Here is a 140,559-nt window from a genome sequence, read left to right on the forward strand (position 1 = left end):
TTATCAACCATGATGTCTTACTTACTGCTGGAGCCTGAGGCATCCACAAAAGACTGATTGGTGGAAATTGTATCCTTCTTCTTCTTATCTCTTTTCCCTTTCTTCTGTTTATAAACAAATTCAGGCCTCATGGCCAAAATCTTCTTAACACAGTCTTAACTTTATTCGTTATCTTAATGAATTTTGTAGATTGGGTTTGTCCTTTATTTCTTAAAGAAAAAAAAGAGAGGAAGCTATTGCCATTTCATTATCCTTCTCCTTCGAACTCTTCCTCATCTTCGTTCAAAGGCAGCCGCGACGTGTCTATCATTGACATGAAAACATCAAAGTTCAAGCTTTATTAATCTCTGGCATTTAAGAAATATACACAGCTCTACATAAGTATGCTGAGTGCTTTTATTTCATCCACTGTTTCTAGTATTGACCATTTACAACAAGCTAGAACCCAAGTGCACCCCTTGGTCAAGCTAGGGCCTCCTCTCTGTAAACCCCCATCAGGTACTCAGCTTCACAGAACTCTCCTCCAAGATCATCACATGCCTCACCAGGAAATACCCTGCGAAAAATGCATCAACTAGTTATAAATCTTGTACTACTATAGATCTCTCCATGCAATTGATCCTAGGCTGCTGAAATCTTACGTTTTGGGCTCGTTATACTCGATATAGTCCCTGTCGATCTCCTGCAAAGCCGCTGTAGATTTTGCGCCGCTCGATGACACTGCAAGCTTTGCTTCAGGGAACATCTTAGCATTACATGCCTCACCACCAATTATATCACAGGCCTCCATAGGGAATACACTGCAAGTTTACAGTGAGCATGTTAAATTGTCCGCTGAAATGTCCTCAATCATTGTTCTGCTATAAGTTCAATCCTTCTTCTTTTTGTTTGTCTTTTGGAGGATGGAAGGAGAGATACACACTCCCACCAAGTAAAGCTAATCAAAAATAAAGGAATGTGTAAGAAAAATAATAGATGAAAGAAGGAAGAACTTATCAGTTGAGGCGTGATTTCACTGTCCTTAAGAATAGATCGCGCCCCTCGGAGATTGAATCTCGGTGTAGCAGGTAATGGCGGCCTATCCTCCAGGATACAACAACTGGATCACTCCAAGCGTACATTCGCAGATGAAGTGACGGTCGAACAGCCCAGAACCGCGCTCTTGGAATGACAACAGAGAAGAAAACAGGGAGACTCTTCTCGGGAACAAGAAACAGAGAGGCTTTCGGAAACAGAGAGAGGATAGGTTAGATTAGATTACTCTATCGGATCTGATAGGGTTTAAAAAGAAATGAAGAGGCGTATTTTAAATGAAAGAGGTGTTTTTAAAGACGCGACGTTTTTATTCAAAACAATTCAAAAAATAAAACGGCAAAAAGAAACCTGGCTCAAGCCCACACCCGCGGGGGGGGTCCCCCTGCGCGTGATAATCGCAACGCGCCCGGTTAAACGTTTCCGGATCGGATTCGCCAATTTTGGCTTGGACCTCCATTGGGCTCATGCGCGCGTGGGCTACTTTCTTTCTTTGCTTCACCAAGTTAAAATGTTGAATACTATATAAAGATCTTTTGAGTTTTGTTCCTTTCCAATGTGGGACTAAAGAAAGTACACTAGACAAAAAGACAAAAGAGAGAGAAGGGCAGACTCGGAATTTTGAAATATTCCAACAATCCCCCACATATTTTAAAATTCAATAATAAGTTAACGAGCGCGAGAGTTCAATGCATCAAATTGGTGTCTTTGAGACTATGAACCATTTTTTAGGACTAGTAAGTATGACTTACAGAACTTTTGGTGAAATATGAAATTTCTATGAACCAAAAGTCCTTTATGTAAAACAGTGACTCATAGCCCACATTGACCTCTCAAGTTCTGGGCTTGTTCTAAACGGGTTGGTGCAAATAGGCCATGCACCTTACCTGGATATTCATGAGTGCTTTAGAGAACTGCCTAATTCTCATAGGAAGCGGCCCCACTCCCACACCCATATAGGTGGATCCATCAAGTGTGTACTGCAGGTATACACACCATCCTAAAGGACTATGGTATCCATTAAGAGCTTTACCTCATCCTTATCTACTGCAGTTTGCACTATCTACACCATAGGGATGGATTTTCCAAAATTAAATACGATAGTGTACTCACAGTCAACTAGCGACTTGTTATTACCCATATGAACATGCTTCATGGGATCTCCAATCACACATGTTGGGTTTCTGTCGTTATTGACTTTGATATAGGCATTAGTCCCATCCCCCTCGATGTTTCACTCACTAGTTTTCTACCTAGTGGTTTTGTCAAAGGATCGGCCAAATTCAACTCTGACTTTACAAACTCAAGAGATATAATCCCATCATCAAGCAGCTGCCTTACAATATTATGTCTCAACCTTATGTGTCTATTCTTCCCATTATAAACTTTATTCTTAGCTCGATATATAGCAGCTTGGTTATCACAAAGAATAGACACAGAAGGTGTTGGTTTATTCCATAATGGAATATCTCCCACAAGATTTCTAAGCCATTCAGCTTCAGAACCTGCCTTTTCTAAGGCAATAAACTCGGACTCCATTGTAGACCGAGCGATGCATGTTTGCTTGGATGATTTCCAAGATACTGCACCCCCACCAAGAGTAAAGATATATCCACTCGTGGATTTCATCTCATCTGAATCAGAGATCCAATTTGCATCACTATACCCTTCTAGTACAGCTGGAAATCCACGATATAACAAACCATAATTAATGGTTCCTTTCAAGTACCTTAGTACTCTATGAACAGCACTCCAATGGTCCTTACTAGGATTATGAGTATACCTACTTAATCTTCCTACTGCATAAGCAATATCAGGACGAGTGCAGTTAACTAAAAACATTAAACTACCAATGATGCGAGCATATTCTATTTGTAAAATACCATTATCTTTATTTTTTCTTAAATGTATACTAGCATCATATGGAGTAGATACGGGTTTACTATCATAATGCTCAAATTTTCTTAAAATTTTCTCAATATAGTGTTCTTGTGATAGCATAAGTCCATTAGAACTTCTTGTTATTTTAATCCCAAGAATTACATCAGCTTCACCCATATCTTTCATATCAAAATTTGAAGCTAAAAATTTCTTAGTATCTATAACTATATTCAAATCAGTTCCCATTATAAGCATATCATCAACATACAAACATATGATCACAACAACATTATTAACAACCTTACTATAAACACACTTATCAGCCTCATTAATTAGAAAGCCATTAGATACCAATACTTTATCAAATTTTTCATGCCATTGTTTAGGTGCTTGTTTTAATCCATATAAGGATTTTACTAATTTACAAACTTTGTGCTCATTACCAGGAACAACACAACCTTCCGGTTGTTCCATGTAAATTTCTTCATCTAATTCTCCATTCAAGAATACAGTTTTTACATCCATTTGGTGAATTACTAAATTATGAATGGATGCTAATGCAATGAGTACTCTAATAGATGAAATTCTAGAAACTGGTGCAAAGGTGTCAAAATAATCAATATCTTTTCTTTGTGAGTATCCTTTTGCTACTAATCTTGCTTTAAACTTATCAATTGAATTATCTGGTTTTAACTTTCTTTTAAAAATCCACTTACAACCAATTGATTTAGCACCTGGAGGCAAATCAACTAAGGTCCATGTATGATTAGACATAATAGACTCTATTTCATTATTAATAGCCTCCTTCCAAAAAGGTGCATCAGCTGAAGTTATTGCTTCTTTATAAGTTTGAGGTTCATTATCAACAAGAAAGGTGTAAAAATCATTTCCAAAATTTTTCTCTTTTCTAGTTCTTTTACTTCTTCTTAAATCAATTTCATAATTTTCATGTGCCTCCTTTTCTTGTTTATTATGAGACTGAGAGTCAATTTTTTCTTTACCTAGTTTCATAGGAAAGATATGTTCAAAGAAATCAGCATTTTTAGATTCTACTATAGTGTTGGGTTCCATAATATTAGATTCACATTTTAATACCAAGAATCTATAAGCAGCACTATTTAATGCATAACCAATAAATAAGCAATCAAAGGTTTTAGGTCCCAACTTTCTTTTCTTTGGTTCAGGTAATAGAACTTTGGCCAAACACCCCCACACTTTAAGATATGTAAGGTTAGGTACATGACCTTCCCAAAACTCATAGGGTGTCTTACCAGATTTTTTATAAGGTATTCTATTTTGAATGTGACAAGCAGAAAGAATAGCTTCCCCCCACAAATAAAGAGGTACTCCTGAGCTTATTAACATAGCATTCATCATTTCTTTTAGAGTTCTATTTTTACGTTCAGCAACTCCATTAGATTCAGGAGAATATGGTGGGGTAATCTCATGGATTATACCTTTATCTTCACAAAATTTATTGAAGAGATTATACTCATATTCTCCTCCTCTATCAGTCCTTATTCTTTTAATTTTCTTATTAAATTTATTTTCTACTTCAGTAACATATTGCTGAAATTTTTCAAAAGTTTCATCTTTAGTCCTAAGTAGATATACCTTAGTGTATCTAGAATAATCATCAATAAAAGTTATGTAAAATCTTTTTCCTCCTCTAGTTGGAGTGTTTTTCAAATCTCCTAAATCAGAATGTATTAATCCAAGTAATTCAGTTTCTCTTTCTATTGACTTATGACTCTTTTTAGTAGATTTAGATTCTACACATACTTCACATTTATCATTCACATTTTCAAAGGTAATATTATTTAACAAGCCTAGGTCTTTCATTTTCTTGATATAAGAAAAATTAACATGTCCTAATCTACCATGCCATACATCAACAGAATCAATCAAATAAGCAAAAGATGATGCATTTTCATTCATAGTTTCGGTTACATTCAAGACAAATAAACCCTGGTTACAATAACCCTTCCCAATGAAAACATTGTTCTTAGTCATTACAATTTTATCAGACTCAAAATACACTTTAACTCCAGCCTTTCCTAATAAAGAAACAGATACTAAGTTCCAACGGATATTAGGAACATGCAGCACATCATTCAGGGAAAGGACTTTTCCTGATGTTAGCTTGAGGAGTACTTTTCCTTTGCCAACCACTGGCGAGGGTCTCGAATCACCCATGAATACTTGTTCCTCGCCTTCATTCAATGGAGTGTAGGAAGTAAACGCACTTCTATTTCCACAAATATGTCTGGTAGCCCCAGAGTCTACCACCCAGTCCTTTGCTCCCATAACCATGTTGGTTTCAAACACAACTGCTGCAATAATATCTGTCTCCACCAAGTTAGCATTTGGTTTAGCAGATATATCATTCCTTTTTCTAAACCTGCATTGATTAGCATAATGTCCAGGTTTTCCACAAACAAAACAAGTTCCTTTTCTTTTAAAACCTGGACCTTGGAACTTAGGTTTCTTATCATTTTTGAGATAAGGCTTCTTGGACTTTGAACGAGACCCACCTGGTTTGCTGACTATAACATTGGCTTTTGAAGTCATTTCCTTGGCCAATTGTTCTCGGTCTCTGACTCGATTTTGTTCTTCTATTCTAATATGAACAATAACATCTTCAAGACTCATATGTTTCCTTTTGTGCTTCATGCTATTTTTATAATGTTTCCAAGACTCAGGTAATTTTTCAATCAAACAGCCGGCTAGGAAAACTTCTTGAAGCATTATATCTTCATTTTTAAGATCAGTGACTAATCTATGAAAATCATGTATTTGGGATGACACATCCCTATCCTCGGACATTTGAAAGTGCAGAAAATTTCCTATAGCATATTTCTGTACTCCAGCATCTTCTAACACATATTTTTTATTCAGATTTTCCCAAATTTCTGCAGCTTCTTTGTATGAACAGTAGACATCAAAAAGTTCATTGGACAGTGTACTCAGAATTGTGTGTCTACAGATTTTATTTCCATGTTCCCACTCTTTGAATTTAGTGTCAAAATCTTCAGACCCTTCTATCGGTTTTGACTGATTTAAATACTGAGCAAAATTAAGCATATCCAATGCAGAATAAACACGTTCTTGCCATCTCTTAAAATACATACCATTGAAACTCTCAATTTTAGAAGTATCAGGAATTGATTTAGCAGTAATCATAGCAGAATCCATGCCGAACTATTCTTAAGATTGTAAGAAAAATAATAGATGAAAGAAGGAAGAACTTATCAGTTGAGGCGTGATTTCACTGTCCTTAAGAATAGATCGCGCCCCTCGGAGATTGAATCTCGGTTGTAGCAGGTAATGGCGGCCTATCCTCCAGGATACAACAACTGGATCACTCCAAGCGTACACTCGCAGATGAAGTGACGGTCGAACAGCCCAGAACCGCGCTCTTGGAATGACAACAGAGAAGAAAACAGGGAGACTCTTCTCGGGAACAAGAAACAGAGAGGCTTTCGGAAACAGAGAGAGGATAGGTTAGATTAGATTACTCTATCGGATCTGATAGGGTTTAAAAAGAAATGAAGAGGCGTATTTTAAATGAAAGAGGTGTTTTTAAAGACGCGACGTTTTTATTCAAAACAATTCAAAAAATAAAACGGCAAAAAGAAACCTGGCTCAAGCCCACACCCGCGGGGGGGGGTCCCCCTGCGCGTGATAATCGCAACGCGCCCGGTTAAACGTTTCCGGATCGGATTCGCCAATTTTGGCTTGGACCTCCATTGGGCTCATGCGCGCGTGGGCTACTTTCTTTCTTTGCTTCACCAAGTTAAAATGTTGAATACTATATAAAGATCTTTTGAGTTTTGTTCCTTTCCAATGTGGGACTAAAGAAAGTACACTAGACAAAAAGACAAAAGAGAGAGAAGGGCAGACTCGGAATTTTGAAATATTCCAACAATCCCCCACATATTTTAAAATTCAATAATAAGTTAACGAGCGCGAGAGTTCAATGCATCAAATTGGTGTCTTTGAGACTATGAACCATTTTTTAGGACTAGTAAGTATGACTTACAGAACTTTTGGTGAAATATGAAATTTCTATGAACCAAAAGTCCTTTATGTAAAACAGTGACTCATAGCCCACATTGACCTCTCAAGTTCTGGGCTTGTTCTAAACGGGTTGGTGCAAATAGGCCATGCACCTTACCTGGATATTCATGAGTGCTTTAGAGAACTGCCTAATTCTCATAGGAAGCGGCCCCACTCCCACACCCATATAGGTGGATCCATCAAGTGTGTACTGCAGGTATACACACCATCCTAAAGGACTATGGTATCCATTAAGAGCTTTACCTCATCCTTATCTACTGCAGTTTGCACTATCTACACCATAGGGATGGATTTTCCAAAATTAAATACGATAGTGTACTCACAGTCAACTAGCGACTTGTTATTACCCATATGAACATGCTTCATGGGATCTCCAATCACACATGTTGGGTTTCTGTCGTTATTGACTTTGATATAGGCATTAGTCCCATCCCCCTCGATGTTTCACTCACTAGTTTTCTACCTAGTGGTTTTGTCAAAGGATCGGCCAAATTCAACTCTGACTTTACAAACTCAAGAGATATAATCCCATCATCAAGCAGCTGCCTTACAATATTATGTCTCAACCTTATGTGTCTATTCTTCCCATTATAAACTTTATTCTTAGCTCGATATATAGCAGCTTGGTTATCACAAAGAATAGACACAGAAGGTGTTGGTTTATTCCATAATGGAATATCTCCCACAAGATTTCTAAGCCATTCAGCTTCAGAACCTGCCTTTTCTAAGGCAATAAACTCGGACTCCATTGTAGACCGAGCGATGCATGTTTGCTTGGATGATTTCCAAGATACTGCACCCCCACCAAGAGTAAAGATATATCCACTCGTGGATTTCATCTCATCTGAATCAGAGATCCAATTTGCATCACTATACCCTTCTAGTACAGCTGGAAATCCACGATATAACAAACCATAATTAATGGTTCCTTTCAAGTACCTTAGTACTCTATGAACAGCACTCCAATGGTCCTTACTAGGATTATGAGTATACCTACTTAATCTTCCTACTGCATAAGCAATATCAGGACGAGTGCAGTTAACTAAAAACATTAAACTACCAATGATGCGAGCATATTCTATTTGTAAAATACCATTATCTTTATTTTTTCTTAAATGTATACTAGCATCATATGGAGTAGATACGGGTTTACTATCATAATGCTCAAATTTTCTTAAAATTTTCTCAATATAGTGTTCTTGTGATAGCATAAGTCCATTAGAACTTCTTGTTATTTTAATCCCAAGAATTACATCAGCTTCACCCATATCTTTCATATCAAAATTTGAAGCTAAAAATTTCTTAGTATCTATAACTATATTCAAATCAGTTCCCATTATAAGCATATCATCAACATACAAACATATGATCACAACAACATTATTAACAACCTTACTATAAACACACTTATCAGCCTCATTAATTAGAAAGCCATTAGATACCAATACTTTATCAAATTTTTCATGCCATTGTTTAGGTGCTTGTTTTAATCCATATAAGGATTTTACTAATTTACAAACTTTGTGCTCATTACCAGGAACAACACAACCTTCCGGTTGTTCCATGTAAATTTCTTCATCTAATTCTCCATTCAAGAATACAGTTTTTACATCCATTTGGTGAATTACTAAATTATGAATGGATGCTAATGCAATGAGTACTCTAATAGATGAAATTCTAGAAACTGGTGCAAAGGTGTCAAAATAATCAATATCTTTTCTTTGTGAGTATCCTTTTGCTACTAATCTTGCTTTAAACTTATCAATTGAATTATCTGGTTTTAACTTTCTTTTAAAAATCCACTTACAACCAATTGATTTAGCACCTGGAGGCAAATCAACTAAGGTCCATGTATGATTAGACATAATAGACTCTATTTCATTATTAATAGCCTCCTTCCAAAAAGGTGCATCAGCTGAAGTTATTGCTTCTTTATAAGTTTGAGGTTCATTATCAACAAGAAAGGTGTAAAAATCATTTCCAAAATTTTTCTCTTTTCTAGTTCTTTTACTTCTTCTTAAATCAATTTCATAATTTTCATGTGCCTCCTTTTCTTGTTTATTATGAGACTGAGAGTCAATTTTTTCTTTACCTAGTTTCATAGGAAAGATATGTTCAAAGAAATCAGCATTTTTAGATTCTACTATAGTGTTGGGTTCCATAATATTAGATTCACATTTTAATACCAAGAATCTATAAGCAGCACTATTTAATGCATAACCAATAAATAAGCAATCAAAGGTTTTAGGTCCCAACTTTCTTTTCTTTGGTTCAGGTAATAGAACTTTGGCCAAACACCCCCACACTTTAAGATATGTAAGGTTAGGTACATGACCTTCCCAAAACTCATAGGGTGTCTTACCAGATTTTTTATAAGGTATTCTATTTTGAATGTGACAAGCAGAAAGAATAGCTTCCCCCCACAAATAAAGAGGTACTCCTGAGCTTATTAACATAGCATTCATCATTTCTTTTAGAGTTCTATTTTTACGTTCAGCAACTCCATTAGATTCAGGAGAATATGGTGGGGTAATCTCATGGATTATACCTTTATCTTCACAAAATTTATTGAAGAGATTATACTCATATTCTCCTCCTCTATCAGTCCTTATTCTTTTAATTTTCTTATTAAATTTATTTTCTACTTCAGTAACATATTGCTGAAATTTTTCAAAAGTTTCATCTTTAGTCCTAAGTAGATATACCTTAGTGTATCTAGAATAATCATCAATAAAAGTTATGTAAAATCTTTTTCCTCCTCTAGTTGGAGTGTTTTTCAAATCTCCTAAATCAGAATGTATTAATCCAAGTAATTCAGTTTCTCTTTCTATTGACTTATGACTCTTTTTAGTAGATTTAGATTCTACACATACTTCACATTTATCATTCACATTTTCAAAGGTAATATTATTTAACAAGCCTAGGTCTTTCATTTTCTTGATATAAGAAAAATTAACATGTCCTAATCTACCATGCCATACATCAACAGAATCAATCAAATAAGCAAAAGATGATGCATTTTCATTCATAGTTTCGGTTACATTCAAGACAAATAAACCCTGGTTACAATAACCCTTCCCAATGAAAACATTGTTCTTAGTCATTACAATTTTATCAGACTCAAAATACACTTTAACTCCAGCCTTTCCTAATAAAGAAACAGATACTAAGTTCCAACGGATATTAGGAACATGCAGCACATCATTCAGGGAAAGGACTTTTCCTGATGTTAGCTTGAGGAGTACTTTTCCTTTGCCAACCACTGGCGAGGGTCTCGAATCACCCATGAATACTTGTTCCTCGCCTTCATTCAATGGAGTGTAGGAAGTAAACGCACTTCTATTTCCACAAATATGTCTGGTAGCCCCAGAGTCTACCACCCAGTCCTTTGCTCCCATAACCATGTTGGTTTCAAACACAACTGCTGCAATAATATCTGTCTCCACCAAGTTAGCATTTGGTTTAGCAGATATATCATTCCTTTTTCTAAACCTGCATTGATTAGCATAATGTCCAGGTTTTCCACAAACAAAACAAGTTCCTTTTCTTTTAAAACCTGGACCTTGGAACTTAGGTTTCTTATCATTTTTGAGATAAGGCTTCTTGGACTTTGAACGAGACCCACCTGGTTTGCTGACTATAACATTGGCTTTTGAAGTCATTTCCTTGGCCAATTGTTCTCGGTCTCTGACTCGATTTTGTTCTTCTATTCTAATATGAACAATAACATCTTCAAGACTCATATGTTTCCTTTTGTGCTTCATGCTATTTTTATAATGTTTCCAAGACTCAGGTAATTTTTCAATCAAACAGCCGGCTAGGAAAACTTCTTGAAGCATTATATCTTCATTTTTAAGATCAGTGACTAATCTATGAAAATCATGTATTTGGGATGACACATCCCTATCCTCGGACATTTGAAAGTGCAGAAAATTTCCTATAGCATATTTCTGTACTCCAGCATCTTCTAACACATATTTTTATTCAGATTTTCCCAAATTTCTGCAGCTTCTTTGTATGAACAGTAGACATCAAAAAGTTCATTGGACAGTGTACTCAGAATTGTGTGTCTACAGATTTTATTTCCATGTTCCCACTCTTTGAATTTAGTGTCAAAATCTTCAGACCCTTCTATCGGTTTTGACTGATTTAAATACTGAGCAAAATTAAGCATATCCAATGCAGAATAAACACGTTCTTGCCATCTCTTAAAATACATACCATTGAAACTCTCAATTTTAGAAGTATCAGGAATTGATTTAGCAGTAATCATAGCAGAATCCATGCCGAACTACTCTTAAGATTGTAAGAAAAATAATAGATGAAAGAAGGAAGAACTTATCAGTTGAGGCGTGATTTCACTGTCTTTAAGAATAGATCGCGCCCCTCGGAGATTGAATCTCGGTGTAGCAGGTAATGGCGGCCTATCCTCCAGGATACAACAACTGGATCACTCCAAGCGTACACTCGCAGATGAAGTGACGGTCGAACAGCCCAGAACCGCGCTCTTGGAATGACAACAGAGAAGAAAACAGGGAGACTCTTCTCGGGAACAAGAAACAGAGAGGCTTTCGGAAACAGAGAGAGGATAGGTTAGATTAGATTACTCTATCGGATCTGATAGGGTTTAAAAAGAAATGAAGAGGCGTATTTTAAATGAAAGAGGTGTTTTTAAAGACGCGACGTTTTTATTCAAAACAATTCAAAAAATAAAACGGCAAAAAGAAACCTGGCTCAAGCCCACACCCGCGGGGGGGGTCCCCCTGCGCGTGATAATCGCAACGCGCCCGGTTAAACGTTTCCGGATCGGATTCGCCAATTTTGGCTTGGACCTCCATTGGGCTCATGCGCGCGTGGGCTACTTTCTTTCTTTGCTTCACCAAGTTAAAATGTTGAATACTATATAAAGATCTTTTGAGTTTTGTTCCTTTCCAATGTGGGACTAAAGAAAGTACACTAGACAAAAAGACAAAAGAGAGAGAAGGGCAGACTCGGAATTTTGAAATATTCCAACAATCCCCCACATATTTTAAAATTCAATAATAAGTTAACGAGCGCGAGAGTTCAATGCATCAAATTGGTGTCTTTGAGACTATGAACCATTTTTTAGGACTAGTAAGTATGACTTACAGAACTTTTGGTGAATATGAAATTTCTATGAACCAAAAGTCCTTTATGTAAAACAGTGACTCATAGCCCACATTGACCTCTCAAGTTCTGGGCTTGTTCTAAACGGGTTGGTGCAAATAGGCCATGCACCTTACCTGGATATTCATGAGTGCTTTAGAGAACTGCCTAATTCTCATAGGAAGCGGCCCCACTCCCACACCCATATAGGTGGATCCATCAAGTGTGTACTGCAGGTATACACACCATCCTAAAGGACTATGGTATCCATTAAGAGCTTTACCTCATCCTTATCTACTGCAGTTTGCACTATCTACACCATAGGGATGGATTTTCCAAAATTAAATACGATAGTGTACTCACAGTCAACTAGCGACTTGTTATTACCCATATGAACATGCTTCATGGGATCTCCAATCACACATGTTGGGTTTCTGTCGTTATTGACTTTGATATAGGCATTAGTCCCATCCCCCTCGATGTTTCACTCACTAGTTTTCTACCTAGTGGTTTTGTCAAAGGATCGGCCAAATTCAACTCTGACTTTACAAACTCAAGAGATATAATCCCATCATCAAGCAGCTGCCTTACAATATTATGTCTCAACCTTATGTGTCTATTCTTCCCATTATAAACTTTATTCTTAGCTCGATATATAGCAGCTTGGTTATCACAAAGAATAGACACAGAAGGTGTTGGTTTATTCCATAATGGAATATCTCCCACAAGATTTCTAAGCCATTCAGCTTCAGAACCTGCCTTTTCTAAGGCAATAAACTCGGACTCCATTGTAGACCGAGCGATGCATGTTTGCTTGGATGATTTCCAAGATACTGCACCCCCACCAAGAGTAAAGATATATCCACTCGTGGATTTCATCTCATCTGAATCAGAGATCCAATTTGCATCACTATACCCTTCTAGTACAGCTGGAAATCCACGATATAACAAACCATAATTAATGGTTCCTTTCAAGTACCTTAGTACTCTATGAACAGCACTCCAATGGTCCTTACTAGGATTATGAGTATACCTACTTAATCTTCCTACTGCATAAGCAATATCAGGACGAGTGCAGTTAACTAAAAACATTAAACTACCAATGATGCGAGCATATTCTATTTGTAAAATACCATTATCTTTATTTTTTCTTAAATGTATACTAGCATCATATGGAGTAGATACGGGTTTACTATCATAATGCTCAAATTTTCTTAAAATTTTCTCAATATAGTGTTCTTGTGATAGCATAAGTCCATTAGAACTTCTTGTTATTTTAATCCCAAGAATTACATCAGCTTCACCCATATCTTTCATATCAAAATTTGAAGCTAAAAATTTCTTAGTATCTATAACTATATTCAAATCAGTTCCCATTATAAGCATATCATCAACATACAAACATATGATCACAACAACATTATTAACAACCTTACTATAAACACACTTATCAGCCTCATTAATTAGAAAGCCATTAGATACCAATACTTTATCAAATTTTTCATGCCATTGTTTAGGTGCTTGTTTTAATCCATATAAGGATTTTACTAATTTACAAACTTTGTGCTCATTACCAGGAACAACACAACCTTCCGGTTGTTCCATGTAAATTTCTTCATCTAATTCTCCATTCAAGAATACAGTTTTTACATCCATTTGGTGAATTACTAAATTATGAATGCATGCTAATGCAATGAGTACTCTAATAGATGAAATTCTAGAAACTGGTGCAAAGGTGTCAAAATAATCAATATCTTTTCTTTGTGAGTATCCTTTTGCTACTAATCTTGCTTTAAACTTATCAATTGAATTATCTGGTTTTAACTTTCTTTTAAAAATCCACTTACAACCAATTGATTTAGCACCTGGAGGCAAATCAACTAAGGTCCATGTATGATTAGACATAATAGACTCTATTTCATTATTAATAGCCTCCTTCCAAAAAGGTGCATCAGCTGAAGTTATTGCTTCTTTATAAGTTTGAGGTTCATTATCAACAAGAAAGGTGTAAAATCATTTCCAAAATTTTTCTCTTTTCTAGTTCTTTTACTTCTTCTTAAATCAATTTCATAATTTTCATGTGCCTCCTTTTCTTGTTTATTATGAGACTGAGAGTCAATTTTTTCTTTACCTAGTTTCATAGGAAAGATATGTTCAAAGAAATCAGCATTTTTAGATTCTACTATAGTGTTGGGTTCCATAATATTAGATTCACATTTTAATACCAAGAATCTATAAGCAGCACTATTTAATGCATAACCAATAAATAAGCAATCAAAGGTTTTAGGTCCCAACTTTCTTTTCTTTGGTTCAGGTAATAGAACTTTGGCCAAACACCCCCACACTTTAAGATATGTAAGGTTAGGTACATGACCTTCCCAAAACTCATAGGGTGTCTTACCAGATTTTTTATAAGGTATTCTATTTTGAATGTGACAAGCAGAAAGAATAGCTTCCCCCCACAAATAAAGAGGTACTCCTGAGCTTATTAACATAGCATTCATCATTTCTTTTAGAGTTCTATTTTTACGTTCAGCAACTCCATTAGATTCAGGAGAATATGGTGGGGTAATCTCATGGATTATACCTTTATCTTCACAAAATTTATTGAAGAGATTATACTCATATTCTCCTCCTCTATCAGTCCTTATTCTTTTAATTTTCTTATTAAATTTATTTTCTACTTCAGTAACATATTGCTGAAATTTTTCAAAAGTTTCATCTTTAGTCCTAAGTAGATATACCTTAGTGTATCTAGAATAATCATCAATAAAAGTTATGTAAAATCTTTTTCCTCCTCTAGTTGGAGTGTTTTTCAAATCTCCTAAATCAGAATGTATTAATCCAAGTAATTCAGTTTCTCTTTCTATTGACTTATGACTCTTTTTAGTAGATTTAGATTCTACACATACTTCACATTTATCATTCACATTTCCAAAGGTAATATTATTTAACAAGCCTAGGTCTTTCATTTTCTTGATATAAGAAAAATTAACATGTCCTAATCTACCATGCCATACATCAACAGAATCAATCAAATAAGCAAAAGATGATGCATTTTCATTCATAGTTTCGGTTACATTCAAGACAAATAAACCCTGGTTACAATAACCCTTCCCAATGAAAACATTGTTCTTAGTCATTACAATTTTATCAGACTCAAAATACACTTTAACTCCAGCCTTTCCTAATAAAGAAACAGATACTAAGTTCCAACGGATATTAGGAACATGCAGCACATCATTCAGGGAAAGGACTTTTCCTGATGTTAGCTTGAGGAGTACTTTTCCTTTGCCAACCACTGGCGAGGGTCTCGAATCACCCATGAATACTTGTTCCTCGCCTTCATTCAATGGAGTGTAGGAAGTAAACGCACTTCTATTTCCACAAATATGTCTGGTAGCCCCAGAGTCTACCACCCAGTCCTTTGCTCCCATAACCATGTTGGTTTCAAACACAACTGCTGCAATAATATCTGTCTCCACCAAGTTAGCATTTGGTTTAGCAGATATATCATTCCTTTTTCTAAACCTGCATTGATTAGCATAATGTCCAGGTTTTCCACAAACAAAACAAGTTCCTTTTCTTTTAAAACCTGGACCTTGGAACTTAGGTTTCTTATCATTTTTGAGATAAGGCTTCTTGGACTTTGAACGAGACCCACCTGGTTTGCTGACTATAACATTGGCTTTTGAAGTCATTTCCTTGGCCAATTGTTCTCGGTCTCTGACTCGATTTTGTTCTTCTATTCTAATATGAACAATAACATCTTCAAGACTCATATGTTTCCTTTTGTGCTTCATGCTATTTTTATAATGTTTCCAAGACTCAGGTAATTTTTCAATCAAACAGCCGGCTAGGAAAACTTCTTGAAGCATTATATCTTCATTTTTAAGATCAGTGACTAATCTATGAAAATCATGTATTTGGGATGACACATCCCTATCCTCGGACATTTGAAAGTGCAGAAAATTTCCTATAGCATATTTCTGTACTCCAGCATCTTCTAACACATAATTTTTATTCAGATTTTCCCAAATTTCTGCAGCTTCTTTGTATGAACAGTAGACATCAAAAAGTTCATTGGACAGTGTACTCAGAATTGTGTGTCTACAGATTTTATTTCCATGTTCCCACTCTTTGAATTTAGTGTCAAAATCTTCAGACCCTTCTATCGGTTTTGACTGATTTAAATACTGAGCAAAATTAAGCATATCCAATGCAGAATAAACACGTTCTTGCCATCTCTTAAAATACATACCATTGAAACTCTCAATTTTAGAAGTATCAGGAATTGATTTAGCAGTAATCATAGCAGAATCCATGCCGAACTATTCTTAAGATTGTAAGAAAAATAATAGATGAAAGAAGGAAGAACTTATCAGTTGAGGCGTGATTTCACTGTCCTTAAGAATAGATCGCGCCCCTCGGAGATTGAATCTCGGTGTAGCAGGTAATGGCGGCCTATCCTCCAGGATACAACAACTGGATCACTCCAAGCGTACACTCGCAGATGAAGTGACGGTCGAACAGCCCAGAACCGCGCTCTTGGAATGACAACAGAGAAGAAAACAGGGAGACTCTTCTCGGGAACAAGAAACAGAGAGGCTTTCGGAAACAGAGAGAGGATAGGTTAGATTAGATTACTCTATCGGATCTGATAGGGTTTAAAAAGAAATGAAGAGGCGTATTTTAAATGAAAGAGGTGTTTTTAAAGACGCGACGTTTTTATTCAAAACAATTCAAAAAATAAAACGGCAAAAAAGAAACCTGGCTCAAGCCCACACCCGCGGGGGGGGTCCCCCTGCGCGTGATAATCGCAACGCGCCCGGTTAACGTTTCCGGATCGGATTCGCCAATTTTGGCTTGGACCTCCATTGGGCTCATGCGCGCGTGGGCTACTTTCTTTCTTTGCTTCACCAAGTTAAAATGTTGAATACTATATAAAGATCTTTTGAGTTTTGTTCCTTTCCAATGTGGGACTAAAGAAAGTACACTAGACAAAAAGACAAAAGAGAGAGAAGGGCAGACTCGGAATTTTGAAATATTCCAACAATCCCCCACATATTTTAAAATTCAATAATAAGTTAACGAGCGCGAGAGTTCAATGCATCAAATTGGTGTCTTTGAGACTATGAACCATTTTTTAGGACTAGTAAGTATGACTTACAGAACTTTTGGTGAAATATGAAATTTCTATGAACCAAAAGTCCTTTATGTAAAACAGTGACTCATAGCCCACATTGACCTCTCAAGTTCTGGGCTTGTTCTAAACGGGTTGGTGCAAATAGGCCATGCACCTTACCTGGATATTCATGAGTGCTTTAGAGAACTGCCTAATTCTCATAGGAAGCGGCCCCACTCCCACACCCATATAGGTGGATCCATCAAGTGTGTACTGCAGGTATACACACCATCCTAAAGGACTATGGTATCCATTAAGAGCTTTACCTCATCCTTATCTACTGCAGTTTGCACTATCTACACCATAGGGATGGATTTTCCAAAATTAAATACGATAGTGTACTCACAGTCAACTAGCGACTTGTTATTACCCATATGAACATGCTTCATGGGATCTCCAATCACACATGTTGGGTTTCTGTCGTTATTGACTTTGATATAGGCATTAGTCCCATCCCCCTCGATGTTTCACTCACTAGTTTTCTACCTAGTGGTTTTGTCAAAGGATCGGCCAAATTCAACTCTGACTTTACAAACTCAAGAGATATAATCCCATCATCAAGCAGCTGCCTTACAATATTATGTCTCAACCTTATGTGTCTATTCTTCCCATTATAAACTTTATTCTTAGCTCGATATATAGCAGCTTGGTTATCACAAAGAATAGACACAGAAGGTGTTGGTTTATTCCATAATGGAATATCTCCCACAAGATTTCTAAGCCATTCAGCTTCAGAACCTGCCTTTTCTAAGGCAATAAACTCGGACTCCATTGTAGACCGAGCGATGCATGTTTGCTTGGATGATTTCCAAGATACTGCACCCCCACCAAGAGTAAAGATATATCCACTCGTGGATTTCATCTCATCTGAATCAGAGATCCAATTTGCATCACTATACCCTTCTAGTACAGCTGGAAATCCACGATATAACAAACCATAATTAATGGTTCCTTTCAAGTACCTTAGTACTCTATGAACAGCACTCCAATGGTCCTTACTAGGATTATGAGTATACCTACTTAATCTTCCTACTGCATAAGCAATATCAGGACGAGTGCAGTTAACTAAAAACATTAAACTACCAATGATGCGAGCATATTCTATTTGTAAAATACCATTATCTTTATTTTTTCTTAAATGTATACTAGCATCATATGGAGTAGATACGGGTTTACTATCATAATGCTCAAATTTTCTTAAAATTTTCTCAATATAGTGTTCTTGTGATAGCATAAGTCCATTAGAACTTCTTGTTATTTTAATCCCAAGAATTACATCAGCTTCACCCATATCTTTCATATCAAAATTTGAAGCTAAAAATTTCTTAGTATCTATAACTATATTCAAATCAGTTCCCATTATAAGCATATCATCAACATACAAACATATGATCACAACAACATTATTAACAACCTTACTATAAACACACTTATCAGCCTCATTAATTAGAAAGCCATTAGATACCAATACTTTATCAAATTTTTCATGCCATTGTTTAGGTGCTTGTTTTAATCCATATAAGGATTTTACTAATTTACAAACTTTGTGCTCATTACCAGGAACAACACAACCTTCCGGTTGTTCCATGTAAATTTCTTCATCTAATTCTCCATTCAAGAATACAGTTTTTACATCCATTTGGTGAATTACTAAATTATGAATGCATGCTAATGCAATGAGTACTCTAATAGATGAAATTCTAGAAACTGGTGCAAAGGTGTCAAAATAATCAATATCTTTTCTTTGTGAGTATCCTTTTGCTACTAATCTTGCTTTAAACTTATCAATTGAATTATCTGGTTTTAACTTTCTTTTAAAAATCCACTTACAACCAATTGATTTAGCACCTGGAGGCAAATCAACTAAGGTCCATGTATGATTAGACATAATAGACTCTATTTCATTATTAATAGCCTCCTTCCAAAAAGGTGCATCAGCTGAAGTTATTGCTTCTTTATAAGTTTGAGGTTCATTATCAACAAGAAAGGTGTAAAAATCATTTCCAAAATTTTTCTCTTTTCTAGTTCTTTTACTTCTTCTTAAATCAATTTCATAATTTTCATGTGCCTCCTTTTCTTGTTTATTATGAGACTGAGAGTCAATTTTTCTTTACCTAGTTTCATAGGAAAGATATGTTCAAAGAAATCAGCATTTTTAGATTCTACTATAGTGTTGGGTTCCATAATATTAGATTCACATTTTAATACCAAGAATCTATAAGCAGCACTATTTAATGCATAACCAATAAATAAGCAATCAAAGGTTTTAGGTCCCAACTTTCTTTTCTTTGGTTCAGGTAATAGAACTTTGGCCAAACACCCCCACACTTTAAGATATGTAAGGTTAGGTACATGACCTTCCCAAAACTCATAGGGTGTCTTACCAGATTTTTTATAAGGTATTCTATTTTGAATGTGACAAGCAGAAAGAATAGCTTCCCCCCACAAATAAAGAGGTACTCCTGAGCTTATTAACATAGCATTCATCATTTCTTTTAGAGTTCTATTTTTACGTTCAGCAACTCCATTAGATTCAGGAGAATATGGTGGGGTAATCTCATGGATTATACCTTTATCTTCACAAAATTTATTGAAGAGATTATACTCATATTCTCCTCCTCTATCAGTCCTTATTCTTTTAATTTTCTTATTAAATTTATTTTCTACTTCAGTAACATATTGCTGAAATTTTTCAAAAGTTTCATCTTTAGTCCTAAGTAGATATACCTTAGTGTATCTAGAATAATCATCAATAAAAGTTATGTAAAATCTTTTTCCTCCTCTAGTTGGAGTGTTTTTCAAATCTCCTAAATCAGAATGTATTAATCCAAGTAATTCAGTTTCTCTTTCTATTGACTTATGACTCTTTTTAGTAGATTTAGATTCTACACATACTTCACATTTATCATTCACATTTCCAAAGGTAATATTATTTAACAAGCCTAGGTCTTTCATTTTCTTGATATAAGAAAAATTAACATGTCCTAATCTACCATGCCATACATCAACAGAATCAATCAAATAAGCAAAAGATGATGCATTTTCATTCATAGTTTCGGTTACATTCAAGACAAATAAACCCTGGTTACAATAACCCTTCCCAATGAAAACATTGTTCTTAGTCATTACAATTTTATCAGACTCAAAATACACTTTAACTCCAGCCTTTCCTAATAAAGAAACAGATACTAAGTTCCAACGGATATTAGGAACATGCAGCACATCATTCAGGGAAAGGACTTTTCCTGATGTTAGCTTGAGGAGTACTTTTCCTTTGCCAACCACTGGCGAGGGTCTCGAATCACCCATGAATACTTGTTCCTCGCCTTCATTCAATGGAGTGTAGGAAGTAAACGCACTTCTATTTCCACAAATATGTCTGGTAGCCCCAGAGTCTACCACCCAGTCCTTTGCTCCCATAACCATGTTGGTTTCAAACACAACTGCTGCAATAATATCTGTCTCCACCAAGTTAGCATTTGGTTTAGCAGATATATCATTCCTTTTTCTAAACCTGCATTGATTAGCATAATGTCCAGGTTTTCCACAAACAAAACAAGTTCCTTTTCTTTTAAAACCTGGACCTTGGAACTTAGGTTTCTTATCATTTTTGAGATAAGGCTTCTTGGACTTTGAACGAGACCCACCTGGTTTGCTGACTATAACATTGGCTTTTGAAGTCATTTCCTTGGCCAATTGTTCTCGGTCTCTGACTCGATTTTGTTCTTCTATTCTAATATGAACAATAACATCTTCAAGACTCATATGTTTCCTTTTGTGCTTCATGCTATTTTTATAATGTTTCCAAGACTCAGGTAATTTTTCAATCAAACAGCCGGCTAGGAAAACTTCTTGAAGCATTATATCTTCATTTTTAAGATCAGTGACTAATCTATGAAAATCATGTATTTGGGATGACACATCCCTATCCTCGGACATTTGAAAGTGCAGAAAATTTCCTATAGCATATTTCTGTACTCCAGCATCTTCTAACACATAATTTTTATTCAGATTTTCCCAAATTTCTGCAGCTTCTTTGTATGAACAGTAGACATCAAAAAGTTCATTGGACAGTGTACTCAGAATTGTGTGTCTACAGATTTTATTTCCATGTTCCCACTCTTTGAATTTAGTGTCAAAATCTTCAGACCCTTCTATCGGTTTTGACTGATTTAAATACTGAGCAAAATTAAGCATATCCAATGCAGAATAAACACGTTCTTGCCATCTCTTAAAATACATACCATTGAAACTCTCAATTTTAGAAGTATCAGGAATTGATTTAGCAGTAATCATAGCAGAATCCATGCCGAACTATTCTTAAGATTGTAAGAAAAATAATAGATGAAAGAAGGAAGAACTTATCAGTTGAGGCGTGATTTCACTGTCCTTAAGAATAGATCGCGCCCCTCGGAGATTGAATCTCGGTGTAGCAGGTAATGGCGGCCTATCCTCCAGGATACAACAACTGGATCACTCCAAGCGTACACTCGCAGATGAAGTGACGGTCGAACAGCCCAGAACCGCGCTCTTGGAATGACAACAGAGAAGAAAACAGGGAGACTCTTCTCGGGAACAAGAAACAGAGAGGCTTTCGGAAACAGAGAGAGGATAGGTTAGATTAGATTACTCTATCGGATCTGATAGGGTTTAAAAAGAAATGAAGAGGCGTATTTTAAATGAAAGAGGTGTTTTTAAAGACGCGACGTTTTTATTCAAAACAATTCAAAAAATAAAACGGCAAAAAGAAACCTGGCTCAAGCCCACACCCGCGGGGGGGGTCCCCCTGCGCGTGATAATCGCAACGCGCCCGGTTAAATGTTTCCGGATCGGATTCGCCAATTTTGGCTTGGACCTCCATTGGGCTCATGCGCGCGTGGGCTACTTTCTTTCTTTGCTTCACCAAGTTAAAATGTTGAATACTATATAAAGATCTTTTGAGTTTTGTTCCTTTCCAATGTGGGACTAAAGAAAGTACACTAGACAAAAAGACAAAAGAGAGAGAAGGGCAGACTCGGAATTTTGAAATATTCCAACAGAATGAACAGGAGAGGGGTAAAAAGAAAACAGAAGCAAAACTAGAAAAGCCAAGAAAGAAACTGAAAAAATGTTACAGAAACGAAGAAGAGAACTGCTGTAAATATTCTATCATGGAAGACTCGCGTATCTTCGAGAAACTGAAACGATAATTCTAACTTTATTCGAGGATCACAGTTAATGCTCATAGTTTTTCATGTGGAATCTAGCTTCTTCATTGTTTGACAACTAAACACCAGCTGAAAGCAATGGACAACTATTTGTTGCATATGTTAGCTTTCATAATGACGCAGTCGCGGAGGGGGGCAAGGATCCAAACTCGACGTACGTCTATCATGACTCGGGCTCATACTCCTGCATCACATAATCACTCTAAAGTAACACATATCTCTAAAACAAAAAGATAACTGATCTAATGAACCATTTCTACCATTGTTTATATCTTAGAAAATGGCCTGTAGTTTGTGCTGTTGGACATGGATGTCATGGCTTTGATCAATGAAATGGATCAAGTTGAAGGGGAACGGATGAAGAAGGCATACGAGATCGAGGAGCTGTAGTCTATAGTTGATGTTTCGAAGGTGGTAACGGCCACAGCCCTTGGGCTGATGAGGGTCCTGAGTGGCTTAGATGACCTCCTTGGGACCAAGGTCTTGGTGCCTTTAACTGGCAATGGCCCTGTGAAGCACACAGCTGCAGCCTGCATCCTTGATATCTTTTATTTCCTTCGCTCAATGTGAAATAAGGTTTCTTTGATCTGTTTTTCTGTGCTCGATTTGATAACTATTTATAGCTGGGAATGCAGGGGGAATGGATTGGATTCCAACACCATTCAGTGGCTCCCAGTGATGGGGGAATTAGACGCAATCACCTTGTAGATATTTGTTTCCTTCTTCCTTGTATCATCCTGAAGATTTTTTTTCCTCCTAGATATTTTTCCACTTCATTGGATCACGTATAGATTTTTCCACAGGTATGGGACAAGTGTCTGATGTAATGTTAGTTCTTTTGGCTGCTTTAGGTGCATTAGAAAAGTCGCATTCCATCAACAGGAGGTTAAGGTGACTCAAGCCTAATCACCATACTCATCTAGTAGATCTTGGGTGAAACCTACTAGAATATCATGGATATTATCAGATGGTTGGTCACTCTTTTGGTGCAAGGCTGCTTGCTCATGTAACAACCCAAAGGAGCACAGTGCCAAAACCCTTTAGCTTTGTTGAAGTGGCTTCAACACCTTCTTCTTCTTCTTCTTTTGAATGAAAATATCATGCATAACGTGTAAAGATACCACCAGAAAGCACTGGGCACCTCCGTCTCTCTCACCCATAGATGATCTCTTGAATAGTTTGCGACAAAGGAAGGAGGTGTCAAACAGCTGGCAACCCCAGCAACAATCATCCTAGAGTACGGGTCTCTGACAACAAAGCCCATACCACCCCTCTCTCCACCTTGCAGGACGCAACCAACAAAGTTGAACTTGAGGAAACTCAGAGGTAGGAGCTTCGACATCCTTTGGATGCCCTTTGGCATCAATTAAATTAGACTTTTATGCAACTAAATGGGCTCTTAGCCTAACTCTTATTTTGGATCAAATCAACATTGAGTCTTTTAGGATAAATTATAGTACCTATATTACACTTATGTTCAATAATTTATGAAATCTATATTTATGCGGTGCCAACGAAATTATTTATTTTTCGTGAAAAATTAAAATTATACTTAAGTGAAAAGGAGGGCACCATTCGTCTTCTTATGTTCCTGTATTTTTTTATATATATTTGGATGTCATTTAGAGTTGATGGTTGGACTAATATTTTATTAAATTATGGGTTAAAATTTTAGATAAAAATAAATTTTATGGGGATAAATGTAGGTTTTACAAGGTAATTTTTTAGGGATTTCTGTAACTCACCCTTCTTTTAATTAGCCGAACCCAAAGCAAGCCTAACCATCCCTCTCCCCAACTTTAGCTTCCCATCTCACGGGAGCCGCGGCTGCACCAAGCTAGCGGTCGGACGATTTCGAAGCCAGAGAAAAGAAGATAGACTCTTCCCCTCTCCTCCCATCCACTTCTCTTCTACTCTAATTTCAACGAATTCATCTCTGAATTATTAGTAGAGTTGAATTCCTTCTCGGTTTCTTCGGATTACTCTCTTGGTTGGTAGCAGTGGATCCAAGGTGGGATTTTTGTTTTCTTTTTCGGTTGGTTTCTTGTGCAGTTGATTCGATTTCGAGGAGAGAGGGCCGAGGGGAGAGATGGGAACGGATTCGGACTCGGGCGGTGGAGGGGGCCGAGCACGGGGATGGGTCCTCAAGGCGCTGGTCCTCTTCGGCGGGGCGCTTCTATTGAAGAGGCTGAGGAAGTCCACCACCAGGTGGGACCACGCCCGCGCCGTCGCCGAAGCCCTCTCCGGCGAGAAGGTAAGCCCCCCTTTTCCTGGATTCCACTGTTTTGGCTTCATGTAGTTTGATTTAGAGTTCGTTACGTTAGTAGTCTGATGCTCTTCCTATTTTTTGGTGGATTGGGGTTTGGAAGTTTTCTCGAGAGCAAGCTCGTAGAGATCCTGACAATTATTTCAATATAAGGTGAGCATTTTCCTTTGGATATTGAGTATTCGTGAACTCTCATAGCATATTGAATTGGTTGGTTTTTGTCCACTTTTCTATATCAAGTTTAAATTTTGGGACGTGGGCAGTGGTCCATGCTTTGTTTTCAATATGGATGTTGTTTGATGTTTTGGTTGTTTTGTTGCTGGACTTAGGTGTTATTAACTTGTAGCTGGAATTGGTTTAGCCCCTATGTCTACTACTTCCATATGAAAGTTTGGCAGTGTTTAAGTAAAAAAGAAATTATAGGTTTCTTCAACACTGGAATGAAATTCATTAGCTGTGACGGGATTTTCTTTTACTGTCTTTGAGGTTAGTCTTAGAGGTTATCTTGTTTTGATGCCTTGGTGCTCTAATTCAAATTCTACTGAGCTGTAACCTAGAAGGGGAACAAGTAGATAACTTTGACTAGCAAAGATAACATAAATGAAGATACTTATAACTTTGGTAATGATAACTGTAAGCATATTGACGAAATCTTCTTGCAACTATCTATTCAAAGATTTATTGACTTAATGGAAGAGGTTTTGTGGTTTTGTTCTGTATGCTGAGTTATACAAGTAGACCAGCTCATTGCTAGAATAGAATTCTAGATGGCCTTTTCTCATTGCATAATGGTCAAAATCTTGGTACATATCTTGATCTATGCCTTAAATAAAACTTTTCCTCACTCATGCCTACTGTTTTTATACAATGTTTTTGCCTCCTTAAATAAATAAATAAATTTACATATCCGATAGTTGTTATTCTTTCTGTCTGCAGAATGCTTATGTGTCCAGCAACAGAGATGGTTGATGACTCGAGAGTACTATACTTTGAGCAAGTATGTGCAGCTACATGACCTTTCATTACCATTTAGTTATTCTATTCTATTTTATTTTCTTGTTTGTACAATATCTGCTAATAGCTCTTCTTTTATGGCAGGCATTCTGGAGAACTCCACAGAAACCTTTTCGACAAGTATGATTACTTCTTACTTGGCCCTAGCATCTAAACTCATTCATGCGCATGCTTCTATACTTAACCAACTACTGATATGTTGGTCTTTCATGATCAATTCTCTCTTGTCTGTTACTCAAATTATCTCTTTTCCTAATTTTTTCTACTTAAACTGAACATATAAAATACAAAGAGATGCAAAACTTTGGATGCTGAATGTGAGCAGTCTGAAATAGTTGTTTTGAGCTGAAAACAAACTAAATGGTTTCCAAAGAGACAATTGAAGAAGATACTAGATGTTTTGCCATGAAGTAATAGGAAAAATCATAGAACCCCAAAAAATAGAAGAGAAGTAAAATAACTCAAAGGAGGCTTTTGCCTACCATATTAAGGCGACAAGGTAGAGATGCATCCAAACAAAGAAATGGGAATCAGGAAAAAGAAAGTAAACACAACTACCTCGTTACTTCAATAGGGTATCATGAAGAAAGAGACTCTCCCTCTTCTCCAACTAGTTGTCATTGTGGTTATGTTCTTCTGAAACCCCGTCAAGGTCCAAGAATTCAATCATTGTAATTTGTTCTTCCAAAACATCCTTCCACATTGCATATGATAGAGTACTCGAAAAGTCCAGCCTTTTCTCTGTTATTTGCTGTAGTTTGTCGATGACTACATATCTTCTACTAATGGTGTAGGATGGTTCGCTAGGCCAAAAATCTGGTTCCATGGTGACAAAAGGGCACAATAAAGGTGGAGATCTGAATTGCCCCTTTTACAACCTTTGCCTTGAAGTACATCCATTCCAAGGCCTGGATCTTATGTGAAGCTTAAAGAATTCTATCATTCTATGTGTTATTTGATTTTGCCCAGTTATAAAGCATAGAAGTCTCTGAACATAATTGGTCTATCATCCATGCCAGTATTCACTTTGATTATGGCAATCAAACAGAGAGAAATGCAACCTGATTTTCTCATCCCATAATTCAATTCTAAAATTAGGATTTTGGACCACACTTCAGCTTCTCTCTCAGCTATAAGTTCTTGTCTAAAGAATATTTATTTTGGTATGCTTCAGAAAGCTGGAGGAACAAAATGCCAGGATGCTTCCAATACCATGTAACATTTCAGAATCTGATCACCATTCTATGCTGTCATCCTAATTGGCACATTTTTTAAAAGAAACCTGTTTTTATGTAAATTTGAATTCCAAGAACCTAGTTTTTTTGTGCCAATCCTTAGTGCATAGCCTCCTAACCCACTTATCTGGAGGAGCCTGCTTTATTAAATAAAATTTGATCCTCAAGCTTTTAGATGTGAATTTGATCCAAATACTTTTGAGATTAAGTTGAGTAGTTATTGGCTATGTTACATGGACTTGGGTATGATGATTGGGTGTGGGTGCATGTCAAGTGTGAGATTGTTGAAAAATCCCTAAAAAAAGTTCTTCTTCTAGACCAATACCAAAGTGTTGTACCATATCTATTTGAGGTGGCAGGTGCGGGCTATGAGGTAAATAATATGATCCGGGTAACTTAGATTCCTTGGTTAGTTAACTGCTTTAATCTGTTTGCATCACTAATCATGAGGCTAATCTGCTTCAACAATATATGATCAACTTGTCCAGCATCATAGCCATAACTCTACTCTGTCCTCCTACATCTGTATTTTTGACAACAGCCCTCTTGCTTTTTTTGATCCTTAAGCTCCCTAACTGACCAAAATAATATGATGATGCTAATGCCGACATGTTTTTTGTGGTTGTCAATTTATCATAATAATAGCAAGAGGATACTGCTAATACATCGAAGATAACAACATGGTACAAAGAGATGTCACCTTTACATGCTCTTTCCCTCAACAAAGTCCTTTTCTTGTCTTATATTTGGGAAATGCATAACAAATTTCCACCACAAAAGATTAAAAGAAGAGGGAAGATGGGGTGCTGTTTGACCTTGTCTGAGATGCTAAGACCCTAGCTATATCCAGAATAAACCAGACAACCATTCTTTCTCTTTCGGTAGATCCATCATATCCCATAACATTATACAAGAACTGCCATGATCTCAGACTTTTCTTGTCATCTTTACAAGTATTATTGACTCTTTATTTATTATGTTGACTATAACGTGTTTTTAGTCCAATAGAGTTCTTCTGATACACATGTCCATTAACTGTTGCACTTGGATTAGCCATTTTCCTTTCTCTTTCATCGTCTGAACTCATGCTTGAGCTCGTGATCTTATAGGTCATATTCAGAAAACTTAAGGGTCTATAGTCCTTTATTTCCACAATCTTCCTTTTGGAATGAGATCGGTAAAATTGGCATTAAGATATCTTTATCCATACCTTTATATGCAAAAGATGCTTGTAAAACCCTGATTACATTCTGGACGAGAACGTTCCAGTGCCTTCTCATCAAATATGTATTTGGTCTATACTAAATAGACAAGATAAGGCCTGCAGATTCTAACACTGATTATTCTTACTCCTGATCATTGAAGAGAAGTATTAACTGTAGAAAAGTAAGTCAAATAGGAGCCAAAAGATCACACAGTTGGCATCTCAATTTTTTTTTTTTTTTTTGGGGGGGGGGGTGCGACAATTTATACATTTCCTTGTCATATCACACTTAATTTTATTCACTATCTCTGCTTTTGAATTAAGATGCTAATCATTCTGCTCCATTTTGTAAGCGAAGCTGACTGTCCATGACTTTGTTACTACAGAGGTTTTATATGGTGAAGCCTTGCCCGAAGGAAAAAAAATGTGATGTTGAGGTGAGATCAGTTCTTGATTCACTGGTTGAGTCTTCTGAAACATATCGTTGTATTTACCTGTATGTCCTTGCATAAGACATTGATTTATCTCAACTTACAAGAAATGTATTAAGTAAGAAGAGATAAATGTGCTTTGGAAAACGTAACTTCCCTGAATCACTAGAAATCTTTATAATTGTCAATAACACTTCAATAGACAAACTTGGAGCTGGCCTTGTGTTTCTGGGCACCCTAATTCTATGACATCAATGACAGTTAAGTTCATATGCCATAAGGGATGTGGAAGAGTACAAAAACTTTTGTGACCGTCCAAAGGACCAGCGACCACAGCCTGAAGAAGTTATTGGGGTATGGCTTATTACATATGAGAACCTGTATTAGTTTGCATTCTTCAATTTGTTCTTCAGGTTAATAATTCTGGTTTCCTATCTAATTGTAGTACAATTATTTTGCAACATGAGATGAGAACATTTTCTGATGCATATATTATGGTGCTCAACACGGGTTCCCCATTGTCTTTGGAAAGTATTGAATTATCAGTGACTAGCAACTGATGTCTTATGATATGTGATATAGATTAAAATTGCATTTTCCCATTTCATAGTAAAACTCCAGACACGACCAGTTATGCTCAGAAAGTTTGTAAGATACATTTTTTTATGTTATAAACACTCATTTTTTTTAAGAATTAGCAAATAATCCTATGAAAGTTAAATATGACCCAATTAGAAAAAATAATAAACTCATGGATTGAGAAAGGTAGAAATATATTTGCCAAGTTATACTCTTAAACAGAATGTGGTGTGTTGCTGGTGCAGCTATGAACATCAATCATGTTGTTACATTATATGAAGAATGCTACCATGCTTCGGAAGCTCAGATTACCATAATGGTGCTGATTTCTTGCCAAGTTAATAAAGATATCTTGAAGAAGAATTTTGAGATTCGGTTGTCATGGAACTTAATTTTTTTATTAAATAATTCTGAAAGTTTTGACTGTGTTACTTAACCAATAGATAGCTCAACTTTACTGAATACTTTTTGTCATTATAATACGACCTGTTATTCACATTCTTTTGACTGAAAATTTTTCAGCTTTGAATTTAAAAGATAGGGCATTTAGGACATTTCACTTTTAATATTCCTGCCTGAACTCCTTGAACATTGACCATTCAGGTATATTCATCACCTTCTCCCGGCCTCCATGATAGAAACCATATCAGCACAATATTCCTTTGTTTTGATTAGAGGTTAGAATCTTATGATTAAAAGGACAGAAACAGAAGAAGTGGGGAAATAACAAACATGTCACATCATATTCCGACAATTTCCTGAATACAAGCTCTTGACTTTGAAGCATGCATTTCCATGCTCCTTACTCAGAATAAACCATGAAGCTACCCAGTAAAACTGAGGACATTCTTCTTGATTCCTAAACAGCCTTTTTTAGTCCTCTGTTTTGCCCTAATGTCTGTTTCTCTTCCTAACTATATTTTGTTCTCATCATGTCTTCCCATATTTTTCTTCTGTCTTTTTTTTTTTCCCTACTAGTTGAGTATGATTCAGAAATAAGAATAAGTGGAATAGCACTAGCTTTGCCTATTCGCAAAGTTGTGTCCCAATTTTTTTGGGCTGGCATAACCTATCCTCATGTGTGCCTGTGTTTTGAAGGTTGTTTGGCAGGCATACTCCAAGCCTTATGTTTGCTTTATTCCTGAATCAAACACAGCCATAGTGCAACATGAAGCACCCATGCAAATTTGGGCATCCCGTATACTGCAGGCTGAATGAGATGGCGGATCTTGGCAGGCAGAACCATCCAGGGTTATTGGTTTCTGTGATGTAGATGTGAAAGGATTTACATGAGGAGTATGATAAAAAGTGAGAAATGTGAAAAATGAAGAAAAAATTCTATTCTTATTTATAAAAACTTGTAGTTCATATCACTTCCATGATTCTGATGGATGCTAATCTTTTCTCTTGAGGGTGTATTAGCATTTCCCAGCACTTGAATGTTTTTGGGCAGTTTGAACTCTCATTCTCATACAATTTGTTTACATAATTAGTTGAAACTATATTTGATTTCCATGCATTATTTGTTTTTTCTGGCTTATGTGGTAGTTACTTTCCATGTCAATTCCTGAAATAGTTCTTCTGGTGCCAGTGACTAATAATTTCAATTAAAATTTAGCTCCTTATGTGCTTCATGCACATTATCACTGACCAGTTTTTGTCTCAGTTTTTAGTTTTATTAATATGGAACTTCCCAGTGTTTCAAGTCAGCAAGATTATAGTCCATAAATTGAAGTGTGATGTTGTGCTCAGGATATTGCAGAACATTTAACAACCGTACACCTTTCGCGCTGTGAACGTGGAAAGCGCTGCTTATATGAAGGCTCAAGTCCACCTGGTGGCTTCCCTAATTCCTGGGTACCCTTCTGTATACTTTCTCCTGCAGTTTCCTTTGGGCTTCTGGTGAATGAACTGATTTGCCATAACTCATTAAATATTCCTATAGAAGCTGAGCTGTTTCTTACCAAATATTTATCAACAGAATGGAGCGACATATTGCACGTCGGAGCTTGCAATTCACAAATATGGTGAAGTACATACTTGGGATAGGGGCTATGATGATGAAGGAAATCAGGTTTTGTAGTGTCTTGAGCATAAAAATCTTATATTCCCTCAATTGATTGTCGTCTTTCTTTGAAAGAACAAAATTATTGATTGTTTAGCAAAAAAAGGGGAAAAAAGTACTGATTGTGTTATGATATCATCAGGTCTGGGGAGCGAGGGGAGGTCCATATGAGTTCAAACCTGCACCATCATCTAGTGACGATGACATGTTTTCACCTCTAAATTTTGCCCCGACATTGTCTCTAGAGAAGAAGATGGAGGGATCTTTTGTGGTTGATGAGCAATAAATTCACTATGTAAATTCTACAGCTAGAAAATTGAAATAGATGTATATACTGCATCCCTTTTCTTTTGTTGCATTTCTTTGTTTGTTTTGGTCGACTGCTGCCAACTCGAGCTCAATGGCTTCCTTTGTCCCAGGTGTTATCAATTTCCTCTGCAAGACGCACAAATTTCCATGTTCAAGGTATGAGGCACTTGATACTTCTTACTAGAGAAGGCAGAATAAACATTCTTTTGGGTTTTTAGTCCTTTTCCTTTTTCCACCTCAAGCTGTTAGATTCACAGGGTCCAAACAGAGTTGGCTGAATCAGGGCAGATATTTCAGCCATAGGATCAACAATCCAAATTACCATAAGAGGCCCCTACTAGGGAGTGGTTGTTTTGCAATATGGCACAATGGTTCAAATCCAAGCAACCCTTGGATTACATCTGTAATAAATTATGTACAGAGTATTTAGTGAAAAAGCTGTAAGTTAATATGCATAATCTCGAAATTCGAATAGTTTGTGCATGCATCAGTTATTTCGGAATATTTTGGGGCATTTTTTGACTGATGAATGGTTGATGAAAAATGTTAGAGGATCTACTGACTGACTTGTATAGTCATTCTATTTTTCTGCATATATGTTAGAATGACCAGGAGAATCCTCAATTCATATTGTAATCATACCTTGTCAAAAGCCTTCTTTTCCAAATGTGGTTAGATGAGAGTATCCTATAATTAGTTTTCCTTGCTCTATCTTGATTGCCTATATATACTCATTGCTTGTATGATAATAGCTCAAATCCGGCAGTGGAAGCTGGATGACAGCATTCAAGAGAGTATCTTGTGGTCAGTAACAAATGCTAGGGTTCTGTCGAACAGCTCTACAAACGCTACTGAGTGCTGCATTTTTTAAGACTTTCTCTTATGTATGATACGAGCTGTTGACTGTAATTCTGGTCACTGGTTATCTACCAAAACCTTTACCCCTTCAAATGCACATGCTTCCAACTGCACATTGGTAAGATAAACAGGTCAAGTGTCAAATAATAAGTTATTTTTCTTTTTTTTGAGGTATTATAATAGTAATAATAACTTATTTTCCAAAAGGTCTGAAGTTCTGTTGTTGAGACTTATGGTTCCAAAATCCTCTCGTACCTTTCTCTTGAATCTATCCTTTCTTATGTGTTTTTCTTCACTTTATATGACCTTGTTTTTCACTTCATCCCATGCACCCTTGGTTATATTGGTAATTGGCACATGCAACAAAGGCATTTGTAGCTGTGAAGAGCTACCAGTAATGGATCAGTTTCTCTTCCCTTTCCCAAGTGTAACATGCAAAAATTGTAATCTTTATCTCTATTATGTAATGGGAAATTTGTGTATGATTGAGATTTTGCTTTGTAGCTGGACTTTTTTTTTCGGAAATCTTTTCGAATACAAGGAGCCTTCAATCTTGAAGGTATATGAGATATGAGGACTAGAGCTGGCAATCTATCTAAAATCTAGCAAATATCTAAAATCTAATACCAACCAAAGATAAAAAGGTTTGAAACCATCCACTGTATGCTGACAGGCAATGACTCATGCCAAATCTTGTTCAATTTCTAATAAACGGAGTCAACTTTGGTCCAAATGTCCAGCCGGCAGAAGTTCTTCATATTTTATAGAATAGTTAGTGGATGTATGTTGAATTTTCGCATTTTGTTGCTATTTGGAGTCTGCTTAAATATGTGTAGTATATACCACTAAAGTTCAGATACATATTGCATACAAAATCTAGACTTCGAGTCGCATTTTTGGATCCGAGATACCAGTTTTGGCTCTCAGCCAATTGCAAGTCCTAGTCCATTAAATTAAGAGTTAACTAAAATCTCTGGCTTGAAAGTGAAGAAAGAACCAACACAGATGCATGGCACAAATTGATTGTATATAGATAGAATTTATTCAAAGACAGTTTGGTGCCTTCCATCTCAAATCAATACTACCAATGAACTAGTAAAACAATAATCTTCACATTGATAGGATATGAATCCTCTCTAGTCCTGATTTGAACCGGAGATAGCTTGTCTTCCAATTAAGGCCACGATCGCCGTGATTAGATGGAGTCTACTAATGATGCATGGGACGGTGCATTGGCGGATGCCATCCAATCACAGCCATTATATTGATCATGGACTATCATGCCATGATTGAAACATAGGCCCTCCCAATTCCCCTCCTATTGTGGGTTGGATTTATCTACTTCTATAAGATTACCAAAGAGTAATAAAATTACTACCATCAAATATTTGTAGAGAAGCTAATAGTACTATAAAATATACTCTATGAGATTGCTTGGCAAATATTTTTAATCTAATTTTTAATATTTTATTTTTAAACTCTCATGGTATATCTACTATTGTCTAATTTAATTTATCAAGAGAGGAAAAAAAAAAAAAAGCCAAGCCTGGTTCGGAGGGGATTCTAAGCATCGGAGATGAGCTCCTTTTTGCCGTTCATCCAAAATTATGTACGTGAATCTCACCTACCAACAGAAAGGACAATCCTCTCGCTACCTTCGGAGAATCCAAGTGGGTTTGTTTAAGTTATGTAATCGGGGGACCCACCGTGCCAGAAAAGGACACGTGTCCAGTCTGCCCAAGGTCTTGACAAGTCTCGAGTTTCGAGGAACAGCCCTCGAAAAACGTGCGCCTCCCAGTGGGCTAGCAATTAAATATCCAAAAGTTGGAATATATAAATTGCCAAATCCCATATCACGTGGTCTCGAAAACTGACAATTTGCACGAGATCCTGTGTCCCATTACGTGGGGAACATTATTGGTACGGATTAGAAACTTGTCGCGAGGGCATTTGTTCCTAATGGGGTTGGCTTCGCTGGCAAATTGCAATCCGGACACTTGAATGATTGATGTGGATCACAAAATATCCATCAAATTTATTTTTGATTTAAATTTATTTAAATATAAATAAAAATTTAAGCATTCGACTAATATGGATACTAATAGATAACTACCAAATTTTTATAATACTTATAATTTTTTTTAAAAAATAAATGATCATATTAATCCATCATTAATTTAATTTATCATTCATCTAGTAATATCCTTGATTTCGCTGTCATAAAGTTTAATCATTTAATTTATATCCATATTTATATCTATATTTTTAGTATTCGATTCGTATCCTTATCCATTTAAAATAAATATGGATATAAATTTTTTACATTCGACTAATATCGGAATAAAATAAATATGGATGTGGATATGGATATACTAGTATTTAATTTATTTTCAACCTAATTTCAGACCTAGATGTGGGACATATGTGCACCTTGGGCTTTTATAAAATAATTTTATTTTATTTATGTTTCTTGAGTGCTCATATTGTTTGGCACATGCAACATACGTAAAGAGAATCAAAAAGTATATATTTAGATAATTGTATTATTACTATTATTATTATTATTATTATTATTTCTTGAGTATCATATTTATTATTATTTTTATTATTATCATTACTACTACTACTAATACTACATTATTATTACTATTGCTGCAGCTATTATTATTATTGCTACTGTTACTACTATTATTATTACTGATGCTAACATTATTATTATTATTACCGTTATTATTATTATTATTATTATTATTGTTGTTGTTGTTGTTGTTGTTATTGTTGTTGTTGTTGTTGTTGTTTTTATTGCTATTACTATTATTATTACTATTATTATTATTATTATTGTTACTACTACTATTATTATTATTTATTATTATTATTCTTCTTATTATTATTATTAATATTATTCTTACTACTGCTACTACTATTATTAGCCCCATTAGTGGTGTGTGGTGGTGGGTTGGATTCGACTCTTCTTTGATTATCGTGATCTTGATGCTGCCGGCGGAGAGAAACGAATGGATCCCTGATACGGGCTTCCCTTCCCCTGTTTCCGCCCCCTGATCTCCTCTCCCTCCCCCTTTAAAAATCAATTCCAATCCCCCGTGGGAACAAGATTCTTTTTTCCCCCACCCTCTTCTCCTATTTAAATCTCCCTCCCCCCCCCCCCTTCCATTTGTCCAAATCCTTTGGATCTCTCACTAGGGTTTGAGGTGATCCAAAACCGATACCCAAACCCTCTCTCGTTGTTCTCTTGCGTTCCTTCTTCTTCTTCTTGTTGTTGTGAGCTCGATTTCTTTTTTTTTTTCTTGCAGGTCTCGTCGTCATCGGCCGTAGGGTTCTTCGTCCGCCGGTGCTGGGGGAGTGTTTTCTTCGATCGAGGTCTGCTCTCAGCGAGCGATCTGAACTGAGCTCTTCTGTGTTTAACTGCCTTTTTTTTCATTTTTTTTCCCCTCTCTTCTTTTGTGATTTGGACTCGGATGGCATCGATTCCTAAGGATTTTTGGTTTAAGATCTGTTTTCCTGATTGTTTGCCTAATTTACTTGAATTTTGCTGCTCCTTTTTCCTCCTAGATTTTTGCCGATCGTTACATGATCTGAGACGAGCTCTTCTATCTGTTGCACTTCACCTTTTTTTCTCTCGGGATTTGAACTCGCTGTCATCAGAACAGAGACATTTCTTTTTAAGATTTTTTTCCACGAGTATTTTCTGCTCTTTTTCTTCCAGATTCCGTGATCGATAGACGATCCGAAGTATGCTCCTCTTGCCACTGCATTTCGCTTTTTTTTGTGCCGTTTTCTGGGGATTTGAACTCGTTATCATCGAAAAGGAGGAATTCTCCTTAATATTTTCTGGTTTTTTTACATTTTTTCTACGAATTCTGCTGCCTTTTTCTCCTCCACATTATGCTGATCCAGGCTGAGCTATGTTTTCCAATGACCATTTTTGCCCATTTCTGGAGTTTTGAACTCATTTTCATAATATCTGAGGAATTTCTCATCTATTTGATCTGATAGTCTGCATTTTTTTCAACGAATTTTCCTGTTTTTTCCACCAGATTCCGCTGATCGTGCAGAAGATTTACGTTACAATGATGGATCTGAAGGAAAACAATAAATTTCTGAGCGCTGGGCTTCTACTTCTGGCGACCGTTGTCTTTGTGAAGCTTGTTTGTGCCGCTCTTGCGCCCAGGTCCAAGAAACGGCTGCCACCGACTGTGAAGGCGCTGCCAGTCATCGGAGGGCTGCTCCGGTTCATGAAAGGCCCCATTGTGATGATCAGAGAGGAGTACAAGAAGCTCGGGTGTGTCTTCACAGTGAATGTGCTGAACAGGCGCATCACCTTCTTCATTGGCCCTGAGGTCTCGGCGCATTTCTTCAAGGCCCCAGAGGTGGAGCTCAGCCAGCAGGAGGTTTACCAGTTCAATGTGCCTACTTTCGGGCCTGGGGTTGTCTTTGATGTGGATTATTCAATCAGGCAGGAGCAGTTCCGGTTTTTCACCGAGGCGCTGAGGGTGACCAAATTGAGGAGCTATGTGGATCAGATGGTTGTGGAAGCTGAGGTAATATAAAGGATGGCTCTTTTTTATGTTGCAACTTGCACTGGTTATACATCGATGACCTGATCACACACACACACTCTCTCTCTCTCGCTATGTTCTTTTGTTGCTCAAAGTTTAAGGTGCATAGTTTGACATGTTCTATCTGATTAAAAATGGTTATCTGGATGAAATGAACAAGATATTGATGAAGTTAATCTGCAAGAACTTTTCAGATTGATATGAGCATTCATGTATTAACAATCTATCTATATCTACCCTGTGCTTTTAATGCTACGGTGCTTAAAGCCAAATCTGAAATCTGATACTCATATTTGGAGCTAATCTCTGTAGCTTTTAATTTTGTCTGGATTCAACATAAGGGAGTGAAAAGGTAAGATCCATGTTCATCATATGAGTACTATTTTTTTCTAATGTGTGTTACAGAATTAAATTGTCAGTTCCAGATGGATATCGATATGACCAGTCAGTTTCAGTGTCAATTGTTCCTTGTTGCTGTCTTTTAAGCAAAACAAACCCATAAGGTTCAAGAGGTTGGAGTTATTGTCAAATGTTTGATTTCATATTCAACCAAAAAAAAAACCTGAAGTATGCACAAATTATTTCATATATTTAGAAATAAAATTACAGGATTGAATTAGTCTCAATGCTTCAGATTGTTCTTTCTTTTCTAGTTCCCAAAAAGGTTCATATTTTTGCCTCTCTTCTATTTTGTAAGTGTGAATATGCTCTCCTGAACAATTTTATGTCCCTTGCCTACCAATAATTAATACTTTGTCACCATTGAAGGATATTTAGGTTGTTTACTGCTGTTACACGTTTCTCAAGCAACAACGATGAACTGCTTGGAGTAGCTATATTTGATCTAGCTATCGTTTGCATAAAGAAAATTAGTCTATATTCCACCTAGAAACTCATGTTAGATGGTTTATAGAGAATGTCTTGTCTAAGGCGCAGTTTGTTCCTGTGGTACATTACTTGGGGCATTTAGTGTTAACAGAAAACTGGTCCGGCTAGTGAAATATTGGGCAGATTGATTAAGAACAAAGTCATGGGTAGTGACTTGCCCACCATATGATGTCACTGCTAAGATTATTGCTTTGTTCTTTGTACTTTTCATGCTTTTGTATTTGTTGAACTTTCAGCACCTTGTTCTGGCTTGGTTTATGCTGAGGCTTCCTTTCTTGGGGAATACAACCTGTTAACTATCTCTGTTAGATTGTCCTGCTTCAATTTTGTGGTCCAATATGGTTTGAAATTTATAGTAATAATTTGTTTGACTACTTTTTTCTTTTTACAATTTGACCACTCTTTCTGATATGAGACTTTCTTTCTTAGAAAAGTTTATATAATGATTTATCTTGAGGCTTTCTTTCTTAGAAGATACAATGCCTTAACTGTCTCTGCTAGACTATCCTGATTCATTTTTGTGGTCTGATATCTGTAATAAATAACTTGTTCACTCTTCATTCAGTGTGTGTGCATGCATGCATGTGCGTGTGACTGCTGCAGTCTTTTCACCCTTGGTAACATGTGAACTTTTTCAAGTTTTCATCATTTTCATGCAGTCATATTAATAAAGAAGTTCAAACTGCAGTGACATATGAACCTCCCTTCTCATAGTTGAGGTGTTCCCTGGTTTCCTAATTACTAGGACACCTGGGATCATGAGTGGTTTCAACATTCCACAAAAGCAATTACACTATTTGTTAACCAAATAAACCATGCTTGCTAGGTCCCGTATGGCCCTGTAATCTTTAGCTCATATACTGGCACCTTCTGCAAGTGAACATCTTTGAATCTTCAACAAGTTATGCTTTGACTTCTCATAAGTTTCCAACCTCCAGCTCCCTAAATTGTTTATCATAAATGCCGACTGACTATTGATACTACGCAAGGTCTGTCGTACCGATGTACTGGTAGGCGCCGGTACCGGTGCGGTACCGTACCGTATCCAACCGAACCGGTACCGTACCGGTCTGGCTGGTTTGGGCCAAGAGCCAAAAAAAATTTAGGGCCGGTCGGTTCGGGCCGGTACCGGTTCAGTACGAGTCGGTATAGATTCGGTACGGGTCGGTATAGGTTCGGTACGGGTCGCGAATGGTCGGAACCGAAAAATGTAGCTGTACCGTACCGGTTCTGTCCGATACTGGTACGTATCGGCCCGTACTGACCGGTATGGCAGACCATGATGCTACCAGTTCTCTGCTTGCTGCCCTCATTCCAAAATGCATGACTTTTTTCTTAGAATGTTCTGTCAATGTTGAATGAACTGATATAGGTGAATTTCCCATGAAGGAATTAGTTCATTAAAAACAAAGAAAAGGAGTAAGTTTCTTGAGGCACCTTGTCCTTCAAAATACTAAACAAGGACTAATATAATGGGCTAATTGATCAAATATATTTATGGTCCAAAATAAATGCTTTTAGAAACCCCTACCATCTTCTTCTTCCAACTTTGGTTTCAGGATATCTAAAAGTAAGTATTGTGGAGCTTTTCCAATCACTTCAATTTAAGCTGGTTCAATTAGTCTCTTTAATTATCGGAAAACTAAGCTTGCAACTGAAAAGTTCAAAAGATCTGGAATTGTTTCGTCTGTGCAAGTCAAGCTAGATGCAACAACTATGTTGGCTGATTTTCTCCTTTGAATTTTCGCAACATGGTAAGCTAATGTTGACTGTCCCTGAGTGGGACTAACACCTAGCATGAACCCTTCAACTGCTTGCTGAATTATGCATTAATTATTGGCCCTTTGACTAATCCTTGCCTATCTATTCATTTTAAAAGGAGGAAACTAATTCTAGAAACTTTCATTTATTGTGTTCTCTATTTCTATACCTAATTTATTGTTTCCATTATACTATAGTCCGGGATTCCAGTCCTCTTTATTTTCGCTATGGATATGCTTTTGAATCTTTTCAATATTTTTAGGTCTTCTAATGGGTCTTGTAAGCAAGATTACCATTTGCATGCTGATGGATGTCACAGGTCTGTTTCTGAAAGTGTAGATTTATTTTCTCTGACATGCCAGCCCCTATAGAATTTGGATTGCCTTTGAAAATGAGGTAACTCCCTATGGGAGCATGAGGCTTGAACTAAAGTTATGCAGCAAGAGTGTTTGTGGAAATGGAGCTGGATGTGGGGATGTGGGGTGGGAGTGAGTTTCCAAGGAGATTCTGAAGCGGGTGCAGCACCCTGCATTGAAATTTCCAGCTATTGGGAGCTAGATAGTGGGGAAGTGTACCTTGGTTGGGCAAAGTGATTATTGCCTTCATACATTTGGCATTTGAATTCAAATAGGAAATAATTGCCTAGAACCAAAAGAATATCGTTTTTAAAATCTCTTTTTTCAAAGTTTATTTGATTAGTACTGGTGTTAGTTAGAGAAGATATTCTTAATATCTAATTAAACTCAGTGATCCTAATGACATTTCATAGTGAACAAATAAATTTTGTAGTTTCTTCAACCTCATTTGAGATAGCTGTTCTTGGCTTCTTTGCTCCCCCCTTGTCCCTCTGAATTTCTAAGTATTAACAGTGGATGATAAATTTATTAATTCCAAGGTTTCAATAGCAAGATGTCAAAAAGGTCTTACCAGTCAGTGCAGAATATTTTTGAAGTCATCATTATTATTGAGAAAAAATATTCGAGACATTGTAGTGCTGGTATATGAGCTTGTTATCCGTATCACTGAGGCTTATTGCTTGGCATTGTACAAGTTGCTTTTCATAAAGTTTTATCGTTACTACAACTTGCATATGGTTTGCAGGATTATTTCTCAAAGTGGGGAGAAAGCGGCACAGTGGATTTAAAGTATGAGCTTGAGCATCTCATCATTTTGACAGCAAGTCGATGCCTCTTGGGGAGGGAGGTTAGGGACAAGCTCTTTGATGACGTCTCCGCACTCTTCCACGATCTCGACAATGGCATGCGCCCGATCAGCGTCATCTTCCCCTACCTTCCAATTCCTGCCCACCGTCGTCGTGACCGTGCTCGTGCTAGGATTGCTGAAATCTTTTCCACCATCATAAACTCCCGCAAGGGATCTGGCCGCTCGGAGGATGACATGCTGCAGTGCTTCATTGACTCAAAATACAAGGATGGCCGCCCGACCACTGAGGGTGAAATCACTGGACTACTCATTGCTGCCCTCTTTGCTGGTCAGCACACCAGTTCCATCACCTCTACCTGGACTGGAGCTTACCTCCTCCGCCATAAGCAATATCTCTCAGCAGCTTTGGAAGAGCAGAAGGATATTTTGAGGCGGCACGGGAATAAGATCGACCATGATATCCTATCGGAGATGGATGCGCTCCACCGCTGCATCAAGGAAGCATTGAGGCTTCATCCTCCACTGATAATGCTGCTCCGCTACTCACACAGCGACTTCACTGTGAAGACAAAGGAGGGGAAAGAGTACGATATTCCGAAGGGCCACATCGTGGCTACTTCCCCGGCGTTTGCCAACCGGCTACCTCATATCTACAAGGACCCAGACAGGTATGATCCTGATAGATTTGCTCCTGGAAGGGAGGAAGACAAGGCTGCAGGCCCATTCTCGTATGTTTCTTTTGGGGGCGGCAGGCATGGGTGCCTTGGGGAGCCCTTTGCCTACTTGCAGATAAAGGCAATATGGAGCCATTTGTTGAGGAACTTTGAGTTTGAGCTGATTTCTCCTTTCCCTGAGAATGACTGGAACGCCATGGTGGTAGGGGTCAAGGGGGACGTGATGGTGCGTTACAAGCGGAGGAAGCTGTCTGTCGACACCTGACCGTTGCCGATCTGACCGGATGTTCGATCATCAGTAATAATGATGGCTTGCTTCTTCTCTTCAACAACTTGGGACTTTGTGCTTCATAATTTAGTTTTGCTGGGGGCTAGCCCCTTGCTTTCAGAACATGCTTGTCTGTAGCTCTTTCTATTTCATGTAGTGAATGCTTTGATACTGTGATCTATGTGCTATGGCTGGCTCATGGAGCTATTAGCGCCCAAGACTTTCTGATGCTTTGTAGTGGTCTCCTTGCTGCTTTCCTTTTGGGACATATTTTGGGTACTCATTAGGCCAACATTTCTAGTCTCCTGCCACTACTGTGAACTTCTTGATCTCAAAATAGTATATTAAATTAATAACATTAGTAAATTCATTTATTTCATGTAAAAAATCAAAATTGTAATTTTTTTTTATATCTTTGGATAACTGTTATATCACATAAGGTTATCTTGGTTATTTTTTTATTTTTTTTTTGACGTGGTAGTTGGTTTTTGTTTAAAATAATGGTTTGAGTAATGCTCTGTTGAGTTATGAATTAAGTTATTGAAATAGAATTTTAATACTATTGAGTATAATGTAATTTATTTCTAATCTGAAGAAAATTTTTGTAATTTACTTATTCTTTTATCTACTAAATGTGGAGAATTATTTTACTCTTGCTCATTAAAAATACTTGTTGATGCATTTTGGTCGTCATGGGCTATATTCTTATTAGATGAGTAGATATTATTATAATGCCAGGGTAAAATTTATTTTTTAAAATATGATAAAATATGTACTGTTCAATCTTCTAATGTAGAGTTCAACTTAAACTGGACCAGTGTTGACTTTAGGTTTAAGAATTAGATCATATGGATCATTTGCTGAGTCAAGTTAGGTTTATTTCTCAATCAAGAGAAAATTGAGTTACTTCACGTCTTGTATATGGTAGCTATCACCCCACTCCTTATGGGAACTGGGTTTGACCATACTTTTATTCCAAGACCATTTATCATGATTCTCCCAGCCCTATCCTGTATGAATTAGGATTAATCCTGCATTCCTTCCACCAACGAGCATGGCACAACATGTAGTGTAGTCTAAGAAGCCATAACATTCTCCTCTCCTTTATTAATAAAAACTTCTTTTCCTAAGGAAACTGAATGAAGTCATCCATCATAACATCCTTCGAAGCAAAATTTATGTTTTGATCAACTTTAAAATATATTAACCCACTAGAATTCTATGGATTTGCCAAATGATTTCCAACCAAAGTATTCCTCCATACTGGAACTGAGAAGACCGAGAAATTGCAAAGTTTGATGTAGAATTAGAGTAGAAATTTTGAGGTTTCTTGTCCTTAATTTGCCTCGAGCACACTCCATTATTATTAACCGTTGAGCTAATTGCTATAGTTGAAGCAATTGCAATAGCTTTGCTATGCTTTTGGAACCCCATAATTCTAGACCAGATCAAAACCGCGCGAACGTAGGCTCCCTTGGCAATTCAATTAGATGATTACATATCAATTTTTCTTTTAGAAGGGTTAACTTCAAGATCTAACAAGTTCGAAGGCTACAAACTCTCTTGTGAGTTATCCCTCCTAGAGCTTCCCTCCCTATGATCTGTAGTATTTCTTGACAAATCTTTTATAAGTCTTCTCCATTTGCTGTTAAACTCGTGTAAGCCTCTCAGCCTAATTTCTTTACTCGATATTAGATTTCAACTCATGTAGCAAAAGACCCTTGATTGATTTGCACACCTAAACTTTGACTTTAAATTTGACACATCCAATAGTCTCCAACAAATATAAGAAAGATCTAGTAATTTGATCCAAACATGATAATTTAGATTATCAAAAATTCCACTAAGATGCATGCTCTATGAGCTAACAATAAAATCAACTCCACTAATAGGGAAAATACTCATATCTGCTATATCTCAAATGATTTTATTATCTTCTTCTTTTTATCGAGAACTATAAATTCACTAAATTATCAAGAAATAAAGTGACTTGCCTGCTTCAACTCGGAAGAACCAGAAACATTAAATAAAGAAGAAAATACTCATGTATTTTTTTTTTGAAAATTTTATCCCTCTCTGTAACAGTCTGGCTTTTTTTCCCCCGATTGGTTGATAAAATTGAATCTACAGTAGCCATTTCCCAATTTGACAAAATAAACTATATTTTCATCTCTTTTCTTAAGTCAAATCTGTCTCAATCCACTGAGTTCCATCCACCTGCCACCTTCTTGATGGCGGGTGCTCGTTCGGACTAACCTTGATCCCAACCTTCTCTATTGATCTCCACATCGTCTGCACTGATTCACTGCTCGCTTAGATCTCAAAGCTCACCATCCTTTGTTATTCATTCACCTGAACAGCTCTCAAAACACTCCATCCTCTGTCATTCATTCATCTGCACAAATCTAAAAATGCTCCATCTTCTATTATTCATTCATCTGCATAGTTTTCAAAGTGCTCTATCCTCTATCATTCATCCATCTGCCTACATAGATCTCAAAGCACTTCATCATCTGTTATTCATCTAGCTGTACAAATCTTAAAGTATTCCATCCTTTATCATTCATCCATCTGCCTGCACAAATTTTAAAGTATTTTATACTTTGTTATTCATATGTATAGATCTCAAAGCAATTATTGGATGATCCTAGTAGATGCCCTAGTTTTTTTTTGTCATTCTTTTATTTTTTTCAATCATCTTCCTCTTTTCTTTAATTCCCGCCAAAACAAGAATTCTCCTCCTAAATTAGTGAAAAGGTTATTACCTAAATTTTATGAATATTTTGTTATTATGTGTCAATCATGTGATAATAATTTATAATAAAAATGAATGAATGGATTATATTGCAGCGAAAATTAAGTTTTGGTTGTTTACAGAAAAATTTAAAAATTTAGGGTGAAAGTGAAACATGCCCGGAGTTAAAAAGAGATGCCCGTAGGACGACCCAGATGATGGGTGACTTGCAGGGGGTACATGTGTTCAGGAAGGCGAACTGGGCAGCAGACTGGGGCACCTTTTTTGTCGCTCGGCATTCCCGCGGTTTTTTTTGGTCGTTTATATCAGACGTTCCTCCACATTTATACTTTTTTTACTTTTCTATGATCTGGATGGCTGTACTCACGTTCGATCTACATGAGATGAGGAGCCGCTTTTATCAAAAAAAAAAAAAAAAAAAGGGAAAAAAAAGAGGAAAAGATGCCTCTATAATTTTCAAATAAATTTAAGAACACCATGTGCCTCGTCTTATCCAAACAATTGTCATGCATCGAGCATGACTCCAGAACAACCTAACTTCCGTACTACGTTATACGTGGCAACTTTAAACTAGAACGTACAGACAAATCAGGCGGGGTCCACGTGCACTGCTATCTTACTCCCTAGGAATACCAGAACTCAGCTCGAAGTCGCCACTCTCCGTCCCCTGCCGAGAAGTAGAGGCCAAGTTATAAGACTCTCACCATCGAAAGCATCGCTCTCACTCTCTCTCTCTCTCTGCCCCTTCTCCTCCTTCCGCTGCCGCCGCGGCCGTCCGCCTCCATCTTGAGCGGAATCCATGGCGATCGACCCCATTCGCCGACGTCCTCCTCTCCTCCTCTTGTTCCTCTTTCTCTTCGTCGGAATCTGGGCGCCGGTGGAGTCCGAGTACATCGCATACAACACCACACAAAGGATCGTCCCCGATAAGCTCAACGTCCACCTCGTCGCCCACACCCACGACGACGTCGGCTGGCTCAAGACCGTCGATCAGTACTACGTCGGCTCCAACAACTCCATCCAGGTTACCTGCACCCAACTCCGTTCACCATTTTTTCCGAAATTTTTTTACTGATTTTTTTTTGTTGTTGTTATTTTTGGGTACTAGGGGGCTTGTGTGCAGAATGTTTTGGATTCGATGGTGACGGCGCTGCTGGCGGATGAGAATCGGAGGTTCATCTATGTGGAGACGGTCTGTCTGGAGTTCTGTTCTTTGATTTGGGTTTGGTGGGGGAGTGTTCGATTTTGAGTTGGAGTTGTTGGTTGGGATTAGGGTTTTGATTTCAAGTGATTGCAGGCATTCTTCCAGCGATGGTGGAGGCAGCAGAACAATGCTATCAAGAAGATAGTGAAGGAGCTAGTCAGCTCTGGTCAATTAGAATTCATGTAAATTCTCACTTACTTTATAGTAATTATATCATCGAACATTAATTGCGGTTAATTATTCTCACAATCAAATGCTCCATAATATCAGTGTTCTTGTTGACCTTATTTTTTTTGTAATCATTTTCTTTTCTGAATTTTTCAAGCGAACTGCATTATATGAGCATGGAGATTTTTGGTTATTTGCGTATCCCCTTTTTTTTTTTGCAAATAAAGATTTTCTTTTTTAAAAAAATAACCTTTGGTGTAATTTTCGGGATTGAAGAAATGGGGGCATGTGCATGCACGATGAGGCAGCGGTGCATTACATTGATATGATCGACCAGACAACACTTGGGCACCGATTCATCAAGCAAGAGTTTGGTCAGACTCCAAGGATCGGTTGGCAGATAGATCCATTTGGACATTCATCAGTGCAAGCTTACTTACTTAGTGCAGAGGTGTTGCCTTTGATTCCTCCTCTCTCCTTCTCAAGCTCTTACTTTTTATTTCTTAAATACACTCCACATCAGGCTGTGGGTTAGTGATGGGTGTTAGGATGTAATTTCTAATGAATTGGTTTCTGGTTTATGTTATAAAGCTCAACATTCAATGCTAAAGACCAGGTTGACTTGATATTCGTGCACAGCATCCGTCAAGAGAATTATCACTGCCCAACACTTGCCTTATCTGCAATAGATTTTAATATTGCCTATTAATTAATCTTTTGACTAGTCTTCCTTTTCTTAATACCTGATCTTCTTTGTATCTTGATCTTAGTTTGTGATCCATAGCATGCGATGCTGATCTATACAACTGTCACTTTCCACTCTAATGGAGGAAAAAATGCTGCTTTTGGTAATTAATAATGCCCACTGGACTGATCATTATTGAAGAAAATTAGCTGATAAATCAATGCCCTTGGCTTTAAATGTTTGATCTGTAAGTTGAACAAAAACATTCTTACACTGTGTCAGAAAGGCACATGAGCAGGTATTCATGTTTCTTTGCTCATTTTCTCTGCTTATTAGTTGAATTGATCTTTGTTCATCTCCCCCTGATTGCTTTGATCCACTTAGTGTTATCTTCCATTTCATTTATTTCTATCACTTCTATCAAATTACTACATTCACCTCTCCATCCATCTAATCAATGGTAACATCCTTCCATTGCATCTCTTTAGTTGAACAACTGAGAACCAGCACTCTTTCACATTCAGTGATGCAATTATTGCATCCTTTCAGTCTGAAAATGTATTTGCTTATTTGTTTTCTATATTTCAGAATATGCATCTTTTCTTCCAACTTTTATGGATTCATGTTCATAGGATGGGACTCTAGTTTTAACCTACCACAACCCTTTTCCTTTATCTGGGCTTAGGACCGGCTATGTACAAAACATAGGTGGAGGACCTCCTTTATCCTCCTTTCTTCCCACTACACATGGGTGGGTTGCTGAAATCTTCTTACAATCTGCAGGTTGGATTTGATGCTCTTTATTTCTCACGTATCGATTACCAAGACCGGGAAAAGAGGAAAGACCTGAAAAGTCTGGAGGTTGTCTGGCGGGGTTCCAAGACCCTTGGCTCATCTGCAGATGTGAGCATCCTGTTATACACAATCTCTTGGCACTTGTCTTATAGAAGATACATCAGTTCGGAACCTGATTATTGTTGGCACTATTCTATTAGTATGTCACTTGATTTGTTGAATCACTGTAACTTTTTTTGCATTACACTGTCTAAAGTATTTTGTAATGTTTATTCTTTCATTTTAGATTTTCACTGGCATATTTCCCAAGAACTATGAACCTCCCCCTGGTGATTTTTATTTTGAAGTTAATGCCGAGTCTCCTGTTATTCAGGTGATTCTACTGACAAGTTCCTTAAATGTTTTGGATATATGCTCAGGAATTGACCTTTGTGTTCCTTTTTGGTGTAGGATGATGTACTTTTGTTTGATTATAATGTTGAAGAACGAGTGAATGATTTTGTAGCTGCAGCTATAGCACAGGTAGGCTGATTTTTAGCTTGATTTCAGTCCATATCCCCATTTTCTTTTCGCACTTGGATTCCTGAGTTCCTTGAGTTCCAAAGTTCATTAAAAATTTAAAATGCTTGTACAAGACAAACTATTTGGGTATTCTCTGTGGAATCTTATTAGTCTATCTTGAGACGTGTAAAAGAACATGGTTTCTTTAGAAGTTCATGCGAAGCTTAAGCATAAATTCTGGTATATTTCTGCAAAATTGTATGAAATAAGTGAAAGTTCCAGGATGATGCCATTTGGTGTGGGTACGACCAGTTGCATGGAATCTTGTGTACAGTGAGAACCGAAGTTATGTGGACACTTTACAACTTTCACAGTGTCAATGCCTTTTGAAGCTGGAAACAACACCACATTCCTCGGCTTTATGACCATGGAGTGTTATGCCCACTTGCACAATTCTTGTTGATTCTCATGGACACTCAACTGCAAGAAACATTGTCGGAATTCTACACCATTTCAGTTATTATAACCTAACATGACGTTACGCTGCATTCTTACAGTTGGAATTTGAGTTCAAAATTGTGGCGGTGGAAGATACATGTTGGGTTACAAAATTGTGAATCCACATTTAATCAAGACCTACAACATCTAAAATGATCACATAACCAAAATTCCAATGTTTTAGATATTTCTTTTCTCTAGACTGAGTGTTCATAAATGTATGGCGAGATATGTAAACTTAGAATCCATATAGTTGTTGATAATTTCACATTGTAAATTACTTTGGATTCAAATACTTTCAATCCATGAACTGAATCAACTATTTAATTTGTGCATCTTAATCACTAGGATTGTCCATTTCTCTGCCAACCAGATATATAGGCAAGAAATACCTAAAACATTAGATTTTCGATTTTGTAGGTAATTTAGATGTTTAGGTCATGATCCTTATTGCTGATGTGCAATGTATTTTGCAGCTGCATCTTACTTTCTTTCTTTCTTTCCTTTTTTTCTTACTTCTATTTTTTTTGGAGAACTATGGTGGGAGTGCCACCTTGTGATTTCACATCAGGACCTCTCCCTAGTGCTAGCCTGGATGAGAGGGGTGCCAACGGGAACATCCTAGTTTTGTTAGTTGCAGTGATACAATTTAGGTTGATACTCTATGCATGCATATACACATATACATGTATGCATGCATCCATGTGCATTTGCATTATATGAAAGTGCTGGTGTTCTGGGACTTCAGAGGCTGAAGTTTTGGCTACTCCAAGACTCCTTGTCGCTTTTTCTGCATGTCATGTTTTGAGGTAAACTAGGTAAATATTGCTTTTGAGTGCAACATGTATAGTTTCTACTTTCTATAGTTGGTCTAGGCTCGCTGAAATTGTTTTATTATAACATGCTTCTGGTATATGAGAAATTTTGTAAGAAGTTGCATTTCTTTGCAGGCAAATGTGACGAGAACAAATCATATCATGTTTACCATGGGGACAGATTTTAAGTACCAATATGCGACTTCATGGTTCAGGCAGTTAGATAAATTCATTCATTATGTCAATAAGGTAATTTTTTTCTGCTGGCACATTTTCCAAATACCACCAATTCATTATTGTATGTTTGAGGCTTTGAACAAAAGAGTATCATGTTTGAAAACATGTCTCTCTTTTTTACCCTTCACTAGCAAATTTTTCCTTATTGTTTGTGAAATACTGTGGTCCGAAGCCCTATAATTGTCTCAGAATTTCCTGTAATAGGAAGGATGGCTTGTATGTTTGAACTGATTTTAAGTGAACTAGTCAAAAACCTGTATCTATGGACTGCTTATTTGGAATGTTCCTTTGAGCACATCTGCACCTGTCTCTAATAGCAAAAGTCAACTTCATTCCCTTAGTAGTTAGTAGGTGACTTCCACAGTACCTTTGACTGCTTGTCTCTGTCCTTTCGGTCTTATCTTCCAACTTTCCAATGGCTTCGAAAATGAGCACTCTCTAATGTGTGGTCAGTTGAAAGGAGGGACATACAGTCATTGCCAGGAATGTTACTTTAATTTGATTATCAGGCTAACGAGCTTGAATTTGTGAGTTTTCACAGTTATATCCATTTTCTCTGTAAAATCTGGGATTTGTTATCTCCTTCTGAAGTACTGTTTCCCTGCACTTAAGGATGGGCGGGTCAATGCCTTGTATTCAACACCATCCATTTACACTGATGCAAAGTATGCAGCAAATGAGTCGTGGCCTCTGAAGACTGATGACTTCTTCCCGTAAGTTAAATATTTAATATGTGTAACCACTATCAATTATCTAGAATTCTGTTGCATCTGTACAGAGAATTAATGTTTATATTTTCAGATATGCAGATAATCCAAATGCATATTGGACAGGGTACTTCACAAGCAGGCCTGCCCTAAAAGGCTACGTAAGAACAATGAGTGCTTACTATCTGGTAGGTTATCATTCACTTCTGTACCTATTAAATATTAAAATTTTAAGGTTGTTTGCAGTTTTTATATTTCTAAATGTATGTGTTTATTGTTTATCATTTGTCTTTATGAAATGTTGTATAAGTTCAGGCAGCTCGGCAATTGGAATTTCTCATAGGAAGAAAGAACTCAGGCCCCACAAGTGACAGTCTGGCTGATGCTTTAGCTATATCTCAACATCATGATGCAGTTAGTGGAACAGAAAAGCAGCATGTAGCAAATGATTATGCCAAACGATTATCAATTGGCTATGCAGAGGTGATAAATTAAATTTAAGCATATTATAGTCTTATGTTTCTTCCACGTCTCCCTTCTAAGATAAAAAACCACTTCGATACTTTGATATTATTTGCAGGCTGAGAAGTTAGTTGAATCTTCACTTGCTTGCTTGACAAGTTCAGACTCAAAATCAGGGTGTTACAAACCAGCGATGAAGTTTGAACAGGTAACAAATAAATAGTTATTTCTGTTCATATGTTAGAGCTTCTAATATTTCATGCAATTATCTGTCTACATCATACTGCTGACTTTGTGACATGATCACTTATAGCAAAATGCTGCTAAAGTGAATGGCAGTTAAAGTATCAATGGATGTCTGGAGATGGTTTTCTTGGACCAATACCATGTTTTTCCACCTCTCAAGGATCTATTTATTGAACTATTAAAGATATGTGCTACTTGGATTATTGTTAAGGTCAGAGTTTGCATGTGCAGTGATACAGTGTGTTTCTGTGAATGTGGAACCACACCTTACGAAATTACCTGTTATGCTAACTGCAGCCATGCAAACTGCTGCATTTTTTGACTTTGCTAGATGTATTCTACTGACTTTAACTTTTGAGAAAATAGATCATATAAGCATATTAGTGTGTAACTGCTGCAATTACTACGGTAATATTAGATGGTGTCTTTTCTAAACAATACCTAAATAATGCCTTTTTTGAAATTATAAACTCAGATTATATTTACTAAGTAAATAAATGCACATGCTAATTTGCTGGAGATGAAACATATTTTTGAAATACAGTATAGTTGTATTTTTCTAAAAGATTTTCCTCGTTTCTTTTACGCAAGATTTAGGTTTCTGTTTTCCCATTTCTTGCATAACTTGTGGGACTTTGTAATTATATATTTCTGATCTGTACTCTCTATTTTATGGATAAAACTTGAGTAAGAATTTTGTCTCTCAATTTCTTGAATCTTAATATGAGTTTTTTTCCCCAATTTGCAGTGTCCTCTTCTCAACATAAGTTACTGTCCTCCATCTGAACTAGACTTATCTACTGGAAGAAACTTGGTAAGACTTAGTTCGACATTTCATAGTTCGTTTCTTCTAATGACTTACCTGTTTGGGGTTCATGCACGTATTCTGTTTAAAAATTTCAGGTTGTTCTTCTCTACAATTCTCTTGGGTGGAAACGGGAGGATGTCATCCACATACCTGTATGTACATTGATTGTGTGACTCATCCTGATTCTTATTAATATCATTTTTATGTTATTTTGATTTGTCTTCTTATGTGAATGTACTGTATGCTTATAAAGAGCTAAAGTCCTATATTGATTGCATTATCTCTTCCGTCAGTGTTCAATGATATGATCTTGCCTGGTCAAATTCGAATAATGCATCTGCTTGATCTGCATATGGTAAGAAAGAAACGATTGCCTTATAATATCACCTCCTCCCGTAGCTTTATAGGATATCAAATTTATTCCAATCTTACATCTAAAATATTCCAATCTTACATCTAAAATGTTTTCTATCTGGTAAATAACACACTCCCCTATGGTCAGATCTGGCAATCTGGCATATAAGAAGTTCTTAATATGGTGTACAATGCATTATTTTCCCCTCTTAATGCCTTTTAACCTTGCAATTCATCCCAGCTTTATGGTCTTTTTGTTGATCATTGCATTCTCAATCGAATTTTGCAAAAATTTTACACAACTGGCTCCTATTCAAAAAGATCTACATGAATCAGTCCCAAATTCATGGTGAAGCAAGGTCCGCCGTACCGACCGTAACGACGTACCTGTGGGCGCCGGTACCGGTTCGGACCGGTACGGGCCGGTACCGACTGATACAAGCTGGTATCGGTTTTTAAGACCAAACTGGATCGGTCAGAGCCGGTACCGGTTCGGTACGGGCTGAACCGGCAGGTATGGGCCGATTCAGTATTCCTTGTTGTGAAGGCAACTTTGGGCTGGAGAGGAGTTTTTCTTAACAATTTAAGGCATCCAATTGATCATAAGGGGAACCTGGTTGACTAAGCAGTTTAAGCTCATCAATCAAGGAGCAATACTCCAAGATTCCATTACTTGGATCCCTTGATAGAGTCCGGTTATAGATAAAGAGAGAAGAAGTGATAAGAAGAGTAAATTTAATGAAAAGCACCATATCCTCTTCATGGCACTAATATTTTGCTCTTTCATTTCCCCGAATATATATTAACCACTTGCCTTTTTCATTAGTGAAATAAAATTGTGTTTATATTGGGATTATGCAATTGCTTTCTTTTCTTTCATTTTTTTTAGAAAAGTTCATTCTCAACTGATTTTTTATCAAACATGCTACAGGTTATCAGCGAATCTGTTGTTGTTCATGATTCTGAAGGAAGAGAAATTGAGTCGCAGCTTTTACCTTTGGCCGATGCTTCAGTCTATATAAGAAACCACTATGTCAAGGCATACTTAGGCATATCCCCAAGTGTTAAACCTAAATTTTGGCTTGCATTTCCAGTATCTGTACCACCTCTTGGTTTCAACACTTACTTTGTTTCAAATTCAAAGCAGCCAGGTGAAACTTGTCTATTTGCTAGATTGTTGTTTGTATGATAATTTTTGGAGTAAAAGAAATGGTTTCTTTGCTGATGAATAAGTGCCACTGCAGGGGCCGCCATGTCGTCACTGTACTCATCACAAGGAAGTAAGAGTAGCAGTATAGAAATTGGGCAAGGACATTTAAAGCTTCTGTATAATGCAGATGAGCGAAAACTATCTCACTATTTTAATACCAGAAACTTGGTATGCATTTAAATAGGCACTTTTAGGTGTCATGTTAGGACTTGTAATATTTTTTCTTTTATTTATTTAAAACTGCTTCCTTCCTACCATGATACCATCTTTAGGTTTCTATTCTCTCTGTGTATCCCATAGTCGAAAACTGCTTTATAAGATTTGGTAATTTCAAAATCTAAATGGTGAAACTACAAGTTATCTCTGCCAGTTTGTGGTCTTCTATCCGCTGAGAAATTATTTTAGGGAACTGTTATTATTATTACCATTATTTTATTTTATCTTTTTTGGGGAGGGGGGATCAGGGTGGTTCAAAACCTCATTTATGTCTAAAATAATTTTGTCTTTCTCCAAGGTGAAAGCAAATGTTGAGCAATCATATAGTTTTTATGCTGGCTATGATAAAAATGGCACCGACCTTCAGGTATATTCCCTTGTTTTAAGTGATAAATTTACTAAAGCTTGCACTATGTTTCTCCAATATATATAAGCTAGCACTAAAAGATTGTTTTGCTTGTTGAAGGCATCTGGAGCATATATATTTCGCCCAAATGGTTCATTTCCCATAAAACCTGAAGGACAGGTATCTAATGCTTTCTAAAACAATTGATTTATTGGAAGAAAGGACCTATTCATGATGATTTCTTAAAAAAAAGTCATGGAATTTTTCATTTGGTTTTTTTACATATCACACCCAATATTTTGTTGATATTACATATAAAACTTCTCATGATCATTATTTACAAATCGACTCAAATAATTTTCAGCTATTTTGCCGCAAGTACCTTGGGTTAGGTTTACTCTAGATTATGGACGAGTGCTTGTTTAGGTGTTTAGGTGAGATAATTGTAAGTTAGGAGATGAACTTACCCCTGTCCCCTCTTCTTCTCCTTCCATTTTCTCCTTCCACTCCTTCCTTCTTCTTCTTCTTCTTCAAAACAATGGTGTCTTCTGTTCCAATACAAAACCATTTAAAACCCTCTTCTTTGCCACTCCTTCTCCCACAAAACCCCACATGTAACCTTCCATTCCCCATTCCCCAACAGGACCACCCCCATGAAAACACCCTCCGCCAAGCTCCAATTCTTTGAGCTTATGGGCAGCTGCGACCTCTACAATGGCAAGCTCCAGTGCCCTGCTGAAGAGACCCATCTCCAAACCCTTAACCCTAATTTGACGGGTTCCCTTCTCTGTCTCCCCTCGTCCTTCAAGAAGCCTTTGAGAAGGAGCTACTCGACTTCATCGACTGCCTCTCATAGCTAGAAGGGACTCAAAAGATTCGCTGAAGAAAACCGATCGAGCGCTGCGCAAGAGGAATCAAGGATTGTGTTATCGAGCTCGAAGATGAAGTCAGCGGGGTTGCTGTTGTTGTTGCTGGGGATGATCATGATCGTGAAGAACCCCAAGAACTCATTCTACATGTACTGCAGGATCATTCAAATGGTCAAGAATGGAAGGTCATGTTTTTATTTAAGAGTAGGAATGAGGACGTGCTCATCATTTTCTTGCTCGATGAGATCCAGCGAAGGGAGAAGGGGCCTCCCATGGTGAATCCTAAGTCTGCTAATACAAGTAACGGACGTGGGGATCTAATACCCAAAAGGAGGGGAAGGAGAGCAAAAGCGGGGAGTTCAAATACCATTGGCAACCCCATCATCTCAGGTGAACCATCCTCTATTCGAAGAAGGGGAGGATGACAAGTAGGAGGAAACTCTTGGATCTGAATGTGTTACCGTTAATATAGCTATGGCGAGCTCAGAGACTGGTAAGAGAGAGGTTGATGTGTCGACTCATAAGGTGGATGATCTCACTAATGATATGATCGAGCTCGAAGTGGAAGGGGTGGTGCAATAGTAGATGAGCTTGCTGGGCGATGGGGTGGGGTGGGGGGGCTACACTGGATGACATAAGGTGGGCTTTGGCGCCATGAGAAGAGGTGAAGGGGAACCAATGGGTGAGGATGGTGTCCTTGATGGTGACAGAGGAGGGATGAGTTTTGTGGGGGCAGGTACGACTTCAACAACAAGAGGGAGGAGTGTAAGTGAGATTGAGAGTCATTCATATGGCTCTTGGTTTGGGTCCGTGGACGAAAGCCAAGCACTTCTTCTAGATGGCCTTTGTAACATGGCCTACAAGATTCCCGAGATCAATCTACCACTATGTTTCCTTCTCTTATCATGGTTTTTTGCTTCCCTTTCTAAAGAAATTCAAGATGAGAGTTGAGGGAAAGAAATTTTTGTTTTCTCTTAATTTTACATTCATCATGTCTATAGATTTATATAAGTATAGCCTATTTGAAATTCAAATTTGAATGAATTTGAAATTCAAATTTATAGCTGTTATGACAGCTAAGAATTCCCCTTTTAGTGAGTCCAAATTTGACAACTGTTGTGACAGCTAGGAATTCCTCTTCTGGTGAGTCCAAATTTGAATGAATTTGAAATTCAAATTTACAGCTATTGTGGCAGCTACGAATTTCTGGGATTGGGCTTCTTCTTCACTTGCGCAGAAGACTCGGACTCTTCTGGTGAGTCCGTTCTAACACGTCCTCGCAATCGAATGGGCAGTTATTGCACATGAAGATTGTCTCGAAGAAGCGTAAACCTCACAATCGATAGAGGTTTTGTGAGTAAATTGGTTATCAGATCTTTTGACGATAAAAATGACACTTTCAGTTGTTTCTTCATCACCTGTTCTCGCACAGTATGGAAACTGATTTCAATATACTTCGTTCTAACGTAGAAGACTGGATTGGAGGAGAGGTAGGTAGTACCTATGTTGTCATACCACAATGTAGGAGTTTCCTGTAAGGGCAAATGAAGATTATTAAGTATAGATTGCAACCATTGAAGCTCAGTAGCGGTGTTGGACAGGGATTTGTATTCTGATTCAGTGCTACTTCTCGCAACTGTTTGCTGTTGTTTACAGCTCCAACTAACTAGGTTTGCACCATGGAAAACACAATAAGCATCAACACTTCTTCTGTCATCATAGTCCCCGGCCCAATCAGTGTCGGTGTAACCATGCAGAGTGTGATGCGAATGAAAGGATAAGTGGAGACCATAGGAAATTGTGTTTTTGAGATACCTTAGTATTCTTTTAACAGCTTGCCAGTGAGGTATCCGAGGTTGATGCATATATTTGCTGACTCTGTGGACTGCGAATGCGGCATCTGGTCTGGTAACGCCCAAATAGTGTAAGGCGCCAACAATACTTCAATGGAGATGGGGATCATCAAATTTTTGACCTTCAAATTTTGATAACTGGCAGGAAGTAGACATCGGGGTGCTGCAAGGTTTAACTTCGTTTAGAGAAACATTTTGTAAAAGATCAACTATATACTTTTGTTGAGTGAGAAAGAGACCAGAGGGCGTCCATAAGGCTTCCACTCCAAGGAAAAAACTTAAGTTGCCGAGGTCTTTGACAGAAAATTCTTGGTCGAGTAGGTTGATGATTTTGGTGACTTCATGAGTATCGGATCCAGTGATAATTATATCATCAATATAAATGAGAAAGTAGATATGAAGCTGACCTCGATGCAAGGTGTACAAAGAACTGTCCACTTTGGAGCCAATGAAGCCATAACTTTGCAGCTTATCTATTAAGCATGAGAACCAGGCCCGGGGAGCTTGACGTAGTCCATAAAGCTTTTATGAAGCTTACAAACATGGTGAGAAAAGTCTGGATGTGTGAAGCTAGATGGTTGGCTCATATACACGTCTTCTTGCAACACACCGTGTAGAAAAGCATTTTGGATATCGCTTTGATGAAGGCACTAGTTTCTGGGCATTTCAATGGACAAAATAAGCATGATAGTTGCCGGTTTGACAACCGGGCTGAAGGTGTTAGTGAAATTGACTCCTTGTTGCTAGTGGTACCCTTTTGCTACAAGGCGGATTTTGAACCGCTCTATTGTGCCATCAGCTTTTTTCTTAATTCTTTATACCCACTTGTAGCCAACCAAGTTGGCATATGTTGGAGGTGGTAGCAAGGTCCAAGTACCATTGCGCATCAAGGCATCAAATTTTTGATTCATAGCCTCCCTCCAATGCGCATATTTGGAAGCTTCTGTGTATGATATGGGTTCTGTAATTTTAGGCAATGATTCTGCAAGAAGAGCTTTTGGCAATGGATATTTTATCTTGCCAACAAATGGTTGTTTCGGTTTAAGAGAGTTTGTCTGAGATCGTGTGGTCATGTGATGAATTGATTGTTGTGGCAGCGGAATAGTGTGTTGGTCGGTCTATGCAACAGCAGCATTTGAGCTGGGGTCGATATCCCTTGCTGGAGTTCGATCAACTTCTATTTCTATATTCCCATGTTGAGTGTCAGAGATTTGATTATATTCAAGTGGCATGGTCACAGGAGAAGACTGTGGTACCTGCATGGTTAGTTGATAAACTCGAGAAACTAGGAGATATATTGATCATGGAGGGCAAAGGTATGACATCAGGATTTGATGGACTCTTATCTAGAGTGTGGGAGGCAGAAGGAAATACGTTTTCATTGAAGACTACGTGTCTGGACACAGATTTTTCCAGTAGACAGATCGAGGCATTTGTAGCCTTGGTGGCAGAGACTATAGCCAATAAAGACCCATGTTTTTGAGCGAAAATCAATTTTATGTTTGTTGTATGCTCTCAAATTTGGCCAACAGGCACATCCAAAGATACACATGAATTGATAGTCAAGTTTCTTGTTATAAGCCATTTCGATAGGCAATTTTTGTTGGAGAATTTTTACGGGCAATCGATTGATAATATAGGTAGCTGTTAAAAATGCATCTTCCCAGTATAATTGTGGGAGATTGGAGTGAGCTAACAAAGCTAAACCCATTTCAACGATTTGCCTATAATGCCTTTCAATGGAGCCCATTTGTTCATGTGTGTAAGGACATGCTAATCGATGATGAATCCCATATGTTTTAAAAAATTGATTAAGGCAACGATATTCGCCTCCCCAATCAGTTTGTATAGCCTTTATCTTAGCGTTAAAGTGGAGTTCTACATATTTTTGGAGCTGAAGAAAAATTGATTCAGCATCTCATTTTTGTTTAATTGGAAAGAGCCAAATGAATTTGGTGAAAGCATCAGGGAAACAAACATAGTAACGTGATCCATAACTTGAAATGACCGAACTTGGTCCCCAGACATCAGAATATAGTAATTCTAAAGGTTTTGAAGCTTGAAAAGTTTGTATCAAAAAAAAGTTTGGAAAGTAGAAGCATGAAAAGGTAAACTATGGCTTTTAGGCATCTGACACTCGGGGCAAACATGTTGCCTCTTATTCATACCAACTGGGAGTTTAGTTGCTGAGATAACATGATTAACAGTGGGAAAGGACACATGTCCCAACTTACGATGCCAATCAGTTATGGAGACTCAAACACCAACAAAGGCTGAAGGAGATTGTTGTTGAAATGGCTTCGAAAAACAATATGAACCATCTTGTAGATGGCCTTTATGCTGGATGCTCCTCGAGTAATCCTTTATCAGGAAAAAGTTGTCATGAAATTCAAAGTAAACGTGATTGTCATGAGCAAACTTATGAACAGAAAGAAGGTTCTTTTTAATTTGAGGGATAACAAGAACTTGATCTAATATGAAGGAATGAGAGGGAGTAGATAGTTCAGCGGTACCAAATTGAGAAATGTTCAAACCTGTGCCATCGCCAACTTGAATTTGATCAGATCTATTATACTCATCGCTGCGAATATTGAGGTTATTAAGATTGGAAGTCAGATGATGAGTGGCTCTAGTGTCGGGATGCTAATCATTCTCAGAGTTTTGCTGATTGGAAGCGACCATGGCTTGTGGATTCTTTTGTTGAGGTGGGTGGAGATAGGTGATATCAAAACGATAGAAGCACTTGTGGACTGTGTCCGGGCTTTCACATAATTGACACCAAAGTGAGGAGTTATTGTTACCATAGGAATTGCGGTTTGAGATGGGATTGTTTTCTTGACTATTACCTCTACCAGCATTATATTGCTCATGCCGCCGTCCTCGATAATTATTGGAATTGCCGCGGCCTTGGCTCGAGGTGTTGTTTTGTTGCCTTGTTGCAATGTTGGCATAACCTCCTGGTAAGGGTAGGGGCTGGTTGTTGTGGATGATGCGAGGCTCACTAGTGAAGAGTAGGGAGTATACCTCTTTCAGTTGTATTGAGTCCTGGCAGGAGTTAATCATTGCAACTATGGAGTCGTACTCGGGGCCAAGACCCGCAAGTATGTAGGTTATGATGTCATCACAGATCATCGGTTGACCAGCTATGGCAAGTTCATCGATGAGTCTCTTGATATGCATGAAATAATCAGTGGCCGACATGTTACCTTTTCAAGCTGTTGCGAGTTGAGACCACACTTGGATGGCTTTGGCTCTAGATTAAGCAAAAAAGGCAGTTTCAAGGGCATACTAGACATCTCTGGAAGTTGTACAGTGGACAACTTGAGCGAGCACTTCATCAGTGAGTGAGGAGTTGATTACACTAAGAATGAGGTTGTCTTGTCTATCCCATACAGCATAATCGGGATTTGGAGAGGTAGAGCCGTCATGTGCAGTGAGCTTGGTAGGAGGTTTTTTTTGCAGTGCCATCAATGTACCCGAACACTTATTATCCTTGAGGTATGGCAACATCTGTGCTCTCCATATGGGGTAGTTGTTGCAGGTGAGTTTGGAGATATTGGGAGTGGAATTGGGATTGAAAATGGGAAGAGAGGTTGTTGTGTTATTGGAGGTAGAAGATTAAGGAGAAAACATATTGAGTGACGTTTGTCTTAGGGCTCTGATACCATAAAGAAATTCAAGATGAGAGTTGAGCAAAAGAAATTTTCATTTTCACTTAATTTTACATTCATCATGTTTACAGATTTATATAAGTATAGTATATTTGAAATTCAAATTTGAATGAATTTGAAATTTAAATTTATAGCTGTTATGATAGATAAGAATTTCTCTTCTGGTGAGTCTAAATTTGACAGCTGTTGTGATGGCTAAGAATTCCTCTTCTAATGAGTCCAAATTTGAATGAATTAGAAATTCAAATTTGAATGAATTAGAAATTCAAATTTGAATGAATTTGAAATTCAAATTTGAATGAATTTGAAATTCAAATTTGAATGAATTTGAAATTCAAATTCAAATTTATAGCTGTTGTGGTAGCTACAAATTCCTGGTATTGGGCTCTCCTTCATTTGCGCAGAAGACTCGGACTCTTCTAGTGAGTCCGTTCCAACACTTTCATTACGGACCCAGTCTAGACTAACCAAGTGTCAAGTGGTCATTTACTACGCTTTGTTAACTGAGCCAGGGACCATGGTTCATTGCGATGAAGATAGGCCATTTTGCAATTTAAATTGATATATTCTGGGTTGATTTATAAATAGTGATAGATAAAATATTGGGTGCGATATGGAAAAAAACTTGTTCGTTTAAGTTGTCGTATGCTAATGTTATCTGCCGTAATAGGCGCCTTTGACGATTCTACGAGGACCTATATTAGATGAAGTGCATCAACAGATCAATCCATGGATATACCAGGTGATCTCATTTCTAAGAAGAATTAGTTTTTTGCCTATATATTATCAAGACATTATAGATTGGTAATCCAGTCATGTTCATATGATTGTTATTGGATGTGCAGGTTACCAGAGTTTACAAGAGGAAGGAGCATACAGAAGTCGAGTTTATAGTTAGCACATTCTCAATTTAATATATGATGCTAATATCTTTTTTCTTGCATGAAGTTGGGGCATGATTAGGTCTCCATGCTCCAGTTTCTTTAGTGTTTCTGTTGTTTATTGACCTAAATGCTTATTCCCTAGAACGTTCATGATGAAGACAGTAATGATATGATATACTCAACTCTAGGTAGGACCTATACCCATCGATGATGGAATTGGGAAAGAAGTAGCCACTCAAGTTACAACTACCATGATGACCAACAAGACATTCTATACAGATTCCAATGGGCGTGATTTTATTAAAAGGGTATGCTTCATTGCATCCTACTTTCTGAATTGATAATTAACCAAGGCAATATCCCAATATGTTGTCAATAGCTAGAAACTGAAGTCATTTGTTCATTTTTCATATGCCTCATAAGGTTCATGACATTATAATTTGCATTTAATGATTATATTTGGTTGAATTATTATGCACTGGTACAGGGGTTATATTGTGCATGTGCATGACAAAAGCCTCCTTTTAATTGCATAATATATTACAACATTTGCAGATTCGAGATTATAGATCAGACTGGAAATTACAAGTTAACCAACCTGTTGCCGGGAATTACTATCCTGTAAGTTTGCAATTGTAAGTGAAATTCCATAGATGCATTTCTGAAAGTAGCTGAGGTTCACATTGGCAAAATGGCCAAGCTCATGCTTATATAACCTGAGCTGAAATACATGTAAGAAATCAGACACTTTTCATTGTTCCCATTAGATGAACTGCCTAACTTTTGGGAGTCTGACTTAGCTAATGCCTAGAAAAATGCAAATAAGACTTGTTATGTTATTTCAGATTAATCTCGGAATTTACATGGAGGATAATGGCACGGAACTTTCAATTCTGGTAGACCGCTCAGTGGGGGGCTCCAGCGTACTGGATGGACAAATAGAGTTGATGCTCCATAGGTACATTCATCCAATTACTTTGATTCTTTCATAAATGTAGGTTTTACCTTATATATAAAATTCTTATTTCTTTTATATGACATTGATCTGGAATGTCATTGGCTTCATTTCTTCTGATGGTATAGGAGGTTGCTCCATGATGATGGTCGAGGAGTTGGAGAGGCACTTAATGAAACAGTTTGTATCAATGATAAGTGCGAAGGCCTAACGGTATGTATATGTTTTTGGGTCCTCAGAAAAACTCCTCCCCACTGGGGTTTACCCTTGTGGTGCTGAAATTATTTTTAAGCTTACGTGTATGACCGTGGCACAAATATAGTTATCTACATGCAGTCTTAGGATGATGTTGCTTGAAAACAAAAGCCAGTTTTGAGAAGAAAAAAATGTCCAGAGGATGGAAAGCACATTAGGCTTCCTTGAGCATGGGTGCTCAAGGAGGCAAATTACAGTATTATTACACACATGAGTGCTAGTTTGAGAGTACATTTGTGTCATAACACATTATTTTTCTGACCAGTTCAGTAAGTGTTAGAAACTTCATCATTCTGTGATGAAAACACACAACACGTAAATCATCTTAACTGAGATATTTTTGCAAAGTCATTTTTTTGTAGGTAGTGCATGTGCAGTTCAATATATTTTTTTTTTTTTTGCTTTTTCTTTTGAACAGGTTCAAGGAAAATTTTATCTTAGAATTGATCCATTGGGAGAGGGAGCTAAGTGGCGTCGGTCCTTTGGCCAGGAGATATATTCTCCTCTTCTTCTAGCATTCTCGGAACAGGTAAATTTGTGCCTGGTTATGAGTCTTTCTAATGTGTTCACTCTTACATGTGGTTTGCATTTGCATTTGCATTTTCAGGATGGAGGTAACTGGACAAGTTCTCACATCCCCAAATTCTCAGCAATGGACTCCTACAGCTTGCCAGATAATGTCGCATTGATTACCCTTCAGGTTTTTGTCTCTTTTCCACAGAGAGACCTTTCCAACACCATAGTTAACTCAATAGACCAACAGATCATATTGAGGAAACACATATATAAGCAATTGATCTATAAGTTCTTTTGATCATGTAATTTTGACTTTATTTGCTTTTTCCGTTGCTCTTTAAAAACCATTAAGCCAACACAAGTAGTTGATGCAATTATATAACTTGAGTTTTTTTTTTTAAAGGTTTGTATTTGTTTGCCTTGACTTCCAACAAACTAGTGATGTCAGTGAAATCTAAGTCTCTGACATAACAAACTGCATAATACACCTGTCAAACCTAGGATATCTTGCAAATATGTCTTTCTTAAGAGGGGAGAGTTCTCCAGTCATGTAGATTGCTGAAGATTTTATTTTTGCATTTCACATCCATCCAACCACCAGAGATTTCTGACCTTTATTTTTCTTGACATGTTCTCCTCAATTACTATTAGACTTCGGAGGAATATTGACCGGTAATGATTGCAGTTATGTAGCTTGCTGACCACTTCTCTGCAAATTGATCTAAAGTGGATACAAACATTTGAGTTTAGTTTAGTTATCAAGAAAAAAGAAAAATTATCCTACACTGCAAATATTGGAGCATTGCAAATCCTAAATCTTGAATCATCCAGTCTTATAATCTTGAAGAAACATGTTTTGAAACCTAACGTTTCCTACATCTGTAACCACATTGTTGGAAGCTAACTGTTAATATTAGCTTCTATGAGCTTGAAATGATTTATGAGAGCCAATGACTGGCTCTTTCAGAAATCTAAATTGCTAACGGTTGACTCAGACTGGATCTGAAAGGGCACTAACCTATTTTTCTCTATGGAACCAAGAAACGTGTGATGCAACTGAGATGGCAAAGAAAGCCTGTTTGTATTCAGATTGGAGTACCCTTGGAATTTGGAAACACATTATGTTATAATAGTACCACAATTAGTTTTATATGTAATTCACTTGTCACATGCCAAGAAACATGCATCTCAATCCCCTAGTCATGCTTGTTATAATTCAGGTGTCTTGTCATGAGCTCCAGGTCTTCAACATAAGGAGTGTAAATGTTACTGGGCCCTGTCATGTTTTGATTAATCACAGATGAAGTATGGTATTTATCCAAGTGTATTACACCTTTTCCTTACCATCTTTGCAAATTTACTGTCAGGCACTTGAAGATGGAAGTGTTCTCCTTCGTCTGGCTCACCTTTATGAGGTCTTATATTTCTTTCTATGTTTATCCAGATAACAGTTAAATGATGTGGCATCTCTTGCCAACTGAGCTTTGACAGAACTCGGAAATCAGTTTTTTTCATCTTTCCCATCTTTCCTAATCTTTTTTTTTCCCCGTGTTCTCAAGGTGGGAGAGGATAAAGATCTTTCAACCATGGCCTATGTGGAGCTCAAGAAAATGTTCCCTGACAAGAAGGTAAAACATGCAGCTGAACTGGTATTTTCAATAGAATTACTCTGACTTGTAATTGTAACAATTCAGGTCAGCAAGATCACAGAGATGAACTTATCTGCTAATCAAGAGAGGGATACAATGGAGAAGAAGAGATTAAAATGGAAAGCTGAGGGTTCTACAGGTTCAGGAACCGTGGTAAGGGGGGGTCCTGTTGATCCTACCAAGCTGGTGGTGGAGTTGGGTCCAATGGAAATCCGCACATTTCTTATCAATTTTGGGTATATTTTCTTCCCCAGAATGGGGCAACCTTGAATTAATGGTGAATGCCTCCCACCTTCATCACCAATGTTCTCTAGTGTATCCTAGTAATATTCCCACATTGTAACAATTGAAATTGTTATGAATAATGTCGCGTTGACTGTCATATATGGTGGAGCAAGGACTTTCATATCTGAAGCTGATCAGTTATGGCTATCTGTTGATCATTTGATCTGTAAAAGCACTAGTTTTCTTGTTCATGATGTCCTGAAAGTGCAGCGATCATATATATAGTAAGCGTTCAGGTTGTTAGAGGGTTTGAAATTGCCACAAGAAGCCCCCAATCATGGTGAAGTTCATATATAATCAGTCCATCACAGATTGGTTTATGTAATTCTTGTTACATGTCAAGATAGCCCAAAATGTTTGTGTAATGGTATTTGTCTTACAGCCAAGGCTCAAAGGCATTCCGGTTTATTAGTAAAACCAGATAATCGTTATAAGGTAGTTTATAAGATTTTTTTTTTTTGATGAAAAGGTAGTTTCTAAGATATTGATATTGAGAGTTGAGGGACAGAACTCATCTGATGGCTTTTTTTTTTTTTTGTTCCAATAAATCATAACAGTCTTCATTATAGCATTCTCCCAGATCCTAAAAATTTTGCAAAATGAATATTTATATTTTGGTGCCCATTTGCTGTTGTGCAAATTGCATTGCCAGGGTTATCGGCTTATGAAATTTAGCTTTTCTGAAGCTTGATTATCTGACAAGAAATGCTTTGGGCCAAGGCAAAACCTGGTACCAAGAAGAGATTTCAAGGCCATGTGTCATAAGGAGATTGGTGCTTTACACCAGGATCTCTCATGTTTGGTGTCGATATAATATGATTGATAATATAAAGTTAAATTTAGTGATATAATGTAAAGGGGTGAAATGGGCATTACAATTGTATGTAAGACTATTTCAAGATGGTCATGCAATACTCCATATCTAAAAAAAAAGGGTATAAGAAGTGTTTGACCAGGTATAGTTTATTTTAAGTCCATTTCTATTTTGCAAGTAGTATTTGGCTAACGTGAGATCTGATTCTTTTTACCCTTGAATTAGAGATTGAACCTATGCACGTTCATCACGAGGGGAACATCTTCATCAGCCATCTACAATAGTAAGAGCTCAGGGGCCACTGTGAAATATTTCATTCTAAAAATATTGTACTCTTTTTTGATATACTAGGGTTTATAATATGATTAGCTAACAGATTGACATTTGTGACCAACATGGTTGCGGTGTCATACCCACTGATGGATCACTCTAGAAATATGGTTATGGTTTATATATAATTACAATTCTATCACCATATAATATAAACTTTAATTTTCAAATCATCAAGTCAAATTAGTTAATGGAAAACGGAAAATGTTTAGCTTTCTTAACTACAAAAAAAAGGCTCTCTAATGGGTCTCATCAAAATAAGAAACTTTACATTTTGGGGATCATCTCATGCTTGTTTCACCATTTAAGCAGTCCCACTTTTGCTGGCAAATAAATTTAATATTTTAGTTACGATTGGAACATCAAGATAATATTTGATTCACAGATAAGAAAAAAACTTGCATATATTACATTTTTTATTTTTATTTCTTATTCTAGTTGATTTTGTTTTTGTGTGAATAAATTTGAATTTCTAATGGTAGAAAAAACTTTGAATAATTTAGAAAAAAATATTACAAATGATTTTTGATTAGATAAGTTGAAAAAAACAGATGCTTGCTAGCACAAGAGAGGGCTGGGCAATGCGAGGAGATAAATTAAAGTTTGCCAAATATAGATAATTTTATTTCCCTTCTCTAAGCTGAGAAGATTGGTTATAATGTATCATAATAAAATTATATTAGTTAAAGATGGACAAAGTTTTCATGCTTAACCGAATAAATTTTTTATTCAAAATTTATTAATTTGCAAATAAAACATCATCTAAGAAATATTTTAGATGCATTTATTGGAGTGCATATCTTGGTATTTAAATTCATAGAATATAATGCTAGAAAGTAAAATAATAGTCTGATGAAATGTTGAATCATATAGACATCAACTTTTTAACATCAATTGAAATGTTGAAGATACTTGCCAATTCGATACTCTATAGAATAGGCTAATGCAATTGACAGAGAGAATAATAGGAATGGGTGAATCGCCGGTTTATACTAGAATCAAAAGGATCTGCTCATAAGATCGCTCCTCGTTTCCTTCTTCAATTAACTGGTGACGACTCAATTTAATCAATAGCAACAATAATTTCATAAATTACAACAAAATGGCAGAATTAGCAATTTTTGTTGATGACGGAGGGCTTTATCGTCCACACGGCCGGATATTCTAGATGCCCGCCGCTGCCTATAAAGTCCTAAATTTCTCCCCAAATTTGGTTCCGGCTGCGACCGCTCGAAGTCTTTACCCCGTCTCTTTGCACACGTTCATGTCCATCTCCCCCACCGACGACGCCCATCGATCTGCTTCTCCGTCGCGCGTGCCCCCCGAAAACCCTACCTCCTCCGACAATGGCTTCCCTCCCGACCCTCGCCGCCGCCCTCCCCGGATCGAAACGGAGGGCTTCTCCGCCGATAATCGCGGGGGGTCGGCCCGGATCTCCGCCCCGGACGCGTCCAACGGCGCTCCTGTCGAGAGCTCCGGTGGGTTCTCGCCCGATCTCGATTTTTTTGGTTATGAATTTTTGGTCTAGGGTTTTCGTTCTGTCTTTGATTTCTCGTGACTTTAGACCCTAGGGTTTGATTGGAAATCATGCTCGTTTGCTGGGGAGTTGCTTTTTTTCCCCCTCTTGGTTTGGGGTGTCCGTGGAAGGCGTTTCTGTTCCTTATGCGACTTGTTGAGTAATTTGGGATAGATGTTATGGCAACAAGAAAGCTTGTTGAGAATTAGAACGAAGATAATAATTCCACGGGGCGCCCTTTTTTTTGTTAGTAATATGGCTTTTCTGTGATTTATGCCTGTTGAGGCGTTTCGTTACATTTTAATTCATGTTTGCTGCATTTCTTTTTTTTTTTTCAAATTATATATATATATATATATATATATATATATATATATATATATATATATATATATATATATATATATATATATATTTATGCTCTCTCTTGTGAGTATAAGTTCTGTGTCATAATCGGTCTGAATTTATTTTCATTTTCAAAATCTCCCTTCTTCCATATCTACAGATTGAATATTATCTTGCGATTCATATTTTGCAGAATCAGCGGTTTCAGCATTTGGAGATTCCTGTGATACATCCAATAAGGTAAGAAGAATTTACCTTGGAATTTATATTCAACTTCTGTTTCACTTCATTGCTTAAGTTGTCTACAGTATAGGCAGTGAAAGAAATGCAGGTGTTATGTCTATCATATAAGATGACTTATTGTCATAAGTACTTCATTCGTTACCCTATTAACTAATTAAACTGAGATCATTGTTCACCATTAATTGTTTTCTGTTGTTCTATTTTGATAAACTATATATCTCATTAGAGACACCTATGCATGTTTATGGATTTAAAAATATGATTTTGGGAGGAATGAAGCGAAGGCACATTTTTTGCTCCATGTTTGACCTATGCACGCAGATATGGTGCACTGAATTTAATAACAGAAAAATTCCTAAGATGCAAAATAACCTGAACAATCAAAAGGAAATCTACTTCATACATATATATTGATACATAAATGTCTGTGAATAAGCAAGCATGCTTGTTTCTCTGTGTGTGCATATGCATGTAAGTTTGCAAGCGTAAGTGTGCGATATGCTATTAACTACATGAACTTGATGAAAATAGAATTCTTCTTATAATATGAAAATCTATATGACATCATTGTTGTGATTGCTACCTGGATATACATATGTCAGTTCTTTTGTTTCTCTATAATATGTTTTCTTAGGGAAGTTGGAAAAAAGGAGATTAGAGTGAAAAGGAAGTCTATAGTTATAGCTCTTTTTTCTGGAAAGGGAATTGGGGATTAGAAAATAAAAATTAAGAGTTGGGGCCATTCGGAGAGTACTGAGGATTGTTAAACTTGTGATTAAGGTGAATGAAGAAGAAGGATGGTTGAGTTATTGGATTGCTGGGGTTTACGGTGGATGAAAAGCAGCTGGAGTTGTCTTAAAAATAAATGATCAGATGTATGAACATTCTAGAGATGAAGTTGAAAGATATGATTATTTCAAATGTGGAGACTAAGAGGGCATTGTTTTCAAAGGATATGGGACTAAAGGGTCAATAGTTGTGCAGAAACTACTGCAGGATAAAGTTAATAGGATGTCGAAGACAGGTCGAGCAACCCTATTTTTAATATAATGGTTGTGGTCTTGGAACATAGGGCCTCTCCTTATCACCATAAAGACTTTATTGGATTTAGACTTAGGTGACTACATAGAATCCAGAGCTTCCTTCTATAATGATCAAAACTCTCTGGGATCTAGACTTAGGGGATTTAACTCCCTACCCACCACAGTCTGGATAATGCCTTTCAAGTTGTGACCTCTAACAAGAATCACATACAAGTTTTGCTATGCTGGTTATCAAATACTATGTGTTTTACAATCCATCCACATTATGTTTTGGAGTGTAATTACATGCATATTTTGAGCTTAAATGATTTTCATCACATCCTCATCTAGAGGTGCAAATCAGCCAAGCCCACCAAGTACCAAGCTGCTCAGTTCGGCTTGGTATATTTAAAGAGCTGCTGGAGTCTAGCTTGAGCTCAAGCGAGCTTCAGATAAAGTGCTCAAGCTCAGGTAGCTTTGACTCGAGCTTTAGTCGAACCAAGCTAATCTTTCCCACTGTTTTTGAATGGTGTTTTCAGGCTTGATTCGTTTGTGAAGCCGAGCCGGCTTATTTTTAACTGAGCTGAGCTTGAATGAGTAGATATAGAGCCATGCGTGAGCTGCTCATGAGCAGCTTGGTTTGTGTGCAGCCCTATCTTTGGCCATCTGAAAATGCCACCAAGCAAAACGCCAACCAGTTTCCTGTCCTGTAGAGTAATCTAGTTCTACATAGCCTTTTCAAATGAACTTCCTGCTCTGATCCTTCCAAATGTCATCCTTTGCTACCTTATTGAGGATTGTTTACTTTTTCACAATAATTGCGTTACCTAAAGTGACAACTACATTGTTGAAGTAACCAGCATGCAACACCCATTGATGTTTCAACTTTTCTCCATTGCACTAGCACCTGCTTTTTATCAAATCTAGTTCTCCCATTTCAGACAATTCTAACAAGCTTACTATTAATCTCTTTTTTTCTTCCCAATGCCATGTGGAAAAGGATTTTCTTTTTTTTTTAAATTTGCAATTCGATGTTATACCTATTGATCATGAAAAAGACAATTGGGATATCTGTCGACTCAAACTCTTGACATCTTATATTTGTTATAAACAAACAACTTATGTAAATTGTTTGATGGTAATCTCATTACAATATTACCCTCCTTTCTTTCGGGCCATTTCTTTCTTTCTTTATGCTTCTTTCAAGAATCCGTAGTTATGGTATATCCTTTGTTGCTTGAATTAAGGATGGAATAATTCTAATTCCCCTTAACCCTACTGAATAGTTAAGGATAAATTTGAAGACTTTGTTATGGATGAAGTGAAAAAGCCAGATTATTAGCAGCAGCTACTATCAGTTTTCATGCTTTGTTTGGTCCTGAGAGTTGAATTTTGGAATAGTGCGTCGCTTGTTTCTTGCTTTCTGTACAAGCTACTGAATTTTGGAATGTTGTTTCAGGTGATTGGATTTAGAGTGCTGGATACGAAAGAAGGTTCATGTGGTCAAAATGGTGGCACCATTTTGGAATGCCCGCCAGCTGGTAGAGAAGGGGCAACTTCTCAATTTAGGTCTGATCAATTTGGACCTGCTCCAATCAGTGGGAAGTCATCTGGTTCTGATCATCTGGTTGCAGGTATTGTTGGTATGCAAGGTAGTTCTGCCCATTCAGCTGCAAGAAGAAACCAGGTGGTGAATGCTAATCATTTGCTAAATTTCTACTATGATCCAATTTCCCGCCCGCAGCCTCGACTTCCTCCTCCAAGAAGGCAACAAAAGATAAAACCTTACAACAAAGACTTGTTTCTTCAAGCAAATTACAAATTTGTTGTGTTAGATATAGGATGTTGTGAAGTTGAATTGATGGACCCAGATAAAATGCTTCGTTGGGAAGATGTCATTTGTGTAAGATTCTCCACCCCCATACCAGTACAATGCCCGATTTGCTTGGAAAGTCCCCTTTGCCCACAAATAACATCATGTGGCCATATATATTGTTTTCCCTGCATTCTGCGCTATTTGCTGATGGGAGAGGAGGATCACAAAGGTGAATGCTGGAAAAAATGTCCCTTATGCTTTATGATGATATCCACAAAAGATTTGTATACAATCCTTGTTGAAAATGTGAAACAGTTTCAAGTTGGTGATCATGCTAGTTTTACACTTTTAACTCGGCCAAAAGATTCACTAGTTCCCACACTGAAAAATCAGCAAGTAGAAGGTCCTATGCCATGCAGCAGCAATGGCATCTGTGACTCGTTTTCTAAGTTTGTTTTGACTTCGGATGTGGAGTTGTCTGTGCGGGAAGCAAAATCAGATCTCAATAATTGGCTACATAAAGCAGATTGTGGTCTTGTTGATGACTTGGAAATCCTCCCTTATGTCTGTGCAGCTTTGGAACAACTAGAGGACAGAATGAAAAATTGGATGGAGCGTATAACTTATAGCGTCAGTCCTTCACTAAGGAACTCTGCCTCTCCTGCCAATAATCTGAAGATTAGACATAATAAGACACAGCCTCAAGCATTTAATACAACTACAAGTTCTGATATTGCCAAGTCAGATGCATGGGAATCAGCAGATAGAAGTACCACTCTAAAACATGAGATAACCGACTCATCTGGAAAATTAGGTGCTGATAGTTCTCCAGCCCTACTTGCTGCTGTACCTGAAGCATTTGAAAATTCTGAGAAAGTGATGCTATCATATACTGAAGGGAAAGTTTTACATCAAACTTCGAGTAGCTGCAAGGATGCAAAGCAAAAGGAGTCGTACACTTTCTATCAGGTGATTAAGATTCGACTTGACAGTTACTTCTATAGGATTATATCATTTTTTAAGTCGTCTTCGACGTGAAGTGATGATATTTCGGAACCGCCAGATAAATTAGTACTATGGCTGCACCATCGTATCCTGTTGTGATTTCCATGTGCATAGGTACATTATGAGTTTGAGTTTGAATTTGATATCCATGTTGGCACAGGCAATTGATGGTCAACACCTAATTTTGCATCCATTAAACATGAAGTGTCTTTTGCACCACTATGGAAACTACAATATGCTTCCGCCAAGGTACATTGACTCGTGTTCTTTCTAAATTCTGGCTACTATAGAAACTTATCTTTTCAGGATGTTGTTGAGCTCTTTTTCTGTTGTTGTCATATAATTGAATCTTAAGGCGTGCTTCTATATAGTTGATAGATCAAGAGAAAGATCTATAATTTCTGTGCCCAAACTCTGTTGAGAGGAACTAGTTACACCAGATATTGTTTTGCTTACCTAAAGGAATGCAATTTTTTGTGATTTGGCCTGCAAGTGTAAAAATTATTATGAAGCTCAACTGATGATACCTGAACTCGCTAGCTGGCCAAGCCAGCTCAGTTCATATGGCATCTTACATAAAGTTGAACTTAACAACAACAAGATAGATAGATGTAGATGTTCATACCCCTTGTTTTATTGAAGTAGGATATGATTGCAAATTTATGAATGATTTAGTGGAGGTATGACTTTGTTGATGCCCCTTATTCTAATTTTGCACCACAATCTTAATTAAGATTGGTTTTATTCTGTAATTATTTTAGACTAATCATTCTATATCATATGTCATTTCTCTTTGTCGAACTAAAGTTAGTAATGTCTTGCTATTATTTAAACATACAGGTATTCTGCAAGCTGCTTTTCTTATGCACTATTATTAGATAAATGTGCAGGACTTCTGGTCATAGATGTAGATGGATTGTGTACATCTGGAATACATCTCGACTGAGTTGAAAAGCTAAATCACTTAAACCATGACATTATTGCAGTGCCCCTTTTTCTTTCAGTTCGATGAAGATGAGTTTTATTAATTTATCTATATTTAAATCAGCAGTTAAATATGAATGTTTTTCTTGTTTCACCTTCTTTTTGAGTTTCAACAATTTCACTTTGCATCTTTTGTTGTCCAGTCTTCTTGTCATCCTATTGGAGATTCTCATCGTTATTAATTCTTGACACCATGCTAAGGAAGAAATATATGCTAGATTCGGCAGCTATTCTATCACTTTGGTGCAAATTATTCACGAGTTTTTCGAAGCATTTTAGCTTTTATTGTGAATAATTTGAATATAATGCACCACAAATTTTAAAAATTGTAGTGATTTGGGAATGGAGATGTCAGTTCTAGGAGTTGGTGTTGTGATAGCAGTAATGCTTTTATGATTAGAGGAACAAAAAGAAATGGCACAGATGTGTTCAAATTTAAAAAATGTTTTGTGAGAACCAATAGCTCTTGTGGTTGCTATTGTGGTTTTTTGTCATTGAGTTATTAAGTCTTCATACAGCAGCTATCATTGTTTATCTTCACTAATCTAAGGAATATAAATACAAGTGCAGAATCAGTGGAAAAATTTTAGAGCTGGAGACAGTTACACAGACGGAAGCCATGAGAAGGCGCTACCGTTACTTGAGTCACTTCTCTTTAACAACAACATTCCAGGTACTTCAGTCTATCAGTAAGAAATTGCAAATTAAATTTTGTGATACTTGTCTTACAAATCCTTGCTAAATACAGCTCTGTGAAATTGATCTGAGTGACATCCTGCCTCCCAGATCTTTAGCACCATTCATGGATGAATTAAAGAAGCGTGAAAAACAGAGGAAGCGACTTGCTAGGAAGGTAGAAGTATCTGCTACTTTGAAAATATTGGTTGTGATTTGGAAACAACAGTTCATCTTGATTGGACTCATTTTTCCTACATAATGATGCAACACAATGCATTTTCCTTCTTTTCTATTTGATGACTTTCTTCTAGTTAATAATCTAATGGGAATTCAAGCTCAGGATGAACTATTTGAAGCTTGAAATATTAAATCTCCAACTTTTACCTTCCTTCTTAATGTAATTCCTACAGTTTTGTCATGTTCATAGCATTGAGGGAAATATTATGGATGCGTCACTTTATTTTACTAACACAAGAGATTTGAGGTTTTGGTATAAGTATTGGAAAACAACCCCACTTTATGATACTTGCTGGCTTTCCAAATCCTATCTCATGATTTCAATCTATAGTGGCTTAAGTTGCGCTCTCTCTTGATCCTTCCATTCCACGGGCACAAGTGTGCAAACATTGAGAGACATAATTTACTAGGTTGAGTTGGACCTGGTTTCAAAATTTAAAAATTCTGATCTAAACTTTGTCAACCTTCAATGAGCCTGAATTGGGTCAGTCTGACCGGGCTCCATGGAGGGTATGCTGTGTTAGGTCAGGTGGCCCAACCTGATCCCATCTCAATCATCGGCGACGAAATGAGAAAGTGGTGCTCTGGAGTTCCAGAAGTTGAAGCACCTAGTCATCTACCACGGCTTGTACGAGATAACTTTTTCTATGAAAGAATAGTAGTCCTTTTGGCCATGTTTTCTTTTAGAGCTCATTTCTAAATTTGCTTTTAGAAAAGCACTTAATACATAAGTTATATAATTATAAAATGTTGAGGTTAAAGTTTTAAATTTGGGTGTCTGTGCCAAAAAATTTAAATCTGGAGGAGGCAATAATGGATTTCCACTATGCATCAATGAGCATCAAGAAACATGAATGCCAGCTAGAAGTGGTATTTTGAAGTGGATGAGGCACTCCCATTAGAAAATACAATTATTAAGGTTCTTCAAAGTTTTTTTTCCTTCTCCTTTGCTCATATTAGTCCTTATGAAGTATATTCCATTCATAGGGAAAATTTTGATGAAATAATATGCTGATAAATTCATTTCTAGAGCGGGCATAGGAGTTTTACATGGCAACTAAACTTTTTTGCTCGTTCTGTGCAACATTTGTATTCTTAAAGATTATCATCTGTTAACAATAATTGTAGTTTCATTTTAGGTCTCAAAGGTTGCCTACTTCCATATTGGTTATGCATTTTTGTAAGACAGATAGTATCAAAACATCTGGTAATGATTATTCTGTTAAATATACCCGTTATGATTTAGCATCAATGCTTACGCCATTTGACTGCTTAAACTGAACACATAATACAAGATTTCTTATAAAATGAAAAAATTGGAGGTTATTTCAGTTTCGTATGATCGATCATATAAAACAGCTTGTTACTTTGATGGTTGTTATGTGATCTATGGAACTCACATGTTGGAGCTATATCACTGATAAGTTCCAATTTGATAGTGGTGCTGTATTAATATTCATCAAACAAAACATTTATGTTCTTCATCATGAACATGAAAGGTCTTTGCATGCTGCTCATTTATCTTTGCATTGTCAAGGCACATTCTAGGGTAAAAGTTCATCCATCATTACATGATTCAAGAGTCTGGGTTATTGATCTAGAGTTTAAACCAGTCCTCTAATGGCCAATCTATGATACATGTAAGGTCTGAATTTTCTGATCAGATCTGAAAACATACATGATAATGTGCAGACAATCTGCATGTCAGGAATGTGAAGATGCATCAGAGGCAAGAAGCAAGCCTGGGGCCAACAAATTGCCAAAAGAACTGAAAAGAAACAAATTAAGCTGAAGAAGAAAGGAAATTCTGGAAATTTTATTTAATCACTGCCAAACTGAACTTAGTTACAGCAAATTCCCCTCTTTTATAATTATAATCTGCCGTGGTATTCCCAAAGTAGATATCTTAGAGGAACAAGGACTCTTCCCTACACTTTTCTAGCAAAAAGAATTCAAAAAAGCTTTCCTAAGATACTAAAATTCGTTGCTTTACAAGACCCTACTTAAAAGACCATGCAAATCTTTTCACATCACAATCCTAGTAAGTCAACCGAAGATAAGACATTTAGATGACATTCCTACTCGACATAGGACTTAAAAACTCATTACAAAATAAGCCCAAAATTTGGTATAAAAATCCTTGGAAAATAGAAAATTCAGACTTTTATTCCTAAAGATTCAAAGACAAGACTCTTACTAACTGAAAGTCAGAAAAAAAATGAAGACTTGATCTTCAAATTTCTTTCGCCAAATTGCCTGCACTTAGCCATGAATATTTTATTATCAGCTTTGACATTTAGATGACATTCCTACTCGACATAGGACTTAAAAACTCATTACAAAATAAGCCCAAAATTTGGTATAAAAATCCTTGGAAAATAGAAAATTCAGACTTTTATTCCTAAAGATTCAAAGACAAGACTCTTACTAACTGAAAGTCAGAAAAAAAAATGAAGACTTGATCTTCAAATTTCTTTCGCCAAATTGCCTGCACTTAGCCATGAATATTTTATTATCAGCTTTGACTATGTAAAAAATTGTTTAGGATGTTAATGAGGATCAGTCCAACTACTTTATGTTCTAGTTCAATGAACTTTTATGGCAGAAACAATGCAACCAGGGGCTCTTGGGCCAATCTTTTGTCTCAAGTGAAATTGGCATTCCTTGCTCAAATCTGAAGCACATTTCTAAGAGTCTCTTTAGTTTTATTTATTGTATTTCACATGTTTCTTTTTATTCTTATCTTCTAGGAGCAAGAAGATAGAGTGAGGGCTGAAGCTGCTGCCCAGCATGCAAGTCTGATAACACATGATCAGGGACAGTATTCTCCGAAGGATGTCACATTCTCCTCAGATGACTTTGAAGGTAAAATACTTTTTACTTTTACATAGCCTTTCGAATCAATTCGCAATCTCATTTGTTATAGATAAGTTACTTTCTAATGCATGTTTATGAGGTATCAGCACATATATTTCTGAATGCAAGTTTCTGCCATACTTCTGAAGTTTAACATGTTTCGGATATAAAATTACTTCTTGCTGTAATATTGTTCTGGAAGCAAATGAGAAAACAGCATTTGCATCCATTAATTCCTCAGAAGGGCTTGGTCTCTGATTTTGAGATCTGTTTCTAATTAACATACATTATATCTTTAGCATTAGGAAGCTGCAGTGTACAATCCAGTAGTCCTCCGGTCACCGGTGAAAGGAAACTCTTCTCAGATGTGGCACGCCTTGGTTTTGCTGCTGCACATGATTCACCTTCTTTGAGAACTGAAGAACGGACTGATTCGTCAGGAAAGATGGAAAGGATGCATGAATCTTCCAGTATTCAAGGTATGCTTGGTTACTACAGAAATTTTGTAGAATGATATCAGGAGATACTAGTGCTTTTAGTCTTCAATTTGTTAATCCCTCGTTCTTCGAGGTGGCTTGTCAGTGTAATCTGAGATTTCTGGTGTGAACTATCCAGCAATGTGTCCAGTCAAATGGGAAATTATGATTCAAGAGGGGTACAAATGCGCTGGGTCAGGGTCTGCAATTACCTGTTAGAACTAGCTTTGACCAGCCTTGTCTGGCATCCGTATCAAAACCCATGGCATTTCAAAATTACCTGCTAACTGCATCCTTTCGGGTGGTCATAGCCATAATCTACATCTACATGTTCGAAGACATTTCAGGCAATTAGTTAGGTTGGTTGGGAACACCGGAGGATGTTCAACTCAAAACTTCTATCCAATGGTTCTTCTGAAAATTTGTAGGTCAGCATTTTCGGTGCAGAGATGCATACATTCAGGAAGTGATTTAGCATTTCTCACCCGAGGGCTCTGTTAAAGTGTTTGATGATTGGCTGTAGCATGTAGTCATCTGTTTATGTTGGAAATCAACATCTGATCACTAAAAGATTCTTATGCTGCTAATAAAGCTAAATTTCATATTCTGTAAAAAGCAAAATTTAAAGCTGTTTTAGTAGTATATTCATAAGAGACTCCTCCAATTTATCACCAGCAGTTTTTTCTTATGTCCTTATCAACACAGGTCCTCGGACTGCTGCGACATTGTCATTTGCCAACATCATATCCTCTGCCAGAGTCATCGAGAGCCCTGAGGCTCAGAAGACGAATGGATTTGGAAAGAAAGGGAAGAAACCAACCAAAGTACTATTGTCTAATGCTGGTGGCCGCCGTTACTGATTAGTTAGTAGATGCAAAGCTCGTGTTGTATATTTCTAAATATTGAGGTGGTTGTGCGGTACATGTAAAGTTACCCACTGAAGATTGCGGTTCATGATAAGAAATGTATTGTGATGTTGTTTTCTAAAATTACTAGTTGGGGGGTCTGATCTGCATCCCTGAAGTTGGTTGTTACCCCTCTTGTTATGGGCAGGTTCTAGTTCACCGGGCAGGAATGGATGAGTTGGCGACTTCTAAAGCTTATGGTGCTTGGGTGTGCTGCTATAAATGTCATGATACAGCGGAGATGGTCTGTTTCAACTAGGATATGGATCTCAACTGTTCGTGTGCTAAACATGCATTTTATAATGGTACTTTACTCAATGATTAATAAAAATTTCTCAGATACTCAACAGGCCTGTTACTGCTTTGATGATTTTTGGAACAATCCTCCAACAACTATTTTTGCCGCTTAAAACTTATAAATTCTGCAAATTGTACAGAAGCTTCTTTGCTCTTTTACAAGACATTGGTCGTAGTAAATATATATTTTGTCTTTAGCTTTGTATTATTATTACAGATTAAGATATGCCATTTTGGTATTGGATTTTCTTGTTTGATGTATAGGAGAGATGGCACACATCTGACTATTGATGAGTTTTGAATGGATAAATGAGAAGATTGTTAGCTAGGAATTATAATTGATACATGACTCTCAATGTCTGATACTTGGTAAATTGGCCTACAATCCTAGGTTGCATCTTGGGTTCAAAATTTTCTTGATGTTTCTCCTGAAAAGATAGTATTTTAGTATTATTCTCGAAAAAAAATGATAATGTATACTTCTTGTTCAAATTTCGATTATCAACTGCTTTTTCTATTTTTTTCTTTTGAAAATGGATCTCAAAGAATTTCACTCTATGGTTGGACTATGGGTCCTGCATATGACAAATTTTAGCAAGATAAAAACCATCATTTTGCCTACTTAAAAAATTACTCATCTAAAACTAATTTATACTTTGATTAGGGATTTATAAATAACTGTATTGTTTATTTTTCACGTCTGATGTACCATTGAAGCGTCAAAAAAAAAAATTAACAACAATTCCCAGGGAAGTACTTTAATTATGTTTCAAACTACATTTAAAATTTCGGGCAGTCTTTTGGTAAGTTTCCTCTTATCTTTTATAGTGAAATTGGAACCATTCAATGATTATCATACAATCTCTGTGCACAATATTTGGTTCTTGTCCAAAATAACAAACAAAAACAAAACTTGGCCTCTAAAGTAATATATGCTAGAATACTATGATCATAGCCATAACTATTCATCCTTGTCGTCTCTTTTTGGGGCGAGAAATCCCTATTATAAACTTAGACAGCGCCTTAGCATCCAGAACTACTTTCCTTGGAGAATTACAAGTCTAGTAGGAAGGTTGTTGGACCAAGCATGCAATATTAGTCATCATGTCTGCTATATAGTTCCCTTCCTTCAAAATGTGTGTTTCACCAAAACAATGAAATTTCTCAAATTGATAATGTGAGCCCTGAAATCAAGAAGCCATTGGTGATATGCAAAGCCGCATGCATTTATCCATGACACTATAGTTACCCATTCCCCCTTTAGTCAGATTTAATAATAAGCAAGAAAAATGTCCATAGCAAACACAAGTCCCGCCCGGACTGCTCTCACCTCAGCATCAGTCATGCCTTGTTTTATTTATTTGGAATAAACTTTATAAATTCTGATCTTGCAATGTAATTTTATGCACAAATGTACAAAAGGATGTTTTGAAAAAGGTCCAATGGCTAGCCAAACACTGAAAAATACAAATAGGATCAAATTTAAATATCGTTGTGTCGAGACAAATGGCACCCTCCAAATGATAAAAATGATCAAATATCTAAAAGACCACAAATAAAATTCAAATCTAGGACCACATTGCAATTTCAGACCCAGTTCGCCAATTTTATAACAATTAAAATAAAAGGAGAACCACTTATTGAACCCAGACGAATGACAACATCATGGTGCAAGCCTTCAATTTTTCAGCACCACATCTGTAGTTGTTTTAAAGACTGCAAATTTTTTTTTTGGTGTAGGACTTGGATAAACAATGTGCTGATAGCTTGGCTTTTTGAGACTCCAAGCCTTGAACTCCCCTTCCGCATCATGGTCGCGGTTGCTTAGCCGCGCCAACAAAAGCTGTTTCCCGGGGAAAGCCTTAGCTTGTTATTAGTGGACAGGGGTTGTATCTTTCGCGCGAAAGAAGGATTCACCTTACTTCGCGCGAATCCACCGTTTGATTGCGCAATGGTTGCTTGGAGGAGGGGTAGGAGTGCTTTGAGGGCTGTGCATGGACGATCCAACGGTAAACATTGCAAAAGAAGACCAATCGTTCTTTCGCTTTAAAGATACAACCTCAACCCGTAATTAGTTTAAACTCAAAACCAAATCCCTTTCCTTCTCCCCTCCTCCTAATTCGTATTCTATTTTTATAATTCTAATTCTTTGACTCCGTTATTCTATTCTATTCTATTCCATTCTATTTCTCCGATAGATTTTGATGTGCCTTCGGTCGGGATTAGGAGAAGAACAAAAATTAAAGACAAAAGGGGCGGAGTGGGAGGGAGACTTTCGTGGAATTTCGAGGTGAGTTTCCGTAGGCCGAAACGCGGTTTCTTTGACTTCGTCTCCGATCTCGACGATATCCAAACGCTTCGAATCTTCGTCTCTCAAATTCCAGATTATTCCATTCGCTCCTCGGTTCTCTCGGTTCCGGATTTATTCCATTGCCGCTGGAATTCCGAGCCCGGCGAGGATCTGCCGGCCGGAGATCTGTCCTTGGAGGATTAGGGTTTGGGGGGAGGTCGGATCGCGTGGGATAGGGTTGGAATAAGATTGGAATCGGTCGGAGATCGGGGCATCGGGAGGAGGAGATGAGGAGGGTTTTCGGTGCGTCGAAGAAGAAGGATCCCCCTCCGTCGATCCAGGATGCAACTGATAAGGTATTACTTCTAAGAATTCTTTTTTTTATTGTTTTTTTTTTGGGGGATCAAAGAGATCATTTTTTGGATTTTGTTGATGTTTTAGGCGGTTGTTTTTAATTTTACGTAGGATTTAACGATGAAACCGCAAATTTTGATCGTTTTTATCTATTGCTTTGGACTTATTCTGCATTAATGATTGGTATAATGGGAATTAGGGTTTCTTAAAATGGAAGGCGAGGAGTTTAGATCGATCTCTTCGTTGAGAATCGAGATTAAGAGAGACTAACTCGTTCTTATGAAACCCTGAGCTTCTTCACTCGTTGTGGAGGCATTGGTTTAATTTTGAAATATTCCATACTCCAGATGATTTGTTTTTTTTTTTTTTATAGCAATTCAAGGTCTGGAGAAAAGTTCATGTAAGAAGAAACAAGCTTAACTCATGAGCCCCTCGGATGAGCTGATTCTTGATTTGAAAATGTGCTTTAGCTATTTTTTTGCAATTCAGGAGCTCTTCTGGCTTGGCTTGTTTTTAAGCCAACCTTACCATGTGGCTTGAGGCTGCACCATATCGTGTTCAAATTAGCTCGAAAAAGCTAGTTATTGATCCAATCCCAGGCTTCTTATGAACAGCTCAGTTCATTTGCAAGGCTGAAGTCACCCATGCATATGTTAGACGCTGCATTTGTGTACAAAGCATTTTTTCTTTCTTCCAACAGTATTTTTTTGGATATGGGGCAGTTGCTCTTCCACATATTCATGCTAATTTTGATTTTCTGAAATTTCAAATATTCTTAAATGTGCTCTTTGCCATTTTCTTTATTAAATAATGCTCCTGCTTCACTTCTAATTTAACATTTTTCTGGCTTGGGAGCATGAGTTTTCTCCTGTACTGCTTTTTATTCTTCACTAATGAAGAACTGATTTGCAGATAAATAAAAGAGGGGACACAGTTGATGAAAAAATCAAAAAGCTTGATGCTGAACTGGCTAGATACAAAGAACAGATTAAGAAGACTCGACCTGGTCCTGCTCAGGAAGCTGTTAAAGCTCGTGCCATGAGGGTTCTAAAGCAAAAGAGGATGTAGGTTATCTTTACCTGTTCTCATTTTTCACCTCTTATGGGCCCCTTTTTATTACTATGAATTAGATTTTTTTTTTGGATATGCTAATTGCACTTCCACCTTTGGTAGATGGTCTTTTCTTTCTTTCTTTCTTTCTTTAATTTTTAAAACATAAATTATGAGTGTCAAGAGGGATGTCTTCACTTTAAAAAGGAATTTTAAAGAGGAGAACTACAGCCTGAAAGCCCATGCAACATTTATATATGCATACAAAAAAACCCTTAGACTATGAAGTTTCTACTCTTAATCAAGATTGCACAACCCTTGATCTGTACCATCTCTTGGATTGTGAAGATTTGAATTTTGTAGAATGCATAATATTTTCTTTGATTCTATGTGTTGAAGAATGTTTTTTAGTTTATTAATGAAGTGATCAAGGTTCATCATCTCGGTACTGAACCCTATACTGGTACCTTTCTATTACAATATCGGTACATGGTACAGTACGAGATGGCGAGGTGTATCAAGGGTTGGTATGGTGCGAGACTGCGTACTGGTTTGATACCAGTACAATATGGTATGCCCGGTACAGTACCGACTGGTACGGCGAACCTTGGAAGTGATGCACACTAAGTAGATGTAGAGTTGGAAGCATATCACTACATATTGTATACCATTTGAGAAAATGGAGAAAAGAGTGAATTGGGATTTATCCCAGAGGTCACACCCCTCTAGTTACCCCTCTAGTTAGTAACAAAGGTTCTAGATTCGAGTCTTGGATGATATATCTCCAAGTATTTGGACCTGGATAATTATAGTACATGATAGAAAAAATTTTGACTTGATTATAACTGTTTAGTTGACTTGTAAATATTACTATATTGACCATTCAGAAAGCTTATGGAATTTGCAGCATGATTAGAAGCTTGTTTGTGTTACTCCCCTTCACTTTCCCGTATGCATAACTAAATGTGACATTTATTCACAGATCATTCTGATTTCATCTATGTTTTGCTAAGGTACGAAGGACAGCGCGACATGTTATATAACCAGACATTTAACCTTGACCAAGTTTCTTTTGCTGCGGACGGACTTAAAGATGCTCAGCAAACTGTATGTCTTGCAAGCTTCTGTGAAGGTTATCTGGAGGATTTGTGTTATCAGATATAATTATTTTATTCAAGGTTTTGATGATATGCAGATGTCAGCACTGAAGTCTGCAAATAAGGAGTTGAAAGGAATGATGAAAACAGTAAAGATTCAAGACATAGATGTATGTTTGTTATCTTTCATCTTGCTTGTAGTTAAACTCTAAAAGTTGCATATGGTTTCTTTGGCTAAGATTACCAGCGTATTTATTTTGGTCATTTTATGTGAAATCTTCATTCCTGGAACACAGAGTATGCAAGATGAGATGATGGATCTAATGGATATGAGTACAGAAATACAAGAATCTCTTGGTAGAAGCTACAACGTCCCTGATGACATTGATGAGGATGAACTTTTGGGCGGTAAGATAAAAATCCACATCTGTGATCTTGGCATTGTTTCCAAAAATATTTCTGTGTTACTGTAATTTTTACTAACTGCCCAAACATATAGCTATATATATCCTGTTTCTTTGACCCATCATTTTTTTTTAAATTTTTGTTTAATTATTGATGTAGAGCTAGATGCCTTGGAAGCTGATATGGGAGCAGAGACCGAATCTGATGCAGTCCCTTCTTATCTTCAACCAGATAAGGAACCTGATCTGGATGCAGAATTCAATCTTCCTGCAGCACCAACTAGCCATGCAGTGCCACCCAACAGACAGAACCCCCAGGTTTGTCCATTTACACTATCATAACTTTGAGTCAAATTACATAAGATATGAATATGCATTCTCTCCTATTGATTATGGGAAGCTGGATGACCTTAAAATGTAGATAGACCTTTATGGATATGGCAAAAATTGATGAATTGTCTGGAATTATATAGCATGATTAGGATATCATCCTTAGGGAGATGCTTCTAGTCCGTGGTTTCTGAATCTGGGTTAAGAGATGTAATTTTGGTTTCTCAGTTATGTCATTACTAGTTCTAGACAAGCATTGCTGAATGTTTCTTAAGATTTTGGAGCCCATGTGTTCCCATAGCATCATATTGTAACACAATCCCTGGTCACGATGTGAAGAATCACTTTTCATGCTCATTTCATCAACCCAAAAGTGTATTGGTTATTGTGCTGAAGATTGGCATGGACCACATGCAAGTATTAAAAATATTGGTAATTTAAAATTGGTTTAATATAGCCAAAATTTTCTAGACTGGAATGATTGCAATGATTTTGAGTGTTTTTGTTTTTTGAAGTGTTAAATGCACCATGTATCATCCATGGATATCCCAAGTAGTGCAGATGAGTGTGACAGAAGAAAGCCACTGTGCACTTTTTTGGGGTCGGCAATCTGGGTTGACAGTTAGCTCCTATCAAAGGCTAAATCTTCAAAACAGAACAAATAGTAACAGCTTTTTACCCTGTATATTTTCTTTCAAATATCTTTTCCCAGACTACTTTCTTTCAAATATTTTGTCCTCCCTTCCTTTTTCTCATTTTTCAGTCATGCTGTAGAAACATCCTATTTCTCATCTATGGGCGACATTGCACATGGAAAAACCATCAGCCATTCCCTTCTGCTTACTCCTCTATGGGTGGTACACTAAATTTTCCTCTTCAATAAACTTCATTTTATTGCTATGGAGTATCATTGTATGCACTCTCTTGAGATGATATGAAGATGGGTATTGATAGCCAAAGGTGGTCTCAATGAGGAATAGATCGACAAACTGGTTGAAGAGTTGGAATGGAGTGTGTGGAGAAAGACACATGGATGAAAGTGAGACATGATTTGAAGATACCATTCTAGAGGTTTTGGCCTTTTTATAGCATAGGGATGTGAGTGGACCAGATTAGCTCATGGATCAGTTTGATGGTTTGTGCCTCAGGGTATTATTAGGTCTTCTGTAACAAACTGAGAAGCAGCCTGAAAATTTTATGATCTCCTGAGAGTCCTAAAAAAGATCAAGAAATATTTTGATCATGAGATGTTATTGGGTGCAGTGCTGTTAAATGCAAGTTGCCTAGGCACCTAGGTGGCTGCTGAGGTGCCAAATTGAGCAAGTTTGCCTTGGCCAAGCTCACCTAAAGCTTTACTTCATTAAGGATTTCCTTTTCCCTTCTCTTTCCCTATTTGAACCCCATATAGGACCTTTGGGAGGGTAGCACCACCCTGCCAGCTGGGTTTTAGGCTGGTCAATGGCTATTGTTGGATCAGCTGATGTTTATGGGTCATGGCAATGATGGTCATCACTTAGAACTGATGCCAAGCATGTGTATATTTTTTTCTATTTTCTTCCTTTTTTAGTTCCATTCTTTTTTCTTCTTTAGACCAATCTTGAGCACCTTCTCATCCTTGTCCGACTTCCCTTCATCCTTTTCTTCTACTGTTGCTTCTTTATTTGGCCAAGCTTCCCCAGTATTCATGTCCTTGAGCTTCATCTTCTTTGCTAGACTCTATTTTGCTTGCTGCCTCCTCCTTTTCTTCTTCTCTTTGATGGGTGTTTGCTATGGCCCTGTTTGTTGTTGCTTACCTACCATTATCCTTTTCCTTCTTTGTGTACTTCTTGCTGGGTGTTGGCTACTTGGCTATGGCCCTATAGTTTGCTGCTTGTTGAAATGACAATAGTAGTACTAGTGCCCTCCTTCTTCTTCTCCTCCTTGTAGGTTAGGATCTTTGGGAAGTTTTATGATGCCATATATTGTGTAGAAATAGTGCATATGTCATTAAAAATATTCATAATTAAGGCTGCGATACATTCCTCCCTGGGTGGCCACCTAGGCATTCACCTAGGCCATAAAGGGTGTCCACCGCCTGGCTTCTCCTAGGCAGTTTGACAACCTTGATCAGATGTTATTGTGCATATTGTTATTATCGTCATTATATTAGGATCGGTAGGAAAGATAGGAAGTTGTCAAAATTCTTGAATTTTCATATCCCCAGATGTAAAAGTTAAGATTGTATTTTGAAATTTTATTTGTTTCTTTTCTGCCTAATAAGCCAGAGGATAGAGAAACTGTTCCTTCATATAGTGCACAAGCATTGAAGACCTACTGAGATTCAGTCAGATGCAGAAATGCAAATTTGTCAGATGTGGAGGATGGAGATTTCTCAAAAATGACTTAACAGTACATCTGCGTCATTTTGAAATTTCGAAAGAAAGTTTCATTGTTCACATACAGAGCCTAGACTTTTGTAGCAGGATATAAACACTTGATACAATTTAGTTCTGTATGTGAAAGCCTTTATGGCATCCTTATCATCAGGGGTGTCTCTATATCATAACTGTTTGGCCTTGTGGATACAGAATTGCTGTTGTTATAGGACTTCCACCCTGTTGATCTTTGAGCTGGTAGTGAATCTAGTACTCGTTTCCCAACTAGTGGAAGGTTAAGGAGAGGGAAGCATTTGAGAGTTGAAGATTAAGAAAGATAAAATTGAAGCACTGTTTGGAAGGTGAAATTCAAGAACTCGAAACAAACTCCTTGGGGATATGTCTGTCGTCAGAAATTCAATGCATCTGATGTACTTACTGCATTATAGGGAAACCAAATGGTAGAACGAAAAAGAAAAGGGAGAGAGGAGGGGGGGGGGGGGGGGGGTTTCAAGATTCTGCGAGGAAGTCAGATTCCGTTAAAAGAAAAATAGATGATTCCCAAATCTTTTTGAAACCCGTATTTTTAAAACCTTCTCTCTCTCTCTCTCACATCAGACGACGGGACCGCAGCAACATTTTTCCAACTTGCATTGCCTGTGCTGAGAAATAATGATTTAATTGACAGACAGGCATGTTTCACCCTTCATGGCTAGGGAAATACTGCCTTTTGTTTAAAAAGATGAGTGGGCGTTTCCAAGAGCCTTGCAGATTTTTTTTATTTGAAAATATCTGTGCCTATCATTTTTTATGGAAATAATTCTACCTTTTGCCGCAAAAGGCAATTAAGGTTCCACATCAAAAGTCCCTCAATTACAGTATCTTAGCTTCTTTGTTTTCATTCGTTGGGTCACTTGGAAAATGCTTAAACTTTTTATTTTAAAATGAAAATACATGAATACATGCTGAACTTGTTCTTGTGTTGTGATACAGGTGGAGGATGAATTAGGCTTACCAGCTGTGCCTCGAGCATCTTTAAGGGACTAGGGAGCGAGCTGCTTAAAATTTGACGCATGATATCAAGGACAATATTACTTTTTGGATTTGAGAGATTGTCTGAATACTTTGCATTTGTTTATGCGACATACATGCAGCTAAGATATTATTGTAGGGCATGTTTGGACTTGAGTTTATGATCTAAATACTCTCATCCATGGTGAAGACTTCAGTGCATCTAGTGTACTTGAACAACCATTTCTTGTGGAAATCCATGACTATTTTGTTTGAGCAAAGCAGAAGATCAGATGAGAGCGAACGATGGAGGTCGCTCTTTTGTGAACCGAGTCTGCATGCATGCAGGGGTAAGATGCATATATCTGATCCTCCCCAGCCCTCGCAGCAATGGGAGGTGTCCATTTTTGAAGTGGAAATCTTCCATGCAGTTCTAAAAATACTCAAATGTATTAGCGAACTTGATGTTTCTGCATGTTTGTGTTTTGCAATACATATTGGTTGTTTGGGAGGAGGCAATGCGGCCTTCAGCATCAGATAAGCTCTTAAGAGTTATTTGTCGTCTGGTATTTTAAGCGATCCATGGAAGCTGACCGGCTTGCTTACTGAGGTTGCAGGTAGGAAGAGCGTAAGGTCATGTTTAGATGCTCGAAGATCTTTGTCTGAATCAATATAATCTTGTGGTGGGAAGCGGTCTAGGTAGGAGAATATGGAGCTTCTTACACTAAGATAAAGTTGTATACATCTGACTCTCTCCAAACTTTGTAATGGTAGGAGCCTTGTGCATAAAGCTGTACTTTAGCAGTGAGGAAGAATCACCTAAAGAAAAGAAAGAAATAACATGAAAGTAGAAATGGAAGAGAAGAAAATGAATAACATGAAAGTAGAAATGGAAGAGAAGAAAATGAAGAAAGAAACAATAAAAAGAGACGAAAAGTAGCTGGCACATGCACAATGGGTATATGCACATAATTTTTTTTTCCAAGGATAAGAAATTGTAAAGTTGATATACACATACATATAGAGAATATGAGAGGCTTTGGCCTAGTCATATTCATTTAGTGCCATAGTGGATCCTATTATGGAGCATTGTTTCTTAGATGACCAAGAAATTCCTCTATCTCTTAGGATACAAATCGATCCAATGATGGAACTATTATCTTGTAACCCAACGAGCTTTTGGTGTACCCCTTTTAATATAACACTCATTAGAAAATAACTCAATTTCAACCATCCTTTCGAGGCATACAAAGACTACCAATAACCTTCCAAGGATCATCTTTGGGATTACCAGTATATCTACTTAATTTATATACTGTAAAAGCTATATCTGGTCCAGTACAATACATAAGATATATTAAACTTATAATAATTGCTATATTAGAATTTTTTAACTAATTAAATACTTGAATTACGGGGGATATTTACTTTTTAAAACAAAAATGTGCAGACTTTCAATGTTTGTTTTTATTTTATTTTCCACTTCATCCACTATTTTGCTTCTAACAATTTTTTTAAGATCTCGCTCTACATTTGAGTTTGCTAATGAGCTTTGGATACAATTCTAATTTTAAGACGTTGTTGCAATACACCTTCGGGATACAATTAGGACATGTAAATAGAAAATTTCACAAATCTCTTACCAAAAAAACTCCCAACTTTTTGTTTTAGATATTTCTAAAGTAACTAATATGACAACGCAGAATTCTGCTTTATTTATAGAATCCCAGGGATTGTCAATAATATAAGTTTTTTTTTTTTTTTTTTTGCCGGAGATATCATGTATAAATTCCGTCAGAAAATACCGGTTTAGAAAATGCTATTGAAAGATATCCAAAGTCCAGCGCTGAATGTTATCATGCGTGAATACCGGTTTGTGATTCGTGCAAACAGCATTCATGCACGACTCACAAAGTCCAGCTCTGAAGCGTGAGAGCCCAAAAAGGAAAGCATCCTTTCGCCGCTTGCAATTCCTAATCCAGCTAGCCCGCATGATCGCCTGCGTGCAAGGTTCAGCGGACGAAAAGCACAATTACACGAAGCGTCAACCGTACACGTAGCATTCATTCGGCGGGACCCATCCGAATTCTCGCGTAATTTTGGCTCTCTCGACGCGAGAAACGCGCGCGGCTGGACGGTTGCCCCTCCGCACGCGCGCGGCGCTTCTCCGGAAACGGAAAGCAAATCCACGCTTCCAAGATCGAGGGATTACCAGAGCGAACACCCCTTCTTCTCTCCCTCCTGTGATCGCCACCATTTCTTCTCCAGTTTGAGATTTTCTCCTCGTTTGGATCCAAAGTATTCAAAAGGCTTCAACGTGGTGTCCAAAACAAGCATCGTCTCTCATATTGACATAGAAGTATCCTGGTAGAAGTCCACTCCTTTCTCCTCCTCCACTTTTATCACTCATCTTGCAGTCATTTTTCGTTTCGTTCTGTTTTTTTTTTAATCAAAACTCATCGAATCCTCATAGTTATATTCAAGTTCCCATAACAATCTTTTGGCTGTGTGTTAGAGATTGGTTTCACAGTTATATATATTACCTGGCTTTTCTTTCTTCCATTCATCTTATAATCCGATTTGATGTGCTTTGGAATTGCTTTCAAAGACATACCAACTGGATTTTCTTTGTTTCTTCATCTTATACTCCGATGTCGTGCGTGAGCGTCTTCGAGTTATTGGTGCATGATCCTGAAGCCAACAACTTCATGAGACTCACTGAATTTTCTTTTGTTTTTTCCTTGCTCGATCCATCTCTTGTTTGTCTAATTATAGGCAGCGAGTTGGAGTTAGGAAGGGCTCCAAGATGTACTCAGCGAACCACTGGGGAGGCCCATTCGAGATCCAGGTCGATTCGTCGACAGAGGATGAGCAGAGCCGGTACGTGGACTTGGACCGAGCGGTGCTTCAGAGGCAGGAGTTGGATACGACCGAGCAGGGTTGGCTTCTCAGGCCGCGGGACGCAGAGAAGAAGAGCAAGTATGTCGACCTGGGGTGCATCCTTTGCAAGTGGGAGACGCTTAGGTGGGTGATATGGTCTGCTTTGATTGGGTTCGTCGTCGTCGGGATTCCGGTCATCGTTTCGAAGACGCTGCCGAAGCACAGGGAGCCAATCTCGCCACCAGACAATTATACCGTTGCTCTCCACATGGCTCTTAAGTTCTTCGATGCACAAAAATGTAAGTCCTTTGAAAATCTAGCTGCAAACTTCTTTCTTTTCAGCAAAACTGGCTGCAAACTTGTGCAACCTTGATGATGGAAATGAGACATATCAAACTTCTGTATATTGCTCAGTTAAACAACTCGGGTAGGATATAAATTCTTCTCAGTTTAAGTTGCAGCTAGATCTTATCATATTTTTGTTTAACCACTAGCTAATCTCCGTAGGGTGTTCATGAATTGGTCTAGCTTGGTTTGCAAAAAAAAAAGGTGGCTACTTCATGCTTGTCTCTTACTGTTACTATAAGAAATGTGGCAATCTTTTTTTTTTTTATTGCATGCATAGAAAGGTTCTGAATGCATTTTCACCTCTGTTAGATTTGGACTGGTCAGAATTAACAAATGGAGTTCTGTTCCACATGCATATTGATCTCATGAGGGCTTCATCTTGTTTACTTTAGAATATCTAGAGATAAAATGGTTAGGGCCAAGATTAGGGTGTTAAATTCCTAGAAGGTCATCTTAGTTGGATTTTCTTCTCCCTTGTTGCCACATTAAGGTGCCTTTTTTTGCTTAGAAGTTCTGAAAACTCCATAAACCGTCACAAAGTATGCATAAACCTCTTTATTCATTTGTTTTCAAATATTTCTGATTTCTGCTCAACGAATTTGTGCAACTACCCAATTACTCTGTAGAATGTAAGTCTGTTCTGTAAGTATGATTTATGCTTCAAATATTTGGCTAATCAGCTGGCCGCTTACCGAAGAACAATGATGTGCTGTGGCGAGGAAATTCTGGCCTGGAAGATGGTATTGGGTTTACAGAGTTGAAGGGTGGGTTAGTTGGAGGATACTACGATAGCGGGAACAACATAAAGTTCCACTTTCCTATGGCTTTTTCCATGACACTCCTAAGCTGGTCAGTGATAGAATACAGTCATAAATACAAAGCCATTGGAGAATACGATCACATCAGAGATATCATCAAATGGGGAACCGACTACTTACTCTTGACTTTCAATTCTTCTGCTACCACCATCAACAAAATTTACAGCCAGGTAAAGAAAAGAAATCCCAATGTTTTCTTGCAGTCTAATGTAGCAGGGTATTATCTCTTGCTGTAAAACATGTCTATATATTCCTATTAGAAGAACGATTTTTTTTTTTTTTTTTGTGTACATGTACCTTTATTGTTGGAAATATGTTTTGGTTTAGTTTAATGACATCCATTTATGAGGAGATTGATATTGAATCATTTCATGGCATTGGAACTTCAAATGTGGAGCAACACTCTCCATAGTTGGTCTCTGAAATTGAGATCCACAAAACATACATTAATTTAGACATTTACAATTTGTATCGACTATCATTCAAGTTTTTCAAACACTAATTAAAATTACCAGGCTGCTGCAATAAATGACTTATCTTCTGGATATGCTTTATGCTCTAAGGAGTTCTTCTGTAAGGATGCTTTAAAGACTTCGCTATGAAACTTTTTGTGCAGTTATTCTGAATTAGTACACTGCTGAAATCCCTTCTTTCTCCAATCTAGAACAATCTTCTGCTCTAATTTTTTGGTTTTCAGTGCTGGCCATATTGAGTCCATTGCCTCTGCTAGTCATAGCCATTGAAGGATTGATTTCAACTGAGGATGCAAAATGGATTTATATTTGTTTTGCAGGTGGTTCAAAGTTTTGCAGGCACTCAGGACTTTCTTTCTTTCCTTTTTTCGGTTAAAAACACTCAAAAAATTAACAATTGGTTCAAAGGGTCGGATTTCATTTGTTCACCCATGTTGGAGAAATCAAGTGAATTTTTAGGCTGATCATGCATGTGTCAAATGGGAGTTTGATAATATTCAGAGCAAACAGATCTATAGGCCTGTATACAGATCTATCAGTGAGGCGGCATATGTGTAATGCTCTGGATAATGCAGAAATGCATTTCTTGCAACTGATGAAAATTTAAAACCCTGCTGTTACTTCTGATAACAAGGTGGATAGTTGATTTCATGATGTGATTATCAGTTTGTTCATGAAATATTATAACCAGGATCAAAATATCATCTCAGAAATTCTGTTCATGGATTTATTACTTGCTCTTTGTTAGGAGAGTTGTCAATGTGTAGTGTAGATGGAATTACATATTTTCGTCGGTGTACATTCCAAACTCATTTACCATTCTGCATTGCGTAACCATACTGCATTCCATTACTGTTATGGCTAGAATTTTAGTGGAAGCAGATTTAAGCAAGCTTTTGACATCTAGTTTTATTCAGGTAGGAGCTGCGCAAAAAGGGTCGACTAGTTCAGATGATGAATACTGCTGGCAGAGGCCGGAAGACATGAACTACGCCCGACCCGTGCAAACATCTACCTCTGCACCTGATTTGGGGAGTGAGGTGGCATCAGCACTAGCTGCTGCTTCAATTGTATTTAATGATAATACTGCTTATTCAAAAAGGCTCATGAATGCAGCAAGAACAGTTTACAAATTTGCTAGAGAGTCAGGGCAACAAACACCTTATTCCCAGGGAAATCAGTTTATAGAACCATTCTACAACTCCACAGGTTATTGGGATGAGTTCATGTGGGGTGCTGCTTGGATGTACTATGCCACAGGGAACTACAGTTATCTCTCCTTTGCAACAGATTCTAGTCTAGCCAAAAATGCTGGAAGCACCATACAAAAACCAGATTCAAGTGTTTTTAGTTGGGACAACAAGCTTCTAGGGGCTGAGCTACTCCTATCAAGGATTAGAATCTACTTAGACTTGGGGTTTCCTTATGAGGAGATGCTCAGGGCTTACCATAATACCACAGAGCGAAGCATGTGTTCCTTTCTTCATGACTTCCATGTCTTCAACTGGACTAAAGGTAATAGACTTTATCTTCCTCTTCCATTAAAATGGTTGATATAAATTTACATTGGCTTACATTGATTTTTTCTTTTTCCAAGAGAAATTGAGAAACGTTTTTCCTCAAAAAAAGGAGACAAAAATTACGAAATGCATATTTGATCAGGTTGATAAGTGGGCAGACACATGAGCATCATTATATGTAAGATAGAAAAAAAAAAAATCTGAAAATGTGTATTTGTATCTCCCCAACTCTAACTCTGCTATAAGGATTATGCTTTCATTTTACTCTTCTAGTTTTACTCCATCTCTTTTCATGGTTTAAAAATTTATCAACAAATTGCATGTCTAACTGAATCATATCAGAAGCCAACCATTTTGGTGAATCAATTCTTGATGGTTCACCATAAATTGAAGTACCACATGCATCTCATGTGATGGCATCCCAGCCATCCTCATGTTCGACAAAGACCAAATGCTATTGAATCGTATCGCACTTATCTTTTGTCTTGTGTATAGGGGGACTGATTCAACTGAACCATGGGCAGCCACAGCCATTGCAATATGCAGCGAATGCTGCATACCTTGCATCTCTTTATGCAGACTACTTGAACACTAGCAACATCCCTGGATGGTACTGCGGCCCCTACTTTATGAACTCAAGCACCCTCTATGGCTTTGCAGCCTCTCAGGTTCTTGCTTAAACTTTTTACCCATCATGGTAACATGCAGAATATAAAAAAATTTCTTTCGAGAAGATGCCAAAATCATATATATTACAACCTAATGCATCAGGGTTGAATGATAATGGCATGACTTCAACTGCTTTAAATATTGTGAAATCTTGCAGGTGGACTACATCCTAGGAAACAATCCCAAAAAAATAAGTTATATGGTGGGTTATGGAGAGAACTATCCAACGCAAGTGCACCACCGTGGTGCATCTATCCCCCACGATGGCGCTGCTTACACATGTACTGCTGGCTGGAAATGGCGAGATAAGAAGTCATCAAATCCTAATGTCATCACTGGTGCCATGGTTGGTGGACCAGACAGATTCGATGGCTTCTCCGATGTGCGGAACAATAAAATCTACACTGAGCCAACTTTGGCTGGGAATGCTGGGCTAGTTGCGGCCCTTGTGTCCCTTACAAGCAGTGGTGGCGATCATATTGACAAGAACACCATCTTCTCTTCTGTGCAGCGTCTTGACTCATATCCACCCCCTCTGCCGGTGTGGAAGCCATGAATTCTTACCGATCAGTAGTTGATGATTGTTTCATAGAGTTGGACTTGAGACTTGGCAATTGTAGTGTTAGAACTGATTAGTGATAACAATTGGTCAAAGTTCAGAGATCAAATTTAACTACAATACCAAAAGAACTTATAGTGTGATGTTCCAAACAAACAAGAAGCACTATATAGATTGCAAATGACCATTTCTAGTGTAAAATAGTTATTAATGCTTGTGAAATTTAAATTAAATCATGCCATGTATACAAGCCCCTCTCTCCTCCCAAAAGTGAAAAAAAATACAGCTTCAGTGTGCAAACAAGTATTCCTATGCTCTGTATAGTAGACACATATACTTGTCTAGTTAGCTGCCTATAAAATTTGATTGTATAATTCTAATATTTGTCGAGCTTTCGTTTGAACTTTTAATTGACTGGTAATGTTATACATATTCTTTCTCCTTTTGTTTTTAAGATTTAATTTCTCTTTATAGTTGGCTGTCTTTTAACATGCTTACCTCCAAAGGGATGTTTGATGAACAGATCCCTGTCGACATTTTCTGAACTTCAGAAACTTTTAGTCCTCCCAAATATTTTAATGTTTTCATAATGAATCACCTCTTATCTTGACAATTCTTCTGATTGTTTATCCTAACATGTTTGCCTGTGTTCGCTTTCTTATCATCACGGATTTGAGGAAGAACCAGATGGACTTGCTATGGAACTGATAACTCCTCTTAACCTATTTCAAGGCATGAGAAGGCAATGACAAGGTCTCAGAAGTCAGAACAATTAATAATCTAAATATTCTCAATGAATGCATTATTCTCATCAGATGTCTGTGCTTTGAAGATAAAAGACAACACCTGCAGAGGTTTCTCTGAAGAGCTAATTAGATCACATGGAGTTTTGGATCATAAAGAAAGATAAATGGTAATAGAGGAAACACTTCCATAAGACCCCTCAAGCATACTTGAAAGCCTACAACTGAAAGAGTTGTGCTCCTAAAGATGATCATTTTTTGTTAAGCACAATCAGCTCAACATCTGCTTTAAAATATAAACTAATAAACAAGGTGTTGATGAACATGATGAGGCTGCTGGGTTTTCATATGCAACCATTTTTGATGGGTTGCAGCTGAGGACTGCTGCAGTTCCCACAACCATACAAGGCAGGCTTTGATACATTTCTTCGCATTCAATTTTTTCTTTTGTTTAATGAGGATTAGGGTGTGGCCTAATCATTTTTATTAAGCAAATTAATGGAAGAACAACAAGGAAAGAATTAGAGAAAATCAAGAGAGAAGAACTAACAGCTTAGACTGTAAAACTAATTACAAACAATAAAAGAATAAACTTTGCATCCTTTTGAAAGGCCAAAAAAAAAGGATTCAACATCCTTTTGAACTTGTCGGAAGAACATCTAGTCCGCTCGTACTATCAAAAGTTCCACCTATGTCCTCTTTTTGCTAGAGAAGATCCTTGTATTTCTTTCTTTTCAGACCGACCAATATAGAGTTGAAGCTAGAGTACTAAAAATCTTTTTTTAGATAGGGCTATTTTCAATACTACTGCTAACTTCTCATTCAATGTGAAAGAAGACTATAAAACCGCGCATGAATCTCAATGACTATCATAGATTGATATTTATTCATGCGAGCTTAATTAAGCTTACGATCAATTTGGCAGACCTTGCTATCATGTCCTAATCCCTTTCGGTGCCTATCGCTACCATAGCTTACCCTAGTGCATATAAATGTTAAACAACTTCCTAATTAGATCAGATCACAACCATCCATCTATCTATCTTCCTTTGAGATGCATGGCCTTTGATTTACGCACCTAAGTAACCAACTTGATAGGAAGTCGGCAGAAAAGATAGTAGAAAGCTTAAGTCGGCATAGTTTGCCGACTTAGTATATCTCATCAAAGGCATGTACTAATGAACCAACGGCCAGGACAATTGCATATCCTCATCGAACGGGCCGATCTATTCCTTTCCTGTTAAGCAGTTCGATGTTGGAGATTAGAAAGCGATGAAAGGCAACGGCGGTCCGCTCGTTGTTAGGTTTGTGGAAAAGGAGACTCCGAGAGAGAGGGAGAGGGAGACGCCATGGATGAGAGCTTCGACGTGCGAGTGAAGCGGCTCTTCGGTTCCCGGCTCTTCGAGTCCGTCCCAGGGAGCTCCTTCCCGGGGTCTTCCTGGTCCGTCGCTGACGGTGAGGTTGAGCGCCGCGAGTGGAACCGCGAGCGCGGCGCCGGCTCCGACCGCGACGACAACCCCTGCTCCTCCGCCTTCGTCGAGGGCGGCTTCTTCGCGAAGAAGCGCAAGGGCGCGAGGGATACCAAGAAGGATCGGTTTGAAGACGATCTCGACGAGCCGGATGACTGCGAGGATGGCGACGGCGTCGGCGGAGGAGGGGAGGATATCAGGGATGATGGGGATATAGAGGAGAGGGAGATCAGGTCTTCCATCGGGATGGATCCAACCCTGGATAACGAGGTTCGCTTCTCTGTACTTTTGATGTTGTCCCTTTCAGAGAAATCCCTTGACCTGGCGTTGCAATGAATGCTTCTAATTGGAGAGTAGGTTGTTTGAAACTTCTGTCATGGTCTCTTAATTTTTGTTGTCTTCTGTCATTTGTATGCATACTGGAACTGCTTTCCATGAATGGGAAATGAACTTTGTAACAAATGCTCGAAATTCCTGATTTCAGAGTATCTAGAAATGCAGTCAACACCAATAGCCCAATTCCGCTTGTATTAGCATCTTTTGGGCGAGGTGGTTTATTGTAAATGGTCACACATATGAAATTATAGATTTCTCCAATTACTTGTCTTTGTTAGGGAGGCAAAAAATGTAAAATAAAAAAGATGAATAAAGAAATGTTTAGGGAATTCAACATTTTTTATATTAAATTTGATCAAATATGCAGACCATTTAGCTACTAAAGGGTGTTCTACAGGAAATGATGACATGATAACATCTTCTTGATCAAACTCTTTATGATGGAACCTTTTTGGGCTCCAAAAGTAAGGGTTTAGGTAAATTTGAGTATTGCAAGCTGAACAGCTTTACGCTGCCTTTGATAACCAAAGATGACACGTCTAGGGAATGATATCTTAGGACGGGTCGACCCGTGACCTGACCCGACCCGCGTAGATCCGACCCGAATTTTAGGACCCGCGGGTCCGGGTCGGGTCCTAAAATTGGACCCGAACCATTTTCTGGGTCGGATCTGGGTTTACTGAATTTGGACACGATCCTGACCCGAACCGATTCGAAGAGCCAACCCAAACCCGAAATGTTGATGCTGTGATGCATCCTTTTGGATTGTCATATGGGGTAAAATTTTGCTGTGATGCTAATACTATAATCGTTTGTTTGGATTGTCATGTGGGGTAGAATTTTGCTTTGAATTTTGTTTGGATTGCAATGCTGTGATCCTTTGAATCTCAGGTTTGATTCTTTATGAATAGCAAGAAAATTGCTTTTGTTTTGTTTTGTTTTGCTGCATGGAATTATGGAAAGGAAGATTAAGCAAATGCATAATCTCTCACTTGATTCTATCTTTGGTGGTTTATTTGCTGGATTTGGGTTGTCTTTGGCTGAAACACTTTGTTCTATCTTTGCAGAGAATAAATTTTTGATGTTGGTAGATATTGAACCAATATTTTTTTGATGGTTTCTTGGTTTAGTATGAATTTAGTTTATCATTTCAAAATTCAAGTTGTCTTCTCTTTAGCTTCTGCCAACAAATGCATGAGCTATCTGCACACACTACAACACTAGAATATTGTTCTTATATAATCCGAATGTTGTAGTTGGCTAAACAGGTGACCAAGTTTTTTTTCGCCGAGATATGCCTGGGCATTTCTGATGGTGGTTTCTTCTTAACTTGTGGGATGTGCCTTTTGCTTGGGATCTTATCTTGATATAAATTTTGGGTTGAGATAAAACGAAAATCTTCCTAGATTCAGGATTATTATGGCTTTATTGGTTCTACCTACAGCTAAGTAACATAACCACATCTACCGTCAATATGAAAGATTATATTTTCCAAAAGCACAAAGAAAGTGGTAACATCTGACCCAGACCCCACTCGGACCCGATCCGGATCCGACCCGACCCGAATGACCCGTTGGGTCAAAAATTGTAGGCATGGACCCGACCCGACCCGATCTTCAATCGGGTCAAGTCTGGTTCCAAAATTAGGACCCGAACAAAAAATGGGGTCGGGTCGGGGTCACTTAGGACCCGACCCGACCCATTTGCACCCCTAGCCATGAGTTCTAAATGATTAAATGGATGAACAAGCAGTGACAGAAAGGGGACGCGCCAGTTTCTTTTGTAACTTATAATGTTTGACTCTATTGACTAGACACAGTGAAAATAGATTATCTTGCTTTTCTTTTTTGTTTTGGAGTATTTGGGGTGTTGATGCTTGGCAGGGAATTTTGGATTATCATTAAATAGTCATTCGTAGTATGCAATTCAACATATACACATGCAATCCTCTATATTTTGCGCAAGTTTCACTGTCATTTTTTTCTTTTTTAATCTTTGAAGAATCATACACCTGGGGCATCTCAAAAGCTGAGTTTCTTAGTAATAGTGTGCTATATTAAGCTTATGCAGAATAATGTTGAAAGGGTTAATAGACGATGCAAATGGCCTCAATAAAATATTGTTTCTGTGAACATTTATTGGACAACTAGGATAAGAAATTGTTTTGGGACCTTTCATAATACAATATTAGGAATTTTGGTCTTAAAGAATTGAGTGAATACTTATACAGTCAAGAATGATAGTTAGCAAGCACTATCAATGATATTGAACTTTTGTTTCTCCATCATGGAGATGTCTTATGGCTTATTCACCCATTAACACCAAACTTCTTGGACGTTGGATATTATGATTCTTGTATAATAAAGATGGCTTCACCACTTAATGTAATTTTTCCCACTCCTTCAAGACTTATTTCATGCTATATGCTTTTCATTTGAAAGCGACTGAAAGTAAGGAAAGGATTAATATCATTCAAGTTGGATTTATGTGGTCCTTGAACCAGGACAACCAATATCTCATTTCTAGTACTCTGGGTGTTGTGGCTAGGTGGTGGACAATAATACAAAGGATTTAATTTAAAATTAAGTTGTGATCTACATGGAATGTTTGGAGTTTGAGAATTAAAGAAAAAGGCCTTTTGCAGATGGTATCATTAAATGTATTACTTGAATTTGGTCTTCTTGGTGTTTTAGAAGAGGTAAGTAACCATTGAAGGAAGAAGGGTACAACCATGAAACCTTGGTTAAATATAAAATCACGAGAGGCAATACATAGGAGTCTTAATTTTTTTTTTTTAAGATAAATGTATCATGATGACACCTTTCCTTGTGTGTTTTCCCTTCTATGAGATGCTAAAAATAGATCTGGTAGAGTTCAATCAAAAAGTTTTTATTGTAAAAGGCAGAACTCTTTTAAATGGAATAGTTTGAGATTGAGAAAATTGTACATGCTTCTCTGATATTGGACTAGGCATGACCTAGTTGTTCAACTTTTGCTTCTTCCAAGATTCTTGACTCAGTTGTATCAGGGAATGGGTTAAAGCTTTCCTAGTATTTTGACTGTATTTGAGCTTTGATGATGAAAAACATTGTAAAATATGCCTTCGATATATAAAAAAGAAAAATCTAAGAAGAAAGAAGTGGACCAGGAAAATCATTAGATTGATTACTCTTTAAAGCTATCCGTGGAGCGGTGACTAATGTTTTTGCTAAGCAACTAAAAGAGTTTTGATGCAATATTCTTTATCATATTCCTGCCTCATTCTTTCATTAATGTCCTAGGTATTCTGGATTAAATGTTATTATCAAGTTTATTAACTCTCAAAAAGAAGAGCCAAAAGAAGGGTATATTTTGTGATATCGAAGCATGTGAGAGGTTGGGCATTAAGGGAAGATGGAGATTTGGATAAGATCAAGTCCTGGCTATCTATGTCAATTATTCGCTCCTTAGTGTAAGTTGACTGCTTGCGCAAGGTAATTGACTCTTGCCTTGACTCTTTAGAGTATAATGTAGTGCAAGCAGCTTCTAAATCAGTGGAAACTGAAGGAATCAGTGATGTGTCTTTCCAAAGAATTTAAACACAACAATTTACGACTTTTCCCTAATATAAGTTATAGTTCGTGTACGAGAAATAAATAGATGGCCTTATTAATACCCTTCATATGATATTATTTAAGAAAATCAAAAAAACATGACTGAGTGAATTGTTTGCATCATTTGACTCCAGATTTAGAATCACATGCTCAGTGGTTTATTATTACTTTTATAATTACGATTGTTATTCTTTATACCATCTAAAGTGGGTTAATGTTGGACACCTTAGATTATTTAGGAGAGTTCTTACCTTTTCTCCTACAGGCATGGGATATCCTATAAAATTTTGAATTATTGCCAAGCACAGAGTATACACTGCATCTGAGTTGGTTATTGGTTCAGTACTGCTGCTAGGTTGATCGGGTTCAGGTTTTATTACCTTTCTATGCTGAAGGATTTCAATTTTTTGGTCTCGAGTGAGATACATATCCCACCAGCCTCTAATTGGCCTACAAAGCCAGTTGCAATAAATAAGTCTATATCATGATCCTGATTACCATTTTGTTTACAAATGGTAGAATACATCATCATTTGATGTATTGTATCTAAACTCTGTTTATCATTCAGTCCATCTATATTCCATTCATAGATGTGTTTTCCTGAATACGAATTCTGGAAAGGTTCTTTCTCTTCAAAAAAAAGATCTTGCAGAGAGGGTCTTTTATAATAGTATTTTTCTAGTGGTCTAGGTTCATGCCTAACCGGGTTTATACTTAATTTATTTTTAAGCTTCATATCCGATATGCTATCTGTTTCTGATAGCCGATCGAAATTGGCTAACTCATTTTCAAGCTTTTCTAAGTTTGACTAGTCTTCTTTAATATTTATTTTTGGGTCAGATTTTTCACTTAGAATATTTGTTAATTCTTCAAGATTTTCTATTTCTGAGGATTCATTAGGATTTTCATCGACTACTCTAATATTTAATTGCTTTAATCTTTGTTCTAGAAGCTCTATAAATTCTGAATTTGGTTTATCTAATTTAAAACCTTGAACTTCTGTTGGTGGTTGAAACTTTCTTCTACGCTCTGCGAGGCTTTGCTGGTCAGTGTCACAAGTTAGCCTGAGACCTGGCCAATATTCGGTGATGTAAGGTTGCACTCTCTAATTGGCTATCTCTGACAGCATTGATAATTTCTCTCTCTCTCTCTCTTCTTTTGGGGGGGGGGGGGGGGGGGGGGGGGGGGGGATTGTGTGAGATGAGCAGCATTGAGTTTGAATTCCGTAATTGCATCAACAATTGGTTGGTTATATCTGACTAAACAATTTTCTTGCAGGATGAGGAGGATGAATATGATAGAACAGCAATTGGCATGGAGAATGCTGGGGATCGTTTGTATATGAGGAATGTCACAGATCATGGCCCTCGCATAAACTTCCACACCCTCGTTCCCGATTTACCTGAGGATTCATTTGAGGAAATGCATGATTTCCATAGGGATCCACGTGCAGATCACTTTGCTGCAGATGCAAGGCTCGAAGAATACAAGAAAGCTGCAGAGAATTGTCATCTCCTTCAAAATCATGATAGTAGAAAGCCTGCTGTAGATTCAGTAGTTAAGATAGCCGAGAATGATACCAATTTAAAGCCCATTCTGAAAAGAAAAGAGGAGCAGAATGATTCCAAGCCAAAAAAACGTGTTAGGTTTGATCCTGAATGTAAAGATGTCCGTGCTGAGATGAATGAAGAACATGAAGATCTTTACATGCTTCCACAGTCTATGGAAACCGCTGCAGCCATGGAAGTATCATTGCCTGAAGAATCCCCTGGAGTTCCTGATTACATAAGAAATCCCTCTAAGTATACCCGCTATACTTTTGACTCACCAGATGTGGTTGATGACACAACTAACTGGCAGGCTTTTGCAGAATTCCGTAATTTGGTGAAGAGGTCAAACCCTGATCAGATGCAAACTGAGTTTCTGGTGGAGCTTCCAAGGTCTGTGAAATTCATCCCTCGAAAGAAGTCAGGTGATGCTATATCAATGGATGGTAGCTCGGGAGATACTCAGCACTCTTCAAGGGAGTTTGGTCAGATATCAGCTTGTTTGACGGGCATTGCAGCAAGGGACCAAGAAAGTGATGTATGTGATATCGAGGAAGATGATGTGGAAGCTTCTACGGTAGTAGCTAGTACCAGCTCAAGGAAAGTGGATCGCATGTATCGGTCAAAGTCGCCCTCAGATGATTATACCTGATTGTTCTGTTGTATTGAACTGTCGTTGGCTAATACATGCAATCAGAATGCCATCATCATAATGTTATTTCACAATTCTAAGTTGCCATTATGTATGTAAAGATATTTTAGCTGTTTTCTATGGAAGGGGGATGGAGAGGATTTCATCATGCAGCTCTCTCTGATTTATTTTTGTTTTTGCTGGATTCCAAGTCAATTTGTTATCTCATCTGTATTTATGTTTCTTTTATTATGCCGGTAGACTATTGCAGATTCAATTTCCTCAGCATATATAACATCTCGCACATTTCAAACTTGAAATGCTAAACCTATTTTATTTGAAGATAAGTATCTGCATCTCACATAACTTGGAATAGTGTTATAATTGTTTTTATCTTTATTACTTCATGAATGGTAAGGCTAGAAACAAATATGGGAGAGATTAAGAATGATTCAGGAGAACAAGGGGCATTATTGATATGTTTTATAAGCTGTTCTTCGATAGCTGTTACTTAAAATAACAAATCTGAACGTAGTTTCAACCCACCAAATACTGCCTCTTAGAATTAAGAAAATAATAGCAATAATCCACTCTTGAATAAATATAATATGTCTACTTGACCTACGTGGGTGCTAAGAAAGTCCTTTTTTTTTAACTGGGGAAGGGGGTAAAAGAGAAAGTCCCTTCCCTTTCATGAAATAGACACTGCAGTAGTTGTTCAGGAAAACAATTGCCAGAGGTCATTCTCTCTTCTCATGAAATCCCTGAAATCCCTTCTAATGACGTTGGCAAGCACTAGGATTACATAAAATGTGATTGCGTGCTACCATCCCTATGGAATAAATTAAGTAGACCAAAAAATTGTGATTTGGCGTGCACGCAATAATCCGGTGTACAAGCTAAAGAATTCATCATGTTGTTCAACCTACCCATAGTCTAAAACCAAGTTTCAAACAAAACTGTGGGTCGCCAACTCTCTTCAAAGAACCAGAAGGGAAAAGTAAACAGCTGATCAGCAGACGCAATGGTAGAATCTATACGAAAAATGGTATGTGCTTCTATCACCACCCAAAATGATGACAGTATGTGCTATGAATCTCACCATTTTCAATTTACTCCAATAACTTAAAAATCAACAAAGGTACAATCTTTGATACAGTCAAGATTGCGATGTCAAATAAATAGACAGTGAAAAGAGCTGTAACTTTCATCTCTCCCTATAAATTGCTATCAGCTATCAACTCTACCACTCTCTAGAGGTAAAAAGAAAAACTTTACATCAAATAAAGCCAATATTCTCCAACAGATGCATTATTTATCTACCTTCTCTGAAATCTATCGAGCTACAAGCTTATCTAACTGTACAGTCTTCCAGCGGCCTGATCGCATCCTTAATCTCCAGCACTCCCTACAACTTGTCAGCAATTCTTCCAAGTGCATCTGCAAGTTTGCCAAGAACACTTAGCAAGCTATTGGTTTGGTCCTTCCTCTGGTCTCTGTCCAATTGGCAGTTTACATTCTGAGCTTCAAGTTGGGCTGTCAGCATTCTACTGTTTCTCTCCAGGACTTCAATCAACTGACTCTGTAGATTGATGTCTCCAGCTCTGTCCTGTGATGTTCGCCTCCGCTTTTGTCCTTCTTGAGACGGGGACTCATTCTCAAGGTTATCAGCTGGTTGCTTATCTTTCGCTATACCTGCATGATTAACACTGGTTAGCGACACTAAAAGAATATGAACCATTTTAAGACTGTTGGTGCCCTGTACAAGCTAAAAGATATTGCCCATTAAACGGACATCTTAAAGCTGAACCAAAAGCATCACGACCTTACAGCCAAGCATGAATTGATCGTCGCTACTACATTGTATACAACTGATTATGCTTCAAGCTCCATAAAGCTAATGAAATACTCTGCAAATATAACTCAAACTATATTTAGACAAGGATAGTCAGCTAGGTGCCTCTGTTCAAGAATGTCATTTCCAAGGTTTCTACTACTAATAAGGTCGCAAGTTTACCATACTGTTTTCACCTCTGTCTAAAATTCTTGCCAGTTCTCTACTACAATAATTTCTTTGTTGATTTTATCCGCCGCATTAGAAAATCGACATGAGATGAGTGTGAAATGAGACATGCCCTCAGAACTTTGATATATGTGTGTGGGAAACAACTAAAGTGTTTGATTAACAAAAGAAGCGATGACTTCATAGACTGCGCATAAGTTATTATTAGGTCACCAGAAAAGCTCCATTTTCTAGGTCTTATCGAAATGACCCTTGTTCTGAAGTTCATCAAGTGCAAAAAGAAAACAGACGGATTACATATGAACCAAGACTATAAAACATGATCTCGATGGTCTTGGAAATAAAACAAATCCTATCACTACATCAAACAAAATTATGTCCAAGCCTTGATAATATGAAATTGTGAACCTGTAATTTTGTAATGATGCAAACCTACTGGCTATTCTGTATACATGCAATGACAGCCTAAAAGTGAGTTACACAATAAACCCAAAATAAATAAATCAATAAATAAAAATCTATAGCATGCAAAAATTGGCTAAGAATCAATCTGATGATAAATGATTCGTAACTTACCACAAAAACTACTATAAATGGTTTTCCTTCTATTAATAGATAAATTTATTCCCTTGCTAAAAATCAGATGTAAGGAGAAAAATCAAACATTTATTGAAATCTACTCTCAGCATGTCTTTCTGGTCCAAAACATTGGTTCTTGTAAGAGAGCAAATGATGCTCTTAAGGTGTCTGGTTATCTAGCTTTTCCCCTCTAGCATCCAGTGTGCTTCTCCTGACGTGAATTGTTAGAGTCATCCCCCAACAAAACAAGCAGCCATTTCAGCAAGATAGGATTAGAAGTGTGTTAAGCTGAAACCTAGGTACCAGAAGTCCAACCTTCCCTGCTGCATCATTTAAGGTATGGAACTACTTGTTCCTTTTAAATTTTGTGGCTCTTCAGATGCCAGAATCATTAGCTCCACATCCTCAAATTTTCTAACTTCAACATCTCAGAGTAAATACCTCTACTTCCTCAGACAATCTATCTTTCAGCGCCTTCTTGCAATACCAGTGAAAATTGCCAAAGTCTTTTTATATTTTAATGTCTAATGCAGGTAGGGGTGGAAAAATAAACGAACAGCTTGAGCTAGGCTCAATCTCGGCATGGAACAGGCTTGGTTTCAAACTAAATGAACCGAGCTTGAACAAGCAACTCAGGCTCGAAAATAATTTCGAGCGAAGCCAAAAAAAACCAGCCTGTTCAAGTTCAGATATATAAGGCTCAGTTTTGTATAGAGCAATATAATCAATAGCATCTTTAGTATTTTTTATAAACTTTGGTTTTATAATTAAGTCTTTAATTGGCATGTTTTAACATTCAAATTCATTAAATGTTAATTCGGATTACCGAGCTTGAACCAAGCTTGAAATCAAGCTTCTCCAGAAAGAGATCTGAACTGTATATCCAAGTGGTTGGTTATGTGTTTGTGTTCATGAAAGCATGGGAAAAAGTAGAATAAAAATAAATATTAAATTAGCTTAGGGACACCATTACCTTGATCAGAACTTTCCGCACGAGATGGTTCATACTTCTTCTCTGCACCCAAAACCAAAAAATCAAAGAAGCATCAATAGGTAGACTGAAATACTCTCTCCCATTAACCCCTGAAGAAGAAGTTCAATTTTGGATTCAAGGATGTCTTTTGATTGGAAAAATACCAACCATATAGCTTAAAGTATCGGCATAAACTATTATACTATCTAACCATTTCATCAAGAAGTTCAATTTTGGATTCAAGGATGTCATTTTGATTGGAAAAATACCAACCATATAGCTTAAAGTATCGGCATATACTATTATACTATCTAACCATTTCATCAAGAAGAAGTTCAATTTTGGATTCAAGGATGTCATTTTGATTGGAAAAATACCAACTATGTAGCTTAAAGTATCAGCATATACTATTATACTACCTAACCATTTCATCAAGAAGAAGCTCAAATTTGGATTCAAGGATGTCATTTTGATTGGAAAAATACCAACTATATAGCTTAAAGTAACTGTATGTACTATTATACTATCTAACCATTTCATTAAGTCTAATCAAGTAATCCGGCTACCTGAGATCGGCACCACGGCCGCCACCGGGGCTGGCGGTGGGGGCGGGGGCGGCGCCGCCGGCCTCTCCTCCTCCTCTGCTGGCTCCTCATCTTCTTCCACCTCCTTCTCCTCCTCAAAATCTGAGAACAGCCCGTCCTCCGCTGCCGCCCGCCCACTGTCGAACACCGCCTCCTCGTCGGCCACCCCTCTCTTTCCGGCACCACCCTTCCCCTCCTCCTCCTCCTCCTCCGCCTCCTCCGGCGGCTCCGCCGCCGCCGCCGCCCCGTCGAGGATGTCGTACACCTCCCGGTCGAAGAACCCCGGTAGCCTCCGCTCCCGCCGTAGATCATTCCTCATCGCCCAGAACGACTCCCACCCTCCCTTCTTCTCCGCCGCCGCCCTTCCGCTCTCCCACTCCTTTATCTTCTTGAAGTCGCCGGCGAGGTTGCTCCACCTCTTTCGGCACTGCACCGGACCCCGGTTCACCCCATGCCGGCGGCAGTACGCCGACACCGCGGCCCACTTCGGCTCCACCGGGCTCCCCGCCCCCACCAACGCCGCCGCCGGCCGCCCCGTCGCCGCCCGCCCCCTCCCCCGGCTCTCCACCACCCTCTTCCCCTCTATCAGCACCAGTATCTCCTGCCGCGTCCACCGCGGCAGCCGCGGCGGCCTTCCTCCGCCACCAGCGCCGGCGCTGCCGCCCCCCTCGCAACCGTTCGAACCCGCGGCCTCGACGGCGTTAGCCATTAGAGAACCGTAGGCCGTAGCGCTCTAAATTCTAACAGAAAACGTAACGACGTAACGGAGCCTGGGGGCGCCTCCTCTCTCCCCTATTGGCCCTTAAAAGAGGGGGGAGGGAGCGAGGGAGAAAATAAGGAAAGGGATTCTTACGGAGGAGGGCCTTGATTAGGTCCTAATTAACCTAGTCTTAAATCCCTATCTATCCATATATATCTAATTAACTAAAATATCATATCATTAGTGTATAATTCTACACCATAGTAAGATATCTTGATATAAAAAAATTGGTGGGGGTGAGATCTTCTTGTGGGAGGAGTCTATATGTGCTTTGGTTATTTAATATGGGAAAGCTAAAGGCACATCCCTTTCCTTCTTTGAGATGATAAGGCACCACCAACCTCCTCATTCTCTCCTGCCTCTTACCCCAGCCTTGATTTATAGGGAGCTTTTGCTTTGTATTTATACTATCCATATATTGATCTTCCCCACCAATAATTCTATCTGTGTCCAATGGCTTGTGTCTTTGTGCCCCTGGTTAGCTTACCTCTCTTTCTTTCATGTTGAATGTCATTGGTTTAACCTTGAATAAGTCAAGATTTATTGTTAAATTGAAGTTAAAGTACTGGTGTTTCTAATAAAAAAAGTCGGTATAAGCATCGACGGTAAATAGTGATAACAATAAATAACATAAGTTACTTGGTGATTACTATATAAATAGTCCATGAGCACCTAAAAACAAAAGATGTTTGTAGTCTAAGAAATTAAAACCAGGCCATATTGGGCCAAACAAATGTTCGATCCATTCGAAATTTATAAACAAATTATCTTAGACCATAACAATGTATCCAAGGTACATAAACTTGGATCATAGTTGAGTGCTAATTCAACTCTCTACATGACTAGACTAAGAATCTAACTATGATATGTTCAAAGATGGGCTTGGCTCACTTCACTAGTGGTGACCATAAACATGATTCAACTCCACATGAACAGACAAATTCCTCATGCCTCTTGGGCAAGAGGGAGGGCTAACTAGGCTTGTCAGGGAACACTTGACCCCTGGGGTGATTGGAATCACTAGGGTGGTCACAGTCTCCTTGTGAAGGGAGAGGTCCAAAGAGTGGGTGGGGCGGGGCCGGGGACGGCTCGGGCCCGGGCTGACGCGCCCAAGACCGCACCGGCCGCCGGGGCGTTGGGTCCGATTTCTTATCACTCTCTACGTTTCTTTCATGTCCATATCCTTGGGGGACCCTTTGCCTTTCCCGGGCCAATGAGCTTGCCCTTTCGGCCCACAGAAGGTACCATGGTGCCTCAAATTGATGTCAAATGACATGAGGTTTGATGATCTATACAAGGGTTTGATTATTGGATGATGGGAGGGGGACCTTCCTCATTAATTAGCATCTCTAGCTACAATGGTCTGATATTCTTTTTGAGGGAGGTTGCTTCTATGATCTCCTACAACCCTTATTTTAGAAACTACAACAACAAGGGTGCAAATGGATGAAGTTAGGTCCAAACCCATTTGGCACTATCTATAAATTTGGATTCAATTGAATATCTTGTTGAGTCCAGCATAATTTAAATTGGATATATAAACCGATCATTTGATGAATGGAACTAATCCTGCGTTTGTAACTAGATCATGGTTGAATCAAATTAAGTCGAGGTTGGAGCCAAATCCAGGCATACTAGCTCGCTAATGTTCTGCAATGTGGTTATATCAACGAAAATTGGTAGGTGTTGAATTGCGGTCTAATATGACCTATAACTATCAACCTTGCATAGTATATGTGATTGATGAACCGGACACATGGCAATGAATAACACATGCTTCTAGTTGTAGAAAATCTTACAAGTAGATTTGCATAGAATCTAAAGCCATGAGGAGTCGATGTCATCCAATGTAACATGTCGGTCATCGATATATTTCGATGTAATATGAAAGAAGATATATACAAAATTATGGGGTCGGGTTTAGTGGGTGCCCTAAGATTTGCTTGTAATTAGAGAATTTAAGATGGCGACCTTTATGGACTAATCATTCGAGTCTTTTCCTTGTGCGTATATGGGACACAAGAATCCTTATCCTCCAATAATGGCACGCACTGTTTTAAGGGAGTTTGGATGTAAGATGTGATTCCCTCCTGCACCAAATATAATAACATAGCAAGGTGTGTGGGGTTCTTCCATGGGTGCTGAGGTACCCTATAAATGTAGTGTGAGGGGATCATATATGTTTGATTTGGAATGATAGCCGTGGGTCAAGTTAAAACCCAACTGCTATCTTGGTGGCTACAGTTGATAGCTTTTAATGGGAGGATTAGAGCCACCCAATTCCATGGAGCTGGGTATGGTTAACAGAGGATTTGGAAAGATGGATGCCAGTTTACCCAATTACATTGGTTAAAGAATGGCATTCTGGGCAAGGCAGAAGGAACCATATCCTCCTACTTTAAATATTCAAATCAAAAGTTGGCATTGCCAATGACCCTTTGGTTCAGTGGTGAAGGCACCACTCTCTTGGTGGAGGAGGATCTGCTCTAGTTTTGTACTTGTAGGGATTTGCATGAACATATTGGACAAGGTAAAGAGTGGCAAGAATAGAACCCAAGCTGTTATGAAATGCAATATATTATACATGTGAAGAACGTTATCTGTTAACCTTGGTCAAACTTTTTTCTGCACTAGAGTGAGAACGTTATCTCCTTTTCTTTGTTGGATATGTTCGCAGTTGTTTATTCATAAATTTGATTATTGGTAGGAATAGTTGATGTCAAATGGTTGAAGGAAAAAAAGTTTAGGGACATTCACTAGTGGAAACTTTAGAGCTATCATGAAGCTGCCACCTTAAGTAAAAGTTTATGCTAGTAAAATTTAGGGCTACTCCTTTCCACCACTCTCTATCTCTCTCTCTCTCTCTCTCTCTCTCTCAACTATTTAGGGCTACTCCTTTCCACCACTCTCTTTCTCTCTCTCTCAACTATTTAGGGCTACTCCTTTCACTAGGGGTCCAAAGAGTGGGGGGGGGGGGGGGGGGGGGGGGGGGGGGGGTGTGGAGAGATAGAAAGAGAGAAGTTTCTACTATTTGTGATAGTCAAGAGATGTGCGATGCTAATCCTAGAAACACAAATAAATTTATATATAATTGCAAAGAGATTTATAGGTAATGTTAAAATTAAATAATAAAAGAGATTTGGAAGGCATGCTAGGGCCTAGGAATAAGGAATGTGAAGATACTGCTCTATGAATTTCAATCTTCCCATGCAAGTATATGGTAAGATTGTCTCTATGTTACAATGAATTGGGCTTAGCTTGAGGCATCCTATCACAAGCATAATCATGTGAAGTTCTAACCCAATGGATTTTTTAAGTTGCCTCAGTAAGAAAAGCAAAAAAGGAATAAGAAAAAAATAAATGAAAATTTTGGGAAGAGAAAGAAATTGAATGAGAAATGTGAAAGTGCGAAAGGCTAGTGGAGGCTTAGCTCTGGAGGTCATAGCACAAAGGTTGATCTATTTCAGATTTTGTTATATTTGAGACCCAAGATTTAGAACTCAATTGATCTCTTAACAAAGATATTAATGACCCACTTGAGCTGGTGCCTCATAAAGGCTCGACATCGTGCGCATGATAAGATCCATAAAATATACATTATAATGTACGAATCAATCGAGAGTTAGGCCATTCAAATTCAAAATTAAAATCAGTATTTTGAAATCCATAGTGTTTACGATATGAATATAAAGTTAAATATGTATTAAATCTGATTGGGACGTGCGGCAAAACACACCAACGATGTGCGTGCATATGCATCATGTATGCCACAATGCATACGCACAACAAGACCGGTCGAGTTGAGCCATCGAGGAAGCAAGCGCGTGTTTGTATGATTGCTAGACCATCATCTCCAAAACCGAACTGAATATGGAACTATTGGACATGAATAAATTCAAATATATATGCACTTAAATATCCGATGTGGATTTCTTAAGAATGGATTTTAAGAATTTGAACCTTTTCAAAAAGAGAACTTTTCTATTTAAAAATTTCAACCCTTTCAAAAGAAAATTAAAATTCCAATAGTATATGTTTTACACAATACAGAATCATAGTTGCAGAATAATAATATGATGAGGATAGTAAATAAATACACAAAAATGATCTTTACAAAACAATATAGTAGAGAAGGGTTACCATGGGACACATCTCTGGTGTGCGGCTAATCCAATGCATGGCTATGTACACCAAACAGCTAATTAGATTTGTTGCTTACTGAAACAACCCAGGACCTCACCAAAAATAGCTAGCCGGAAGATATTATTTGGGTTCCTTGATCCTATATAAATACCCAAGATCTACCTAGCTAATAACCGATGTGGGACTAAACACACGCCCGCACAGGTTCTCACATACTTTCTCCGTTCAAGCCCTGACATCCTCGTCAGGCTAAGGGTTCATATCTATTCAAATCTAATCACAAACACCACTATTGGCCCGTGGTCAGCCCCAATGGATCCGTGCTGCAGTGTCCCCCAGTCCACATAGGTCACGGGCCGAGTTCGCTCTGATACCATTTGAAACAACTCAGGACCTCACCCAAAATGGCTAGCCAGAAGATATTATATGGGTTCCTTGATCCTGTATAAGTACCCAAGATTTACCCAACGAATAACCGATGTGAGACTAAATACACGCCCGCACGGGTTCTCACACTTACAATCCCTCCCTGCTTATATGAGGCTCATATGTAGAACCTTGGCATTAGCATGCCGCCACAATTTTTTTTCATATTTAGAGAGAGAGAATGGGGAGAGGGGGCATCGTATAGAGTGATGAGCTTATCTAGAACAATAATGGAGTTTTGTATTTGATTGGTTGAAAAGGAAGCTTATCATAATTTTATCATAGATAGTTAGGTAAAGTAAAAGAATTGAATTGAAGTCCTAAAAACATGCAAGCAAAAAAAGCGTACTTATTAATAATAGCTAAAGCAAGGATTTTCAAATATGGCGAGCATATACCAAACAATGACACAAAAACCCTTGGCTTTATAGTTGGTACAAAGAAATAGACATTCAATATTCAAGAACTCTATAATTATCGAAGCCAAATATTTCAAAATACATCATCCAACACCTTGACTCAAGATCTCTGGCAACTCAACATATTCTTATAAATTCATACTTGAGCAAATTGAAATCACACTTGCGCCTTGTGATTGTCTTCATGAAGGATATGAAAAACTCATACTCAATAGGTTAGCATTATCTAATTAATAAAAAAATAATGAAAGTGGATGCAACAACTAAATCATCATAATACTGGCTAGAATTTTTTAGGTTAAAATGAAAAATAAAAAAAAGGTCTTCCATAATTTAGCCAGCAATTCAAAAATATTCTTCGAGTAAATCTTCAAATAATAGTCCACCCACCGATGACACATTGCACCATTTTGAGTTGGATAACCTAAACAGCCAAAACTGCTTGTTAGATAACTTTATCTGAATAAAATGTATTCGACCATATTAGACAAGATAACTCTATTCGCTTGCCAAGTAGTATTATCCCAAGAGATAAATTTCGTAGAGTCACTAATGAAGGTGCGAAGCTATCGTGGGGTGACACAACTAGTAGGGGGTCAATTCATCAGATCGCAGCATTTTTTTATTTTAAGCAATATCTTTTTTCTTAGAAGCTTTTTTTGAAAAAAAAAATCAAGTCGCCTCTATTAATAAATAAAAATTACTGAAAAAAAAGAATAAGCAAACGGGATCTTTTCCTCTAATTCTATATAAAAAGGGGAGTTTCTTCTTACTTTTTTATTATGGCAATATCGTGCACTCTTTCACCAAGCTTGATTGATGGTTCATTTTACTAACTTATTTCTATTTTTTTTCCCTAGCATTTGCAAAGATAAACTTGTCATCTACTCCAGAAATTTTTTATTTCGCAACTAACCACAAAGTTATTCGAATAAAGTATAACCTATCCGAATTAACCAAAACCTATTCGAAAAAAGCCACTATTCCTTTTTTTTTTTAGTCAAAGCGGTATTTTATTTTTAATAAATTAAAATTGAGTATATCCTGCCAAGTCAAGAGAAAGTAAGCAGTGCAACAATTGGGGAATGGTTGCTAGACTAGTCCAGATGACGTCCCGGAGTGAAAAGCCACAATCCCTTTCCCGCCTTCCAAAGGCAGCCCAAAGGAAAATAAGGCCCATCCATCAGGCGGTAATTCAAACGATCTCCGCCGTCAATCTCCCCACAAAATACTTTTCGCGCCAAGGAACCAACCAATACCATCGAGGAGAAGGGAAAGCGGTGAGGTCCTGCCTCCATGGACGGCGGCGACGTCGACGGCGGTGTTGGTGGTGGCGGGGGCATCGAGAAGGACGAGGAGGCGGAGGAGAGGACGGAGCTCCTCCGAGATCGCTTCCGCCTCTCCGTCATCTCCATCGCCAACGCCGAGGGTTCGTATCGTTCGCCCCCCTTTTCTCTCCTCCTCAGTTTCCTTCGGATTATTTGTTACACTTGATCTGAATCCCCTTTGAACAGCGAAGAAACTCGACATGGAGGCCTCGGAGCCCGTGGTGGCGTGTGTCGCCGATCTAGCTTTCAAGTACACCGGTGAAGGCCCGAATCCTAACCCTAATTTGAGTGTCTTTTTTTTTAATTTACATTGATTGCATTGTTAGGGTTTCTAATTTTTTGTGTCATATCAGCTGTAGATTTGAGAACTGCTGCAGATTTTTAGTTAAATTAGAAGTAAAACCCTAACCCCTGTTTGGGCCCCTTCTTGTTTCCTTGGATTAATCCTGGTAAAAGAAAAAAAAACTTTTCTTTTAATTTCATATATCACTGAATGGTTTTGCTAGATTTTCTAGTTTTCTAGTAGACATTTCTTAGATTAGCTGGACATATGGCTAATATTACAAATTTTGAGTTGAAATGGGGGGATATATATCGCAGAAAACATAGTGGATATGTATCTGAATGTCATTTTATTTTCTGGACCGACCTATGGAGGATTAAGAAGAATGTTTTCTGTATATTGATGTGACTAGATTTAGAGATCTTCTGTACATTGGGAACATGTTTATGAACATGATTAGTAGATAGTCTTATTCTTCTAGAATTTCCAAGCTTTTAGAGTTATCGGGTCACTGTTTGGGTCATCAAATGTTGAATATATTTCAGACAATGGACTTAACTAATGGCTGAGTATTTTTTAGACGACAAGGATCTTGCTATATTAGGACTACTCTTAGAATTAGACTTTTGAAATTAGTTTGTGGCAGCTGGCTATTATCATATGCTAGCCTTGATGAAAATGTCCCTTGTTTGCATATATATTTAAAAGGTTAGTATGAATGTATTATAGGATATGAAGAGTTGTCATTGGTTGTTGATGGATAGTCATAAAAAGGCATCTCAATTGGTTAATTTTGGATAGAACTAGGGAGTAATTACCATTTTAAGTATTTAGGACGAAGATATTGGTGAGTGCTACTTTCATTTGTCATGGGTATTCATGCTAATTGATGACATAATGACCTATCTAGCATTGTTATACTTGTCATTTACTATCAATCCTGTTATGCATATCCAAAAAAATCCTTGAGATCATTAATATGCAATGACATAATGTTAGTTGATGACACCTTAAAAGAGCTCAATTTCAAGTTTGAAGTGACAAAAAATGAAAAATAAGAGAGTCGAGGACTCCAGTTTAGGTTTAAATATTGTCCAAACTAAACAACACATTTGAATAAGAAAGAGGAGAATGGGAAGTAGGAAGAGAATAGAGAGAAGGGTACCAAGAGAGAAGAATAAAAGGATGGCAGTTTATTATTGAAACAGCCTGGCATCTTCAACATTCAAAACCTGGATTTTGACTTTATGTGCAGTCAACCTCACAAACTTACAATAATTTGCATTTCTTTCCTAGGAAACGAAAATGATAATCAGTTTGGTCTCTAGTATGCTAGATTGAGCAGATCAATCAACGGTTTCGGTCTATCAGAAGACAAGCTCGGGCTTCCCTGAGGACTGCACGATTTCTAATAGGATGCAAATAATACAAAAAAAAAGAAGCAAAAGGGGAAGTAATAACTTGGAGTGAGTAAAACAAACCAACAAGATTGATTTTACAAGGATAACTAGGTAAAAAATAGGGGATTAATCAGGGTGGAATGGTCATCACATCGAAGAATCGAGATAAAAGAGATTCATGGAAAAGTTTGCTACATGGAAACTCTGTATAGAAGTTATAGATAGTTGTTGGAGTGTTGGAGATGCCTTGATCATGGCTTCGCTTCCTTTTTAAATTCAATAACTGCAAGAGATACTGTCGAAGTCCATGTTGCAGCCTAAACTGCAATTAGTTCTGGGAACTACTTTGCTGCTCATGTGCTAGTGTTTGGCTGTCCATTCACTCATGCTAAGTATTGATCAATCATAGAACTTGACAAAGCAAAATACAGTTAGGTCGGCCTGTGTTAACCCAGATTTCTGATTCTCAACTCTTTTAGTAGAGGCTCAACAATTATTTGCCTCATGGCCGTATGTATAAATTTTAGGTTAAACAGCAGTTCTTTTTGTTTTCCTTCATACTAGTGTAGAGTTGCTTTTTTTCCTTTCACCATTTTATGTCAGAATCTGTTTTTCTGTGGAAACAACATACACTATAAGATTAAGTTAAACAAATTATTTTTAAGATGAATTCTTAACTGATTTCAGGAATGAATCTATATAAAATAAATTCTATCTTTATTTCTTTTTCTCTTGAAAAAGCAGAGCAGTTGGCAAGAGATGTCGAGCTGTTTGCACAGCATGCTGGTCGCAAATCTGTAAACATGGAAGATATTATATTATCAGGTAATTTAATCACATGAAGATAGTCTCTTTCCGTGACCACTCTACTGGTAATTGCTCTCAATCATTTACTAAAATAATTGATCTTATTGTGATCACTGTGTCAGTGGCAATTACATAGTGTTAAATTTTTGTATACTACTGTCTGATAAGCAGTATTTACTAAATTTGTATTATTATTAACGGCTGCTCCAAATCAAGTTCAGTGTTGTAGTATAGTTGTATTTTTTTTATTCATTACAAATATACTCAAGTTTAAATTTTCAGGTGCATAACTTTTTGTTTTATATGGTTTCAGCACATAGAAATAAACACTTGACTGGCTTATTGAGGTCATTTTCTCAAGAATTGAAAGGGAAAGGGCCTCAGACTGAAAGGAAGAGAAAGAAATCTTCAAAAAAGGAAGATAAGGCAATTCCCAGTTGATTGGAAAATCTTCTGCTATTTATTGTGCAGCTGAGGGAGGTAATTGGTAATTCTAGTGTCAAAGTGCTTAGCTGCAGAAAGATATGCACTTGCTCCTTGCCTTGTGGTTAATGGCAGTAGTTTTGTTCCTATATTCTGTTATTCAGGTTCAGATAACCATAAGAATTCACTACTTGTGTAATACTTGTTATATCAGTTGAAAGTTGATCTATGTGATATCAAAAAACCCATAAGCTTTTACTACATTGGGGGAAAAAGAACATTTTATTGTTAGATATTTAATTTACTTTTCATTCTAGAGAAAGATTGCAGTTTATTATTATAGGAGAGATGCCATATTTCCTTGAGGCTCTGATTCATTTAGGGTTTAAATGTAAATGTTCTATTTACATTGATGGTGGTGATTTTTTTTCTTTTCAAAAGGTCATCTTTGTTTTCCTTCTTTTTTTTCATGTATTCTCCCCTAACATATATAGTTTCTAATGGCCTACACCACCATCCTGCCCTCTCTGCGATACACATTTGGAGACCATTCAACACCTTTTCTTCAATTACCACCTCACCAAATACATCTAGTCAACTTATACCCAATGACTCCATCTTCAGGAATGCCCCCATGGACTTCTACACCTTCCTCTCCACACCAAGCATTTATTGGGATGTAACATCGGAATCAAGCCAGGCCAGGTCAGGTTTCTATGCAGTCCAGGCTCGGCCTGAAAAAATTTCGGACTTCAGGCTAGAGCGAGGCCTAAATTTTTTTCAAAATTTTGGCCTGATTCTGAATCTGATCCTGGCCTAAAGCCTGATTAACAAGGTCCACTAGTGGCTTTAGCTTTGAACCAGCTAATCAAAAGTGAGGATCAGGCTCCTATCCTCTTTCATGTAGCTTCTTTAATCTCGGTTCCTCTATCCATATCTTTCTTGCTCCTTTTCCCTTATTTTCTCCCTTCCCCTATGTAATGGTTTCATCATTTTACTAAAATCAGAGATTATTCTTTCTTCTTATACTCATAAAATAGGACCCATTGGAAGCATGTAGCTCGACTAACTTGCAGGTCAACCAACAGTGTGCTCCAGTTTTGTCGTTGAGAAGCCCATATCTCATGTGGCTGCGACAGCTCAGGACGCAGGCATATCACTCTCAGGCTTGAGCTGCAGCAACTTGACCTACTGGTTCATCAAGGTACTCAAGCTCGATTCTAAGTTGTATACTTGCTGCAGGGGATATTGATGCCCAACTGGTAGTATACTATCATGAAAATTTTAAGTAGTTGATTGACATTGCAGTTGGTAACATTGCTAGAGCCAGTTTTGTTGTTTCTATAGAAATATCACTTGTCCACCACCCTTTGCGCAGTCAATTTAATACTTTTCTTGATCCAAGTTTCACATTTCTTATACTAGTTTATAGGCAGATGTAGATGCAAATTTAGACTGAAAAGATCATCATAAATTGCACCATATTAAAGGTGACTATTTTTGAATTTGGAAGTGCTCTTTTATAAATTCCATCTTCAACTAATTGGATGAAAAAAATACTTACCAAGATTCTAAAATATATCCCTTTTTTCCTAAAATATAAAAATACCAACAAAAGTATAATTAACTATCCTAATATATGAGGAAAGAAGATGCAATCGCGTGTATATGTGTGTAATAGGAATATTAAGAAGCTATTGAATATCACAATTTTTCTACTTTTGTTTTATGTTCACATTTATTTATTCAATTACTATATTTTATTTGCATAATATTATATTTTTTTATAGATTTTAAATAAACTAATAAAAAAACATTAGTCTCCAGGTATGTTATGCTTATTATTTTTCTAAAATGTACAAAGTGCATGCAAATTTGCTAGTTTTGTGAAGGTATTAAAAAAAAAAAAATTGTTTATAAATGGAAATATTATAAGTAAAGGAAAAATTAAATGAAACTATAAGGAATCAATATTGTGATGTGTAAGGGAACTTTTAAGGATGTAAACAAGTAAGCACTTTAACTAAAATTAAAAAATACAAGTCTTTTTTAAAAAAGTGGAAGGGATGGCAGAGATGGATGAGCGTATGGGAGGAGGAGCATTGAGGTTTACATACTACCTAGCTGGTAGAACTTGTGAATTACATTTATTAGCAATCAAGCACATGGAATATATTTTTGAGGGAAACAAATGGAATGAAACTTTAAGTTCCATTTTACTCATATTATAAGAAATTACTTCAGTAAAAATATTATTTATCTAAAAGTAATTCTTAATAAATAGAATTTTATTTGAAGAAATAATTTCATATTTTTATCAGATTAAGTTTTTAGCATCAATCCAAAATCTTTCCTTATATAGATCATATTCTTTCAAATCAATTTTTAATACAATTTTAATAAGTAATACTCTATAAATATGATTTAATCCAGAAGTAATCTTTCTATATTTTTATCAAGTTTGGTTTTCAAAAATAATTCAAAATATTTTTTCTTTTCTTTTTTAGTAGTCTAAATCAATGAGAGGTAAGGCTGCAAATGGGTTGGGTTGACTCGTGACCCAACCCGGCCTGACCTACTTAGATCCAATCCGATCTGATTTAAAAGACTCTTGGGGTCGGGTCAGGTTCTAAAATCGGACCCATGCCATTTTCTGGGTTGAGTCTGGATTTACTAAATTCTGACCGGACCCATTTGAATGGAGTCTTCTTTCTCGCCAAGAGGAATTGTTATTTGGCGCTAGGAGGATCGGAGGACTATTCGATGGACCTTGGTGGAGGGTTTAATCAAGTTTAAGTTCGTTGCAAGGATTGTTTGGGCAATCGGAGGGATGTCAATCGCGCTGGAGAGGCGGAATGGGATCGGAGGGTCGGGGTTTGGCAGGGGGTCTGGTGCTTCTCGATCTACAAGTCGCCAGAGCGGCGGCGGATCGATCTGCCAGAGGAGGAGATGGTGGGAAAGGGGGCGGAAAAAGGGCAGGAGGAGGAGTCATGCAGCTCGTCGATGGGTGAAACAGTGATTGCTCGGCGGCAAGATCAGTATTAGATGGGGAGGAATCCGGGGAGATGGAGGTGCAGAGTAGGTACAAGGGGCCGCTGGAGACCATGGACGCGCTGAAGGAGTTGTTTGTGATCAGGTACAGCAACTTTTCTTGAGATCCTTCGATTCTTTTTTTCTTTTCCAGTTGAAAGTTTGGATTTTTTTTCTTTTTACTTTTTTCTATTTTTTTCTTTCTTTTTCAATTGGGGCTGCAATTTCTCGAAACATACTGAGAAATGTGATAATAGCGGTTTTAAAAAAATTATCCAGAAAATAAGATGAATTTTTTAGTCTTTGCAACACTTGAAGATTGTTATGGTCTTGATTCTTTGTTACTACGTCTCTGTGTCAAATACATTCGGGTCTGAATTTATTTTGTAAAGTTGAATGGGGTTCGGCCCTGATCCGAACCGGACTTGAATTTTTTGGGTTGGAACCGGATTATATATGGACCCGATTCGACCTGAATGATCCGTTGGGTCAAAAATTGTAGCCGTGGATCTGACTCGACCTGACTTGATTTTCTATTGAGTTGGGTTTAGATCCAAAATTAGAACTCAAACAAGGAACCGAGTCAGGTCGGGGTCATTCGTAACCCAGTCCAACCCAGCCCATTTGCACCCCTAAATTGAGAGGCATTAAGATATATATCATAAAACAAGTGAAATGCTTTGTTCGGTATTTAAAAAAAAACATACACAATTTTGATACCAATATTTTTAATATAATATAGAACTATATATTTTGGCCAGTAAATGATATGTCCCCTAAATTATAGGTTAATTATCATGTAATTTTTAAATTGTAGTGCATACACTTGAAAAACCAAAGCTAATACATGCCCGATTAACATAACATTTGCACAAGGTTAGCACTAGTTAACTATGCTACTTGGGATATATGTAACCCATTCTTGGAGGCAAGGTTGTGCTTCTTAGCTATGAGATGATCTGGAGGATTGCCTATGCCTGATATTTTTTTAAATTTTTTTTTTAGGGGAGGGTGGGGTGCATTGCAAGGAGGAGAGGTTATGAGCTTATCTCTAAAATTAAATAGAACTCTTAGAGTACTTTGAATTTTTCCATTGTTAGCCTTGGAGTTAATATAGGTAAAATGATTTTTATTAAACAAATTAATTATTTCCTTCAATTTAGGAAAACTTAACAAATCCAGAAATGACAGCTCGTGTTTTTTTTAATAAAAAAAATCGCACATCCAATGAAGGATAGCATATGTTCATAGGAAAGGGAGGGGAGCTTCCTCTCTCACATATATAAAATATGACCAAACAATATTTATACCTGCAACTTAATATTACACATTTGGTAAAAAAAATATGATAAGCATGACAAGTCATGATTCGTAAAGTGATTTCAATTTACAAGTTTTTGTAACATTTTCAATTAATGTTACAGCAAATGAGGACACATAAAATATGGCCAAGCAATATTTATACCTGCAACTTAATATTACACATTTGGTAAAAAAAAATATTATAAGCATGACAAGTCATGATTCTTAAATGATTTCAATTTACAAGTTTTTGTAACATTTTCAATTAATGTTAAAGCAAATGAGGATAATCTAATATATACCATGTTTTGTGGTAGTCTGACAAAAGATAGAAATTTTTCTAAGTGAATTTTGTAGCTACATGCAGATTAAAACCAAACTTTTTGAATTAATTTTTAGGATATGAATCTAAAATTAATAGAACATTGGAGGAAACCAGCTCATGTAAATTCTTTAGCACGGGAATTTAAGGAGGTGACAACTTCGATCATAAGGGTTAAACTATATTGTTTTTTCCCTTCACGACACATTCCATGCTATCTTCTTTTGGATGCTGAATAATATTTGTTAGATTAAGTGGGCCCTCATTTTTCTTTTTGGTAGGTCTAACTCAATGGCGTTCAACTTGAATGGAAATGGAAATAAAAGAGTACCAAACTAATGACCTAATTGATTTTATGTCCAAATGGATGATTTTGGTTATTGATAGAGTTGTACATTCAAATTAAGAAATGACTTGGAAATTTATATTTTTTTGGAAAAAAAAATTTAAAAACTAAACTAGCAATTTTATATCCATATTCTCATTTTTATAGTATTCCGGGTGATTTCAACCGATCGCCATGCTACATATGAAATCGCTAGGTTTGTGTTCAATTTATTGGGAATTATGTCTAGATTTGCTTACTACTTATGTAGGAGCTTCCTTTTAGAAGAGGGAAAGATACAAATATTTTACCAATCAATAAAGTCATCATACACTCTTTCCTCAATGCTAAAATATCTTAGGGATAATTCATGCACAATTGATTGACACTCTTGTTTTTTTTTTCAAGAGGGAAAACCAAACTTCATATGGTAGCTCTTACATTGGAAACACGGTTTTTGAAAGAAAAGGGAAAGACAAAAGAAAAAATAAGAGTTCTAGAGTTTTAATAAGTAACCACATTGGTCGAGGTTGTCCTTTTAATCTGTAATTAGAATTTATGACCGTCTCAAAGTCTTTGTTATTATTAGATTCTTATCCAAAAAAAATTATTGTACAATGACTTTTGGACGTGGCTGCATATTAGAATTTAAAAAATAAAATAATTGACATTGTCTCCATCAGCGTTTGCGGGCGATGACGTGAACGAAGAGAAGAGTCAATATGATGGGACAAAAGAGAGAAAAATCACTTGTGGTTCCTACTCTTTTGAAAGAAATGGGTGGATGATGTTTGTTTGTCCTATCCTATGCCCAATTGTACAAATTAACCCTCGGTTGAAATCTTTTAGCATCTCATGTTTCCTATTTAATTGCGGACACTTCCCCATACTAGTTATGTAGGCAAGCGGGCGGACTTGATTCCTGAAAAATTTACTGACTGGAATTGATTAAGGATAATTGCATGATGTGGGCTAGTTGGACATTTCAAACCTAATTGTTGTTGGCCAGCAAAACTAGGCGTTAAGTTCACTTATTAACAATTATGTGGAACTCTATTGATTTCTTGGTCTCTCTTCATTTATCCATTTGGAAAGGCTCCAGGCATTCAGTATGATGTTGAATTCTTGGCCTTGTAACCACTGAAATAATATAAGAACCTAATATTGTGGACTTGTTGTTTTCTACGTATGGCCTTCTCATACTCCGGATCATAGCATGTCATAATTTGTACTCGGACATGATAATAAAAGGATTATTATATGTATAGCATGGAAAGACGAAAATATTTTGATTGCATGCTTCAAATCAAGCATGCGAGAAAAATGTCGATCTAGCAACCTTGAGATTTTTCATCACACTCCGGATCCCTAAAAAAGTTAAGCCCTAAATATGCTAGCAAAATATGACACAACTCATGCAGCAAGTTCATTACTAAATGTTCATCGGATTGGACGATTTAAATTACATGGATGAATCAAAAATATATATAAATATGGGTTCCAAAATCTAAGTACTTACATGTTCAGTCTAGTTAGTAGTTTCCATAGCTCTATTTCAGCTTGGTTCCATCTATCTTAGTAAGATAACATTAAGGACAATCACCTCTAATTTAAATGGGCAAGTTGTCTCTTAAATATTCTCATGCTCTGAACATACAACCAGGGACTTCTTAATTTACCAGGCAGTGCTTCTTTTTTTTTTGCCACACCAAACAACCCGTACAAGCCTATTATAAATAAAAGTTAAAATATAACAAGTCACGGAGCATTCTAGGTAGCTCTCCCTCATAAGTCTAGAGAACCCCAGAGTGATTAGTCACAAAAAAAGCCAACCAATCTACAGCTCTATTAGCCTTTCTATAGACATGCTTGATCCGGAAGGTAATGCCACCGCTTGCCATGCCCCAAATATTCTAGAGCAAGAAGTGACGGCCACCAATATCACCATTACACCTTTGGATCTAGTCGATCATTGTAGCCGAGTCACTTTCGAACAGGATTGCGTTGGCCAACAGCGTCTCACGTGCTGCATGTGCATGCTTGTTGATAGTACTTTAGTAATTCCTAGATTGTTCTATGAAGGGAACATGAAGGGAGCCAAAGGGCAAGGGCATGATTTTAAGGTGGAAGTATGGAATTAGTACATGATTTTAAGATGGAAGCATGTACTTTCTATAACACTGTTATTTGGAAGTAACAACCATTTGGATTTATCTTTCTTGATTTTTTTTCTTTTCAGAAGACTATGATAAGGAGACGGCAGGCACAGTGGAATCCTACTTATTCATAAACAGGAAATTTAAAGTGCATGCTGTCCAACTAAAGCGAAAAAAAACAAAAGAAAAGAAAAGAGAGAAAAATCGCACACCCAAACATAACGAATATAACAACTATTATTTGCTTGATCAGAACTTTGAGTTAATTGGAATAAAATAGTGATTATCACGCTAACTATTATTATAATAGAAAAGGAAATGAAACTAATAAGAAGTTGATGTTTCACATTTGACAAGATCATAATTCAAAAATAATATTACTTTGAATTAGTGTTTTGTATATTTATAAAATATCAGCATATCAACATCTCTATTGTTACAGTGCCAGCTATTCTTCACTTCTCTGTAATACTAACCTTCCATCTGTATAGATGTCATGATTATATATATATATCTTTTATTAAATTATATTTAGATTACTTTATATGTAAGCGTGGATCGATTAAAAACAACTATGCATTTGTTTGATAGGATTACAAACATCCATGATTTTTCTGCACATGCTCAGCACAAGCAACGGAGTAACGTATAACTAAATGTATAGCTATCAAGTAGATAAAAAATTAATCTCAAGTATATCATCAATTGCCATCACAAGACTAAAGCCATCACAAGCAGAGACTCGTATAACCAATGAGATGGCTATCGTAATATTATAGCTATCAAGTAGATAAAAAATTAATGTCTAATATATAATCAATTGCCATCACAAGACTCAAGCCTAAACTAATGATTGATGGAAGATTTAAAAATGCACAAATGATGCTTTACGCAGTCAGTCAGTATTAAAACAGGGAGGGAGGTGAGATCATAGTTAATTTAATCATCCCATAAACTTGTGTAACGCTGAAGGCTTGGTCAGTTGGTAGGTACGTTGGCCTTTAAAAAAACTAAAGGGGATTGATTGGGTTGGGTGAAGGAATAAAAGGAGTAGCCATTATCTCCATCATTAAAAGCAAAGAATAGGATTCTAGACTGGTCCTCACTCTCCTTCTGTGACTTTGTTTCTCTTGCAAAATCTTTTATCATTTATTTGTTATATAGGCACGTATACAAATGTAGTCCTCAAAAGGGATAAAAGGTGGTAGGTCACTGACTCCTATAAAGAGAAGAGGAAGAAGGAGCAGAGCTTTTGAATTTGGTGATCTACCTTTCACTCGTCTATATACGTAGCTCTTTTGATGAGGAAAAAAGTTTAGATATATACCAAGTCATTTTTCTCTCTCTGTTGTGTCTTGGAAATGAGATTAGAGAGGAAAGTGAGGGAGCTCTGGTCACGTTGTGTATACATTATGGATGTGTTTTGCTTCCAAGTTTTTGTTTCTTACCTTTTTTATATGATTTAATGTTGCCAATGTGCAATTTAAATCTAGGCAAAGTGTGTGAAAAGCAGAAGATGTAGCTTCATTAATCGATGTTTTAGATCTCCAATTACACTTACATGCTATGAGACCCACAGGCTTTGTCGAAAGGCAGTATGTATTCTTAAATCATTTCCTTTCTATCCAACACTAAAATCATTTTTTATTAAAATGCAGAGCTTAAAACAGTGTTACAAGAATTCATTATCTTAAGATCGTGTAGTACTTAGATTTGACATAATCTATCTTTCAGAAGATAGATTTAACATAATCATGATGCATTTTTTTTGATATGATCTGCATCCTCCCTTATCTTCGCTTCTTCATTTCTTGAATGTGGATCATCTAAAAGACTCAATTGGAAGAAATTCTTACAATCAGCTTGTGCAGTACTCTCATATTAACTGCACAAATACTCTCCTCACCAAATTCAGCTAGGGTGGTTGTTTTCACATGAAAATGGAATCCTGCCATCTTTATATGGCCAATCAAAATTTGTAATATGTCCAAAAGGAATGCCACCATGAGGAGGACACAGAACCTCCACATGTGAAGGTATGCCAAGGATCATTCATAGCAACTCTATAACTAAAATTTTACGTAATATTTCAAAATACTAATGAAAATGAGATATATTTTACATTTTGTACTTTATTTAGCAAACCTCTTTATGATATATTACAATGGTTATGTTTTCTCATAGTGTATATACCACATTAACCAAAAAATTATTGACAATCGTCGTTCCAACATTGAGATTGCATGGAAAACTAAATTGTCGACACCTGTATTTTATACATCGTTCTCTTAAAAATAAGGTTGTTTGTCAAGTTCTTAATAGCCTCTTCTCCTATAAAATTGCTATTCTAACTGTTTCTATGACGAAGGCTTCACCGGAAGGAGTATGACGATATGGTATTGCAATATTATGGATCATGAAGCAGCATGAAAAGATTATGACCTCAAGAACATTGTTGTCCTAGCAGATATGTGTTGCACTCCGAATGCTCCCTTCTCTCCTAATGTTGAGGTTAGTAGAATGAAGAGCAGTAAATAAACCACACACTTGTTATGTAACTCTTCATGCCAGATTCTTGTGCTACCTACCTAATCATTTTTCTTTTTTTCCTTCAAGATCGTTTTATCACTCATGCAATGTGTTGAAATATAATATTACAAAGCATTCTTTAGTCAAAAACCTAGATTAAATTTAGATGTCCCACTTCACATCTAACTATTTGTTGTCACACAGAGAGAGAGAGAGATAGAGAGAGATGGAGAGAGCAAACCATATGTGTAGTTTGAGATGTCATGCAATATATTCCCATGCATACCAAATATCTCCACTGGGTGGAATGGTTTTTTCCAAGTGAATACATATTTCAGTGGTGTGCCCTGTCCAAAATGAGGCCTGTTAGGTGCCCAAACTGAGAGACGGGATGGTGCCAAGTGGCAACCTCAAGAGAGTTGATTGGTTTCAACTTAGGCCATCTCTAAATTTGTGCAGTGTTAGGTTTTGTTATTGTCCCATTCCCTTCATGGGACCCACAATCGGCCAACATTCGCTTTCCAGGTCACATTATCCATCCCTTTCAATAACCCACCACCAACTCCATTGCCCCACTCTCTCTCTCTCTCTCTCTCTTTCTCCACCTTAAGATGATTGATGAGCCATATGGATATATATGATTGAAAGCAAGATGCAAACCAATGCCACATTCATTTTTTGACAACTAATTAGATGCTACATTATTTTCAATTTCAATAGCACCAGTCTACCCTGTCAACTTTCGAAAAAAAGGACATCGAAATCCAATTCAAAGTGTTTCCATGATTTCGTGTTGATTATCAGTTATATAGTTCTCATCTTTTTTTTCTTTTTCTCTTCCGAGATGATGTCAAGGTTGTGCATATCGTTATAAAAATTACTAACGATTTCGAGCATCTTAAAATGCTATGTTTGCTTATGATCTAGTGAAGATGCCTGCTGTCATAAAAAAAATAACCTGTTGCATTGTAAATTTGCAACTAAATTATAGAATTTGGGGCAATGATTGCATCTTTGTTTAGAGAATATCAGGCTGCACCGAGTTCTTGGTGGTTTTGCACAAAATGGCCCTTGTGGGATCAACAAGCTATGGATTCATGCCCTGGTGGCCAATGTTGTACGACTTCTGTTCTCGAAATGGCCCCACTCACTAGGTGGTGCTAAATTTTGGATAAGGACTTGGTGTCCCACCAACACAGTGACACATATCCAAAACTGCAGTATTTAATTTGGACAGGTTCCATTTGCATAGTAGGGCCCATGGCCATCACTGTCTTCCAGAATTATATATCAATTAAATTCCCCAGATAATCCCATTGCATTTGTTGCAATTTTGTTGACCTAAATGGATTGGTTGGATTATGAACTTTCTATGGAGCTTGTGAATCATGTTGCTGGCCCATTTCAAGCTACATGCACCCATTGATTGGGTTGTAAAGCATCTTTGGTTAGCTGCCTCTGTAATTTATAATTATTTTCTCATAATGCCCCTAGTACAACAATAATAGAACAATCAGGTACCTTTCATATGGTATATTTAACAATTATTTAGGTGCAGTACAGGTGTAGATGTCTGTATTTAAATACTAATTTGGTTGTTGGCTGCTATTATGCATTTAAAATAAATGATATGTTGTTATATGATTGGGACAATGAAGGGAAATCTATCAGAATGTACATAAAATATAAAGAAAATTGCAAGCAAGGCAAAAATGAAATATATGATTAAAAAGTACAAAAAGTTATTAAAATGATTTATATGAAGTATGACTTAGTTAAATTCATTGAGAATTCATTTGATTTTACCTAGAAATCTGTGTGCTATAATATCCATAAGAATATATTAATGGAGCTTGTATATTTAATCTATCCTAGATTATAAGGAGGAGATTATTAAGAACAAAATTGTATGAAAAGAAAGCTGCATGTGTAGTTGATTGCTGAATTTCTTCCCATATATTAAATTTTGGTCAATAGTTTGGTTTGGTACGACATTAATGTGTTCTTTCTTTGAAAGAAACAATTTAGAAAATTGATAGTGGATTTTCGTGTCATTGTCTAAATGTGGATAATTTCCAAGGAGTTTGCTACGTTGGACATAATGGTAGTGTAATTCCGTCTAGAAATTATTTCATTATAATGATCATTATATGATGGAAATGCTATGGTTATTTACCATTTACTACTCGCAGTTCCAGAAAATAGTAAATTTTATTTTTTTGAAGGTAGGGAAAATGATTCATCGATAATGATCAAAGAAAATAAGAGCAATGCTCCCTGATTTTATGCATATGAAAAGCTTTCATACCAAGTATATTAGTGTATCTTGTGAAAATTGATATGATTCTCTTGGTGGTTAGATATTGAGCTGCAAAGATACGAAAACTTTCTCTCTGTACTTAATCAATATCCTAAATAGTTTTCCAACAAATAAAAGCAATATTTTTTTCTGTTATTGACTAGTATTTTTTATTAACAACAAACGACGAGCTCTAAAACAATTTTCATATTATACCTAAACAATTTTGCTCCACATAATTTTTTATTTCAACAACAATTCTGTTCTCAAAGATATCTAATGGCTAGAAACTGTTTTTTGCAAGCCTCCAAAGCTACTCATATGCTTAGAGTAGGAAACTATTCTGCAGATTGCTTGGCAAATGAAGAATTGCATAGAAATCAAGATTTCAAAGAAAACTCGGTAATTTCTTTGCTTATAATCTTTAAGTTGAAACCATTGGTTGTGCTTTCTTCATATTTTGATTTTGTTTTGAGGCTTTGCCTCACCCCCTCAATTGAATCGAAAAGAGAAAAAAAAAAAATCCTAACCAATTAATTATTAGAATATTACTTTTTGCTTCTCATCCGACCCTTCCAAAGCTCTCCATCATGTTAGATTTATTGCAGTCATTGCACAGTATATAGGACTTGATTTTCTGTAGAATACCTTGGACTTGATTTCTAGCTTAACTGAAATTTTCTGCCACCAGAGACATCCGGAAGATACGGTGTACGTTCACTGTTCCAGCGCTGGAGGCCAGCTCGATCAGACGGTCGCAACCTTAGCCTTATCTTCTCGTCCTTTTTCCGCTCCGCGTGTCGCCGCACGAGGCCACTCTTTTGTTTCCACCGGAACACGCCATCGAACAGCAACCGAAATGTAAAGCGCGGCCCGCAAATCAACACGTGTCCTGCTTAACCACAGCCCCGTTTGTTACCATCCAATCCGGCCGTTTCTTCTGACGGAAACGTGTGCTGCCCTCGCACGTGTGGAATTTTGCAACGACAATTAAAGGTTTACTGCTCTTCCTTTTGATAGTTTGCCATTCTGGACATTGGAAAGATATCTTCACATGATTTAACAAAAAAAATAAAAAGGAAAAGAGATGATGAGCTTTTTCTTTTCCTTTTCTCCTCCTCAAGTTAAGAGAAACCCAAGCTTGAGAGGGAATAATGGCATTTATCAAAAAGAGACTTAATGCATTTTTATCATGGACACTAAATGTGAGGATCTCTTGCAGAGATATGTTTAGTCTCATATCGGTTATTCGCTAGGTATATCTTAAATACTTATACAAGATCAAAAAAATCCAAATAATATCTTTCAATTACTCTTTTTGGATAAGGTCCTCGATTGTTATAAAATGATATCGGAGTGAACCTAGCCCATAACCTATGTATACTAGAGGACACTGCAGCACGGATTCATTAGGACTGACTACAGGCCGATCGTGATGCTTATGATTAGATTTGAATGGATTTGAATTCTTAGTTTGACAAGAACGTCAAGGCTTAAACAAGGAGAGTATGTAAGGATCTGTATCCGTCAAAAATAACATGCCTGCATTTTTGCAATATACATACATACATATATATATATATATATATATATGTGATTTTTTTATAATCGTACAATTATAATACATTTCATAATTTTGGAAAAAGTTAGAGATTATCCATAGTATTCCTGCTCAATCTAACGAGTCAATGTGGAAGTCCGACAATTCATGTACATAAGCTGAATGTTAATCTCGTAAATTATTGGTAGTAATACTGTATAAATATGTAATGCATTGATTGATTGATAAAGTTACAAATTTTATTCGCCAAAAAATGCCAATAAAATAAGTAATGGTATGTACATGGGTACTAAGTTTTCAAAGGTACCCTCAAAAGACACGCAAAACTACCGTTTATTATATGTAAGCGCCTGCTTTTACTCGAATCTGCACCCGCCAATGTTGCGGGGACCACGCAAAGAAAAATTTAATGTGTGGTCCCAAAGTTGCCGTACCTATTCACCGTTTAATCTCCGGAGCAAATAGACCGAAATGATTCTTATTTGTGACATAGCACGGCTTTTGAGGTCAACGTATCATGCTCTCGTTGCGTTACTAACCTGAGGTGGGAAACTCGTTTCTTCCGAGCTCTTAGTGATCCGACGGTCGGAATTGCGTCTTGTGATGGTTGTATCTTTCACGCACTCCCCTTCATTCGTGCAAATCCACCGTTGGATCACGCACCCATATTCATCCGCTTGCATACATCTGGGAGCAAGTAGTGGATGATCCAACGGTCGAATCACCTGAAAGAAGGAGAATTCAGCATCTGCATGGAAGATACAACCTATTCTCAATTAATAATATAAATTTAAGAGATAGCTTCGCATTTTTTACGAAAGAACTATCTTATTAGAGTTTTTTTTTGCACAAATATCGTTGTAAAAATTCAAATTTAAGTGACTATTCTCTTAAAATTTATATTTATTTCTGTACTCTCATAAAATACTATTTTTAATACAAATACCCCTAATATAACGGTTTTTCCAACACCATTAATCAAAACCATATTTATTTTAATTAAAAATAAAATAAAAATTTGCAATTTCTTTTTTGTCCTTCATCGCGATTGCTTTGTAAATATTTTTTTTTGCTAGGGGTGGCAATCGGGTCGGGTCAGGCATAAACAGGTCGGGTCAAATACAGGTCGGGTCAGAAAACTATAAATCTGAACCCAACCTGTTTATTAAACGGGTCAGGAATTGCAAACCTGAACCTGACCTGTTTATTAAACAGGTAACCCGACCCGACCCGTTTAACCTGTTTAATAAACAGGTAACCTGTTTACCCAACCCGACCCGACCTGTTTAACCTGTTTGCCCAACCTGACCCGTTTAACATGTTTAGACCTGTTTAATCTGTCCAACCCAACCTGTTTAACCTGCCCAACCCGACCTGTTTAGACCTGTTTAGACCCGTTTAACCTATTTAGACCCGTTTAACCTGTTTAACCCGTTTAACCTGTTTAACCCGTTTAACCTGTTTAGACCTGTTTAACCTGCCCAACAGTTAAACGGGTTAAACGGTTTAAACGGGTCAGACATCTAAAACCCTTATCCGACCCAATTAATAAACAGGTTAAACGGGTCGACCTGTTTACGACCCGAACCTTTTTAGGCCAAACCCAAACATGTTTATGGCGGGTCGAACACGGGTCGGGTTGGCGGGTCGGGTCATATTTTGCCACCCCTACTTTTTGCCCATCTACCCCATTAAGGATATTTTAGTCATTTTAATTTGAAACTATTAATTTTTATTAGGATATATATATATATTTACATATGTATATGTAAATATCAATTTTGGGAGCAAAAAATCTTTTTTATTTGCAGGATGAATTTTTCTCATTGAAATATTTTTTTTTACAAAATTGATGCTAGAAAAAGTAGTTTTTGCATGTTTGGTTGATAATAAAAAAATGGTATATACAATAATAGTTTATATTTGATTATCTTCTTTTTTTACAGAGTTGTATAAAATACATATTATGAAACTTAATAAAGAAAAGACTTTACCCATGGGAAAGTGTTTTTTTCGACATTCTATATTTTTTTAATATAAAATATGGCAATCTTATTTTTATGAAAAAGCTAATTTTCTATTTTTCTTATTTGAAAACTACAATCAAATATGGAGCATTTTTTATTGACAATAGTTTTCTCTCTCTTCCTTCTGTGAACCAAACGAGTCCTAAAAAATTTATATATATTATATAATTCAAAAATTAGAATTTAATATGTCCATGTATAATTATAAAAAAAATAAAATTTAGTATATATAGGACAGAACTTTCAAACAGTGCTTTGCAAATTATTTGATAATCTCTTTTTTACCACCTACACTGCACACTAAGTGGATCATTAGAAGCGAGCCTTGTACATTACTGGAGAGCTCACATCCGATAGTAGATAATTAATAGAATTATAAGCAATGGTAAGTGTTTAAGTTATGTTATTACTGTATAACAAAAACAATGATACTCTAAAAAAAAGAACAGTATCAAAAATAACGACCACTTACAATTTATTGCTCATTTTATAAATTAATAGTATATTGAGAAACAAAACTTAATATCAGACCTAAAAGTCTCTTTCATCATCGTCCATTATTTTTTTTGACGTAATGGATAAGAATAGCCTTTGCAGCAAATAACATCTTATTCCAGTTAATCCAAATCCAACATAAGGGCAATTTTTCTAAGCAACTTTTGTTACTTTTCACGTAGAAAGCTAGGAAGAAGCGGCTCCAAGACTTTTCAAAGAGAAAGCTCGAAAGAAACGGCTCTAAGATCTTTTGTTTTTCAGAACTCGAATAAGAAAGCGTTTCCACGACATGTGCAGTCTTTTGAGAAAATATAATTCCTTCTGGATATTTCGAAAGGTAAAAAATATTGCTGACTAGATTACCTTCCAAGCAGCTTACCACTTTGAATGTTTTTCTAGAATGGCCAAGTGTTTGCTTTTATATATATATATATATATATATATATATATATATATATATATATATATATATATATATATATATATATATATATATATATATATATATATATATATATATATATATATATATATATATATATAATTTTTTTAGATTTTATTGGCCGTATTCAGATTTATTGCCCGATAAAAAATAAAATAAAATAAAAATAAAAAAAATCCGTTTGGCGATTAAATTGTGGAGACCGAATGCTTCCTGCTCAGACACGGAGTCTGGAAGGGCGTATCGCTCTGCTAGTAGCTTCGGTGGTGCAGGTGTGACGTACTCACACGTGATATTCATGCCGGAGCCTAGAGGGGTAATTGAGCCGGACCCATGGGTGGGGAGGGTATGAGTAAAACCGACCGGAGTGCCCAACACACGTTCATTTCTGCCCGCATCGAACATTCTCCTCGCGGGGTGGAGGCCCAGTAGGGGCTGCTACGCGGGGTAGGCTTGTTCCTTCTTCCTCCTTCCTCTTTCGTATTGGCAAAAAAAGTAAATATAAAATAAAATAAAAAATAAAATAAAAATAAAAAAAATCCGTTTGGCGAAATCGAATGGTAGTGGAGCGCGGTCACTCTCTACATGGGTCTAGACTTCCGGGCCTTTGGGACCCACCAATGGAAAAAGCCGATGGTACACGTCCATCTACGTGATTGGACGGACGTGACAAGCCTTAAAATAAAAAAATCTACGGATTCCCAATCACCGAGCGGGAACTGAAGACCTGAGCAGGGTTCTGGAAAAGTGAAAAAGCCAAACTGGCCTTTAATTCTATTCATGAGGGACACGAGCGTAGTGTGGGACTGCATAGATTTTTATTTAATACCCCACCCCACGACATATAAATAAGTATTTTACTACATCTTAATCTCTTTTGGAGTCTAGGCCATGGTGGAAAATACTTAATTTTAATAATAAATTAGAATTTTTTTTCTAAATTTATATTATTATATTTAGATTCAAAAGCTTGTAAAATCAATGCTAACATGACGATATCCGTGAAACTATTTATTTTATATAAAAAATTAAAATTATTTCTGGATAGAAAGAAGGATGCATACATTTCTTATATTTTTAGATGGTTGTTATATATTTTTTAAATTATTTTAACTATTTTATATATGGTATTTGGATCTTATTTAAAATTAAAGATTTGACTAATATTATGTTAAGTTATAGATTAAAGTTTTGAATAAAAAAATTTAAAAGGATAAATATAGATTTTTTTGAGTTATTGGATGTAAGTGTTATTATATTTAGATCCAAAATCTTGTAAAATCTACACTAACATGACGCTATCGGTGAAAGAAGATTGCATATATTTTTTATATTTTTAGATGGTTATTATATCATCTAAATTTTTTTAATTATTTTTATATGGTATTTAGATTATATTTAAAATTAAAGATTTGACTAATATTATGTTAGGTTATAGATTGAAGTATTAAATAAAAATAAATTTAAAAGGGTAAAGGTAGATTTTTTTAAAAAAGATTGGATGTGAGTGTTATTTTTTCTTTATTTAGGAGGGGTTTTGTACTCAACAGAGTTGATACTTTTGAAATCGAGTGGTGCTCCATTGGAAGCATCTTGTGTTGCTGTCAATCAATCAGCGAGTTTGGTGACCGCAAATTTCCAGAGAAAAATACATGGGGAAAGAATAATTGCGCAATTACAAGCTGATGATGCTGTTTCACAAAAAACATTTTTGGTTTGATTTATTTGCTTGCTTCTTCCTGTTGCGTATTTTGACTTTGCTCTTGGATTTAACATCTGTTTGTACTTGTTGCAATGATATTTGACTACAAATATTTTATGATACTATTAATTTTGGTATGTTTTTAAGTTTTTTTTTTTTTTGTGTCCCAAAAGTAACACTTGCTATTGAAGCTTTAGTGATGTGCTCAAAAAGCAATTTAACTAAACTATTTTAATGAAGCTATTTTGATAAAATTTTATTCAAATTTGTTTGGAGTTATTTGAGAACCAAATAAAGTATTTACTGATTGGTATGTTGATAAACTATACTTGATCATTCTTATAGATTTGCGCCGTAAAACTCGGGCAATTTTAAGTTGTCTCTTGAATTAGGTTTTGACCGGTAAAATATTGAAGAATATACTATAGAGTTTTATATTTTTTTCTTTCTACTTTATGATATTTTAAAAAAAATCTGAAATTCTATTTGGTTGGGAATATCAAATCAATAGGAATGGAGAAATAACTCCGTGAGAGCTAATTTTTTTTAAAAAAAATGTATAAAATTTCTCTAATATTTTAAATAGAGTTGGCGAGTTTTATTAAGCAGAAGCAGAAATTGTGGGCACTAACTCCGTGAAGCCGCCGTTACTTTCGAGTTCTCCTTGGTAGGGCCCGCAAATAAGGTCACTCTATCCACTCTGTCCGTCCTGTGGGGCCCAGCGGAATCAAGCCGTTGGACTTTCGGTCACGTGTCTGGCGCTACGGTACGGAGCGCCAGTGTGTATCCTGTCCACTGCCCCGTGAGAATAAGCAACCGTTCACCTCCAGGGAGACCCATTCGGCGCCTATCGATCAGAAGGACGATTTGGAAAAAGAAGCTACGGATCGCCGATTGGACGGCTGAGATTCGCGTGGTTGTTAGTTGCTAGGGTGACAGCTTTGTCTAAAACCGACCACGGAAACATAAGCATGGGAAGAAAGGGGGGTACAGGTTTAAAAAATTCAAGTGGCAAAGCTGACGCCACCTGAGAGAGAGAGATTTGAAGGGATTGGCGGGTTCAGTGAAAAAAAGGCTCGGAGGAAGAAGTGACGCTTTTATCAGCTGTGAAACAAACGGGGCCACCTTGCTTCTTTAACCTTGTTTTAGGACCACAGTCTTTTTTGAGAAAGAGGAAAAAAAAAAATTTGGGAAAGAAAAGCATGTAGGGTGAAATCCATGATGTTTTGAATTTTAAAAAATATATTTATTCAAAATATTTTAGTTTGTAATGCAATTGTATTAAGAAGGGATGGATGGTAGGCAAGATATAAGTGAGTTAGAATTGTTTCGCTCATGGACATGTATATATGATCTCAATAACGTAACCAAAATTGACTCATGAGAATCGATGTATCGAGTATTGTGATTTTCTAGATTCACCATATAATGAAAAAAAAATTTAACAATAGCTATTACAACATTATTAAAATTTTAATAAAAAAATTAATTTTTTATCTCCTAAACTTTAGTTGTTATAAATGTTTTAAAATATCTTTTTATGATACGTCTCTTTCAGAAAGAGAACGTTGGCTTCTGAAAAAGAGATTGTTTCCAAAATATTATGTATATTCGGAACCATCACGTCTCTTCTGGATAGAGTTCTTAAATAGACTCTGCTGGGATTAATCATAATTAATCCAATCCCTCTCTTTTTCACTGGTACTCTTATTTTCGAGAATTTTTTCCACACACAGAGAGCTCTTCTTCTATTTCTTTTATTTTCTGAGCATCTGAAGGAGTCGGTCGGACAAACTTCCACAGCGATCGTGCTCGTTAGAGGAGCATCGGGGTTGAGCCGGGTTGTTGTACCTTGAGGACGAGATCGCTTAATCCAATCTATCTCTCTTTCACTGGTATTTTGTCTTTCGAGAGTTTTTTTACACATAGAGGGTTCTTTCACTCTCCAACTTTCTACTTTTTATCTTTTTTTTTCATTTTCTGGATATCTGAAGGAGTCAATCAGGTCAAGCTTCCACAGCGATCGCGCTCGTTAGAGGAGTATTGAGTTGAGCCGGATTGTTGTACCTTTGGGATGAGATCGTTGCAGACATGCACGTAGAAGGTGAATTACGTTCTTAGAGCAGTGTATATCACACGGCTCAATCCTAGCAAGCTCTTTTCAATCTTTTAATTTTATTCTAGTAAATAATTTTTTGATAATACTTCTATAAAATAAAAATATAATAGTTTTTAGGCAATTTTTTTTAACAATTATCATATAACAATTTTGCCGAATTGCTCCTAGTTATATAATCTAGTACTTGTCATGGTACTTGTCATGTGTACCAATAATGACTATTGTAGCAATTTGAAATTAGCAATGGCTATTAATTTGATCTTTTTTGTTTTTGATTATGGTAATATTGAGATGTATATAACTTGTTCAGATTTACTATATGAACATTGATGAAGACTAGATGATATCTATGGGTAGCTCTTAAGGCTCATTGATTTCAACTAGAGAGATACCCAAAAAGTCATCATGTCATTTCCATAAAATTTGACTATCTTTTTTAAAATGCAGCTTCTGTACACCTTTTTTAGCTATGACAACTTGTACATCTTTACACGTAAAGGGAGAAAATGACAAGCACCATGCAGTACAAGCGGATAACCTATTTTTTCTGCAAGCATAATGAGATTATGCCACTATAATTTATCTTGATGTAATTCATTTTAGATTGTGTTTGAGCAAGCAATTTAACCTCAGTACTTCCAGAAAAGTGTGAGCCATATGCTAGACTAACTTCGTAGATTTTTTTTTTTTTTTGATACAACGTCTGCTCATCCTACTCTGGTGTAGATGCAACCAGCAAAATCAAGAGCTACAAGATGGCATAACTATGGAGGAGAGGTCCCCTGATGCATCCAGAGGACCTTCCGGTGTCCTGCGCTATCATAAGAGGCGATCCAGTCAGCAACTCTATTCGTCTTCCTATACACGTGTACTGCTTGAAATTCCCTGCAATCTCGCACCATCCGTCAAATGTCATCAATAAGAGGGCGTCCGTCCTACTCTCCTCCTCCCGTATCCAATCGATCACCATGGCCGAATCTCCCTTAAGGATGATGTGCTATGTCCCCAATCTTCTCTTAGTATAGGATATGCCCTTCCATGCTGCTCTGAGCTCCGCCTCTAAGGCTGTCAAACCATAAGTGCATCGCCCACCTGTAGCTATAATTTGTGAGTTATTCACCTCCTGTGCTATAGAACGGACCATGAATCAAATCATAAAAATTAATCTTGCATCAATCAATTTGGCTAGCCATTCATCATAATATTTTTTGATCGGTCCGATACATACGACGATGCAAACAGAAAAATGTTCATGAAAACTACTAAAAGCGAACGCTATGGAGCTACGAGTTGATGCACACCTTGTCCATTGATTCCCACTATTGATATACTTCCAATCAAAAATACTTTGGTAGTATTCTCATGTTTGTTGGCATTCTATTCTTGATGTCACCTTGGCAAATAGACTTTACCAGCGCATATTTACGATACTTATAGTTATAGCTCTGCAAGTATTTCATCACACATCATGTACCAATTATTAAAACATAAACTAGTTATTATAGGTATGTACCAATTTTTAGAAAGATAAACTCTTCATTATAGATATAACGCTTTCCCTAATGTAGCTTTGATTTGCCACTCTAATTATAGCTTGAAGGTAGCAATAGAATCAATGATGTTCGATGAGATCGCAACCTTATTACATTCTCACGATATAAACTATATTAGTGACAAATGGCAAATGTCAAGCAGGCAACAACTACTTTCAATATATGCATGCATGTACGCATATATACAACATCTTTAACAATTGAACACATCGAATGCCAACTATATGCAGAATAACTGTAAAATTATTAATTTATAATGCACTTTGCAAGCATCGTTGCATTACAAAATCAAAATAGCCAAAGAAAGCTTACCGGGCTTTTTTTGCCGAAAATGATAAGAAAGAATCGATGAATGTCCATAGCCATTGCCATCTAATCCCACTATAATTTAAGGAACGGCACGCAAAAACCATGAGCCTATCAACCCATGGCACCAAACAACTCAACCAAACTCCATTCAGCGCAATTTGATGGAATATAATTTAGGGTAGCTTTAGCTAGCCAGATGGAAACTCCCCACTATAAACAATTAATTAAAAGCCGTCTAACATCCAAATCCAATGCATTCTTCCATGCATCGAAGCAAAAAAATCTTCGGGCCATGCTCGACACGTGTTGCGGGCTAGAGCAGTCTTACTTGAAGATGATTCGACCATGATTATCGGTTAGATCTAGGAAGGCACGGACAGTATAGGTGTGTGTCACTCCTTACTTTGATATATCCATGTCATGGTTAGCGGCGATGTGGCTTTTCAGACCAAGCATGTTTATAAAGAAGTTAACGAAGCTACGGATTGGGTAGCCTCGTACGTGGCCAACCACTTCGGAGGTGTCCTATAGGTGGGAGAAAGTGAGATGCCAGGAGCACTTTAAAATTTATTATTTATTATTTTTTTTAGATGTGTCCGTCCATTTCAGGAAAAAAAAAATCATTCTTTTAGTTTTGATCCCTAAAGGTGGAGAGATAAGGCTTTGGCCAGCCGAAGATGGGCTGGTCCCCTTCGATGCTCCACCAGTTCCATTGTGAATCAATCCCTCTCAACAACTATCGTACACCGTCCACCAATGACGGTACCGGAGATAACATGAGGGCAATCACCAGCTGTCAGATTCCCATCAGACGGCCATCAGGAAAGATCACTGCACCTTCCCCATTTTGGCCCCTTACTTAATGATAGCCCTATCCTCACCTCATCCCCTACCGCCATACACGTGGCTCCGTGTATCGTACGCACACGCCACCAAGACGGATCCTCTGTATGTCACCGAACAGCAAGCACCATTTAAAAGTCACGTTAACTACGCTAAAAAAGCGGGGCCCACAGAATGCGGCTTGTGTATTTGCCCCATTTATTTAGTATTTATTTGGAATACGTCGATCTCCCGGATCGAAATTATTTGATTCCTCCGAGTCTCCGATATCTACCCGTGACCTAATCCGAGATTTATTATATAAAAAATTAGCAATTTATCTGGACCGTATGATCAAGGCACATGTTGATCGCACCGTGGTTCGCCGCGTTACCAACAAAATATATGTTAGATCCGTTACAGAGAACAGTCTCTCGGCAGATGACATCCAGCCACGTGGCACTCCGAGCTGTTTCTCGTGGGGGCCGCGTCTTTCGGGTCTCCCCTTGGTCCCTCCGATTTGACGAAAATACCCTTGAATATTGGACGAAGAACATTAGCTGGGGAGTCGGATGCGGAGACCGCGCCGTTGGAAATTGGAATCTTATGGTGGAATTGGTCATTATGGGTTTTGGTAAGGGTAGTATCGTCATCTTGGGATGAGGG

General features: G+C 37.2%; 10 protein-coding genes across 27 annotated transcripts; 8 read left to right on the plus strand and 2 right to left on the minus strand.

Annotated features, from left to right (window-relative positions):
• Positions 1-309: 309 nt before the first annotated feature.
• Positions 310-23,116, minus strand: LOC103708055 (light-regulated protein, chloroplastic). The gene is made up of 3 exons (XM_008792816.4): positions 22,885-23,116; positions 642-800; positions 310-556 (listed from the first exon to the last, which is right to left on the minus strand). The coding sequence occupies exons 1-3, from the start codon at positions 23,046-23,048 to the stop codon at positions 463-465; spliced, it is 417 nt and encodes a 138-aa protein (XP_008791038.2). The 5' UTR covers positions 23,049-23,116; the 3' UTR covers positions 310-462.
• A 1,158-nt stretch (positions 23,117-24,274) lies between these two features.
• LOC103708054 (chromophore lyase CRL, chloroplastic) lies at positions 24,275-32,139 on the plus strand. Of its 13 annotated transcripts, none has more exons than XR_005514755.1 (11): positions 24,275-24,766; positions 24,882-24,931; positions 25,715-25,775; positions 25,877-25,912; positions 28,618-28,668; positions 28,924-29,016; positions 30,994-31,143; positions 31,223-31,315; positions 31,449-31,633; positions 31,726-31,771; positions 31,865-32,139. XR_005514755.1 is itself a non-coding variant. In XM_017843060.3 (10 exons), the coding sequence occupies exons 1-9, from the start codon at positions 24,602-24,604 to the stop codon at positions 31,590-31,592; spliced, it is 843 nt and encodes a 280-aa protein (XP_017698549.2). In that variant the 5' UTR covers positions 24,275-24,601; the 3' UTR covers positions 31,593-31,633; positions 31,726-32,139. The 13 variants fall into 13 exon arrangements, 7 of the variants coding, with proteins under 7 accessions (XP_017698549.2, XP_038989365.1, XP_017698551.2 ...); XR_003385903.2 differs by having other exon boundaries at positions 31,873-32,139; XR_005514757.1 differs by having other exon boundaries at positions 31,449-31,601.
• A 3,298-nt stretch (positions 32,140-35,437) lies between these two features.
• LOC103708119 (obtusifoliol 14-alpha demethylase-like) lies at positions 35,438-42,129 on the plus strand. Of its 2 annotated transcripts, XR_005514758.1 has the most exons (5): positions 35,438-35,685; positions 35,788-35,854; positions 36,532-37,035; positions 40,804-41,968; positions 42,036-42,129. XR_005514758.1 is itself a non-coding variant. In XM_008792899.4 (4 exons), exons 3-4 carry the CDS (start codon positions 36,565-36,567, stop codon positions 41,803-41,805), a joined length of 1,473 nt encoding a protein of 490 aa, XP_008791121.2. In that variant the 5' UTR covers positions 35,438-35,685; positions 35,788-35,854; positions 36,532-36,564; the 3' UTR covers positions 41,806-42,110. The 2 variants fall into 2 exon arrangements, 1 of the variants encoding a protein (XP_008791121.2); XM_008792899.4 differs by having other exon boundaries at positions 40,804-42,110.
• Positions 42,130-45,238: 3,109 nt separating this feature from the next.
• LOC103708053 (alpha-mannosidase At3g26720) lies at positions 45,239-64,941 on the plus strand. Its single transcript, XM_008792813.4, has 29 exons — positions 45,239-45,587; positions 45,672-45,755; positions 45,861-45,949; positions 46,212-46,386; positions 47,404-47,523; positions 47,702-47,788; positions 47,866-47,937; positions 49,365-49,478; positions 50,079-50,179; positions 50,268-50,361; positions 50,489-50,656; positions 50,754-50,843; positions 51,630-51,695; positions 51,785-51,841; positions 52,975-53,194; positions 53,288-53,421; positions 53,768-53,836; positions 53,936-53,995; positions 60,879-60,950; positions 61,054-61,101; positions 61,281-61,400; positions 61,648-61,713; positions 61,938-62,050; positions 62,176-62,260; positions 62,721-62,831; positions 62,910-63,002; positions 64,186-64,233; positions 64,378-64,446; positions 64,513-64,941. Exons 1-29 carry the CDS (start codon positions 45,363-45,365, stop codon positions 64,735-64,737), a joined length of 3,075 nt encoding a protein of 1,024 aa, XP_008791035.2. The 5' UTR covers positions 45,239-45,362; the 3' UTR covers positions 64,738-64,941.
• A 2,161-nt stretch (positions 64,942-67,102) lies between these two features.
• Positions 67,103-78,328, plus strand: LOC103708052 (RING finger protein 10). Of its 2 annotated transcripts, XR_005514759.1 has the most exons (10): positions 67,103-67,374; positions 67,951-67,997; positions 70,482-71,807; positions 72,004-72,092; positions 73,398-73,500; positions 73,576-73,680; positions 76,493-76,607; positions 76,898-77,077; positions 77,780-78,039; positions 78,128-78,328. XR_005514759.1 is itself a non-coding variant. In XM_008792812.3 (9 exons), the coding sequence occupies exons 1-9, from the start codon at positions 67,161-67,163 to the stop codon at positions 77,932-77,934; spliced, it is 2,334 nt and encodes a 777-aa protein (XP_008791034.2). In that variant the 5' UTR covers positions 67,103-67,160; the 3' UTR covers positions 77,935-78,326. The 2 variants fall into 2 exon arrangements, 1 of the variants encoding a protein (XP_008791034.2); XM_008792812.3 differs by having other exon boundaries at positions 77,780-78,326.
• A 2,085-nt stretch (positions 78,329-80,413) lies between these two features.
• On the plus strand, positions 80,414-87,608 carry LOC103708051 (vacuolar protein sorting-associated protein 60.1-like). Of its 2 annotated transcripts, XM_008792811.3 has the most exons (8): positions 80,414-80,566; positions 80,661-80,922; positions 81,833-81,984; positions 82,984-83,077; positions 83,166-83,237; positions 83,364-83,475; positions 83,632-83,789; positions 87,149-87,442. In XM_008792811.3, exons 2-8 carry the CDS (start codon positions 80,854-80,856, stop codon positions 87,200-87,202), a joined length of 711 nt encoding a protein of 236 aa, XP_008791033.1. In that variant the 5' UTR covers positions 80,414-80,566; positions 80,661-80,853; the 3' UTR covers positions 87,203-87,442. The 2 variants fall into 2 exon arrangements, with proteins under 2 accessions (XP_008791033.1, XP_038989367.1); XM_039133439.1 differs by lacking the exon at positions 80,414-80,566 and having other exon boundaries at positions 80,854-80,922; positions 87,149-87,608.
• Positions 87,609-89,950: 2,342 nt separating this feature from the next.
• On the plus strand, positions 89,951-94,565 carry LOC103708050 (endoglucanase 12-like). The gene is made up of 5 exons (XM_008792807.3): positions 89,951-90,345; positions 91,075-91,382; positions 92,603-93,200; positions 93,701-93,873; positions 94,032-94,565. The coding sequence occupies exons 1-5, from the start codon at positions 89,973-89,975 to the stop codon at positions 94,428-94,430; spliced, it is 1,851 nt and encodes a 616-aa protein (XP_008791029.2). The 5' UTR covers positions 89,951-89,972; the 3' UTR covers positions 94,431-94,565.
• A 1,896-nt stretch (positions 94,566-96,461) lies between these two features.
• On the plus strand, positions 96,462-102,940 carry LOC103708049. Its single transcript, XM_008792806.4, has 2 exons — positions 96,462-96,915; positions 101,853-102,940. Exons 1-2 carry the CDS (start codon positions 96,526-96,528, stop codon positions 102,771-102,773), a joined length of 1,311 nt encoding a protein of 436 aa, XP_008791028.2. The 5' UTR covers positions 96,462-96,525; the 3' UTR covers positions 102,774-102,940.
• Positions 102,941-103,839: 899 nt separating this feature from the next.
• LOC103708047 (trihelix transcription factor ASR3) lies at positions 103,840-108,041 on the minus strand. Its single transcript, XM_008792804.3, has 3 exons — positions 106,894-108,041; positions 106,328-106,369; positions 103,840-104,447 (listed from the first exon to the last, which is right to left on the minus strand). The coding sequence occupies exons 1-3, from the start codon at positions 107,618-107,620 to the stop codon at positions 104,161-104,163; spliced, it is 1,056 nt and encodes a 351-aa protein (XP_008791026.1). The 5' UTR covers positions 107,621-108,041; the 3' UTR covers positions 103,840-104,160.
• A 5,835-nt stretch (positions 108,042-113,876) lies between these two features.
• On the plus strand, positions 113,877-117,234 carry LOC103708046 (protein MHF1 homolog). Of its 3 annotated transcripts, none has more exons than XM_008792802.4 (4): positions 113,877-114,088; positions 114,174-114,245; positions 116,412-116,495; positions 116,791-117,234. In XM_008792802.4, the coding sequence occupies exons 1-4, from the start codon at positions 113,956-113,958 to the stop codon at positions 116,916-116,918; spliced, it is 417 nt and encodes a 138-aa protein (XP_008791024.2). In that variant the 5' UTR covers positions 113,877-113,955; the 3' UTR covers positions 116,919-117,234. The 3 variants fall into 3 exon arrangements, with proteins under 3 accessions (XP_008791024.2, XP_008791023.2, XP_008791025.2); XM_008792801.4 differs by having other exon boundaries at positions 113,884-114,088; positions 114,174-114,251; positions 116,415-116,495; XM_008792803.4 differs by having other exon boundaries at positions 113,887-114,088; positions 116,415-116,495.
• Positions 117,235-140,559: the final 23,325 nt, after the last annotated feature.

Source organism: Phoenix dactylifera, chromosome 14 (assembly GCF_009389715.1).
Source record: "Phoenix dactylifera cultivar Barhee BC4 chromosome 14, palm_55x_up_171113_PBpolish2nd_filt_p, whole genome shotgun sequence".
In the NCBI taxonomy this organism is placed as follows: domain Eukaryota; kingdom Viridiplantae; phylum Streptophyta; class Magnoliopsida; order Arecales; family Arecaceae; genus Phoenix; species Phoenix dactylifera.

What these genes read in the sequence shown, in the direction of transcription:
- LOC103708119 (XM_008792899.4), top strand. Translation starts at nt 36,565, where the DNA reads ATGATGGATCTGAAGGAAAACAATAAATTTCTGAGCGCTGGGCTTCTA. An exon ending in AGATGGTTGTGGAAGCTGAG is followed by an intron (nt 37,036 to 40,803) that starts GTAATATAAAGG and finishes TATGGTTTGCAG; the next exon opens with GATTATTTCTCAAAGTGGGG.
- LOC103708050 (XM_008792807.3), top strand. Translation starts at nt 89,973, where the DNA reads ATGTACTCAGCGAACCACTGGGGAGGCCCATTCGAGATCCAGGTCGAT. An exon ending in GTTCTTCGATGCACAAAAAT is followed by an intron (nt 90,346 to 91,074) that starts GTAAGTCCTTTG and finishes TTGGCTAATCAG; the next exon opens with CTGGCCGCTTACCGAAGAAC. An exon ending in TCAACAAAATTTACAGCCAG is followed by an intron (nt 91,383 to 92,602) that starts GTAAAGAAAAGA and finishes AGTTTTATTCAG; the next exon opens with GTAGGAGCTGCGCAAAAAGG.
- LOC103708047 (XM_008792804.3), bottom strand. Translation starts at nt 107,620, where the DNA reads ATGGCTAACGCCGTCGAGGCCGCGGGTTCGAACGGTTGCGAGGGGGGC. An exon ending in GGCCGTGGTGCCGATCTCAG is followed by an intron (nt 106,370 to 106,893) that starts GTAGCCGGATTA and finishes TTTTGGGTGCAG; the next exon opens with AGAAGAAGTATGAACCATCT. An exon ending in TGCGGAAAGTTCTGATCAAG is followed by an intron (nt 104,448 to 106,327) that starts GTAATGGTGTCC and finishes TTAATCATGCAG; the next exon opens with GTATAGCGAAAGATAAGCAA.
- LOC103708051 (XM_008792811.3), top strand. Translation starts at nt 80,854, where the DNA reads ATGAGGAGGGTTTTCGGTGCGTCGAAGAAGAAGGATCCCCCTCCGTCG. An exon ending in TTAAAGATGCTCAGCAAACT is followed by an intron (nt 83,078 to 83,165) that starts GTATGTCTTGCA and finishes GATGATATGCAG; the next exon opens with ATGTCAGCACTGAAGTCTGC. An exon ending in TAAAGATTCAAGACATAGAT is followed by an intron (nt 83,238 to 83,363) that starts GTATGTTTGTTA and finishes CCTGGAACACAG; the next exon opens with AGTATGCAAGATGAGATGAT.
- LOC103708046 (XM_008792801.4), top strand. Translation starts at nt 113,956, where the DNA reads ATGGACGGCGGCGACGTCGACGGCGGTGTTGGTGGTGGCGGGGGCATC. An exon ending in TTTCAAGTACACCGGTGAAG is followed by an intron (nt 114,252 to 116,414) that starts GCCCGAATCCTA and finishes TTGAAAAAGCAG; the next exon opens with AGCAGTTGGCAAGAGATGTC. An exon ending in GGAAGATATTATATTATCAG is followed by an intron (nt 116,496 to 116,790) that starts GTAATTTAATCA and finishes ATATGGTTTCAG; the next exon opens with CACATAGAAATAAACACTTG.
- LOC103708052 (XM_008792812.3), top strand. Translation starts at nt 67,161, where the DNA reads ATGTCCATCTCCCCCACCGACGACGCCCATCGATCTGCTTCTCCGTCG. An exon ending in CCTGTGATACATCCAATAAG is followed by an intron (nt 67,998 to 70,481) that starts GTAAGAAGAATT and finishes ATGTTGTTTCAG; the next exon opens with GTGATTGGATTTAGAGTGCT. An exon ending in GGAAGCGACTTGCTAGGAAG is followed by an intron (nt 73,681 to 76,492) that starts GTAGAAGTATCT and finishes CTTATCTTCTAG; the next exon opens with GAGCAAGAAGATAGAGTGAG.
- LOC103708049 (XM_008792806.4), top strand. Translation starts at nt 96,526, where the DNA reads ATGGATGAGAGCTTCGACGTGCGAGTGAAGCGGCTCTTCGGTTCCCGG. An exon ending in ATCCAACCCTGGATAACGAG is followed by an intron (nt 96,916 to 101,852) that starts GTTCGCTTCTCT and finishes ATTTTCTTGCAG; the next exon opens with GATGAGGAGGATGAATATGA.
- LOC103708055 (XM_008792816.4), bottom strand. Translation starts at nt 23,048, where the DNA reads ATGCAGGCTGCAGCTGTGTGCTTCACAGGGCCATTGCCAGTTAAAGGC. An exon ending in GACTACAGCTCCTCGATCTC is followed by an intron (nt 801 to 22,884) that starts GTATGCCTTCTT and finishes GTAAACTTGCAG; the next exon opens with TGTATTCCCTATGGAGGCCT. An exon ending in GAGTATAACGAGCCCAAAAC is followed by an intron (nt 557 to 641) that starts GTAAGATTTCAG and finishes CATTTTTCGCAG; the next exon opens with GGTATTTCCTGGTGAGGCAT.
- LOC103708053 (XM_008792813.4), top strand. Translation starts at nt 45,363, where the DNA reads ATGGCGATCGACCCCATTCGCCGACGTCCTCCTCTCCTCCTCTTGTTC. An exon ending in ATAGAGTTGATGCTCCATAG is followed by an intron (nt 62,051 to 62,175) that starts GTACATTCATCC and finishes CTGATGGTATAG; the next exon opens with GAGGTTGCTCCATGATGATG. An exon ending in TCGCATTGATTACCCTTCAG is followed by an intron (nt 63,003 to 64,185) that starts GTTTTTGTCTCT and finishes ATTTACTGTCAG; the next exon opens with GCACTTGAAGATGGAAGTGT.
- LOC103708054 (XM_017843060.3), top strand. Translation starts at nt 24,602, where the DNA reads ATGGGAACGGATTCGGACTCGGGCGGTGGAGGGGGCCGAGCACGGGGA. An exon ending in CAGTTTCCTTTGGGCTTCTG is followed by an intron (nt 31,144 to 31,222) that starts GTGAATGAACTG and finishes ATTTATCAACAG; the next exon opens with AATGGAGCGACATATTGCAC. An exon ending in ATGATGATGAAGGAAATCAG is followed by an intron (nt 31,316 to 31,448) that starts GTTTTGTAGTGT and finishes TGATATCATCAG; the next exon opens with GTCTGGGGAGCGAGGGGAGG.